At 50.8% G+C, this 123,471-nt stretch overlaps 39 protein-coding genes across 39 annotated transcripts; 17 read left to right on the top strand and 22 right to left on the bottom strand.

Moving 5' to 3' along the window:
- Nucleotides 1–1,168: 1,168 nt before the first annotated feature.
- On the bottom strand, nucleotides 1,169–2,939 carry CGCA056_v009203 (putative transporter; the record flags this gene model as incomplete). Its single annotated transcript, XM_037324450.1, has 6 exons — nucleotides 1,169–1,598; nucleotides 1,652–1,758; nucleotides 1,809–1,910; nucleotides 1,981–2,156; nucleotides 2,219–2,403; nucleotides 2,461–2,939. The coding sequence occupies 6 exons, from the start codon at nucleotides 2,937–2,939 to the stop codon at nucleotides 1,169–1,171; spliced, it is 1,479 nt and encodes a 492-aa protein (XP_037176679.1).
- A 7,089-nt stretch (nucleotides 2,940–10,028) lies between these two features.
- On the bottom strand, nucleotides 10,029–13,842 carry msh6 (DNA mismatch repair protein msh6; the record flags this gene model as incomplete). The annotated part of the gene is made up of 4 exons (XM_037324449.1): nucleotides 10,029–10,703; nucleotides 10,755–13,156; nucleotides 13,208–13,379; nucleotides 13,438–13,842. 4 exons carry the CDS (start codon nucleotides 13,840–13,842, stop codon nucleotides 10,029–10,031), a joined length of 3,654 nt encoding a protein of 1,217 aa, XP_037176678.1.
- A 94-nt stretch (nucleotides 13,843–13,936) lies between these two features.
- CGCA056_v009201 (uncharacterized protein) lies at nucleotides 13,937–14,285 on the bottom strand (the record flags this gene model as incomplete). The annotated part of the gene is made up of 2 exons (XM_037324448.1): nucleotides 13,937–13,956; nucleotides 14,102–14,285. The coding sequence occupies 2 exons, from the start codon at nucleotides 14,283–14,285 to the stop codon at nucleotides 13,937–13,939; spliced, it is 204 nt and encodes a 67-aa protein (XP_037176681.1).
- Nucleotides 14,286–14,628: 343 nt separating this feature from the next.
- Nucleotides 14,629–15,816, bottom strand: ge2 (4-O-methyl-glucuronoyl methylesterase; the record flags this gene model as incomplete). The annotated part of the gene is made up of 1 exon (XM_037324447.1): nucleotides 14,629–15,816. The coding sequence occupies one exon, from the start codon at nucleotides 15,814–15,816 to the stop codon at nucleotides 14,629–14,631; it is 1,188 nt and encodes a 395-aa protein (XP_037176680.1).
- A 1,295-nt stretch (nucleotides 15,817–17,111) lies between these two features.
- CGCA056_v009199 (uncharacterized protein) lies at nucleotides 17,112–18,731 on the top strand (the record flags this gene model as incomplete). Its single annotated transcript, XM_037324446.1, has 1 exon — nucleotides 17,112–18,731. One exon carries the CDS (start codon nucleotides 17,112–17,114, stop codon nucleotides 18,729–18,731), a length of 1,620 nt encoding a protein of 539 aa, XP_037177092.1.
- Nucleotides 18,732–18,891: 160 nt separating this feature from the next.
- Nucleotides 18,892–19,552, bottom strand: CGCA056_v009198 (uncharacterized protein; the record flags this gene model as incomplete). Its single annotated transcript, XM_037324445.1, has 2 exons — nucleotides 18,892–19,124; nucleotides 19,381–19,552. The coding sequence occupies 2 exons, from the start codon at nucleotides 19,550–19,552 to the stop codon at nucleotides 18,892–18,894; spliced, it is 405 nt and encodes a 134-aa protein (XP_037176153.1).
- A 2,513-nt stretch (nucleotides 19,553–22,065) lies between these two features.
- On the top strand, nucleotides 22,066–23,881 carry CGCA056_v009197 (uncharacterized protein; the record flags this gene model as incomplete). Its single annotated transcript, XM_037324444.1, has 3 exons — nucleotides 22,066–22,312; nucleotides 22,377–23,699; nucleotides 23,760–23,881. 3 exons carry the CDS (start codon nucleotides 22,066–22,068, stop codon nucleotides 23,879–23,881), a joined length of 1,692 nt encoding a protein of 563 aa, XP_037176101.1.
- A 1,062-nt stretch (nucleotides 23,882–24,943) lies between these two features.
- Nucleotides 24,944–26,205, top strand: CGCA056_v009196 (UPF0590 protein; the record flags this gene model as incomplete). Its single annotated transcript, XM_037324443.1, has 2 exons — nucleotides 24,944–25,692; nucleotides 25,923–26,205. 2 exons carry the CDS (start codon nucleotides 24,944–24,946, stop codon nucleotides 26,203–26,205), a joined length of 1,032 nt encoding a protein of 343 aa, XP_037176100.1.
- Nucleotides 26,206–26,675: 470 nt separating this feature from the next.
- FUBT-2 (Efflux pump FUBT) lies at nucleotides 26,676–28,677 on the bottom strand (the record flags this gene model as incomplete). The annotated part of the gene is made up of 3 exons (XM_037324442.1): nucleotides 26,676–27,812; nucleotides 27,870–27,971; nucleotides 28,027–28,677. The coding sequence occupies 3 exons, from the start codon at nucleotides 28,675–28,677 to the stop codon at nucleotides 26,676–26,678; spliced, it is 1,890 nt and encodes a 629-aa protein (XP_037176160.1).
- A 1,799-nt stretch (nucleotides 28,678–30,476) lies between these two features.
- On the bottom strand, nucleotides 30,477–31,640 carry CGCA056_v009194 (uncharacterized protein; the record flags this gene model as incomplete). The annotated part of the gene is made up of 2 exons (XM_037324441.1): nucleotides 30,477–31,414; nucleotides 31,475–31,640. The coding sequence occupies 2 exons, from the start codon at nucleotides 31,638–31,640 to the stop codon at nucleotides 30,477–30,479; spliced, it is 1,104 nt and encodes a 367-aa protein (XP_037176158.1).
- An 845-nt stretch (nucleotides 31,641–32,485) lies between these two features.
- On the bottom strand, nucleotides 32,486–36,734 carry ABCB6 (ABC transporter B family member 6; the record flags this gene model as incomplete). The annotated part of the gene is made up of 3 exons (XM_037324440.1): nucleotides 32,486–35,542; nucleotides 35,598–36,258; nucleotides 36,307–36,734. 3 exons carry the CDS (start codon nucleotides 36,732–36,734, stop codon nucleotides 32,486–32,488), a joined length of 4,146 nt encoding a protein of 1,381 aa, XP_037176163.1.
- Nucleotides 36,735–37,846: 1,112 nt separating this feature from the next.
- CGCA056_v009192 (Protein PBDC1-like protein) lies at nucleotides 37,847–38,582 on the bottom strand (the record flags this gene model as incomplete). The annotated part of the gene is made up of 5 exons (XM_037324439.1): nucleotides 37,847–37,904; nucleotides 37,962–37,998; nucleotides 38,068–38,352; nucleotides 38,422–38,446; nucleotides 38,523–38,582. The coding sequence occupies 5 exons, from the start codon at nucleotides 38,580–38,582 to the stop codon at nucleotides 37,847–37,849; spliced, it is 465 nt and encodes a 154-aa protein (XP_037176102.1).
- A 664-nt stretch (nucleotides 38,583–39,246) lies between these two features.
- CGCA056_v009191 (uncharacterized protein) lies at nucleotides 39,247–40,869 on the bottom strand (the record flags this gene model as incomplete). The annotated part of the gene is made up of 1 exon (XM_037324438.1): nucleotides 39,247–40,869. The coding sequence occupies one exon, from the start codon at nucleotides 40,867–40,869 to the stop codon at nucleotides 39,247–39,249; it is 1,623 nt and encodes a 540-aa protein (XP_037176104.1).
- Nucleotides 40,870–43,555: 2,686 nt separating this feature from the next.
- radE-5 (Efflux pump radE) lies at nucleotides 43,556–45,492 on the top strand (the record flags this gene model as incomplete). The annotated part of the gene is made up of 4 exons (XM_037324437.1): nucleotides 43,556–44,030; nucleotides 44,084–44,164; nucleotides 44,221–44,794; nucleotides 44,847–45,492. The coding sequence occupies 4 exons, from the start codon at nucleotides 43,556–43,558 to the stop codon at nucleotides 45,490–45,492; spliced, it is 1,776 nt and encodes a 591-aa protein (XP_037176103.1).
- Nucleotides 45,493–45,853: 361 nt separating this feature from the next.
- On the bottom strand, nucleotides 45,854–47,559 carry pki1 (Pyruvate kinase; the record flags this gene model as incomplete). Its single annotated transcript, XM_037324436.1, has 3 exons — nucleotides 45,854–47,024; nucleotides 47,081–47,298; nucleotides 47,362–47,559. 3 exons carry the CDS (start codon nucleotides 47,557–47,559, stop codon nucleotides 45,854–45,856), a joined length of 1,587 nt encoding a protein of 528 aa, XP_037176754.1.
- Nucleotides 47,560–50,193: 2,634 nt separating this feature from the next.
- CGCA056_v009188 (Uncharacterized protein) lies at nucleotides 50,194–50,750 on the top strand (the record flags this gene model as incomplete). The annotated part of the gene is made up of 4 exons (XM_037324435.1): nucleotides 50,194–50,247; nucleotides 50,308–50,383; nucleotides 50,456–50,498; nucleotides 50,612–50,750. 4 exons carry the CDS (start codon nucleotides 50,194–50,196, stop codon nucleotides 50,748–50,750), a joined length of 312 nt encoding a protein of 103 aa, XP_037176755.1.
- An 806-nt stretch (nucleotides 50,751–51,556) lies between these two features.
- ATG28 (Autophagy-related protein 28) lies at nucleotides 51,557–53,338 on the bottom strand (the record flags this gene model as incomplete). Its single annotated transcript, XM_037324434.1, has 1 exon — nucleotides 51,557–53,338. One exon carries the CDS (start codon nucleotides 53,336–53,338, stop codon nucleotides 51,557–51,559), a length of 1,782 nt encoding a protein of 593 aa, XP_037176752.1.
- Nucleotides 53,339–55,124: 1,786 nt separating this feature from the next.
- CGCA056_v009186 (putative WD repeat-containing protein) lies at nucleotides 55,125–58,187 on the top strand (the record flags this gene model as incomplete). The annotated part of the gene is made up of 3 exons (XM_037324433.1): nucleotides 55,125–56,978; nucleotides 57,038–57,635; nucleotides 57,691–58,187. The coding sequence occupies 3 exons, from the start codon at nucleotides 55,125–55,127 to the stop codon at nucleotides 58,185–58,187; spliced, it is 2,949 nt and encodes a 982-aa protein (XP_037176753.1).
- Nucleotides 58,188–58,550: 363 nt separating this feature from the next.
- CGCA056_v009185 (uncharacterized protein) lies at nucleotides 58,551–58,882 on the bottom strand (the record flags this gene model as incomplete). The annotated part of the gene is made up of 2 exons (XM_037324432.1): nucleotides 58,551–58,772; nucleotides 58,826–58,882. The coding sequence occupies 2 exons, from the start codon at nucleotides 58,880–58,882 to the stop codon at nucleotides 58,551–58,553; spliced, it is 279 nt and encodes a 92-aa protein (XP_037176750.1).
- A 1,683-nt stretch (nucleotides 58,883–60,565) lies between these two features.
- SPT5 (Transcription elongation factor SPT5) lies at nucleotides 60,566–63,912 on the top strand (the record flags this gene model as incomplete). The annotated part of the gene is made up of 3 exons (XM_037324431.1): nucleotides 60,566–60,859; nucleotides 60,997–63,220; nucleotides 63,275–63,912. The coding sequence occupies 3 exons, from the start codon at nucleotides 60,566–60,568 to the stop codon at nucleotides 63,910–63,912; spliced, it is 3,156 nt and encodes a 1,051-aa protein (XP_037176751.1).
- Nucleotides 63,913–64,537: 625 nt separating this feature from the next.
- eglD-16 (Endo-beta-1,4-glucanase D) lies at nucleotides 64,538–65,397 on the top strand (the record flags this gene model as incomplete). Its single annotated transcript, XM_037324430.1, has 4 exons — nucleotides 64,538–64,586; nucleotides 64,642–64,827; nucleotides 64,888–65,092; nucleotides 65,145–65,397. The coding sequence occupies 4 exons, from the start codon at nucleotides 64,538–64,540 to the stop codon at nucleotides 65,395–65,397; spliced, it is 693 nt and encodes a 230-aa protein (XP_037176748.1).
- A 1,015-nt stretch (nucleotides 65,398–66,412) lies between these two features.
- On the top strand, nucleotides 66,413–68,062 carry CGCA056_v009182 (Beta-glucuronidase; the record flags this gene model as incomplete). Its single annotated transcript, XM_037324429.1, has 5 exons — nucleotides 66,413–66,549; nucleotides 66,600–66,967; nucleotides 67,022–67,307; nucleotides 67,359–67,426; nucleotides 67,482–68,062. The coding sequence occupies 5 exons, from the start codon at nucleotides 66,413–66,415 to the stop codon at nucleotides 68,060–68,062; spliced, it is 1,440 nt and encodes a 479-aa protein (XP_037176749.1).
- Nucleotides 68,063–68,121: 59 nt separating this feature from the next.
- On the bottom strand, nucleotides 68,122–69,162 carry ace2-1 (Transcription factor ACEII; the record flags this gene model as incomplete). The annotated part of the gene is made up of 1 exon (XM_037324428.1): nucleotides 68,122–69,162. One exon carries the CDS (start codon nucleotides 69,160–69,162, stop codon nucleotides 68,122–68,124), a length of 1,041 nt encoding a protein of 346 aa, XP_037176746.1.
- Nucleotides 69,163–70,754: 1,592 nt separating this feature from the next.
- CGCA056_v009180 (uncharacterized protein) lies at nucleotides 70,755–71,867 on the top strand (the record flags this gene model as incomplete). Its single annotated transcript, XM_037324427.1, has 2 exons — nucleotides 70,755–71,004; nucleotides 71,062–71,867. 2 exons carry the CDS (start codon nucleotides 70,755–70,757, stop codon nucleotides 71,865–71,867), a joined length of 1,056 nt encoding a protein of 351 aa, XP_037176747.1.
- A 1,938-nt stretch (nucleotides 71,868–73,805) lies between these two features.
- On the bottom strand, nucleotides 73,806–75,422 carry iksA (putative serine/threonine-protein kinase iksA; the record flags this gene model as incomplete). The annotated part of the gene is made up of 3 exons (XM_037324426.1): nucleotides 73,806–74,812; nucleotides 74,865–75,322; nucleotides 75,376–75,422. The coding sequence occupies 3 exons, from the start codon at nucleotides 75,420–75,422 to the stop codon at nucleotides 73,806–73,808; spliced, it is 1,512 nt and encodes a 503-aa protein (XP_037177208.1).
- Nucleotides 75,423–76,701: 1,279 nt separating this feature from the next.
- Nucleotides 76,702–77,735, top strand: fabG-0 (3-oxoacyl-[acyl-carrier-protein] reductase FabG; the record flags this gene model as incomplete). Its single annotated transcript, XM_037324425.1, has 5 exons — nucleotides 76,702–76,750; nucleotides 76,812–77,172; nucleotides 77,231–77,343; nucleotides 77,402–77,477; nucleotides 77,534–77,735. 5 exons carry the CDS (start codon nucleotides 76,702–76,704, stop codon nucleotides 77,733–77,735), a joined length of 801 nt encoding a protein of 266 aa, XP_037177207.1.
- A 212-nt stretch (nucleotides 77,736–77,947) lies between these two features.
- Nucleotides 77,948–80,805, bottom strand: nirA-0 (Nitrogen assimilation transcription factor nirA; the record flags this gene model as incomplete). The annotated part of the gene is made up of 2 exons (XM_037324424.1): nucleotides 77,948–79,863; nucleotides 79,917–80,805. 2 exons carry the CDS (start codon nucleotides 80,803–80,805, stop codon nucleotides 77,948–77,950), a joined length of 2,805 nt encoding a protein of 934 aa, XP_037177282.1.
- A 2,644-nt stretch (nucleotides 80,806–83,449) lies between these two features.
- On the bottom strand, nucleotides 83,450–85,528 carry moxY-0 (FAD-binding monooxygenase moxY; the record flags this gene model as incomplete). The annotated part of the gene is made up of 5 exons (XM_037324423.1): nucleotides 83,450–83,629; nucleotides 83,702–83,950; nucleotides 84,006–85,089; nucleotides 85,145–85,189; nucleotides 85,239–85,528. 5 exons carry the CDS (start codon nucleotides 85,526–85,528, stop codon nucleotides 83,450–83,452), a joined length of 1,848 nt encoding a protein of 615 aa, XP_037177205.1.
- A 1,259-nt stretch (nucleotides 85,529–86,787) lies between these two features.
- sirQ-3 (Short chain dehydrogenase sirQ) lies at nucleotides 86,788–88,082 on the top strand (the record flags this gene model as incomplete). Its single annotated transcript, XM_037324422.1, has 3 exons — nucleotides 86,788–86,815; nucleotides 86,869–87,129; nucleotides 87,184–88,082. 3 exons carry the CDS (start codon nucleotides 86,788–86,790, stop codon nucleotides 88,080–88,082), a joined length of 1,188 nt encoding a protein of 395 aa, XP_037176725.1.
- Nucleotides 88,083–88,735: 653 nt separating this feature from the next.
- IBR3 (putative acyl-CoA dehydrogenase IBR3) lies at nucleotides 88,736–90,141 on the top strand (the record flags this gene model as incomplete). The annotated part of the gene is made up of 2 exons (XM_037324421.1): nucleotides 88,736–89,065; nucleotides 89,125–90,141. 2 exons carry the CDS (start codon nucleotides 88,736–88,738, stop codon nucleotides 90,139–90,141), a joined length of 1,347 nt encoding a protein of 448 aa, XP_037177204.1.
- Nucleotides 90,142–90,258: 117 nt separating this feature from the next.
- adhA-0 (alcohol dehydrogenase) lies at nucleotides 90,259–91,370 on the bottom strand (the record flags this gene model as incomplete). Its single annotated transcript, XM_037324420.1, has 2 exons — nucleotides 90,259–91,254; nucleotides 91,314–91,370. 2 exons carry the CDS (start codon nucleotides 91,368–91,370, stop codon nucleotides 90,259–90,261), a joined length of 1,053 nt encoding a protein of 350 aa, XP_037177239.1.
- Nucleotides 91,371–92,313: 943 nt separating this feature from the next.
- On the top strand, nucleotides 92,314–93,879 carry Aldh1a7 (Aldehyde dehydrogenase, cytosolic 1; the record flags this gene model as incomplete). The annotated part of the gene is made up of 2 exons (XM_037324419.1): nucleotides 92,314–92,418; nucleotides 92,470–93,879. 2 exons carry the CDS (start codon nucleotides 92,314–92,316, stop codon nucleotides 93,877–93,879), a joined length of 1,515 nt encoding a protein of 504 aa, XP_037177202.1.
- Nucleotides 93,880–94,251: 372 nt separating this feature from the next.
- On the bottom strand, nucleotides 94,252–95,290 carry rhlG-0 (Rhamnolipids biosynthesis 3-oxoacyl-[acyl-carrier-protein] reductase; the record flags this gene model as incomplete). The annotated part of the gene is made up of 4 exons (XM_037324418.1): nucleotides 94,252–94,318; nucleotides 94,394–94,611; nucleotides 94,669–94,810; nucleotides 94,866–95,290. 4 exons carry the CDS (start codon nucleotides 95,288–95,290, stop codon nucleotides 94,252–94,254), a joined length of 852 nt encoding a protein of 283 aa, XP_037177285.1.
- Nucleotides 95,291–95,815: 525 nt separating this feature from the next.
- azaF-0 (Acyl-CoA ligase azaF) lies at nucleotides 95,816–97,648 on the top strand (the record flags this gene model as incomplete). The annotated part of the gene is made up of 4 exons (XM_037324417.1): nucleotides 95,816–96,131; nucleotides 96,180–97,180; nucleotides 97,239–97,342; nucleotides 97,396–97,648. The coding sequence occupies 4 exons, from the start codon at nucleotides 95,816–95,818 to the stop codon at nucleotides 97,646–97,648; spliced, it is 1,674 nt and encodes a 557-aa protein (XP_037177284.1).
- Nucleotides 97,649–99,204: 1,556 nt separating this feature from the next.
- Nucleotides 99,205–101,056, top strand: stcW-1 (putative sterigmatocystin biosynthesis monooxygenase stcW; the record flags this gene model as incomplete). Its single annotated transcript, XM_037324416.1, has 2 exons — nucleotides 99,205–99,416; nucleotides 99,496–101,056. The coding sequence occupies 2 exons, from the start codon at nucleotides 99,205–99,207 to the stop codon at nucleotides 101,054–101,056; spliced, it is 1,773 nt and encodes a 590-aa protein (XP_037176617.1).
- Nucleotides 101,057–101,892: 836 nt separating this feature from the next.
- CGCA056_v009168 (uncharacterized protein) lies at nucleotides 101,893–102,932 on the bottom strand (the record flags this gene model as incomplete). Its single annotated transcript, XM_037324415.1, has 2 exons — nucleotides 101,893–101,981; nucleotides 102,041–102,932. 2 exons carry the CDS (start codon nucleotides 102,930–102,932, stop codon nucleotides 101,893–101,895), a joined length of 981 nt encoding a protein of 326 aa, XP_037176618.1.
- A 4,702-nt stretch (nucleotides 102,933–107,634) lies between these two features.
- On the bottom strand, nucleotides 107,635–108,150 carry CGCA056_v009167 (uncharacterized protein; the record flags this gene model as incomplete). The annotated part of the gene is made up of 1 exon (XM_037324414.1): nucleotides 107,635–108,150. One exon carries the CDS (start codon nucleotides 108,148–108,150, stop codon nucleotides 107,635–107,637), a length of 516 nt encoding a protein of 171 aa, XP_037176613.1.
- A 551-nt stretch (nucleotides 108,151–108,701) lies between these two features.
- On the top strand, nucleotides 108,702–109,952 carry CGCA056_v009166 (uncharacterized protein; the record flags this gene model as incomplete). Its single annotated transcript, XM_037324413.1, has 6 exons — nucleotides 108,702–108,972; nucleotides 109,032–109,129; nucleotides 109,188–109,300; nucleotides 109,358–109,518; nucleotides 109,709–109,799; nucleotides 109,895–109,952. The coding sequence occupies 6 exons, from the start codon at nucleotides 108,702–108,704 to the stop codon at nucleotides 109,950–109,952; spliced, it is 792 nt and encodes a 263-aa protein (XP_037176744.1).
- A 165-nt stretch (nucleotides 109,953–110,117) lies between these two features.
- Nucleotides 110,118–112,015, bottom strand: CGCA056_v009165 (Non-reducing end alpha-L-arabinofuranosidase BoGH43B; the record flags this gene model as incomplete). Its single annotated transcript, XM_037324412.1, has 5 exons — nucleotides 110,118–110,408; nucleotides 110,459–110,772; nucleotides 110,823–111,465; nucleotides 111,516–111,620; nucleotides 111,674–112,015. The coding sequence occupies 5 exons, from the start codon at nucleotides 112,013–112,015 to the stop codon at nucleotides 110,118–110,120; spliced, it is 1,695 nt and encodes a 564-aa protein (XP_037176615.1).
- Nucleotides 112,016–123,471: the final 11,456 nt, after the last annotated feature.

Here is a 123,471-nt window from a genome sequence, read left to right as displayed (position 1 = left end):
TATAGCCCCGAGGTCTCAAAGCGAGGTAGATGAAATGACGTTGGTGACACCGCTCGAACAGTGATCATCATACGATAAAATACCGAGTCCCTGGATCCGGAGCCAGCCATCAAAAACCACACGGCCCAGACCAGATCCCTCTGCACCCATCCTCCTTCACCACCAGCCAGAGACAAGGAACCACCCTGTTCACCCCGCAAAAGACTGAGGCCTGTCAAAGAAGAACCACTGCACGATCCACCGGATTCCGCACGTGGGCAGCAAGATCCAGCACACCGTCCGACACATACATGTACGCGTGACACCTGTCAAGAGCCAGCCGAAACCAAAGTCGGCCGGCCCCAGGTCCACGGAATTGGCCTCCCCTTCCGCCGGCGCCAAGCGGCCGAAATTAGTGCCTGCGTCGAAGCTACCGCACCCCACCTGCCCCCGTCAACCCCACGTTTCGGGGGAACGGATGTTAGATGCCAAGAGTTAAGCATAACTCACGGGCACGGCGCCGTCGAGGACACTAGCAAACGGGGCCATGCTCTGTTTTGCAAGGCGTCATCGGGTAGCACCATAAGTAGGGGCTGTGGCTCAGCCACTGGCGCGGGTTGTATTAGCTTCATGTGACTAGCATGCCTCGATGGCTAGAAAGAGATGGGGAAGGCCAAGTGGGCCAAGACAGTCCCATCCTCATCGCACTAGGACAGTCATCTGTCTTATGAGAGGCTTCTTGATGGTTCTGCGACAGCAAGAGACAGCGGTGTTGACAGAGGCTGCTGCTGGAAAGGAAGAACTCGTCCTCGGGATGTATTCACAAGGGATTTCATGGCATGTTAGTGAACAACGCTCGCTATAAAGTTTAACGGAGACTTGTTTAATGGCATGAGTGAATGTAGAACGCCTGGTGGATGGAGACGAAGATTGACTTCAAAACAGGTCGATACAAGTAAGAACTCATGTTCATTAAGAACTCATTCGGCATGGATATTCCTCTATCTCCTGCGATGCAATTCTATAGCCACTGAGGGTACCCGATTGTCTTCCATTTTCACTCATGACCCTTCCTTCCCTCGCACGTGGGCTGCCGTCGCATCGTTCACAACTCCATTTAAGAGTAGACGAGAATCCAACCAACTTGCAAAGCAAATACTCGCTAAATCGAACAACAAACACGGCCTTCTCAAACGGTGTAACGGAAGAAGGTGGCGTTGTCACCCTTGGTCCGCTCGGCAGCCTTCTCCTCAGCGGTGTACTGACTCGGGTCCTTGTACTCGCGGTCTCGGCGGGCGTTCTCGCGGCGCAGGTAGATAGTCATGAACGTCGAGAGAATCATGGACATCGTCATGGTCGAGAGGAGGGTGCCGTGTCCTGGGTAGTAGTGAGGCTTGTCCTTGGCCTGGTACAGGAAACCGGCGATGGCACCGCCGAGGTTGCCGAAGCCAACGTGCATGGCGATACCGACACCTCGCTTGACAGAGCCGCCAATGTTGTTGCCGTTCCAGGCAACACCCTGGGGCACGTTGGGGTAAATGCCAGAGGCAGCAAAGAAGCAACCGGCGTATTTGACACCGTTGCTCTGAGATGCGAGAAGCATGATAAAGCCCATGATGCTGACAGCGTTAGGATTTGGTGTGTGATACCAGAGGACTGAGGCGCAACTTACCCAATAGCGCAGAAGAAGATCATGTAGATACCTCTCTGTCGGTGACGATCAGCCAACCAGCCTCCGCTGATACAGCAGACGCACGCCACGACGTAAGGAGGGACGGTCTACAGATGGTAAGTAAGTGTCAACTGTATCGCTGGAGGGTTTCATTTACCATGAGTTGCGCAGTGTTGTTAGTGTAGCCCAGACCCTGAACAATGGTCGGGAGGAAGAGAGAGTAGGAGTACAAGGGAGTGTAAATTCCGATGGTGATAAGCTGATGAGGAGACCATAGGTTAGCCATGCGATCCAGAAAGATTGAAGCTTCTGCGCCAACTGCTACCCACCATGTGAACCCAGATCTTCCAGTCCTTGAGCGCATCCCAGAAGTAAGCCATGTCAAACTCGTCGGCGAGGGCGGAGCGGTCCTGCTCGAGGCGGCGGGTGACTTCCTCCTTCTCGGCGGTGGTGAGGAACTTTGCTGTAGCGGGGTAGTCGTTCATGATAAAGAATGCAGCAATGGCTGGGAAAGAGCAACCTTGTCAGTCTTGGAGCAACCAGGGAAGAAAGAATCAGGGTGCTTACCAACGGCGAGGGTGATGATACCCTCGAGAATGAAGATCCAGGCCCAGCCAGGCTTGCCGCCGACGTCGTCCATTTCGACGATGCCGCGAGCGAGAAGGCCTCCGAATGCGCCGGCCGCGGTAGCAGCGGAAAAGAAGATGGCCATGCGGAAACCGCACTCGTGACGACGGTACCACATCGTGATGCTGGAGATCGGTTCGTCAGATGAGTCTTGGGGGATTCTGGAATGTATTCACACTTACTAGTAAGTAATGCCGGGAAACAGACCGCCCTCAGCAAGACCGAGAGCCATGCGCGCAGCCAGGAGACCAGCGTAGTTGTGAACGAGACCCATCAGGGTGCAGCAGATACCCCAGGCAATCATGATGGAGGGAATCCAGATGGAGGGGCGGAAACGCTTCATGGCCAAGTTGGAGGGGATCTCAGCGGCCACGTACCAGGGGAAGAAGACGGAGAGTGCAACGTTGTAGTCGAGACCCTTCATGCCCAAGTCGGTCTCAATTCCGGCAAGACGAGCGTTTCCGATGTTGGTACGGTCCAGGAAGGACAGCAAATACAGCAGAGCGAGGAAGGGGATGAGAGCCCAGTCCATCTTGCGCAACAGCCTCTTGGTAGCGGCTCGGTCGAAGCCGCTCCTCTCGGGATCGCTGACATATTCGACCTCGATCGAGGGGTCGATGACGCCCTGGGTTTTGATGTCCTTCTCAGAAGTTGACGACATTTTGAGGGTAATTCAGAGGCGCAACGTTTTGAAAAATGAGGTTGCGACGAGCGAGACGTCAGAATATCGGGGGAGCGCCGGAAGATAAGTGGCCGACACTTGACGCGGGAAGGATTTGAGTGCGTGTAAGTGCTTCGACGAAGCGTGAGACAGCTCACACGAAAGTTGCTGGGTGTCTCGGAAAAGAGAGCCAGGTGAAGTCCGGAGGCCAATCAAAATGAGCGCCTCTTCAGGTGACGAGAATGCAGCTGAGTAGGGCCGCTGCAGTTATCCGGGGCTCTAGAGCGATGCAAGCTTTGGGCTTACAACATTGGCACTCTGGCCAAATGAGACGAGGCGTTGGTATTGTTGAGAAGGGTGGCTCGGCCTAGGGATGACGGAGGGGAAAGGATGAAGCCCGAGACTTATCGTCTTCCTTCTGTCTCACTTGACCTTGATCGCGAGAGAGACGAACAGGGCGATCAGTTACAAGAGCAGATGCGAAAGCAGGTGCAGATGCAAGAGCGGCGCAGATCGAGCATGAGAAAAGAAGAAGAAAGGCAGGAGAGATCCGTGAGAGCAAGATAGAACCCCGGACGAAGCTCTCCTCTTTAAATGAATCCGATGGCACCAATCCCATCCATATATCCATATCGTCTAATGTCTTGGCAAACTGCTCAAAATTCATGGTTCTGGGAAAGCAAAAAAGTAAAGAGAATAGCAAAAAAAGGTCCGGATGTCTCGCCGGGCTGGTTACAAGCAACCCCTACCTTCTTCCTACCTAGGTACCTGACCAGGGTCTGTCTGTCCCTTCTCTGTGTCTGTATGTGAAGCAGCCCAAGGCCTGGTCATTTCTGCGGTCAGTCTGTAAGGCGTGGTACCTTTGCACGTATGTACATGCACCGTTCGCTACCCCATCCCCGAGACTGCGAGCCAGAGCGTTGCTACTCTGCCGCTTCTCAGGATTCGGATCCTGTCAGCTTATCCCGTTTTGGCTCTTGAGCGGCCGCGTCCGGGCCAGTCATAGGCTGCCCGGCGCCGCACACCACCCGCGCGCCACGCCTATCTCGCCTTAGTGCAGCTGAGACAGTCCTGCCGTCGAGGCCATGTATCCCTACCTTACCTAGGTACTTGCTGCGGCGCGACGACGTTGATGACCACCGAAGCATGCGGTGGGCGCGCAGCAGTAGCGTGCGTTCAAGATAATCATAGATTTGCCCAAGATATCTGGACAATCACCGGCGGACACGACCGTTTGTTCACAATCCATCAACCAGAATAGCGCCTTCAGCTGTGTCACACATACATAGTCTGGTGCGGAGTTGACGAGGGCTTCAGGTCTCTCTGGGGTGCGAACAGTGTAATCATGGAAGAAGAGTCACACATCCACATCCAAAGCAAGCCAACGGCCGCATCGTTGCCACCCATCCCATGTCTGTCTGCCCCGTTCATCCACTCAGTCAGTGTCCCGCCAAAGTCCCTGGGTTGGCAGTCCCAGCTTCCCCGAACAATCTATGGGGGCATGCTCCGCATCCAATCTTTCCCCCGCATACCAATCTGATTTCTTCCGCCTGGCCTCAACCTCTTTACCCCGTGAAAGTGCAGCCGCCAAGAGGGCCAAGCTGGGATCTCCCAACCCCAACCATGCCTCCAGCTCGGGTGAGTGGATATGGAACTCGAGGACTCTCGTTTTTTTGAAATGAGGTTTTGGGGCAAGATTGTCGCTAGTCTCCTTCACAAGAAGTAGTGCTGGCCAAAGCGTTTTCAACGAACACAAGCAGAACCCTTCTCCCTTCTCCCTTGCCCACATCCCATCCCATCCCATCCCATCCCATGCTCCACAGAGCATATGTCAGGGCCCAAGCAGCTGGCGTGCTACCCAATCCCCATGATATTATCGGACTGTTCCTTCCTTTGGCCACGGACGCGGTTCTGCATCTAAGGTACCGTATGTGCAACCGGATTTTCCACAAACAACAGAAGGACTTCACAGGCTTCGGAATGCGGCTATCCAGCCCGGAGGGTAACATTGGCCTGTGGGCTCCTCAAGTTCGCCATAGCCAGGAAAGCAGTATTTCGCGAACCATACTGCTGGTTGAGACGTCGTAAGCTCCAGAAATGTTGAATGCAAAACAACGCAGGCACGCGCGAGAGACATGGGCCTGGACGGTGCTACGAGAGACGCGAGCATCCGAACTCTCCGCTCCGCGAGCCAAGGCTGCAGTGCCACCTAGCTTGGCCTTTAAAACTCCATCCATCGCGATGTTCTCTGCGATGACAATGCCTTCGCCATATGTGGGTGTGTGACGGCGTAGAGTCTCGGTATCCGGATATTGGGGATGCTTCTAAGCTCAAGCTTCGAGGACACGGTTACTGATCCCAGAGCACGGGATGCCGCAGCCAAGAGGGTCTATGCCATGGTGCCTTTCCACCGAGACGACAAAGACGTTCCCTCTCGTGCTGGCAGTCACCAAGACACCAAGAGTTACACAGACGACGGGCAGTATTCCGTCGCGATGAGAGGCATGCCAGACAGTTCTTGGCTGAACCTACAGCCACGTGTACCGGAGTGCTAGAGAGAATTAGCGCCGGTCGAATGGAATATTATCCTCAATCAGAAAGCCATCAACACTTGGTGATACATGGACAAGAGATTTGGGGGCGCACGAGGGCAGGGAGATGGGCGGGTAAGGGAACAGGCTTGTAGCGAGGGGAGGGGAGACGCCACGAGGAATGAAGCTGGTGAATGCAGTCAAGGCGGGAGAGACATGAGGCACGGTGCTAGGCGCAGACGGGACGGGATGTCGGCGGCGATGGGAGAGAAGGATGGCTGCGAGGTAAGGCGGTGGAAGATGTCGTGGACGTGGACGGGAAAAGATGAGGACAGGATGAGGACGTGGTCGTTGATGTCGTCTAAAAGTCTTGGCTGGCAGGACCCCGGACGAATCGAGCCAAATCAGGCAGCACGACCGAGTTTCCGACAGCTTGGCACAGACTAGCCTGCTCCGCCACCGTTCCCCGCCAACTGTTGCGCAGGCAAAGCAGGGCCAGGCACATGTTTTGACAGGACACGGGGTACTGCGTACGCCCGCATTTCGCGGGCTGCTTTGAAAACCTGAGGTCCCTTTTCCTGGGGATTCGGGGCCAGTGGAGGTCTGGAGCTGGAAAAGATGGGGGAGGGGCCGTTGCCCGATGCTGGTTTGGACTCGTTTCCTACGGTAGGCACCTTGATTAGTATGTACCGCGTTGTTGTAGCTGACTGATCAGCGGTAAAACAAGAACGACATTGGATGCGAACAGGGGAGTTTGGGTCAGGGAAACGTGGCTGATGAAGGCGCTTCAGCTGGCTGTCGCAGCGGATACGGGAGAAGAAACACTGCATGTTAGGTAGAGGCTCCCTCGGCCCTAGCGTCCGCCACACTTGCTGGTGGCAGGACCAACTGCCCGTTGTGTAACTGAGAATGGCGACGGAAGCACGAACTGACCTGAAGCTCACAGACGTGAGAGAGGTAGATGGTGTACGACGGTACCTAAGGTAGGTAGGTAAGATAAGATACATAGGTACGGAGGTACGTATCGTTACCCCAAGATTTTGACTGGTGCCGCCCCGCCAGATTAGGTTTAAGTTTAGGTAGGCACGTTGGGTCGAGAACGCCCACCCGCCCTCATTTTTGGGGGAGCTCCATTTGTCGAAAGCGCTGACTCAGATAACCATGAGCTCTGAATGGCCAGTGTTGCGAATCTCGGCTCCACATCTCTCCAACCCAGTGGGACCGGTTCGTCCAGTCAAACCCTCAGGAACTGAGATTATGGAAGGAGCGTGTCCACCTCGTCCTACGGCAACTCACACGGCTGAATTGCTGATGGATGGCTCCTTCCTTCCTCGAGGCAGCAAACCGGTCCAGCAAGCATTATTCGGGACTCCAATTGCCAATATGAAAACGCCTCGATTTCACCATCGGCATCTTTTCAGGCTGCTTTGCTGACTCTGCACTGCACCCTGCCGCCGCCGCCTACAAAGTACACACCTACTAAGGTATCAACCACCTCTTGCTCACCTCGCCAACTTGGTCCAGATGCAGAACTGCAACCCCAAAGTACCCAACCTCAGGTCGCTGCCATGTCCGAACCGAGGACCGGTCCCAGATGCATGGCTGCGCTTCCTGGCCGTGATTGGATACTTCTGACGGCGCCAGCGTTGACTGGCTGAGGATCTGGCCGGTCGCTTGGTTGCTGACGAAATACAGATCAGAAAGTGATTAATACGACGCTGACGGAGAGCCCTCACTCTCTCGTTCGCTCCTGCATCCGGTGCCCTGTACGTACGGATACAGATGACAGAATACCATATCTGCATCCAACCCGACCTCGACCATGGATGTGCTTCCCTGCCCTGCAGGAGACCAGGATATCCACAGGGACGCGTCTGTCCCGACCGGGGGGCTCATGGGGTAACCGGGGACAGCATGGGTCAGCCCCCTTTTTAGGCCAAAGGCTTCCAGACTTCCAGACCGAATCTGCGAACCAACGTCGACTCTCCAAACTCAACAACATGAAATGGCTTGGCGATTCTTGGCAACAGGACGCCATCTCCCCTCCCCCAGTCTTCTGAGCACTCTCCAGTCTCGCTGTTGCTGCAGCCCTCTTCGGTTCCCTCCCACTTCTTTGCGCATGTCCACACCCACAGGCTCCATCCTTTTGGATTCTCCTCCGGTTTCGCGTCCGGCAGTCTTCTGTCGTCAACAACCCCTCAACGTTCGAATAAGCCAGACTGAACTGGGACGAACCCGCCACTAATGCCCATCACTACGGCACTGATTCTACTACGTACTTCCCCCGCGACTTGATCCACTGCTGTTTCTTGTCTGTCTTCCAGTGCATAACGGCAAGATGCTTTGGGGGGCACAAGACAGTATCTTTGACAGCACGATGCTCTGATGCCTATCGTCCGTTCCTTTTCCCGCACGCCAGGCCTTGAAATTGTTCATTAACAGCGAGATTGCAGGCTCATCTGGTGCTCGCTGCCTGTCCAGTCCAATTCGCCATAGCAATGGTTGTCCCAGGGTCCATCTCGGCCAGGAACCCCTGACTCGTTCCCAGGCCCGACAGTGAAGCGTTACGCATCAGTCCCAACAGACCGTCACCGTTGGCTTTCGTTTCCAATTAGCGCGAGGTTCAACCCCAGACACATTGCCCTGAGCGGGGATGAAGTGCTCGATCAGCGAGCAATCTGAACGGCTTGGCAACTTGACAGGGCCTTGGAATCTCCAGGTCCATCTTGCATCGACGCCTTCATTTTTCGATCCAGTGCATCCGTCGGACGAAAGGCTGTCTCGGCGCCCAGGCAGCCTCAAAAGCCACACTGTCGACCGCGCGGGGGAGAGAAGAACGGCGAAACTTTGGAGGGAAGATGGTTCCCGTCATTGATACTAGCCGATGATGGTCGTGTGCTAGTCACTGCCATCATGGGGGTTGTGCCCCTCCCCTGCACAAATCCCTCGCCCCAGGCGCCCTGAGACGCGGCAGCAGAAAATAGTGGCTGTCTTCTTATCGAAGGGTGCCGATCTTCTCTCGGCGCGCGCAAGTTCGTTGGCAGCAATGGTAGTGGTGGGCTCTGTGAGCGGCCAACCTGATGTCCCCGAAGAATTCTGCAAGACAAATCCAGGCACATCTCCGGCTGAGGGCTCCATTGGATTACACAGATATCGAAGACGACATTGACAGGGCTCCTGGTGAGAGGCAAGACAATCTGCGTGTCTTGGAGAATGTGCAAATCCACATTCGCCGTGCTTTGACGAGATAAATCCATTCCTCGCTGACAATCAGCCATGCCAGCTTGTGCTTGTAGGCTCTGGTAAACGGTCTAGACCTGATAAATCAGCATGGGCACAAAATTGGCCATTTTTGTCTGCGGACAGATCTGCTCCTGGCATACGTCCCTGGCGGGAGACATCTCTAAGACCCTAGGGGCCTTCTCAATGCTGCTAGATCATCTAGCGTACGGCGCATGCGACAGCTCATGTACCATGGAAATTGCACCAATGAGTTAGACGACTTGGGAATCGATACCGCTGGTGTGGGAGAATCGGAGTCCGTCCCCCGGCTCCCTTTCTCCCCCGTGCCGTGACCCCTAGTCTCCCGCCTCACCGAGTTCACCAACGCCACCCGTCCTGTCGCGCCAGATCAAAAGATCCGGCTCACGCAAAGGAATGGTGTGACCCCTGTATTATAAGCCATTGGATATTTTGCCTCTGGTGGAGGACCTGTTTCGTGCGCCGCAAGCCAGGCGTGCTGCCGTGTAGCAACCCGGACCGGGCAATCCGCGAACTTGCATCTCGCCGCCGGCTAATTCCAACCTCGCAGAGCCTCGGTCACATCAACATTTCAAGTCCAACGCCTCCCAGGGGTGTCCTCCTGCGCTAGTCGCCGCGTCTTCGTCCCGGTTGGTTGGATTAATAGGTAGCATTTGCCGGAAAGGATCCGTTTTCGGGTGCGATATGCGAAGGTCCTGCAGAGTCCCCTTTTGCTGGCCCAGGGGCGGAAGCTTTTCAGCTCGCTCCTTCTGACCGTACACAGCATACGCCCATAGGTATCTTGTCGTAGGTTACGGTAAAGCCAGATTCATCAGCCTCATGGCAAAAAGGTCTTCGTCTCGTCTAATCGATGCCAGATTCGTGTTCTTTGCCATGGTTAGCTTGCGTGACATCGAACTTTCATCGACTCACTCTCCGCCACGCCTTCTTTCCTTCTGGCAATGTTGTGTGACGAGGGTTTGGATTGCGCTCCGGAACACATACGGGCCCAGGACAACCGATACCTACCTATCCATCATCATTGCAGCATGATGAAGTTCATGCAAGTTATCTGACACGCTTCCGAGTGTAGGTCGAACTTAGAAACAACCTATTTATTTGCGAAGACCAAAATGCCACGCAACGTTACGAGCAACACGCCTCTATCTTTACTTGTGCATTCCTGTATGACCATCCTTCGACCATGTAAAACTCCTCGGCGCCAAACCCTTTCGACATTATCATAACAACAGGTAGCCATCGTTGGCCACGGTATAGCTTCGCACCGATATTTTCACTCCCGAAGAAATATACCGAGTTAAAGAGCCTCCACGGCTCTCAAAAGCACCTCAACACCCCTCTTCCCGACCTCATCGCCACCATTAAGCAGTGACGCCACATCACTGAGCACACCAAGAGGGATGTAGCAACCCGACTTGGCTTTCTCCAGGCTCTCTTTAAGCCTGCTAGTGTGCTCCCATTCTTTGGCTGCCACCTCAGCTCGCTCGATTACGCGGTTGGAAATGCCACACATCGCTGCGCAGTGCATTCCGAAACTGCCCTCCGCAACACCTTCCTCCAACTTGTAGAGGAAAGTAACACGACGCTCTTCTTCGTCAACGTGAATCTGCATACGACGAGGCACAATCTCTGGGTGGTTTTCAAACTCAGTGGCGAGAGAGTGATAATGAGTCGCGAAGAAGCCAACGCAGCCTACGTGGGTTGCAACATGATGCAAAACGGCCTGCGCAACGGCGACACCGTCATAGGAGCTGGTACCGCGTCCGAGCTCATCCAGAATGACCAAAGACCGTGGTGTGGCTTCCGACAATATCTTCTTGGTCTCCGACAGTTCGACAAAGAATGTTGATTGAGATGCAAAGATGTTGTCATTAGCACCAAGTCGTGACATGATTCGATCAACGGGGGTAAGTCGTGCAGACACAGCGGGCACGTAGCATCCGATCTGCGCCATGATGACAGCAACACAAGACTGTCATGAAGTCAGCATCTAGTCTAGGAACATATAGCACAGGATTCTTACCATTCGCAGAACTGTCGATTTGCCAGCAGCGTTGGCACCGGTCAGCAGGTTGATCTTGGCAGAATCGCCTCCCAACTTGACATCATTGGGGATGAAGTCAGACACTGTGTTAAGCATACAGGGGTGGCGAAGTTCTTCGAACTCGACAACGCTCCTGTCTTCGTCCACAAATTCCGGGCGGCAACTGGGCTCACCCAGCGATGACGAAGCCTTGGAAAGACTAACGAGGCAGTCGAGCTGAGAAATGATCCTGATCGACTGCGACCACGTGTCGTAATCAGCGTCGAAGCGCTGGAAGAAGCGCGTAGCAACCTCCTTGACGATCTGAGAGTGTGTCTCCTCTGCTTCCTGAAGTTCACGGACCAAGTCCGTCAGCTCTTCAAAATAGTAGCGCTTGACGCTTGCAGTCGCCGACATTTGGCGCCAGTTGTTTGGCACCTTGACAGCCTTGGGTGCTTCGATCTGATAGATTTCCTTGCCGATATCCGTGAATTTGATTGTCTTGCACTTCAACTCTGACTTCTTTCTTCCAAGAAGCGATTGCAATTCTTCCTTAATCTCTTCGATGCGATCTTGGCTGTTGTCGAAGTCTTCCTCAATGCCACGCTCCGGAATGAGAAGCTTCTCGTCTCTGGCCTTCTTCCGGTCGAAAGCAGTCTTCCAGTACGACAGTGGCTCGTTGAGATTAGGCATGGATGCGAGAAGGCGATCGATGAGGCCGTTGCCGCCGCCAAAGGCACCCAGCAGGCCCATAGTGTACTCAATCTGCTCGAAACCCTCCAAGACACGGACGAAATCTTCGGGCTTGCAGAGCGTTGCGTGAATTCGGGAAATGAGACGCTCCAAGTCCGGCATCTTCGTCATCTGGGACGAGAACTGTTCTCGGACGCTTCGATCAGAGTTGAGCATATCGACAGCATCGAGTCGCTCATTGATGCGTTTGATATCGCAAAGCGGGTGGCAAACCCACTGACGGAAGAGTCGCTTGCCGAACGGAGTGACACATCGGTTCAGAAGAGTGAAGAGCGTGCCTTCGGGGCCGCCATTCACAGTGTTCGCAAAAATCTCCAAGTTGATCAGGGTTTGACCGTCTAGGATGAGAGTACCGTTACGGCGGATGGGAGTGTACCACTCGAAGTTGCCTTGCGACAGCAGGCTACCCTCAATCTTCAGAAACTTGAGATAGTGGATAAGACCACCCAAAGAAGACATCAGCAGGTCCTTGTCTTTGGCCTGGGCCAAAGCATCAGGCCATGTCTCCTCTCCGTCCTCGTTGGCAAAGTAGCCACCACTGGATATTTCCCGGCGGCTCATGTCCGCGTCAAGGAACTCAGTGGCCGACTTCAAGTAGTTCCAGATGGTCATTGGGGAAGTGTTGTTCTTGAGGATGCGAAGAGCCTTGGTTGAAATTCTCGACTTCTCCAGAATGAGCTCTCTGGGGCTGGTCTGCGCAACGAAAGTCTCAAACTTGGTCAAGTCGGCATCGTCCTCGAACTCCGAGATGAAGAACTGGCCAGTCGCGCAATCCACAAACGTGATGCCGAATGCGGGGCTGCCGTCAATGACGGACTCCTTGATACACGCGCAAAAGGTCGCCAGGTCGTCCTGCAGCATGCTACCATCCACCAGAGTGCCGCCAGTCAAGACGCAGGCTAGCTCTCGACGAATGATCTTGTCCGCCTTCTTCGCCTTGGCAGACGTATCGCCTCGTTCTCTCATCTCCTTGCCAAGGGCGGATTCCATCTGATCAACGCGAGCAACCTTGTAACCTTTGGCAACGAACTGGTTGACCCACATGTCGAGGGAGCTCTCAGGAACACCGACCATGCGCATGTTGACACGGTCTGTGAGCTTCAAGTCAAAGAGCTGGTGACCAATAGTGGCATCGTTCTCGTACAGCTCGTAGAACTTGCCCTTCTTGAAGAAGACAACGGTATCCCACAGTTTCTGCTTGATTTCCCAGTACTGCTTCTCAAAGGGAGAGAACTTGCTCCACGCTCCTGGAGGAATGTAGACAGAGGAGGGATCGTACTCGGGATCGCCAGGGGAGTTCTTGTTAACGTCTTGGATGTTGGCCAGCCAAGGATATCGGGCTTCGGGCTCGGTGGCGTGAGCCTTCTCCTTCCGCTTGGAAGCGGCTGGTCGACGAACCGCCGGACCCTGGGCAGAACGAGGAGCAGAGGAGGCAACGCTCTTCGGATCGTAGCGCCATTGCTGGGCAGTGGAAGTCGAAGGCAGCTCCTCCATCATCTCGTCCTCGTCTGTGGTCTCTTCTTCCTTGATTGGCGAAGAGACTGTTGTCTTCTTCCTTGATTGTGTTTTCTTTGTAGTCTCGGGGCGCTTGCGCTTCTTAGAGCGTGAGGGAGCATCCGACTCGTCGGACACGACAAAGTCGTCCATTTCTACACCGCATTAGAAACATGAAGATTTTATGCAACGAGCTTCATCCTTACCTTCGTCCTCGTCAGGCCCATCATTACTGGCGGCATCCTCATAATCGTCGCCATCATCAGCTGGAACAGCGGGTGTCTTAGTACGACGACGCGTGCCTGCGGCTCTAATGCGATCGAACGGGTCATCGTCTTCGTCATCGGACTGCTCAGCGTAGTTGACGGCCTTTCTACCCTGTGAAGACGCCGAGTCAGCATGCCGCCTCGGGGAACTAGCATCGTGGCAAACATACCTTTCGCGTAGGGCTAGAGGAAGGCAGAACAGGTCTGCTACGAGACACCTGCGGGGTCACAGTCTCAGCGGGAATAGACGGTGATGGCAAGGAGTCCTGAGCTACCTTGAGTCCTGTGCCGTCCATATTCTCCTGGGAGCTCGAGGGCTCCATGGCGTCACTGCTGGGGACGGGGGTCACGCTGGGAGGTTGCTTGACCTTGGGGAGTTCGTTCGTTCGGGCAGACTCTCTGAGGCATGGCGATGAGTCGGGGCCTTTGGCCGCGGGCTTGGGGGTCGGCTTGGAGGCAGACTTGGAAAAGAACTGTACTATAGTCTTCTGAGTTCCCGAAGACGACGACGGCTGGCGCTTCAGCGAGGGAGTTTTGGCTGGTGTGCGAGCCGCTGGTGATGATTTGGGCGCCATGACGGCGAGTTGGATCGGTGAAAGTGTGGTTGTAGGTCAAACGAAGGTAGTCTGTCGTGTAGGAAGAAGAATCGAAATTCGGTGTGTTCCCGGTCTAGTTGGGATAAAGGAAGGCTACACGAAAGTAATTAGTAGAAAGAAGAATGGCCAATTGACAGATTCGAGAGCTCTTGAGTCGACTTGGGAACGCCGCGTTCGACGGTAGCTCTATGAAGACGAGCGAGAAGGCAGAAGGTCCGAAGTGTGGGTGGGTGTGTACCTTTTTGGGACTGCAGCAAGTGCCGTGCCCCGGCAGTGCTGGGAATCGCGTCGGGAAAGATCGTGGAGTCGCGTAACCGCGTCCTTGCCGCGTCTGGCTCAGAGCTGTGTTTAATTGAACGACCGGGGGGCAAGGAACTCCTGACGTTCCACGCAGGGGCCAGGAGCAGGCACTCGCTTAACATTTTTGGAAGTGGGGAAGGCATAAGCACGAGCCAACAGCATGCTGTATCACTATGCGCGTGTGCATAATTATGACATCCCGTCTGTCAGATCCACCCGGACCCGGCTGGGTGGGGTGTGCTCCCGGCCGAAGCCCGGCTGGGTTCCGGTGTAGATTAGCGCTTCATTGGAGGACGATAAACACACGAACAAGACTCGTCCACGAGGGTCTTCAGTATTTCCCATGTTGCTGTCTTTGTTCACACGTCTTGTGAGGTACCTAGTTAAAGAGTGTAATCCTTCCCCATCCAGGCCTGCATTTCCCCGGTTCCTATGTACAAAACTGAAGCCTGTCATGCAATTTGGCTAAGAGAGTGTTGGAGCCGTCCAGCTGGCGTAATCTGGCAGATTGACGTTGACGGTACTACGCTCGGTAATCGATGGCTTTGTTGCTGAATTGAGTAGGAAGTAGTTGATGTATTGCGTGAGCTCCGAGTTTTGGCTGCTCGGGAACTGGCAATGGTTGTGCCCGCCAACCAGAGAGAAACCCATGTTCTCGGGCACGCCAAGGGCCTGATAGATCTGTCTTCCGGCCTTCATGCATCCTGTGGTCGACACGGGGCCCAGCCAGTCGATGTCGTTCTCTGCAACATACAGGCCTCGCGGCGCCACCAATCCTGCCAGGAAGTGGTGGTCTTCTGGCATCTGAGATGTCCTCGAGGTCCAAGTGTTGAAGTTCGGCGAGAACCAAACATTCTCTCCAGCGACCTGGCCTGCGGTCTGGATATTTTTGCCCTTGCTTTTCTCGCTGTCCGAAATGCGCCAGCAGGCTGCGCCTCCGGAGCCGGACTCCTGAGGGATGGTCAAGGCGATACGCTTCTCCAATGCACCGACGACAAAGGCCCCCTTGCCGTTGCGCGAGCAGCCGGTGACTCCAAGGCGCTTGGTATCAATGCCAGTGGCCGCAGTACCGAGTTGTTCGAGGCCATCGATGATGCGACCAACTCCCCAGGCCCAGGCAGTCAACGCCCCAGCACTGTGTCCGCTTCCAAACAGGTTGTAGAAGAGTCCCTGGCCACGACTGGACTGTCCGTTCTGAGCAGCGAACTGGTCATTGTTGAAAGTGATCTGGGCGACAGTGCCAGGAATAGGGATGCTTGCTCCCCCGATGCCAATGATGGCGGGAAACGGTCCGCTTCCAGAGGGCTTCTGGATGGAGGCGCTCATGCTGATAGTAGAGCTGCCTTGGGTGACCCTCAGATTGAGCGTGTTGCCTGAAAGCGAGGCTTCGAGCTTGCTTGGAGGCCCAGGGAAATCTCCGAGTTCGTATTGCTTGAAGGCATTCTGAATCTCGGTCTGCCGGCAGGCCCAGTCGGTCTTTGTAGTGACCTTGGAGCCGTCTGCGAACGTGAAGGGGTCTGGAAGCTTTGCATCGTTGACTGCTGGGACGTTTATCTTCGCCTTGCTGCAGTCAGCTTGGCGTTCGAACAAGTCCCCGGCAGGCAATGCCAGAACAGAGCTTGCAAGCAGTGTGACTGCGAGACGCAGGGCCATTTTGTATTGTCGAGAGGTAGAGAGATTGGAATTGACGGAAGGGTCCGGTTCCGAATGGATTGATGAGACAATCATCGTGGTTTCAAGCTCTTGAAGGGCCATTTTATCTTCCAACCCCCGACAGAGGCCCGGAGAAATGGAAGTACCCACGCGGGGAAAGTAGCATGAGCTTCTCGTAGACGCATGGATCTGTAGCAATCCTATAAGCTAAGAATTACTTGCCATCGAAAACCGGCGGCTATGTTTACAGCCTTAAGACGTTGAGGGAAGATTCAACCACTGAACACGCACCTCATTGCCAAGTCGAATTGACTGCCGTCGACTTCCCCGCCGACAGCTAGACAACAACATGCCTTTTAATATATACACCACCGCCGACAATCCCAACTCGGACATATCGGAGGGAGGATTACCTTTTCAGGGTCGGCTAATCTGTCAAACACTCTGTCGAGCTTTGATCTGCGCCGGCTGAATTCTGCAGCCATGTAACGCTTTAGTGAGGATATTTGTAGCATGACTTACGAAACAAAGTGTTTTCATATGATAGGGTGTCCAGCCTCGGGCGGGGAATTCGCCTCCATGGCCCTTATTTGACACTTCTTGAGCATGACTGTTGAGGACCGAGGCAAGGCAAGATTACGTACGTCGGCCATCCATGCAGGAGCGAATTGCGATGGCATAGCTTCACTTGAGTTCGATATGCATGGTATCCGCCGGCATTTCTGCAGCAATGCCCCAAGATAAATAGAGAGGCTGAATACACGAAATATTGTCTTGAAGCGAATACGTCGAATTGCATCGAACATGGATTCCTTTCTCGGGGTCGGTTGAAACAGCCATCGACTTGAGTCCGGTACGTACCGATCTCATGCGCACCTACGGATAACTCATCTCATCATTCTGAGGACCCATAGAATTCGGATGCACAGGTCGTGAGGATTTAACGCGCTGATTTGAGCTGAAAAACCAATCAGCAGAGCTCTTCGGTTTCAATCCCAGTCTTTCTCATATGACACGTGCATGTCTGAAAGAATACCAGGCACGCCCAAGGCCCCAGCGCAACAAGCGAATCCCAACAATAAATCACATGTCTATCAACATCGGGCTCACAAGCTTGGTTAAAAGCCCAACAAGCTGGGATGCTCTTGAAGTATTCTCGACGCTGTGTCACTGTGTTCAATCACTTCTTACCGCCCTTGTTATTTGTCGCCGTTCGTCGCCGATTGTTGCCACTCGTCATCACGTCGACAGCTTTATTCTCAGTTTGATCGCAAACGACACAACACCAAGCCAAAATGCTCGGACACACGCTGCACGAACTCATCTTCATTCGTATATGCATATTCTTCCTGCAATACCCCATCATTACATACGCATCCGCTCTCGCCGTCTGCCTCCTGGGTCCCAAGCTCGGCTCACCAGACCCGCGATGGACGGCCGCTGCTTTATGGGTTGTCGGCTTCATGTTTGTTGAATTAGCGTATGCCTTATTCGTCTGGACACCGTATAAGATCCGCCTTGGGGAAGCCGCGAAACATCCAGCCCCGTTGTCGCCGGCTGCGAGACGCGCACTGTTTGAACGATGCATGGCCACAGTTCCGAACCCGGAGTTGTACCTCCGTGGGTGGTTCCTGGGGTCAGAGATCAAGGACATTCGCCGTGACAATGTTCACGAGTTTCTTCTCTGGGCCTTCTTTGACGAAGGCGCTGAGGATCACCCTACTTCAAGCGAAGTTGAGGAGGAAGTGGGCCGGTACATCAGCCGGACTGAACAATTGCTGGGTAGATCATTTGAGGACGGTCGTGGCCCTGCGCAAAGTCTACGGCTTACTTTTGACGACATCGAGACCAAGTATCGCAGCTTTTGGTGGTACGTAATGATGGCTGTCGTGGACGCCGGCACCCATGTTCTCCTCATGTTCAATGGCTTTGAATACTACGCTCAAAGCAGAGAAGACACCCTTGCCGTCTTCCCACCACGAATTCAACAACTCGCCGCCCAGCGTCGCTCTTCGACTGGGCTGAGCTATTGGCACCGCCCACATCAACAATCTGATCGACTTCCTATTATCTTCTTCCACGGCATAGGCATAGGGCTTTGGGTGTACGTTCGTTTTCTCGCTGAAGTCAGTGCCAGTAAAGTCAGAGGGGATGGCCAGGTTGGGGTCATAGCTCTCGAGATTTTGCCGATATCCTTCCGGTTGACGAAGCCTCCTCTGGGCAAGGACGCCTTTCTCGAACAATTCACCGAGATTCTCGACCGTCATTCGTGGGACAAATTTGTTCTTGTTTCTCACTCATATGGGTCTGTTTTGACAACGCATGTCTTGCGCTGTCCGGAGTTGCAGGCGAGAATCCCACGAGCGGTGCTCATCGATCCCGTGAGCATACTGCTCCATCTCCCCGACGTGGCATTCAACTTCACACGGCGTCAGCCAAAGCGCGCCAATGAGTGGCAGCTATGGTACTTTGCGAGTACAGACCCAGGGGTTGCCCATTGCCTCGGCAGACACTTCTTCTGGAGGGAGAATGTCATCTGGGCCGAGGAGCTCGCAGGACACCATCCAGAATTGGAAAATGCGGTTCGAACTGACGGATCAACGAGCGGTGGGCGAACCGCAACAAGGAAGATCACCGTCTGCTTATCGGGGCAGGATTTGATAGTTGACAGCCATGCTGTCGCCAAATATTTGGCAAACGGGAAGTCAAGCGACCCCGCATGTGCGCAGGGCGAAGGGAAGCAGGGTCGGCGCAATGCTGCCGGAGTGACTGGTTTGGGAAGCGAGCATCGACATTCAGCTGGATCGGACATAGACGTGCTCTGGTTCCCCTCCAGAGACCATGCGCAGGTGTTTGACTCAGTGCAGGACAGAGGGCGTATTGTCGGTGTCGTACGAGAATACTGCGAGAAATGACAGGCAAGCGGCTCGGCAAATACACCATGGAGAAAATGAACTTGCGTGCGGGAAAGGGAAAGTCGCTTCTCAGTGGTGACTCCTAGACTCGGAGTGTTGTACCATGTGATACCACAGGAAGCCAGCTGTCAAGGCAGTCCAACTTCATTCGCAAACGGTCTCATTTGGCTCGGTCACCACCCCAGTCTGTTAGGCCTACTACCACCGGCTGCGAGCCGCTGCGGGTGATGACCCACGCATTCTCTTGATCTGTTTCGTTAAGCAGCTGGTGTTCCGTCCAAGCCGGAACGAATGCGAAGTCTCCGGCTTCCATATCATGTCGCTTGACCTCTTGCGCCGCGCCCGGGCTGACAAGTAGAACTCCGGTGCCGGAGGTTGTGTAAATAATGGTATCTTGGCACATATTAGAGACCCATCACAAGGGGGCGGGAGGGCAGTACAGTGACAGGTTGGGGGCGTGAAAGAGGGGATAAAACGGGGGCACGATTCTGACCTTGCTCGCCGTGATGACGCACAGAGGAGGTAGTGTGCGGTTGGAGAGTCAAAACTGCTTAAAATAGTTACACAGGGAGCGCCATCAGTGAGGAAGTATGTTGCGTGCTGGTTGGGCAGGGGGAGAGGCAGGCTGGACCGGCCGGGTGTAACATACCAGAAGCACAGAGCTTATCGCTTTTGCTGACAATGGCATCGGCCTCTTTGGCGGGGCCTGGTTCTGGAGTTGTATCGGGCGCGCGTAGCGTTGTTGCTTTTGTGATGTGAACCGAGGAGGATGAGATGATCATGGGAAGCAAGTCGCTGATGAGAGGGATCAAGGACGACATGGTTTCCTGCAGGATGCTGGTCAGGCGGGATTCCGAGGTTCCGGTGGTCCTCCAAGGTCGGAACTGCAGAAAGCGGTCTGGAAGTTCAGGCGTGTCGTCTGGACGCGCTCCGGAGACAGGAAGAGGTCGGGTCGGGGTTGGTAGGGCAGCCCTCCAGTGGCGGACGGAAGCTATCACCAAGTAGGAAGGAGACGTTGGGCGGTCTTGGAGGTGAAGTGGGCACTCCGGCAACGGCTACAGCGAATGGCCGGGATTCCAAGACACCGAGCGACTATATTGCTGGCTAAATGACTTGTGGTAGCCCCGAGAAAATCGGATTGCGAGTGTCTCACGCGTTGATGCGAGACGAGACGATGTGACAAGGTGCTCAAGCAAGCTGAGCTGTTGGAGCAAGGCGCGTCCGTCGTGAAGGAGGTGTTGTGGTGGGGAGAGCCAGCGGCGAGGCCGACTGCACGGCAACGTTGACAGCGGATGATGACTGCCAGAAGGTAGTCGATTCTGACGTTGGATGGTGGTTCAGATATGGTTGCCAAGTGAGGGGCGTGGTATGGATGTTTTTGGAGCGAGGCTAGGGAAAATGATGTGATTCCCAGAACGAAGACAAAAACCCAAGGGCCGGTGGGAAGCGAGGCTTCAAATGGGAGGTAAGGCAAGGTTAAGGTCAGGTAGCCTTGGATTGAGGTGAAAGTGGTTAGGGTCGAGGGTCGAGATTCGCTGGATCTGAGTGGAGGGAATTGGAATGAAGTGAGCCGTAGCGTAGCGGACGACGTAGTGGTAAGAGGAAGGAGACGTGGATGGGAGCCCCGCCATGTCTTGGGTGCCTACCTACCTAATTGGGCAGGCTGGTGAACATTCTCGCTGACCTGTATGTACACCGTTAGATGCATATATATGCGTAGGGGCTGATCCCTTATGCGTTAATACGTCTGTAGTTGCATCTCAGACGGACCAACAAAAGAGACTGGGCCGGTTTCGACATGGACCAATGGATGTTTCTCGCTGCCATTCTGCAAAGGATCCTCTCCAGATTCCACTCGCAAAGGTTCCCCTATAGCCAGGCTTGGCCAGGGCCTTTTGACGATGCATTGGTTGCACGACAAGAGAACCGCCGGCTTGGCCACGTCGAGGTTGTGGATCGACTGACTGGCTGTAGCTGCACGAGCACCAGATGGAACAGGATCCAGGCTCGAGATAAGAAGGAGATGTTCGTTCAGTCTGCTGGATGCTGGGAGCAAGTCTCCAAATGGCAGCCTGAAGGGCGGCAACAGGCACCGTGGTGTTGCTCCAAGCTGCTGTATGCACCGCGAGAGGACCACAGGACGAGGCTTATCGATGGCGTTATCGCTGGGCTAGGGCCAGTTGCATCTATCGGGCATAACGTCCGATAAGCGAGAGCTCACAGGGTACTCAAGCCATGAGCTGAGGTTGAGATTGGAGTGTTGAAAGGGGGCAAGGGGCTTGTTTCTTTTGTCAGGGGCAGCTCAACGCCCGACTGCAAACTTCAGGCTTCACGTACCTCAAGTGGAGGCCGGCGTACTCCCGTACGCCTACCGGCAATAGTATCGGCTAGGTATTCGCAGGTTGGAGGGTACTAGGTAGTAGGTAAGGTGTGAACGCAACCATGTGCGTACATCCAATATGGCCAAAAGGCTCCCCGCAATCTTGCTGCTCCCGGCTCCCGGTGCCCCATGCGCTGTGACCCAGCCCGGTAAGAAGCTGACGGGAACGTATCCTCCCGGGCTGGTTTCCAGTGAGTGAGAGGTGCAGCAGCAGCAGCAGCAGCACCACCGGCATGCATATCCTCCACCCCAGCTAGCACCGCTGCACCTCATGCGACGCCCCGAGCAGCCTTCCTCTTCCGAGAACCAGATCCCATCCGCCGGGCACTGCATTAGTCGTGCCCCGACAACAGCTGCACACCTTACCAGGCTCCTGGCATGCCGTAACCGGGACTTCACAGCTGCTGCAACAGCAACCACCGCCGATTGCTAGACCAAGGGAACCTCTGGTCCGACCGCGACGACGACTGCCACCTTCACACCCTCACCCCGGCTCGTCGGAGACGGAGACGGCGACGGAGACGTGGAGACACAAAGTCTGGAGTCATGACCCCAACACTGACGACTCCACGCCTCCCACGCATCATTGTTGCCCGACCACGTCCTCCATGACTTGTTGACTTGACACCTTGATAAGCCACCCGTCCTCGAACCACCACCGCCCGACCGACCGATCGAACCGACGACCTGCACCATCCTACCTCAACAACCTGCCACCAAAGCCAACGAACGCCCAGCACCCCCTTTTGGCTGGTCTCGCCTCCAAGGTCGTCTCCATAAAGCTGTGCCTAGTCCATCCAGAAAGGAAAGCCATAACACCTACTTGGCCAACCTTCTTCCTGCCCTGGACATCGCACGACGCTGTCCGCCCTGATCGGCAACGGTTGCCGACTGTGTGGCACACGACTCCTTGCCTTGCTTTGTCCCTGTCCAGACATGGTCACATCCGACAAGATGGCTTCTACTCCTCCCGCCTCCAGCTCGGCCTCCGACGACGCTGCCCCAGCACCTAGTACCACTTCAAATTCGAGTAGCAACTACGGCGGCATCGACCCGGAAGTTGAGTCGAACCTCTATATTCTACCATACGTATCCGACGAAGGTTTGCGAAGCGATGTTACGGACCGCCGGAAAACAATTGGATCACCTCAGACCGACTACTACCCGCTTCCAACTGGACTTAATAACGTGACGCCTGCTGGTACGCTGTCTTTCACACTAGTCTCCTTGTCCAACCGCCATCTGACTTGCAACTCATTTGCTAGACATTTATCCTCCGCCAGCCGACGGCTGCCTACTTCTCTCACTGCCCTCTGAACTCATAGACTCAATCCTCGCATACCTGTCGCCTTGCGATTTGGCCATTGTCTCCGAGACTTGTCGTAGCCTCCATGCCCACGCCGTATCCGACGTCCATTGGTATCAAAGGGTGCAAACGAACGTGCCGGGCGTAAAACTCGACACACCGTACCCGTGTAGTACCTACCGCGAACTGTACACAGCCCATGATCCAAGATGGTTTCTACCCAAATACAAGATCTGGTTCTGCGACCGCGACCTCATGGGCAAGATGATTGTCGTGAGGTACGACCCGCGGAGAGGATGCATTGAAGGGTATCAGCTGCTGGCCATCAGCAATCGCACTACATACCAGCACTGGCCTGCCGATACAACCGTCATGATCCATGCGTTCGAGCCGAAAGTCAAGCTCCATTTAGACAAACCGGTACTCCAGTTCTACCCTAATTACCGAGAGCAGTCGCGCAACTTTTATGAGGCGATGAAAAATCGCTTTGCCGCTGAAGTTCCCATGGTAATTAACGACCGGTCCGATGCCATGTTCAGCAATTTCCTGCTGGCTCGGCCGCTCGATGTAGCCACGGCCACTTCGAGAATGGGAACGCTCTTCCCATATGGCAATGTTTGGCCTCCTCCAGCGATTCCGGCTCGCCATCGTGTGGCAGGCGTTGTCTCAGGACTGCACGGTGACGACCTCACGCCAACAGATCTGCCGACTCGAAGAGCCGAGGCTTCTGACCAAGCCTTCCGCATCAGACATTGGATGGAGATGGCCGGTGCCCCGGCAGCGGGGCTGTTTGTCGGCGCGGGTCCTGCCGGCCTGATACGGGCTATTCATGCCAATCTTTCGGCGCGAGGCCTACCAGGAGTGCATATCGGCGAGGAGGTTGTCACTTACTCGACGCTGGATCCCATCGTCTACACGCCGACACCGTTCAAGCCATGGCGCGGCATTTGGGTAGGCGACTACAGCGGTCACGGCTGCGAGTTCTTGTTGATCAACCAACCGGACGACGAAGAAGTATCTGACGAGGAGCTTGGTCTGGTGCGCTCTGCTGATGAGTCGGACGACGAGTGGACACGCCGACGTACGGATGCGAGAGTACACCGAGGCCGTTTGGAAGCAATTAAGCTCACCGGGGACCCTAATGTGCCCAGGGGAGAGTATACCTTCGTTGCAGACGACCTCGGCGAGGCAGGCTTTGTAGGGCTAGCCCAGGAACCTCCCTTCCAGGGCACACGAGTTGTGAAGAGCAAGGGACATGTGGCTGGAACCGGTTTCATGGAAGGTTGGTGCCAGCGTCCTCACTCCGTCGATGAATATATGCTAACGGCTCTTTGCATTCCAGACAGATACATTGAGTCCCAGCTTATGCTTATTTCCCATGACAGACTTGCGCAATACTGGGTCACATTTGGTCACATAAGTTTCTTTGAAAGGGTTAATATCGACGAGTTCATTGCACCGTGAGCCTCAGGCGGAAGATTGTTGAGAGTCATGGCATCGAAGAAGACGTGGAAGTGTTGTGTCCGTGTAATGAGTTGGCGGGCTTCGCTGCTGATGCGAACGTTACAGATTTACACATCTTAGCCTAGAGATGGGGAATGAATAACTCAGTAACGCCTCTAAAATACGGTATGCTTGTCAGCTCTCGCGCTCAAATAGAGGTCGTTCCTACAGAGCTTGCTGCCCAGGATTAGTGTCGTAATCTGTCGTTGTGAACTGAGCTAAACAGCTTGACCTCGACCCCGCCACCCCACCCCGCAAAACACATGTTGAGTGAGATTAGCGCCACGCGAGAATTTATTTCCTGCTGATTTTCTTCGCTTCTTTGCTCCCGCTTTTATCCGACGTAATGACGAAAACTTTACAATCTTGTCCAGCTCGAATGGCATTCAAAACGCCACCCCTCATTGTTTCACATGCAATTATTCTGGTTGGATGAGGTAAGGCAGGAAACAGCCAGACGGTCCATTTCGCTACTGGTACGCGAAGTGGCAGTCCCTTAGTCTCTCATCTCAACGTCATTGCGGCTCGCTTTTCCCCCATTTTTTAAGCCTTACCAAACTTGGCGCATCCTTCCGCCTTAAAAAAGTGGTGGTGGTGAGCAAGGATCCGGGCGTTGCTTGACTTTCACCCTTGAACCACCCAGCTGTAAACCCGCCTTCAGAACTTTGTCTGCCGCCAAAGTTCCGCATCTTGGGACGACACCTATTTTACTTTTTTAACCTCGTTCCAATCGCGACTTCATTCACGATAGCAGCACGCGGCTGAATCAGTCTACTCTTGCTGTTGACTTGCTCATTGAGATCACGGACCGAGACAGCAAACTTCAGGCTTGCTCTGGTTGGAATCCTGAAACATTACAGCACAGTCCCCGGATTCACACGTTTTGTCTTATGACGACATCCCCGTCCGGACTGAGATTGCGTTCACTTTCATTGCCGTCAGTATCAGCAAACACCTTTGATTACGGCGGAGAGCAGGGCCAATCTCATTACCCGAAAATAAGACCCCTTCCCTTCACCTACCATGTCAGACAAGTACATCCTACGGGTGACGGCCGGCCCGAACTACGACGCAGACTCACAAACCGAAGTCCCAGTCAACACCCCGAAGCCCGTCAAAATCAGCACGCCACTCGCCGACATTGAACTCAATGTCCGCATACAGAATTACGCCGGCCTCCCCCGCAAATCACCAACGACCTCATCCTACTTTTCCACGGAGCCTCACTCCAGCAACAATGACCAGTACAGCATCTCCTTCCGCTTCACGCCCAGAAAGCCCGAGGGCTCCTCGGAGCAGGGCATCTCTGCCGCCGACCTCCAGTTCGGCAACGACTTTGACCACCCCATCAGGGACCGTCTGCCGCCGGGCTTCAACACGGCCATGAACATCGTCAAGTGGTGGATCGACCCCGGCCTGGAGGGCGACGCCTACGCGGACACGCCGTACCTCTACGGGCCCGCCCTGAGTTCCTTCAACGTCATCCATGCGGGTGCAGGCACCTACGAAGAGGAGAAGGGAGGACTCTGGTTTGAGGAGGGAGGCGACGAGGACGGGTTGGAGATGCGGGAGACGGTCGGTGCGCCCGCAACGTCCAAAGAGCGCATGAAGTGGGCGCTGAGGAAAGACAGCAAGGAGCAGTGGGTGTTCGAGTACGGCAAGACGTACGGCATGGACTTTTTCAACCCGTACCTGGACTTCTCCAACCTGGCTCTTCGCTTGCCCGGTTTTCAGCTTGCCATCATGAAGTACTGGGACGGACAGGGACTGAGGTGAGTTGATTACCCCTTTTCTCTTCCAGGCTTGGCCGTTCTTGTGTGTTTTACCTGCGAGTTTACCCCCCCTTTGATTCTTTCATGGTACTCAGTCCCTTCCTCTGGGGGCGACTTTGGAATTGGAACTGGGATCGGAATTTAGCGACACTACGCCATGGCACGCTATTCCTGGAAACGAGGAAACCTTTCTTATGTTCACTTCTCATGTCGTTCTTACTTCTTTGCAGGGAAGAAGGGCCGAAGCGCTCACACCAGCTCAGATATGTTCTCCGGAACCGTTCCACCGGCGACGTCTACCTCGTGGTCCTCTTCACCATCCATTACAAGACCGACGTAAACGAGGACGGGACGCTCAAGGCGGATGCTGATGGGCCCAAGGCCGGAGACTTGCCGCCGCCCGACAAGGAGCAACAGGACGCCCATGACGAAACCAAAGCTCTCGACGAGGCCAAGAAGCATTTGGGCCCGGTTCCGCAAGAGGCGGATACGAATGCTGATGATGTGGACTGAGCGATTCGTGGATATGGGTTGGAGGACAATGCATGTGATTCAGGCGCTCGTAGAGTATACACAATTGAGCAGTGGTTTTGAACAGTTTTAGACACCTGTATGGCCTTCACAGAGAAGTTCTGGATTATCGGAATCTATGTATGTGTCTATCTAATACTCGCATCTGGTCTGTAAGGCGGGGAACCCAGTCTCATGAAGTTGGTTCAAAATGCCTGAGAACTTTTTTGCCCACGAACATGGAAGATATGCAGTATGAAATCGTTGCAAATGATGATGTTATAGAAAATGCGTTGCTGTGCAGATGATCGAGATGGCTTGAAATCTTGTCTTGGGTATCTTCATTTACTTTTATGCAAAATCTCATCGTCAAATCGACGGCATACCTGTATGGTGCCGATTGCGACCAACATGTCGTTATTATCATCCAAGTAGATAGCCGCGCCTTTCATCTTTGAGGTTCGAGATTCTTTTCACAAGGAGTTGGCTTCATACGTTTCAGAGGCAGAAGGATGAGGAGTACTCACGATGGCGAACTTGCTCTTGGCCCGGATCTTCTCACCGAAAAACACGAGCGCCCAAGGAATGAGGGTCAGGCCCGTGGCGATGCCGCCGAGCAGTGCCCCAGCACGAGCCTCGCCGAGATTTCGGAATAATGCACCGGTCACAAGGGGGAATATTCCGCCCAAGATGTTACGGCAGCAGGACTGCGCCGCCAATGCCGAGGAGGCGAACTTGTGGTAAACGTCGGCGAAATAGTTGAATGTCGCCAGGTAGACCGAATAGATACCCCACGTAGCGAAGGCAATGCCAATTGCAGGAGCGATCCAATGAACCTCGTGGCGAGCAGTGAATCCGAAGAGGAAGAGACCGATGGGTAGCAGGGTGGCTGTGATACAAGTGAAATAAAGACGCGACTCAGGTGCCTCGGCGGGTAAGCGTCGTCGCATGAAGAGCCAGAATGAAGACAAATTGTCTGGGGCAACATCGGCACGCCAATGAGGCAACTTTAGGAGCTCATCCTGCAGGACTCCAACGATGGTGGCTACCACGGAGCCAACGATCATGGCGCTGAAGAAGTACCCAGAGTGCTCAATATCCCAATTCCTCGTTCGCGAGAATGCCAGTGGGATGCTGCCAAATGTGCAGTACAAGACAGCCCAGGCAAAAGCACACCAGAGGGAGAAGAAGAAGACGACAGGTTCCGTGAAAAGGAGGAGAAATGGTCTGGACACGGAGACGGAAATCATCGTGGCGACAGAAGCTCTCTCCTCGTCCTCCTTTACGAGCCAGCGAAGTCTTTGCGGCGACAGCTGTGTTGAGCATCGTGGACTTGAGCGACACGTTGTAGATGACTTTTCTTGCCCGGAGCATGAGCCTCCTTGGGTATCAGTATCCGAAGTTGAATCCGTCGTGGTGTTGTTGGTATTGTTCGTCGTGTCCTCTAGCCACACGCCGTAGTGGCCAGCCGTCTCGAGTTGCTCGTACCAGTGGTTAATGAACCTAGCTTTCCTGGAGAGAATGACCGAGCCTCGACTTTCTTTGAAGAGAACAGCAAGAGCAATGACGAGAACCGCGTCGATGATGACTTGATGCCAGAAGATCCATTTCTAGATTGATGTTGGTTAGCACGTGTATGGTGTAACCGAAACAGCCGGGAGACAAACCCATGCCATGGTCGGGTCAGTGGCTCCCATACGCTTGGTCATGATGGCAGCAACCAATGGACCTGCCCCCGTCCCGGCCAAGACTGCACCGCTGAAGATGGCCTGGGGTGATGTTAATTACTAGTATGAACCTAGGGCACGGGAAATCGGTAAATACCATCGGCGTATTCCTCTGCTCCTTTGCCCAAAGATCCGCAATGACGCCGCCAATGACAGAACTGAAGACGGAGCCGCCCACGCCCACCAGAAAGCGAGCAACGAGCATAGCGGCAAGATTTGGTGCCACGGAGCAGACGGCTTGGAATATGACATAGATCACACCGGATATGATGAAGACGGGATATCTACCCCAGAGTTCTGACAGGGGGGCCAGAACCATAGGCGAGAGGGCGAAACCTATGCAGAATGTGGTGATACCGGTAAGCATTGCCAGACGAGTTGTGTCCAGGTCTGCAGCCATGATGGAGGCCGGGGGCGAGTAGGATCCAGCAGTGTAGGCTGTCAAGAAGGTGGCGATGCATGATAGGGCCAACATTAGGTATTTACGTCCGTGAGGCCATTGCAGAGGATTGGAGAAGCGGTTGAGATCCGGGGCCGGTGGAAGCGGTGGTGACTCTGGTGACTCGAGAAAAGCTGGCTCAGGAATAACCGATTCGAAGGTGAGGTATTGGTAGGTGATGGGGCTGTTCTCGTCAAGAGGAGGGGTTTCCAAGCCAGGTTGGAGAGAGGTTTGGAGGAGCGAGGGTGACTGCCCCATTGCCCCAGAGCCCTGGGGCGCCTTCTCGATATCGTGGCTTAAGCTCGTCATTGTTGCCGAGGTGTGTGAGGAAGTGCAAAGACGACGGGCTATATCGAAGGCGGCGGCAGCGGCCTGATCAGAAACCTAAGTATCTGCAGGCAAGTTGCCGACAATTCCAGAATCCATGACCGGCCTCCACACGGTGCACAGATGAGATCCAAAAAGAGGGTGCGCAAAAGCCGAGAGAAGCAGGCAAGTGACGTTCCTGGAGTTTGCATCGAGGGCGTGGCAGGATGTTATATTATAGGACCGGATATGCGGCCAGGTGAGCGGGAATAAGAGAAGAGGGACCCGGCCGGCGGTGCCCTACCCTGGCAAGCCCGGCCTGGTCAATCTGCACACGACTGGTTCCTTGCTCCTCTCCCCCCCTGGCAGCATGGCACCGCTGGCACCTATCCGTATTCGTAGGCGGTCAGGGTCCCGGATGGGGATTGGAGGAGTATGCCAGATGCCGGATGGCAGATGGGAGATGCGATTGTTGGCAGCTCAGCTCAGCCCAACTCGAGGCGGGAGGAAGGCCGGTCTCCGACCTCGTCCGCCGTCTGCGTGCGACAGGCTAACGCAAATCGTATCCCGGTCCGTTGTGCTGTGCCTCGGACGCGCAGTTGTGGACGGTACCCCGCGAATCTTGGTAATATCGAGTTCAGCGAAACGGATCTCGACATGATGTGCTGTGCTGACCCGGCCGTGTTTGCCGTTTGCCGGAGCGGAGGGAAGGGGAGGGAAGCGAAGCGAAGCGACGCGACGCGGGGAGGATCAGCCCGCGTGCAGCGACACCACCTCATCAGCCTCAGTCAGGGAGGGCGCGTCTCGGGGTCGCTGCTAATTAGCTCGCTCAGGACTCGGGTTGTCATCGCTCGTCATCCTGCCTGATGCTGCTGTCCCGGTCTAGGGGATGGCGGGAACCAAAAATTGATGGTAGATGCAGTCGCAGATCGCGGGTTTAGTGACGGGGTCGTCTCGTTGCCAAGAGTCGACCCCGGGGGTCATCTGGGGTGGTCGCATGGCCATGAGCAAGCGAGCTGCTTTGACAAGTGCCTGAATCGTCCGTCCGTCCGTTTGTCCCCGCCATCTCTAACCAATCTGGGAATGAACCGGCATCTATGTCTCGACTCTTTTTCGTTCCCATCCTATTCCCGGGTAGTCTGGGCGAATGCGCAAGACTCAAGTAGCCGCAGAGACGGCGTCATCTTGAGACGGAGTGGTGCATCGGTTACCGGCTATTCCTAGCCTTTGAATGATGGAGTTGTGATGATGCTAAGCTGGTCCGGTCTGATCTGGTCCAGTCTGGTCTGGGGAGCCTACCGTTGGAGAGCCGATTGAAGCAGACACAGACACGGTGTGAGATTTAGTGTGAGATCACCGAGATGGCAAAATGTCGGCAAAGACCCAAAATCAAAGTCACATCCACGTTGGATGTGCCAAGCCTACGTGGAGTAGACGCGATTAATGACTTTTTTAAACCCTGTTATTCCCGATGCTCCACGGCATCGGTGAGATTCCTTGATCCTTGTTGGCTATTTACAATGCCCTGACCAATCCTCTCTTCTTGACCAAACCTCAGAACCTCTTATTCCATTCCCCTCATCCCCTTGTCCCCGCCATTACCTGGAATAACTGAAAACAAAAACTTCTTTTGCGCGCGTCCGTGTCCTTTTGTGTGTAATCCAACAAATTGTACCGAGGACTTTTGGTACGCTCGGTCGAATCAATCCAACAGCTCATCGCCTTTTCTTCGTCAGCCTTCCTATGCCGGTAGTTCGCTGGTGAATGAACGAAGAATGCCGGTCTTTCTGCGAACCATGTTCTTAGTTCTGGTTGACGGCCTGCATGTAAGTGCCAGTGAGAGAAGTCTGGTGGTACGTGCCAGCGGGCTGGTTCTGAGGGTAGGCATCGGTAGGAGTAGCCTGGTCGGGGGATCCAGTAGTAGAAGTAGGCTGGATGTAAGTTGTTGCCGAAGGAGAACTCTGGATAGATGGTCCAGCAGTAGTCGGACTCTGAATATAGCTGTCACCGGGCAGTTCGGCCGGTTGAAGCTGGATTTGGTGCTGCGGGTGAGGTTGGTAAGCAATGTAGTTGCGCTGGGAACCCGCGGTGCTTTGAGGATAAGAACGCGAACCACGATCCTGATAGGCTGGAAAGATTTCCGTCTGCGTTCCGCCGCCGTACTGAGTCGGGGTCAGGTCCTGAAGTTGGTACTCATCTTGGTTCTGTTGAGCGCTTCCGTTCTGCATGCCCTCCGGACGAGGAAGTGGGCAAGGGGCGCGATGACCAAAAGGGAAGGCATCTTCGTCCGCGGACGGCGAGTGCGCAGTTTCGCCGTATGTAGGTTCCCACCGACCAAGGCCGCTGTTGGCCAGGCGAGCGTTGCCATCTTTGACCGCTTCACGGCTACGACACCATGCCTTGAGAATGGCAATGGCGATGAGCGAAAGAATGATTCCACCAACGACACTGGGGATGATAATGATTAACTGCGGGTTGGGCGCGCTGTTATCACTGGCCTCCGGAGCTGGCACCCCGCTGTTGGTGGGGATTGCAAGCCCGCTGGTCGCCGTCTGTGAAGCAGAAGCCGAAGTCGTGGCGAAAGTAGTCGGCTCCGTGAACCACAGAGTTGATCCACCTGTAGTAGGCCTAGTGACTGTCTTGAATGACGAAGTGATTTCGGCGGACCTCGTGGACTTTGCGGTAGCAGAGGTCGCAACATTGGAAGTCTTCGTGGTAGCAAGTTCGGCAGTGGCCGTGGCTAGTTTCTCATGTAAGTGACTTACTTCAAAAAGTCAAATCGTACTGAAGCTAAACTTACTCAATTTCTTCCTTCCGCGGGTTGCAACTGCGCCGCCCGAGTTCCACGCCGAGTCACTGGAAGCTGATAGGGGAGGCTGACGGCCAGGCTTGGAAGTCTCCGTAACCATGGCAATGTAGCCCATGGTCTTGCTGTCGGCAAGACCGCTGTGATCGATCTTCTCCATCTTGAAAAGACTTAAGAGATGAAAGTTTCCCTGCGTTTTTCTGATGTCAGATTAAATTGAGAGATATGGGGGTGAAGGGCAGCACTCACGATCGGGGCTGGCGATTGTAAAGTGAAGGACGAGTCCGTGAAAAATTGGAACTCGCAGGTAATATTGGAAGCCTCAGAACTGTTGAAAAGGAGACAGCTCGACAGGATATGGTCAAACTCAGAGTGAGAGCTAGCTGATCTCGCTCACAGATAGCGAATGTAGCGACGCAAAGGAGAGAAGACAGGATGGGGAAGTGTCGATGGTAAAGCGAGTGAGGATGGGTTGGGAGGAAGAAAAGTTTGCTTCTCAGGCAGGGTCGGTGAATATTATTCAACCCAGGCGTTCTGCCGCGTCTCGTCTCTCGCTTCAATAGCTTGGGATGAAAAGCCGGAGCGGTCAGGCGCGCGTCTTCAGTCCTCGAGGAAGCTGCTCAAGCGGTAACTACCCTGCTCTTTCCTTCTTCAAGTGGCGGAAGAGGAAGGAAAAAACATCTTCTAGGGCCTCTTGAGCGTGGGGGATGGGTGGGTGGTTGAAGGACGTGTCATTGGCCGATGAGGGCGAGGACTGAGGTGGGCGACTCATCACGATGTAGAGGCTAGACTGCGTTGAGTTATGTGCGGCTGTGAACTGTATGCGACAAAGGGGGCGGTGCTTTGCGGACGTAGGTTCTCTGAATGCATCAGAAGATGGGGATGTACAGAAGGAAAGCTTCCAGAAACACATCTTGGCAAGGGGAACACATTGGACGGGAGTGATGTTGACTATAAACTGTATATACACACAAGTTGCAAGTTGCAAAAGACTCTTGGCTCTATCTAGAGGTCTTCCTCAATGAGTCTGGAAAACACACTACCCCTGAGCTGCAGCTCATCGTATCCGCCCTCCTCGACCACTTGACCCTCTTCCATAACAATGATGCGATCAGCCATGCGCATCATTTCTCTGTTGTGTGTGGCAACGATGACACTCGTACCGCCGTTTACCTGATCCTTCAACACTCTTCCGATAGTCTGTCTGATGAAATCCGCAGTTTGTCCATCCAGCGCGCTAGTGGGCTCGTCCATGATCAATAGACGTGGTCTTCTGACGATGGCTCTTGCAATACAGATGCGTTGGGCCTGACCTCCAGATAAGTTTTGTCCACCATCGCCGATCATCGTATTGTAACCTTGAGGGAGTGAGATGATGAAGTCGTGGATGCCCGCGGCCTGGGCAGCTCTTTGCAAGTTGTTGGGATGGCGCAGGTCTGATGCATCTGCAAGGCCATAGACGATGTTCTCCGAGACCGAGGTTGGGAAGAGGAACGGCGTCTGCGGCACGTAAGAGACGAGAGAGCAAAGTTGAGATTTGTTGATTCGGTTGAACTCGACTCCTGCGTAGGTCAAACGAGCCATCTGGGTTTGGCCGGCAGAGTTCGATCGAGATGGCTGATAAATTCCCAGGAGTAGAGAAAGAATGGTACTCTTGCCGCATCCTGAAGGACCGACTATTGCTACGTAAGTTCCTTGGTCAAGTTGCAGAGAAATGTTGTGCAAAACTTGATGCTCGGGGCGCGATGGGTATGAGAACTCGAGGTTGCGCATATTGATTGGAAACAGGGTGCTGAGAACTCGGGGATCGTCTGCCTCGGATTTCTCGAATGGCAAGGTAGCAAGACGGATCATGCGTGATGCGGCGGCTTGCGAGACTGAGAGTTGCGGAATGTAGTTGACCATTGAGCCTGCCTGGCCGACGCAGAAAAGGAGAAGATTGACGACTTGCTGAAGGCTGGCGGGCGGCAGTTCGGTCTGATCAGCCGAGAGGTAGATGCCGTAGTAGAAGACGAGGGCAATGACGAAGTAGTTCATGGATTGGTTGAGACCAAAGAGCGCGCCTATTCTCCAACCTCTTTCACTTCCGAAGTCGTAAATCGTCCGGATATACTTGGCGTGCCGCTGACTGAAGTGCTTCTCTAACGTAAAGGCTCGGGTGACGCGGATATTGATGAGGACATCTCTCACGAAAGATGCCGTTTTGCTCACGGCTTCATCGCAAGTCAGATCCCAATTGGCGCTGGTGAAAGCAAGGATCTTGACGGTTGCCAGGATGATTGGTGTCGTGGCGATGGCTACAAGCGTCAGCTTCCAAGAGATTGTCAGAGCCCAGAGTGTCGAGACCGCGACCATGACAGTCACCATCAGGACAATTGGTACAAAGCGAGAAACCAAGTTTCTCATCTCATCTGCATCGTGGTCTAGAGACTCGCTGATGCGCCGCGCGGAGTTCGTGTCTCCGTCGAACCATGCTTTTGGCTGCTGAAGGATGCGCTTCAGTCCCTCGAGGCGAAGGGAGCAGATCCAGGCTTGAGCAACAGCCTCCATGGCATATCGCTCAAGGTACATCGAAGCACCACTGATGACTGCAATGATGATCATGTAGATGACCCACTCCTTGCTGGCAGCCAGTCTATTCCCATCCTCCCAGAAAGTGGCAAGGAGTCGAGCGAAGCAGTAGGAGAAAGCAGGATTGCATCCAGCGGCGATGACGCAGGAAAAGAGACCAACAATAAGTCTGGACCTGTCTTTGCCTGACAAGTTTGGCCAAACACTGCGAAGGACAGAACTGAGGGGCACGACATTGGTGCATGAAGGCTTGGCTACCTCCATGTTTGTCTCCTGGCCAAGGTCTTGGGTGCCATGACTTTCGGCATCGCCAGAGGTGACGAACTGGGTTGCACTTGGTTGGCGATGTACTCGAGTTGAACATGCGCGAGAGTTCCGTGTGGCGTCGCTTGCGATCTGAACGGCGGCTATGCTTGACCAGTTCGGGGCTTGGACAGAATCGTGATGGGAGGGGGCCTGGTCGTAGAAAGAACCTCTGATACTCTCCCATTCGGTCGAAATATCAGCGCTCTCCGAAAGAGGTAGAGCCCTACTGAACCCAGTCAACGAGTTTGGACGTGTTGCATTCATACCCCATTTGCTTGTGTAGGCGGAGGTGAGCTCCATGGAGTTGCGCCAAGTAGATCTCTTGGTAGCGCGAGCCTGGCGAGAGTCTCTGAAAGAGTGCAACCCTTCGATTCCAATGGGGATGTGCTGAATCTGGGACTCTGTCATTTCATCGTTGACTTCACCCATTGACATATCGGCCTGCTCTGGACTCATCTCCATGCAAGTTTCGTTTCGTCCTGAATTCATTCGTGCAAATAGGCCATCTCGGGCTCTTGACAATGTTTTCCGAGTGCCTTGCTGGATGACCTCTCTATTTTCCAAGACGTAGACGAAGTCGTTGTCCGCAATCTGAGACAAGTCGTGGGTGATGATGATTGTCGTCTTGTCTTTTCGCCAGCAGCGAACCGCCTCCATGACGAGTTGCTTGGTGGATTGATCTAGTCCACTAGTGGCCTCGTCAAGAATGAGAACCGGAGGATCTCTGACCCTGGCTCGCGCAATGGCAAGACGCTGCTTCTGGCCACCGCTAAGACCGCTGCCGACGGAGTCGATCAACGTGTCTAGACCCTGGTCCAAGGTTGCTATCGTAGACTGCAGAAGTGCCATGTCACAGGCTTGCTTAACTTCTTCCATGGAGACGAAGTTGGGTGCAGGGTGACCGAGGGTAACGTTGTCGCGAAGGCTGCCTTGAAAGATGACACTAGACTGCTGGACCAGGGTGACATTCCTGCGGAGCCATTCTTTATCCAGTGTGCCAATGTTACGGCCGTCGACAAGTATATCTCCGTACCAGGTGTCGTAGAAGTTGACCAGGAGGCTGCCGAGAGTGCTTTTTCCGGAGCCACTCTTGCCGACAACGAAGCATGTCTGTCCAGCGGGAAAGTGAAGCGAAACTCTGCTGAATATCATGTGTTGAGGGTTCGACGAGTATGCAAAGGTCACCTGAAGATGTTACTTAAATACCCATGATATGGTTCTGAGGGAACTTCGTTTTTACCTCCTTGACTTTGATATCTCCATGACAGGTCTCCGGGGTGACCAAGGCCTGGCTCGCTCTCTGCGGTCGTCTATCGGGAGAGATTCCTGTCGTCTGCTTGAGATGCTGGCCGGCGGACATACCCTTGACGAGGATGAGCCATTGAGGGATGACATTCGCTATTCCTTGAAAAGCCGTCAAAGTCGCGTAGAAAGTCGTAAGAATCTGTCCTGCGTTGGCGCCGAGCGTCACCAGCCAAAGACCGACCCAAAAGCCGCCCACGAAGAGACAAGAAATCCAACATTGCATATAAGAAATTTGAATTGCATTGCAATGAGCCTGAATCATGCGCTGCTCCTTCGAGGCTTTGATGGTGTTGTGATACTGCCACACCTCTTGGTTGAAGCCGTTATAAATCTTGACCAGGTTGATACCGCTGACTGAGGCGTTGACTTGCTTAGAAGCGTCATCGAGATGCTGCCGTTGCTTTTCGATCGCGGGACCCAGCTTGCGGTTTACCACATACATGACGGCCGCAGACATGGGCGCCGTCATAATCAAGAAAAGAGTCAGCTTCGCAGAAAGTGCGAAAGCCACAGTGATGCAGGCAATGGATGAGAAGATGTCTGTAAGCAAGAAACCGAAGACTTGAGACGTTGCCATCTGTAGATCGCGGATTTGTCTAGTTGATGTCAGCAAGGAGCAGGAGCTTCACGGGATGACGACTCACGATTCGACCCGCACAAGAATACTAGGCGTTCCATCGGCCTGGCAATCATACCATGACATTCTCTGATGCAGAAGATCCTGAAATATGTTCTGTCTAGCCTGTCTAGCCTGGAACTCGCCAAAGAGGATCCAAGACGACATGAGTGAGGCGTTGGCACCCAGTGCTCCTAATCCGACGCAGCAGAGGATAACGCACCATCTTGACGTCTGGGATAAAGCGTCGGCGTCGTCCAAGATGCCACTGCCGTAGTCTGCGATGACCTGGAAAATTTGACCGAGGATGAGCGCGTACCCTGTCTTCACTGCAGCGCAAATGCAGGCAGCTACGACAGCAAGAACCAGGATTGAAAAGTGCTTCCACTCCGTAAAAGTGAAGAGATGCTTCCAGGTAGCCGTTTTCCGGGGCTGTGAATCGGGATCCTGATCCATGGCGATGGGATTGTCCTGTGGCCTAGGGAAATGCAGGATTTTGGGGGCGCCAGAGATGATGGAAGAGAGAAATCTCTAGATAGAGCTTAGAAGGAAAGAGTCACTGGAAGAACAGGCAGAAAAGACCTGGGCGGGTCTTGAGGAGCATGGCGAGTCGGTGCTACCCTCGAGGGTAGTGATTCTCGATGTGGGTTGCTGGAGGGAGAAGATGCGCATATGGTGCCTGCTACTTTCTTTGTGGCTGGACGATATCTGCATCGTGGACTCCAGCTAGGTGTGCCTGTGTGCCTATGTACAAGCGTATCCTCTTGAAGTAGCACTCGGCTGTCATTCTGAATCGTAGGTAAGAAGCTGCATTGTAGGCATTCTTTGTTGTGAATCTCCGAGTCCATGACAAGGGCAACGAAAGTAGGATTTGGGAATGAAAGAGGAAACGAATCAAAGGAACTCTCCGCGATCAGTAGCAATAGCATTAGACCATTAACATGTCTTTTAGAGAGCTGGGGTCTTGTTCAATGTTCTTGAAAGCCAGGGAGGCAGTCCTGAGTTTCGGAAATCTTTGAATCAAAGACAGAACCATGAATGATGACCTTTACAGAAGTTTCTCGAACTCGTATCAGCCTTGCAGAGAGTTCTTTGATGCACAAACTTCTCAAGCCGTGTCTTGTACGCAAGTGGCATCCCCCGTCGTGAAAGAGCGCCGAAAACACAATGTATTGTGTCGTCACAATTGCAAAGAGCAGCATCGAATATGAAAGATTCTTGTTGATATTTGCTTGACGTAAAACTTGACCGAGAAGGTCGAGAGTGAAAAACGAGGCTTGGACGGGATGCGTCCCATCCGCCGTACGCTGTATATGAGCGAAACTCCAATTCATGGCAGCGATCCAGAGCCGAGTGCGATGCTATGCAGTCAGCGACCGGCTCTCGGTTCTTCCCTCATAATTCATTTCTAAGAGACCAGAAAACGCCTCGTGATACCCATCTGAGGCGACTGACAGGATCCCCTTCGCTTGCAATGCGTTGGCCACAAAGGTGGCTCAACATCTTGACGGCTCATTCACTCGGATGCTTGCAATAGCCTGACAAATTGATATTGTTCGGAACGCACTTTAGGCCTTGCCTGCTTGAGCCTTCTCGTAGATCCAGTCGTTCAGACCCTTGCGGTTTCTGAGATAAACTGTCAGCCTTGGCTTTGGTAGGGTAAAATGGGTTGGCTGATCCTACCTGGCAATCTCAATGGCGTAGAACTGCATGCGCGGCACTGAATCTCTAGTCAACTTATGCCCTCCAGCACTCAGACAGCGCAGACAGCGTCTGCGAAGAGACCTACCGAAAATGACGTCGTGCTGGCCGTACTCGACATCAGGCTTGGAGCGAACCATTGTGCCGAAGTTGTAGTCGTCAACCCTCTTCTCGTAGGCCATCATGAACTTCCTCCAGCGCTCCTTGCCGTTCTTGCTCTTCATCTCATCCTCGTTGATGGTCGCGGCGGGGTCGAACTCGGGGAAGTCCGTCTCGAGGTGCTCGTAGATCTCGTCGTCGATCTTGGTTAGGCGCAGTGAAGAGCCCTTGACCTTCTCAAGGATTTTCCAGTATGTTTCCATGTGCTGGACGACTGCGGAGAGGAGCGAATTAGCTTGTTTCTTTCTCACTCGGAGTGCATTTACAACGTGGGTTTACGTACCCTTGACCGCGAACTGCTTCTCGATCTGACCATGAGAGCAGAGGAGTCAGCGCATCGCTTATTTGATCTGGGGAATGAATGTCCGTGGATTGAGGGCTTACATCCTCGAGGTTGTCAGCCTCCTCGGCGTTGAAGTTGTTGGGAACCTGTTGCATAGACATCTTGATATCTTTCGCGACGGGTTTGTGTCGGATGATACGGCTTGTACGTAGGCAGATTCAATCGGGCGCAAGGAGAGGTTCGTGGGCTAGTTTGTTTGGCAAAGCTTTGAAGATTGATGGTGGGGTACTCGCAGCCCGATAAGATCAAAGCACCGCACAGCACAACCGCGGGGTTTCCCTGCTTTAGGTGCCTTATGGATATACCCCAATTTTCTTTTCTCTTCCCAATTACTTTCTTTTATGAAGAAATTGATTACGACAGGATCTTCCTTCACCCTACTAGCCAAGCCAAGATATCTTAAATCTTCTGGTTTCCGCAAGATTGTGAGATTTCCACGGATGGGCCCCAAAAGATATGCTACAACATGCTCTCTGAAGGTCACTGAGGCGTTTTCTATGCACATCCTTTTTTCTTTTCTTTTTTTGCTCAGCGCGCAAGGTGCACTGACGTCAATACACTGTGCTGCAAGGTATCCTACAAATACGTAATCGGGTATCCACATCCCCTTCACCTCACAAAAGTTTCCTCACCGAAGGTTCACCGAGGTGAGACTCATTCCTAATCGTCAAAATTCCAACCTTGTCACGACCTCCAACTCCAAAACTCCCTTCGCCCAATCCTCCTTGATGGATGCTGTTTCTCGATATTCACCCACGCTTCACATCAGTACGTCTGGGACTTGCTGGCCATACTGGAGGCTCTCTCGCTCCTTGGTCTTTGAACTGTGATGTTCGTGCCATCACCTCCCATGTAGACCTGTCCGACGGGGCTGCGTCTGTAGCCATCGGAACACGCAGACCTCGCCTCGAATGGTGTTCTCTCGAATGACTCTCGATCAAGCAGGTGTTGTTCCAGCGAGGATCTTGCCTCAGTCCCACGGCTTGATCGGGACATGCTCCGAAGCTTGTTCATGACCCCCTGCACTCTCCGCTCCAGGCTACCGGCGTCAGAAGGAGTCGAACAGCTCTTGATACTCTTTCCAGAAGTGGTCATTCTGGTCTCGGGTCGGTCATACATGTCGTAAGCAGCAGATGGTTCTTCAATGTATTCACTGGGCGGGCGCATCGACATGTGGCCGGTGACCGGGTCAAAGTAGGGTGGCGGCAGCTGAATTGCGCCCTCGGGAGAGTAAAGACCGCGAAGATACTCCCTCGAGTGGTCGTCGAGTTTCAACTTTCCACGTCCTGCATCGATCCAAGAAGACTGTCCAGGTATCCGCGGCCACACTGAGGATGGCGCAACTCTGTAAGAATGGTGCTTGAGGCAGTCTGCATCGTCGGGAATCGGAAAAATTCGACGGATCAGGGAGTGCGTGTACTTATTGCTGAAGCCAGCCAGACGCATCGAGTCGATCATCCACTCCATTCGCACCAGCGGCTCACAAACCTTGAGCTCCTCGTCCGGGCAGTAGTACACGGCGTCGTCCACCTTCTGCACCGCCAGAGAACCCTCTGGTTCATCTACCTCGATCAGGTCGTCCGGCGTCGAGTTGGCAGCACCCAACGGAGCGCAAATCTTTGGGCGCTGGCCGTAAAACCTTCGACAAAGAAGCACGAGGCTCTTGAGCGACGAAGAGCGCTTTAGCTGTGTCTCGACGAATAACTTGATTAGGGTGTCAAGTTTTATCGTTCCTGCACGAAGCTTGTAAGCCTGCTTGCCGGGGCCGAAGCCAAATCGCGTCATGTCGAGCTCGAGAATGATGTCTTGCATGAAAGCACCATATCTGTTGTACCACAGCGTGGCCAGGGGGTCGAAGTACGCGTTGACGAACGGAGAGTACGTGACATGGAATCTCTCGGTCATCAAAAAGGAAACCATCATGTCGGCGCGGAGAGCAAAAGAGACTTGCAAGTACGATTGCAAAGGCTCCATGGCGCTAGCAAGAGAGGTGAACTCGTCGTCCTTCCAGACTTCTCTCGTCGAGCGACTGTTGGTGAGAGAGATCGGGAGCTCCGAGCTGTGGCTTATGATCACATCTTGACAGATCTTGAAGCGGGCTATAGCGGGCAGTCTGAAGAATGGCGATACGGGATCCAGGTCAGGGGCTCGACCGCGCTCAGCGAAGAACATGGCGACGGACTGATCGAAGGCGAAATCTTCCACGTTGGGCCTCTTTCCGCGACGGTACTTGTGGTAGACGATGTCAACGACTCGGTCCCAGGGAGGTAAGTTCTTGCGTGGTGCATCTGGCCATCCTGATTTGGGGGGTTCCATCAACCTGCGGGCTGCCTTGGGAGGCAGTGCGGCGGGGAAAGGATGAGGCAAAGGCGTCGAGATGTGGCTCATCTGAGGCAGTGATCCCCTATTCTTCAGCGTCGGTTCATCCACTGCCATCGAGTCAGCATCATCACGAGAAATTTCGAGGCGTTGAGCATTCAGCCTCTCCTGGCGGAGGAAAGTGAGGCATACTTGTGGTGTCTTGAGGCAGAAGCTCTTGTGATGTTCCTAGACGAGACTCTCGGCGCTTCTTTGACGGGGTGCTTTTTCCCTTCGATTTCTTTGAGTTGACGGGTTCCTTTTTCTTGCCGAACTGAAGATTGTTTGGGTGGTGAAACCAAGAAGAGCGGCTTTGTGGGAGCGTTTTATGTCCTGGTCAATGAGGCAGGTAGGTACCTCAAGTGAGGATTGTTTGTGGTAGCATCGATCAAAATTCTGCCTTTGGCGGTGCGTCAAGTGAGGTGAAAGAAAGCGCCTGACTTTCTTTGCGACCGACCTGGTGAATTTTGAGAAATTCCATACATGCTTCGACTGAATTGCACCTTCTTGATGTGGTTGCCGTCACGGCTGTCACCGCCGCCTCTTTTCATCTGAAGGTCAGTGTTCTTCTCATTCGAGTAAACTTTTCGCTATCCTCCAGGCTTCATCTAACCTCATTTCCGCTTCACTCCCTTGCAAAATTGTCCATCGGGTAGTATAACTCTATGTGATCCTCAAAAGAGCTACCCTCGTACTGGAGTCGGTCTTGCTGGCTGTGTACCTCGAGATGGGGTTACGAGAAATGTGCGACGTCCTCTTATCCTTGTGTTCTTGAGCCATTGTTATTCTTACCTCGTTATCTCCCATTAATCATTACTGTAAACTTCGTTGTTTCACCGCTAATAAGGCCTTGGTCAGACGAGACTTGGGATGTTGATGGGTGAGGAATGAGCGGTCCCATAAAGCCCCTCCACGCAGGGGTCTGTGGCTTCTGACTCTGCGAAGACGACACGATATTCAGCTTGGCCTTTTACAGAATATTAGCGCTTTAGGCCCCTGTAGATGACCTCTTGAATAATTTTTTCTTTTTTTTTTTTTTTCTCTTTTGGGCAGATCTTTGAGGACCATTATTAAGTGAAGACGAGAATGAGGACGATGAAGACGACGGAGACGATGGAGAAACATAACGATAGGGACAACTTATCCCCCGTCCTCATGGGTTACTCAATAATCAGTTGGCTTCAATTCTTTAACTGAAACGGAAGACTTGGTTTCTTGATCTGGGCCATTGTTCGCGAAGTTTCCGGTAGTGGTATTGACACATGGATCCCGTTGTTCTTCGGCGATAAGTGGGACATCGGCCCCGATACACGGAGCCGGCCTCATACGCCGTTTTTGGCAGCACAGGTAATTGCAAGACATGATAGCCCTCCTCATATGCCCTTACCCATGTCTTGCAGAACCGAAAGTCTAAAAGGCGTTTTCTTATCTTCAGATGAACCCCTTACTCAGATTACATGTGTCTAGAATCACGCGCTTGCTGCCGTGCCCATTTTCGTATGAGGGAGCATTCACAGCTGCAGGGGTTCAATCCCTTGCTGAGAAGCAATGATTCGGGTCAACGGCTTTAGCGAAATGACCGGAGATAGCCGGCCTTGAAACATTCGCTCTCATTCGTTGCCGCACCAGCTCCGTCTTATACGTTACATCGCAGGTAGGGTGGATGGCAGGAAATGCGAGCCGACCACGACACAGGGCGGGAGAGATCTCACCAAGAAAATCGGGCGCCGAGACACAACGACTTGCAACGGCGCAGAATCGGCCGACTCACCCCGATGTCTTGGCGGCAGAGAGCTCTTGGCGGCAACAAGATTGGTTCGTTGCCTCGCGTAAAAACCGTGCAGAAGTTCCAATTACTCCAAACCAACGGACCAGCCTTAACCGCACGGGTTTCGGGGCGGATTTAACAGTTGTAGCTGCCGTATCTTTGCGCTAGACCCCAGACTTCCCTTTCCCCTCTCTTCTCCCCGCCGATCTAGTCAGGGAGGCCGACTAGCTTGATGGTACGGTGCTCAGTTGGTGGTGTGATCAGGTTCCGCTGGTCAATACGTATGACACTGCTCAATCCCATCTCAACGGTTCGCGCAGATGGGATGGGGGCTGCATGATGGGAGCGAGAACCCGAGAAAGGCTTGGATCATTCCCTTAAAGAGTGGGAGAGGTGCTGTATGACCCTAAGCCCCGTTGACTGTCTTTCTTCCGGTTTGCTTCACATTCTGTTCACTGTTGTCCGGCGATTGCCCTTGCTCTGAACTTGTCAGGCCACTCTATTTTCATCGATTGCTCGATACCCATGGGTCTCATTAAACCTAACTCATTCATAGCTTGACTGCCCGTCGTTTGACCTCCAGAACCTCTTTTGATTTTCACCATCACTACATATTTTGTGTGTCAGATTCGAGCTCGGCGGTGATATTTGATCAGCTACTTTGCATTTGCTACAGATTTGTATGCTGGACTTGAACCATTTGTAAGTTAATCCAAGCTATCACTTCAAACTCCCTCTCTGCGTATGCGAGCCTATCGTATGAATCCTCAGCAGGTGAGGGTCAAACCAAGCGCGTGTGGATAGCGTAACGAGTTGCCAAGGCTCGGGACGGATCGCATAGCATGCATATACAAACACTCTTTATTCCGTTCGATACACATCTAGAAGTCCTCAAACCACATAAATCAGTATTAATACTCACTGTCAGCTCGGTAGACCTCTTAAGATATGCCTTCAGATCCATCAGAAAAGGAGACTGGCCACACAACAGATGACCGCGCATCAACTCGAGAGACTGAACGTGACAACGAGGACCCTGGACCACCTCACTTACTGAAACGTGAGCCCACAAGAGAAGAGAAGACAGCAGAGGCCTACGCAGAAGGTCACGACGCCGATATCCCCTCTAGTCTGGGCTATGTACTCGATGAGGGCGGCGAACAGCAAAGAAGACGATCCCTAGCAAGACACAGACGGGCATCAGACGCGCGGAAATCAACTACGAGCAACCATAGACATGAAGATATTGAGAAGGGCCCTCAAACAAACGAGCCGGATGGTGGAGAAAGTTCAGAGGACGACAATGTGGTTTGGTGGGATGGCGACGACGATCCTCAAAACCCATACAACTGGCCAACCTGGAGGAAAGTCATGACATGCACACTGATCAGTGCCATGACATTCGTCACCCCCCTTGCTTCATGTATGATTCTTCTCCGACCTTATCTCCAGCGAAAACTAATTCTTCTGCCACAGCTATCTTCGCCCCAGGTGTCCCAGAACTCATGAAAGAGTTTAAAAATGACAGCCCCTACCTAGCGTCCTTCGTCGTCTCCGGTCAGTGAACAATCCCCTCGCTCATTAGCAGAAATCAGGCCAACAGAAAGTTCCAGTCTACGTACTCGGCTTCGCAGCAGGACCCCTCCTGTGCGCTCCTCTCAGCGAGATCTACGGCCGCACGATAGTCTACCATGTCTGCAACTTCTGCTTCATATGCTTCAATATCGGCGCCGCCTTCGCCCCGACCCTAAACGCTCTCATCGTATTCCGGTTATTCGCAGGTATCTTCGGCTCGTGCCCCATCACTAACGGGGGCGGCTCCATCGCCGACATGATCCGTCAGGAGAAGCGTGGTGTCGCCATGTCCGTCTTCAGTATCGGACCTCTCCTCGGTCCGATCGTAGGCCCGGTTGCTGGTGGGTTTTTGAGTGAAAGCGCGGGGTGGCGCTGGACGTTCCGATTACTCTCGATCGTGTCAGGCGTCATTAGCATCATCATGGTCATTTTCCTCAAGGAGACGTATGCGGCCGTCATTCTGGACAAGAAGGTTCGTCGGCTCCAAAAGGAGACGGGGAACAAGATGCTGCGATCGAAGCTTGACATTGGTCTTTCATCAGCCGATTACTTCAAGCGCGGCATCGTTAGACCTCTCAAAATGATCGCCTTCTCGCCAATCACTCAAATATTGTAGGCCCATCCATACCCGCCCCCTTGATACTTGGCTGACCCTTCGTATCAGTGGCTTCTACATCGCCGTCGTATACGGATATCTGTACCTCATGTTCACCTCCATTACGTCCGTCTTCATGCTTCAGTATCAATTTAGCGCCGGTACAGCCGGTCTAGCCTTCCTCGGTCTAGGTGTTGGCTCCATGATCGGCGTCGTATTCTTCAGCATCACTTCAGACAAGTATGTGAAAAAGAAAGCGGCCGAGGCCGATGCAGCCGCAGACGAAGCTGGAACAGCTCGCGAGGGAATGAAGCCCGAATACCGGCTGGTTTCGCTTCCGGCCGGCGCCCTTTTCCTTCCCGCAGGCCTCTTCATCTATGGCTGGACAGCGGAGTACGGTGTGCACTGGATCGTACCAATCTTTGGCACTTCCATCATTGGCGTTGGCAACCTCATCATCTTCATGGCGTTGCAGCTTTATCTGGTTGACTCGTTTACCATCTATGCGGCTTCCGCGCTGGCAGCGAATGCAGTCGTGCGGTCCGTGGCTGGCGCTGTTCTGCCTCTTGCTGGTCTGAAGATGTATGAGGATTTGGGCGTGGGTTGGGGAAACAGTGTTCTTGGATTCATTGCGGCAGCTTTAGTGCCCGTGCCGTTCTTGATCATAAAGTATGGCGAATATCTTCGGAAGAACTTCGAGGTGAAGAACTTGTAAATTTAAGGAAATGTTCGATGGCTGCGAGAGACGTACATTGCATGTGAAGTTGAAATGGTCAAAAGCCGTTCTTCACTGGTCTCCGCATCCATACATCAGACTTGGACAGAGCACCCATGTGAGTTCATCCCTTCCTTGCGACTCCGACTACTCCGCAACTCAGTCAAGACTGGATGATATAGTTGGGATCAAGATATCAATATAGATCGAACGACTGGAAGGTGATATCTGCTTTATTCATTTGTGTAATTCATACTCGCGTCAAAGGGCATCGTGGCCCACCATCGTCTATCAGGATTTAACTAGGTACTTTGATTCCTCCCATACGCCAACAGCATTTTCTATTTCCCTCACATGCAATTTAGTTCAACATACCGAGACCCAGGTGCTCAGGGTCGGCCTTGACAATACGGATGGTGTTGGTGTTGCCCATGCCGCCCTTCCAGCCCTGAACAACGACAACGGTGTCGCCCTTGCTGACGATGTTGAGCTCCAGAGCGTTCTCGACAGCCCACTTAATGCGGCGGTCGACATCCTCCTGCCAGTTGACCTTGCTGAAGTCAGGCTTGGCCTCGGGGAACAGGAAGGGGTAAACGCCCCGGTACAAGTGAGCGTAGCGGGAAGCAGAGGGGTTTCTTGTGACCATGAAGATGGGGCAGACAGGGCGGTACTTGGAGAGAAGGCGAGCGGAGTCACCAGAGGTGGACAGGACGATGATACCACCGGCATTCAGGTCGAGAGAAGTCCTGACAGCAGCCATGGCGCAAGACTCGACGACGCTGACGGGACGCTTGACCAGAGTGCACATCTCCTCGAAGTGCGAAACGTAGGGGATCGTGTTCTCCGCCTTGAGGCAGGCCTCGTGCATCTCGGAAACGGCTTCGTTAGGGTAGCTACCCTTGGCGGTCTCGCCAGACAACATGACGCAGTCGGCACCGTCAGTGATGGCGTTGCCAACATCGCTAATCTCGGCACGGGTAGGGCGAGGGTTCTTGATCATGGACTCGAGCATCTGGGTGGCGCAGATGACGGGCTTGCCGGCCCTGTTGCACAGAGCAATCATCTTCTTCTGGGCGGCGAAGACCTCGGCGGCGGGGATCTCAATACCGAGATCGCCACGGGCGACCATGACACCGTCGGTCTCCTGGAGAATCTCCTCGAAGTTGTTGAGACCCTGACGGTTCTCGATCTTGGCAATGATCTGGATGTGCTTGCCCTCCTCGCCAAGGACGTCACGAATGTCCGTGATGTCCTGGCCGCGGCGGATAAATGAGGCGAAGACCATGTCGACGTTATTCTTGACACCAAACCTCAGGTCGTTCTTGTCCTTCTCGGAGAGAGCGGGAAGATCGACATCGGTGTTGGGCAGGTTGACACCCTTCTTGGAGGAAATGAAGCCGTTGTTGCGGGCGCGGACCTGGACGGTCTTGTCATCGACGACCTTGATGACATCAAAAGCCAGGACACCGTCGTCAACGTAGATGATACGGCCGGGCTCGATGACCTTGGTGATGTTCTTGTAGTCAACGTACCTGCGCAGAAGTGTTAGCGGCGGAGAGAAATTTCGTGAGGCAGGGATATTACGTACATGTTCTCAGTATCGCAAGCAGTGGCGTATTGGTCGTCGGTGGTGAAGTTCATGATCTTGCCGGCGGAGATGGGGATATCAGCGTCGTCCTTGGTGTTGCCGGTGCGGATCTCGGGGCCCTTGGTGTCGAGGGCGATGGCGACCTGACGGCCGGGCTGGGCCTTCTCGGCGGCGCGGGCATTGTCAATGACGGACTGGTGGTACTCGTAGCTGCCGTGCTGTTGGTGGATAACATGTTAGCCGATTGCTGTCAAACAGGGAGAGGCAGCGGGGTGGCTCACGGAGAAGTTCATGCGCACGACGTTCAGACCGGACTTGCGCAGAGCGTTGATGGCCTCAACAGAGTTGGTCTTGGGACCGATGGTGCAGATGATGGAAGAGCGGCGGTAGTTCTTCTCGGGCTGGTAGGCAGTGTCGAGGCTGGAGAGCCAGGCGATCTTTCCGCCTACATCAAGGTGGTCCTGAGCAGTAGCAGCCATTGTGAAGATTTGACGGCGGGGTATCGATTTCGAAGGGAGAGGTGGTTAAGCTGGCGTCGTGACAATCTCTGGTCTGCGGCAGCTATTAGATCCTGCTTGGTCGACAGGCAGTGGAGGGTTGGAGGAGGAAGAGGGATGATGTGAGGAGAGTGGGAGTGGGAGGACAGTGAGAGATTAAAAAAAAAAAATCTAATGGCTGATGGATGGGTGAGACCCTAAAGTACAAGATTTATGCAGACAGGGAGCCTCAACCAAGATGGGTATTTGTTGAAGGACGGGGGGGAAGACAGAGCAGAGACAACAGACGTCAGGACAGGGCAGGCAGACAAGACACACGAGGTGGGAGCAAGAGAAATAATTTGCTGCTTGGCCCAGACCGAGTGAAGAAGCTGCTTGCTGTCCGTCTGAAGATTGCCGCTGCTGCTGCGGTGGTGGTCGGCGTCGGCGGTTTCCCGGTAGCGCTGGCTGGCGCTGGACCTTGGTGCGGTGCTGCTGCCCCTCGTTGGTTTCCATTGACTTTTTGGGGTCGGGTGGGAAAACTGCCCCTCAATTCAACGCAGTGGCAGCAATCAGCCAACGTTGCTAACAGAACCCAGCAGCTTTGGCAGCGCCGGGCACCCAGCACCACCAGGGAGCCCCACCAACATGAGGTGCTGTGACAGCACCCTCGTCCCTTCCTCACCTCACCTTTCCCTGACGGGGACCCTGTTCATGCCCATCCTCTGGTATGTGCGCACTTGCCCTTTTCCCGCCTCACCTCACCTTTTTTCTCTGGTCTTCTCACTGCTCGGCACGCACGTTCTGTGTACGTTGCACACCGGCGCAAACCCGGCAGTACACGTAAATAGAATGCCCAGCCGGAACAGGGTGACGCGAGACCCAAGGTCGGGTAAGGTGAGGTCAGGCCAGTGATAGTGCCAGGCGGAACTGGGAGAGAAAACAGAAACAGGACCAGACGCAGAAACAAAACTGGCAGGGGTGTAGACGTGGGATGCAGTGCTGGTGCTGGTGTTGATGCGACTCGTTCCACTTACCTGAGCCAAGCTATTTATTCTCTCGTCGACGCTCGAACGTGATGCTGTCCAACGTGAAGTGATTCAGAAGCGGTGCGGCGGAAAATAAAAATAAATGATGAAGAGAAGACCGCAAGAGAGGGAACCCCGCGAACAGTAGTAATGGGAGGAGGGAGGTAGTAGAAGATACCGGCGGGGATGGCGGAACGGGGAGCATGGACGGGATGGGATGTGAGGGATTTCAATAGCATTGTTAGTTTCGGCCTTTCTTTCGTGTTTTTTTTTTCTTCTTCTTCCCACCTTCCCTTCCCAAGTTCCCCTTCAACAGTCCCATCCCTCGCTCGCCTCCGGCCATTTGGTCCAGGTCCTCTCTGCCTCTGCCCAAGTCCACGAGTTCCTGGCAGTGTCCAATCTCTGCTGTCCCTTCTCCCACTCTGCGACGGAGCTCCGTTTCCTTGGGCGACCTTGGCTGGGCGCTGGGCCATAAAGCCTCAAACACTCAACAAACCAGAGCTCATGCTTTTGACACACAGCTATTTCCAACGGGTGCGGCAGCGCCAGCCCGACCCCTCCAAGACCCTCCATTGCTGGACACCTTGGCTCTCCAGCAGGGCTCCCCACCAGCTAAAAAAAAGGGAAAGCGTCGCAGTGGAGAGGTCCCCTGGTCCACTTGGGGTGCTTCCTGGCCTGTCCGCGGAGTGTCCAATGCCCTCGTCAAGAAGATAATTGGTACTGTAGCTCCGGCCCTCCAGAATCGACGGGGCACTGAATCTGAACCGCGGAGGAGGAAAAGTCCTCCGAGACCCAAGGCACAAGGTCCAAGGTCCGCACCGGATCGCCCAATCCCATTCCCCTCTTTGTCGTGACGCGAATCAAATTGTCCCGATAACAGTACCATGCACCGAGTCGCGTCCTGCGCCGCCGCTTATCGGCCGTCCAGGCAGGGGAGCGCCTACGGGCAGACCGTTGAGGGGGCTAAAGAGGGAAAAACCGTCGAAAAGACTCGAAGCGAGAAATATGCAACAAACAGAGTTCGTCGGGTAACCGATGAGAGCAACCTGACCCCACTTGGAGCTGACCTCAGGGCCACGTGACTTTGACAAAGCTTGGTTCCACTGAAACGCGAGCTCCGTATCGAGGTACGTAACTCGAGGTACTTGACCGTACTTCTCCCAAAGTCGCGCGCTCCTTATCGCCGCAGACACCTCGCTGGACGGTGCCACGATGAACATGAACGGCCCACCCTCGGCGGCGGCCCGGCAGCCTGAGGCCTGTCAGGTACCTAAGCGGACGCAGTGGCGCACAGTCCACGCGAGCTAGTCCACGCGAGCTCTGCACCGCTCACCGACCACCTCTGGCCAGGCACAGCACTCGCTGCACCTGTCGCCGCCAGCCCAGCCTCCTCCCGTGGGGTCCTCTCAGGTGCGAAAAGTGTCCACCCTGGTGGTGTGCCAAACGAGTCTTGTCCCATGACAACACCCTTTGTCTCCAAAACCCAAGCGACGATACCGCCTCTTCGACACCAACAAAACCCAAAACGCAAAGGAGAGTAGAAACGCGCAAACTCCTCAACCAACGACGCCAAAAAAAGAAACAGAAACAACAAACCTGAATCTTCATGATGGTTGGTACCACCTCCTTCCCCCCGTTTCCGGCCGCGCGGCGAGTCCTCCTCGTGCGTGCTCGCTCGCTGCCTCGTCTTCGACTTGCTTGCGCAGTCTTAACCTCCGTATAGCTCCTCAACTTGCTGACTCTGGGGCTGTGGTCGAAGTTTGGGCGTCTGACTCACTACGCATTCGATGCGGTTCTCAGTTCGTTGCCCCCCCTTCTCTCTTACCGCCCCGATCCGTCGGACGACAACCGGCTGATGCTTTTACCTACAGTTTCCGCCTTCCTCGCTGGCATGAAGCGCTCGACAGGCCTTACGTGAGTATCGATCCGAACTGGACAGGACAGAACTGTCACCCGCAGGTGCAAATCTGCGTCAAGAGAATGCGTGGCAGCTGACAAGTGCCCATTCTGGGAATCGTCAGACCCAGTTTCAAGACTGACAGAGCCGCGGGCGAGAACAAGGACATGTCGAAGTGGATTGACAAGTATCTCGGTGTCGGCGAGTGGGTGATGGACCAGTCGGTTGCGATCGCCGGCTCCAGCGGATGGTTTGAGCGTACGCGGTAGATGGACGACGATGACTGCTCCTCCTCCTCCCCCTTTCATGAATTTCGACGGCGCGACGACTATTCCAACGACTATTCCAATTTTCTCGTCTATTCGGCCATTTTTCTTGCAAATATTGGCGCGGCAATGCTCGGCGGCCGCGTGGGGGATTCGGCACCTGGGTGAACGCTCGGCGAGGGTCGGGTGGTCGGGGCGTGGCGCCTCGGCGGGCACCCGGTCGGTGTTCTCGATCTCGGACAAAACTCTGCTCCCCGAAGATGTTACGTGCGATGCTGGAATCGTGCTGCGGGGGCTATCAAATGTCGTTGGGCATGGTGGACGAGACGGCGTTCTCGTCGCCCAGCTTTTCTTTATAAAAGCCTCTGGCGCAGGCTCCCCCGTGTATCCTTACCACCGGACCTTCAGACCCCACTTTCGGGATCGTCCTCGTCGCAAAACACAGATATAGCCGAGGTTACCAACCAATCCAGTGCGCCACAGTTGCAGCTCACTTGTACGTACCCGCGACTTTACCTAAATTGCCTCGTGACGGGGAGCACATGGGGACGGGCGAACTGTGGGCTTTGATGCAAATCGATTCCTAGGCATTCCGATAAACGCCGTTCAAACTGACTATTCGTGGGGTATCCTGTCCTACGTGCCCTGTCCTATCCAATGCCCTTTGCCATAATGTAAGTAATCCAATGTAGTCGTAGTTAGGGGTCCTCCCCGCAACTCATCATCCATGCCGTGTGCTCTCGACCAGTCACCGCAAGTCCCTCGAATGTGATCCATCAGCGCTCCCTCAATCCGGCCAACAAGACAATCTACAGACTGTGCTCAGCCAAGAACTCTGGCGGCACTTCGTTGTCGCTGTCTCGTCTCGAGGAAGCTCCAATGGGCTTGGCGTGTGGTTGTGCGTCGTCATGCTCTTCGAGGTGCGATACGAGCAAATCAGGCGGTACTTCGTTGTCACTCTCGTCGTGGTGGCTACCAACAGAATTCGTCTCGACGGCATCGGCATCCTTCTCGTTGCGTTCTTGTTGGCCTTCATCATTTGGCCAGGGTTCCTCGACATCACCAACCTCCGCCCTGGGTTGCGGGAGGCTGCTACGAAGCAAGCGCTCAGCTTCTCTAAACGCCTCGAGCTCAGCGCCGACGGCGCATATCAGGAGGTTCCAGCTGTTCTTCTCCGCAGTCCGCATATGTTCCTCGAGCTCCAGGATCACCTTGCCCATCCTGGGTAGCATCGACTGAACGGCCTCTTCCTGCATCCGCGGGGTCTGTTTGCCTTTCTCATTCACGCCGCTGCTTAGTGACTTCCGCAGGTCGGCCTCGAACGTGGTGATGAGATCGACGGTTTCCTGCCACAATGCCGTGCCCTGGTCGAGTGCCTCACGATCCTTGTCAACCTGGGCCTTCCGTCGCTCCAAAAAGTCGACCTCACTTTCCCACCAGTCTTTTGCCATGGTAAGCGTACGCCGGGCGGGTATCATGCGAAAGAAATCAGCGCCCCCAGGCAAATCGTTCGCCCCGTAAGATGAGTCAGTACGTGATACAGCCTCGACTACGTCGGAATCGAGAGGCTCAATGGGGGGCCGGTGGAGTAAAGACGCAACCTCGCCCTCGACCTCCTTCAGCGCACCTCTGTACCCGCTCAAGCCGGCCTCTCGGCGATTGCGGACATCCGCCATTTTACGTTCGAGCCATCGATGCCTGTTTCTCATGCCAACGAGCTTCTCCTCTAACTCACGAATCTCCTGGCCCAAGGATTCATGCTGGTCGCCAAGGTCTCGAAGCTCTTTGCCCAGCGGCTCTTCCTCATTGTCTGCAAGGCTACAAAGCTCTGCAGAGATGCTTTCTTTACGACTGCAAAGGTTGCCCAAATGCGAAAGTGCCTTTTTGCGCTGTGACAGCGCGGATTCGATGTAGGAGTTCTCTTCGGACTTCAAGTCAGTCAAGTACGTTAGAGCACGCCGCAGGCCTTTGCGTGCGGTCTGAAGGCCTTGAGGCCCCGAGGTCTTCGGTTGCCGAACAGGTATGATGTCGCCACGAGCGGTCGCGCGCACTGGTGGATCGAGCGATGCCATCATCCGCGACTTTGATGATGCTGTAGAATAGAATGTCCCCGTGGGCGTACTACTCCCTGAGTCACTCCAGGCGTCCTGTCCACCTGTGGCAATGGTGTCTGTCGACTCATTGCTAGGCGCTAGTCCCGTGGCCTGCATGTCCAGCAATTGCTGTACTTCCTTCTGCAACGCTCGCTCCCGATGTTGTAGGTTGCGCCATATCGAATCACCTCTGGACGAGGAGCTTGAACCGCGCGAACTCTGATCGAACAGAATGCTCCCGAAACTGACTCGGCTCGGGGCCATGCCCCCAGCCGCATGACTACTGCGACCGGCTTTGGAACCTTCTCTAGAACTTCTTCTGCCCTGCGGTGGATTTTGAACCAGAATCGAGGCGGCGATCGGCGGTGGAGGGCCGGCGAACAAGGCCTTAGCCCTGGGCTTCAGTTTGGAGATAGACCCAGCGGGACTGAGGGGGTCTTCGTCCGAAACATCTTTATCCCACGGGTCCACAGGAGACGGAGAGCGGCGTCTTGACATCGTAATGGGTGTTCGCGGCGACTCTGGAAGCAGAGCGTCGTGCGGTCGTGGGGACAGTTCGTCGAGATCGTAACCGTTTGCACGTCTTTCGGCAGAGATATGCAGCGGCAGGAGAGGCGATTTGTTTCGGCTCAGCGAGAGCCGATCAAAGAATCTTGGGGAGTCTGGGGCCATCAAGACACATGGACGATGCCGACAGGATTGTCGGGCTGTTTGAGCGACAAATCGGCAGAAATGGGGTGGAATGGCGTAATACTATGAATGATGACAGCTAAGATGTACGAGTAAGCAAGTTGTCGGGCGCGGAAGCGAAGTTGATGATATGGGGGAGTCTATGGGCCGGCACGGCTTGAGAATCCACGGGCTGCTATGGGCTACGGCAAAGATTTGTCACAAAAGCCAGCAACTGAAGGTAAATGTGTCGAGCTCACGAGCTCCGAGCATGTGCCACGGTTCGGCACGAGGCAACCCTTTCTGCTCCAGCTACAGACGTCACTGGACTTAGCTCCTTATCGCAACCTGGAAGAAATATCCATTGGAAAGAAATCCGATAAGCTTATAAAGGTCACTTGCATGTAAGCATTGATTCACTGGAGCAAATGCTTGTGGAGTACCTAGTGGCTTATGTAATGTCAGTCATTACTCAGAGCCCAAGCTTGGTCCAACCCAACACAGCAGAGAAAGTCTGGTCTGAAGTCTCCAGTCTTTTATTTCCCACAAACTTCCATTCCACTGGGTCTACCTAGCTGGGGATGGGCCCTCAATGTGACGTTTTGAAGGCACCTCTTCCTTGTTTCCCATGTGTTTTCTTCTTTGTTTTACGGGTTGGGCACCGGTCGGAAGGAGTCTCGCCCAGCCTCACATTCTGGCCCAAGAGGAAGATTCAGTCAGGCAGCCGGCGTGCAGATATCCCAACCCACCAGCAAGGAAGAGGTTTTGTTGCACTTGGTTCAAGCAAGGCACGGCTGGTGGGCGAGGAGCGGAAAGTCAGGTAAGGCAAGGTATTGTGCGCCATCTTGGGCAAGACAAGGTTAGGCAAGTTAAAGCCAGGGACATATCAGGTGCGGCCATGTGGAATTGGCAGCATTGGCAGCTTTATTGGCATTGAACCGTTAGTTCCATGGAGGGAGCCATCAGGGGAGAAGGGCAAGCTTCACGCAATGAGTGTTGTGCGAAACGAGACATTGGAGAGTACAGACGCGGCATCCCAAACGATTCGCAACAACGCGCATCCCTATCTCATCTGCCCCCGTCCCGTCCAAGGCCCCCGTCTCCTTGTCCAGCGCCAATAAGTCAACTGGGAGGCCGTTTTATTAGTCAGAAGTGATGCCGTAGAAGAGCGATTTTTCCTGCAGTGACGACGCGGAGCGCGCGGACGGAGGCCAAGATAAAGTTTGTGTGTTCGTGTTCCGGAGCGTCCAGACATCACCACCGTTCGTCGTCAGTCTTGCCCATGGTCTGTCTCATTACTCTCTTGCTCCTCTTGATCCAGAGTACTTTGACTCTTTACAGCCAAGTACGTAGCATCAGGACCCTCGTGTCTTGTGCGCCGAGTTGAGGCACGGTACCTTGCCTGACTTACTCGAACACAGGCATCGGCTGGTGTTGCTCTGGTCTGTCCCTCGCCGCGTGCCGTGTCATTCCGGGCTCCTTGGACAAGCAGGTGTTTTTGTTCTGCTCTCGTCCGTTTTGCCCTGTGCTGGAGGCTCCACGCAACCTGTATACCTTACCTTTCCTTACCTGGGTACTCTGCATACATCACGGCCACTTGCCCTGACCAGAAAATATGCATTTCCTGGGCCATCGCCGGTCGGCGTCGCAGCAGAGCGTCGGCGACAAGGAGAAGCAGGAGGAAGAACAACAGCACAAGCGACATTCCCATCGGCTCAGCGCAACTTCGGCGCTCTGGCAAGCGGCCCAGGCCTTGGGCTCCATTGGGGCCCCTGCCAGCAGCACTGCTGCGGCCAACGCCATCAGCCAGAGCCAGAACCAGAGCCGTAGCCATAGCCGGAGCCACAGCCAGGCCAGCCTCAGCGTCAGCGCCAGCATGGACATGGACGACGCTACGGCGGCCACCGATTCCCTCCACCATTCGCTGCCCAATCCGGTACCCTCGCCCTCTGGTGCCTTGTCATCCCACTCTCAGCAACAGCAGCAGTCACCGCGGTTGCAGTACCAGCTGCAGCCCGAACACCAGCAGCAGCACCACCACCACCACCAGCAACACCAGCATCAGCGGCATCTGTCGCCCAACCGCGATCCCAATCATCCTCCTTCCATAACCCTCTCTCATTCTCCAACTTCATCTCCTCAATTCGCCTCAGGAGCCGCGCCTGCGACTGCGACTGCGACTGCGACTGCGACCGGGCCCCTTGCGCCCAAGAAACACGCCGTCGCCAACTTCTACTACGAAGACGACGCCGAGCACCTGAATCACCACGACCGCGGCCTCAACATCGCCAACGCCGCTGCCGCCCCTCCTTCTCCCCTCGCCGCTGCCGCTGCCGCTCCCGACTCCGCTTCCTCCCGTCCCCTCCAGCCTCGCCATTCCCACTCCTACTCGCACTCTTCTGACCTCTCGCATTCGCCCACTCACTCCCATTCCTACTCCTACTCCCACTCCCCTTCCTATCACTACCGCTCTCATTCATATTCCCAGCAGCAGCAGCAGCAGCGTGCTTCCATTCCCGCCGCGCTGCATCCGGTCCATGGCCACCAGCTGCACCACCATCATCACCACGATTCGACCTATTCGCTGCCTGTACACCCCACTGCGACTGAGACATCAGGGCCGCCGGGCCTTTCCCCCTCCGTCACTCATCTCTCCTCGTCCTCCCACGCGCCGTCCTTCTCCGTCGCGGCCATGAACCAGCAACAACAACCGACACCTCAGCAGCAGCAACAGCCGCCGCCGCAGCAGCAACAGCAGTTTTCCTCGGCCACCCCGCGTCGAAACAACACATACGGCTCCCAGCACGACGAACTGCACATGCCTGCTGGCATGATGCAGCACGGCCAGCTATCGCCCCGCGAATACTCGTCCTCCTCCGCCGCCCCCGCCGCTCCCCAGATCAAGCTGGACCAGGCCTCTCCGAACGCCCCCCAGTTCCAGAGCACATCGTCGGTGCCCAACGTACTGCAACCCGGCGGTGCAGGTGGCCGTCCCCCCGCCATCACCGCAACCACCGCCCCGGCCATGGCTACAATGCCTCAGCAGTCGCAAGACTACCAGACCCCTTCCAAGCCCAGCTTGAGTCTCACCCACAGTTACTCGCGCTCCTCCCCCGCTGCCAACTACGAAGGCGCCGCAACATTCGCGCCCTACATCCCCACGACCCCCAGCGGATCCGGTTCTCAATTCATGTCGCCGCCAGATCAAAAATACAATGCTCCAGGCTCTCAGCGGAACATTTCGAACACTCCGCTAGGCTTGGCTGATATTCGGCCCCGTGCCGACTCCGGTATGTCGGATGGCGTGCCTGGCAGCACCGCCTTCGATCTCGCCAATGTCCAGCCCGGCACGAGCAACTATCTTGCTCCTTGGGCACTCTATGCCTTTGACTGGTGCAAGTGGCCGCCTCAGGGCAACGGAGCCGGCAAGCTCGCCGTCGGTAGCTATCTGGAGGACGGACACAATTTTGTAGGGCCCGGATTTACCCCATTGGCCAGCCTAGGACTATGCTGACTTTTTTATCGTAGATTCAAATCCTCGATACCCAAATGGTGCCGACCCCCAACGACGTCTACCAGCCCGGAACTCCCAAGTTCAATCTCGAATTCTCAAAGGTTGCCGAAGCCACACATTCGTACCCCGTAACCCGCCTCCTATGGGAACCGCCCTCTTCGCAGAAACAATCCACCGATCTCCTTGCGACGTCCGGCGATCACCTCCGATTGTGGTCTTTGCCCTCGGAAAGCCCTGTGTCCCAGAGCAACTCGATCAACCGACAAGGCAGGGATCCCGGCGTCACAAAGCTCACCCCTTTGGCGCTTCTCTCCAACTCCAAAACCCCGGACCACACTGCGCCGCTGACCTCATTGGACTGGAACACGGTCTCCCCAAGCTTGATCATTACTTCGAGCATAGACACGACCTGCACAATCTGGGATATCCCCTCATTGACGGCGAAGACGCAATTGATTGCTCATGACAAGGAGGTATATGACGTGCGCTTCTGTGCCAATAGTGTGGATGTGTTCGTGAGCTGTGGACAGGACGGCAGTGTCCGCATGTTCGACTTGCGCAGTCTTGAGCATAGCACAATTATATACGAGCCCACGGGCAAGGATGACCGAGGTACGTCGTGTGAATTACAGAGTCACCTCGCGCCTTTGCTAACCCGATTTCACAGATGCCAATGGCGGTCGGATCAGTCCTACCCTGGCCCAGCAGACCATGTCGAACCCTCCTCCTTTGCTGAGACTGGCGACGTCGCCTCACGACACTCACTTGCTGGCTACGTTTGCGCAGGACTCCAACGTTATTCGCATTCTGGACGTGCGCCATCCTGGACAGGCCTTGTTGGAACTTCGCGGCCACGGCGGTGCGCTCAACAGCATCGAATGGTCGCCCCTTAAGCGAGGCGTCCTGGCTTCCGGAGGAGACGACTGCCAAGTCTTGCTCTGGGATGTCTACAACAACAACCACTCCCTCGGTGGCGTTCCTGCTGCCAATGGCGCCGGCCAGCCCGACAGCACACGAAGCCCATTCGCTAGCTGGCAGTGTGATTACGAAGTCGGCAACCTTGCGTGGGTACCGCATCTCTCCAGCGACCAAGGAGAGTGGTTGGGGGTAAGCGCAGGCAGGGGTCTTTGGGGTGTCAAGACATGCGGGCGGTCTGGTGTCTGAAGAGCGGGATGACGAAGAGTGGCATCATCTGGCCGTCTTGCTACCCTGTTCATAGATCTGGCTGGTCAATTGTGGTATATGCATCGCGAAGCCTGGCGTTTGGGAATGGGCCCTGAGCCACTTGTGGGAGGAATGCTACCGTGGTCGGAGCTTCGTACCTTACGGTTTCTCATAGTGCGGACGAAGAATCTTGCCCCCCGGCTCAGCACGGCTTCTCGGTTGGTGGTCAGAAACAAAATCTTGGAATGGCGGATGGCTATATACCGGCGGGCATAGGGGAAAGGAAGGAGGTGGATTCGAAATGTCATAATCATTGTGCGGTGTCTTTCCTGCACAAAAAATGTTGCAAAGCGCTTCCGGACTTCAAAGCCTTGCCAGTGGTGAACCGCTGGCCATTGTGACGATGGCTTTGCCCCAAATCTTCCGATCCACCATGTCTCTCAGCGCCCGAGGTACACTATGAAGCCCATAATAATGCGTGTCGTAAACCACGGGTTGTATACTCCCTCCTTCCATCAACGGCTGAAGCCCATCCCAGGTGGCCTTTTGCTCCTGAGGATACCGACGAGAACTTTCGCCATACCGCTGCGTGCCTCTATCAGCAAACGGACAATGCTTGGGTGAAAGGAGGAACCCACATAGCCAATGAGCGAGACTTGCTTCAGAAGAACGCGATTCATAGCTACTCGTTCCATGTTGTCTTGTATACCTGCAAAACCAACAACCAACACTTTCCCCCGATGAGCGATGCATTTCAAGCTAGGGTCAACGAGGCCGACGGGATCAAAAACAATATCAGCTCCTTTGCCATCAGTCAATTCTAGTACTTGCTCCCACCATGCCGTGTGTTCGAGGTAGTTTACGCAAGCATGAGCTCCGCACCGCGTAGCCACGGTGCATTTGGCTTGGGACCCAGCGGTACCGATTACACGGCAACCCAGAGCTGCAGCAATTTGGACAGCCATGGTGCCCAAACCGCCTGCTGCAGCGTGTACGAGAACTGTTTGGCCAGCTTTGGTGCCGGCTTGCATAAGTGCGGCAAAAGAGACGGGTAGCGTCGCTGCCAACCCAGCAGCCTGCGGAAACGTCCATTTGGCTGGCATGTGGTGCAGAGAATCTGAACGAGGAAGACATATGAATTCGCTGTATGAGCCAGTGTGCCCTCCAAAGACTCTGTCGCCAGGGCGGAAGCCCGAATCCGATGGTGCCGAGACAATTACTCCCGAGAACTCAAGACCCAATATGAATGGTGGCCGGACCAAAGATTGGTTATTCTGATGTTTGCCTTTCGCCTGCACGCGGCCCCGTTAGTCGATGGGTACAGCAACTTGAAGGGAAGCACATGCATAGAGCGTATCCACATAATTGATGCCGGCAGCCTTCACTTGGACGAGCACCTCATTCGAATTGGGAACAGGTCTCTCGACCTCAGCGACCGTGATCTCGTCAAAGTCCTGAACTCGATCAGTCTGGTCTGTTAACATTGTGGGCGACCCACTGACCTTGACAAAGTCGTTGATTACTATCGCTTTCATGTTTGAACTTGGCGACATAACAGGCTTGCTACAAAAACTACCTTAACTAGTAGCATCCGGGGAGCAATGGCACACTGAAATATCGAACGAAAACCGGCAGTGAACATTAAGATGCCATCAGTGATTGAAGCTTCGAGACTGGGGAAGTTTTACGCAGCATCCTCGTGCGGAGGTCGCTATTCTATTTGAAAGATTCCCACTGCTGCTGGACATAAAGAGGCCGAGGCTTGGGCCGGCTCAACCTCTCTTAGACTGACTGTGTCGGGGAGAACGACCTGTGGTTCGGTAAATCTCCCCTGGTATCCCTTGCTACCTACCTTAGGTGCTCGCGGCGCCTTTTCAGCTGGGCTTACTTAAAGACACGTACTCAGGTGCCTTACCTAAGGTAAGGTACGAATACCGACCTCAGCACTTATTCTTAGGTTCCCATGGACTTTTGTGGGGCACCTTGATTGCCTGCAGCACGCTGCACAGGCGAACCACAACCAGCCTGCCTCAGGTGTCTTTTGACGCTAAACCGTTTTCAGACGGAATCTGGGCCTACTTCGCGTGAAGGTAACCATGGCTGAGCTTTCCGTCCTCGACTCGTCCTACAATTTATTCTCAATCCTTTGCCTTCCCAACCCAGCCGTCGACTGTATGGTAGCTCCTTTCCCTCGGTCGTCCTTTCTTACGTCCAAATATTTAATACAAACGAGCCCCTTGGAAGAGTGCCAGCCTCGAAGTGGCCTTCTCTTCTCTACAACTCTGCTCCAGCAGAGCCAAACGAAACCTGTCTTCGCCTGACGTCGCCATCCAAAAACTTGAGGCCAACAACGTTCGCTTCTTCTAATTGCCTTCAAGATGGCTTCGAACGACCACAATCGATACGATGACTCGGACGACGAGGATGACTTCAACCCTGCGCCTGCCGATCTCTCTGACGACGAACCTAGCCACAACTCTGGTCAGCGACATGCGGGTAGCGATGCGCGAGAGAGCAGCCCTGCTGCTGACGATGACGACGCCGCCGCTGCCCCCAAATCTCGACGAGTAGATGACGATGAGGATGATGAGCAAGACGATGAGGAGGGTGGCCAAAACGACGATGACGAAGAGGACGACGAGGATGAAGAAGACGAGGATGATGTTCAGCAGGTAAGCCTTCCGCTTTCGCAGTTCGCTTTCCTTGTTCCTTTTAACAGGGGGATACGTCAAGCTTCGAGCATCTGGCCGACTTGTTCTGCGTCTCCTCCGCAGATTGATACACTGCTAATGTTTTCTTTACTCTACAGGGACATCGTCGCAAGCGTCGCAGGGATCGTCGCGCCGTCTTCTTCGATATCGAGGCCGAGGTCGAGGACGAAGAAGATGGCGAGGATGAGGAGAAAGACGGTGAAGAGATAGAGGACTTCATCGACAACGCTCATCCTGACGACATTGCCGAAAGTGGAGGCCTCGACGATGACCGAAGGCACCGCGAGCTGGATCGCCGACGCGAGATGGAGTCCAGCATGGATGCTGAGAAGCAGGCCGAAATTCTTCGACAGCGCTACGGTAACCGTCGCCCCAACAAGGGCTTCGGCGATTCCACTGTTGTCCCCAAGCGCCTCCTGATGCCTAGTGTGGAGGATCCTACGATCTGGGCTGTTAGGTGCAAGGAGGGCAAGGAGCGAGAAGTCGTCTACTCTATCATGAAGCGTATCGATGAGCGGATGGGCACCAAGGATGAGTTGGCTATCATTTCGGCTTTCGAACGTGGCGGCCCAACCTCCGTCATGAAAGGCTACATCTACGTCGAGGCCAATCGTTCAACGGATATTATGGTTGCGCTAGACGGCATGTTCAACGTCTACCCTCGGTCAAAGATGATTCTCGTCGACATCAAGGACATGCCCGACTTGCTCCGTGTGACCAAGACGCCCACTCTCGAGCCCGGTGCCTGGGTCCGGCTTCGCAAGCCAGCCAAGCACGCCGGTGACCTGGCGCAAGTCATTGACGTTACCGAAAATGGTCTTGAAGCCCGAGTCCGCTTCATCCCGCGTCTTGACTACGGCATGAGAGATGATGCCCTTGCCGCCCTTACCTCTGATGGCAAACGGAAGCGCCCCGTTGGCGTGCCTGGACCAAGACCGCCACAGCGTTTATTCAACGAGACGGAGGCCCGAAAACGTCACCCCCGGCATATCCAAGGAAACCCGACGACCAAGGTTTGGACATACATGGGTGATGAGTTTGAGAACGGCTTCCAGGTGAAGGATATCAAGATCCAGCAGCTAGTTGTCACGGACGTCAACCCCACTTTAGAGGAAGTCACTAGGTTCGCTTCCGGCGCTGAGGATGGTACCGAAAATCTCGATCTCAAAGCCCTTGCTGCCAGCCTCAAGGACAGCAACATCAACGTCACTTATCTTCCCGGCGATGTCATCGAAGTCTACGATGGTGAGCAAAAGGGCGTCGTTGGAAAAGCAACAAACGTCCAAGGCGACATCGTCACGATGCAGGTTACGGAGGGAGACCTCGTAGGTCAGGTCATTGAGGTCCCTACCAAGGGCTTGAGAAAGAGATTCAAGATCGGAGATCATGTCAAGGTTACCAGCGGCAGCCGATTCCGCGACGAAGTTGGTATGGTTGTCAAGATTTCCGAAGACCGAGTAACCTTCTTGACCGACCAAACCAACACGGAGGTCACGGTCTTCAGCAAAGATCTGCGTGAAGCCAGCGATATTGGCGGCCAAGGTGCGTTGGGTCAGTACGAGCTCTTTGACCTCGTTCAGCTGGACCCGACCACTGTGGGCTGCATCGTTAAGGTCGATCGCGAGTCAGTGGTTGTGCTCGATCAAAACGGAGACACTAGACAGGTCATGCCATCCCAAATTGCCAACAAACTCCCGAAGAGAAAGGTTGCTGTGGCTGCCGATAGAAACGGCTCCGAGATCCGGCTCGATGATGTTGTCAGGGAGTATGGCGCCCAACAACGGCAGGGCAAAATCATTCACATCCACCGCGCATACGTATTCTTGCACAGCAACAACAATAACGAGAACGCCGGTGTGTTCGTTACCAAGGCTAGCAATGTCACAACTATCGCTGCCAAGGGTGGACGCGTGCTTTCAGCGGGTCCCAACTTGGATCAAATGAACCCGGCGATGAAGCGCAACCCTGGCGGCGCAGAGAGCAAGATGGCACCTCCCAAGACCTTCGGCCGTGATCGTTCTATCAACCAAACTGTCATCATTCGGAAGGGTGGTTACAAGGGTCTTTTGGGTATCGTCAAAGATGCCACGGAAACTCACGCCCGTGTTGAGCTGCACACCAAGAGCAAGACCATCACGGTGCCCAAGGACCATCTTAGCTTCAAGGACAAGAATACCGGTGCCAAGATCGACATCAATGGACGGGGTCCAAGACCGGGCCAAGGCGGCGCTCCTGGAGGCGGGCGTGGTGGAGACTGGCAAGGAGGACGTACACCAGTCGCCTCTAGCGGCGCGGAGAGGACGCCCGCGTGGGGTTCACGAAGTGAGTCAATGCCCAACATGAGATGCCATGATTACTTTGCTAATATAAATCAAGCTCCTGCACCGACTGGCGGCAGAACACCTGCTTGGAAGTCTAGCAGCCAGGACTACGGATCCGGCTCTCGCACTCCCGCCTGGGCTGACGGCTCAAGGACTGCTTATGGCGATGGTAACAGAACCGCGTATGGCGGAGGTTCAAGGACTCCGGCATGGCAGTCAGGCGCAAAGACACCTGCACATGACGCTTTTGGATTGGGGTCGAAGACGCCAGCTTACGGCGGGAGCGATGCCTGGGGCTCAGGCTCGAAGACGCCTGCCTATGGAGGCTCTGCACCCACTCCCGGCGCCAGCGGTAGTGATTCATGGGGATACACCCCAGGCAACTCTGGCTACGACGCGCCGACGCCGGGTGGAAACCTCCTGGGTGCACCCACACCCGGTGCTCTCAATGCTCCCACACCCGGTGCCTATTCGGCACCCACCCCAGCGGCCGCGAGTGCTCCGACTCCTGGTGGAGGATGGCAAGGAGGCTGGGCTGCTGATTCGGCCCCCACACCAGCGGCCGGCGCTCCCACTCCGGCGGCCAGTGGTTTCGCCTCCTCTTCTGGCTATTACGGCGCCCCCACCCCTGCTGCCTATGGCGCGCCCGAGACACCGGCGGCCAGCGGGCCTAGATACACCGACGATGACTGATCAAACAGCGTCACAAGATGTTTGACGAGTTAAGGTGGCCGGTCCTACATAGTCAGATTGGCTTTACGTTAGCAAACAGGAGGGACACAAGACTTGTATATTATCCGGCGTTCTCGTAGAAGGGGTATGCGCAAGAAAGAAGCGCGAATTTCAAGATAGTTTGCATCACAATTGGCTGTCGGGCGTCGGGATCAATTTCCAAACCAAATGTCGTTTACACGAAAACCAGTTCAACAAATCCCATGCCTCCATGCGTCTTGCCCGCAACCTCCAGTCAGATATTAGCAATATAGAATGCCACTGCCGGCTGGATCAACTTGTTAGGACACCTCGGATGATATTGCAGGTCACTGTTGACTGGATGAGCGACTTTACCCGCCGGCTGTTCTATCGCCGGTAGCATCGCAACCATGGTACGTGTGCTTTAGGTCTGGTCATTTGATATGTAGATGCCGTACTTTCTCCCTTTTGTTCAGGATCTGCGTTGTAGCTCTTCATAGGTATAAGTTCAGCATCTAGTGACGGATTCGGGTGAAACTCCTGCGCGTATTGATGCACATTATCTTCCATCCTCTGCTGCTCCTCTTTCGAAGCCACCTATTAACAACAGCCCCTAAGCGTCACTATGAAGGCCTCGGTGGTTGTCGCGTTGGCCAGCCTTGCCTCTGCTCACTGTACGACATTCATATCATCTTGGGGGCACCTTGTGCTACTTACTAACCCTCTCAGATGTATTTCCATCCGTCACTTACAATGGCAAGACCACACAAGATTGGGAAGTCGTCCGCAAGACGACGAATTACCAGTCCAACGGACCGGTCACGGACGTGACCTCCCAGCAGATGACATGCTACCAGCTAGCCCCAGGTAACGAGGGTGCCACGGTGCTGGATGTGACTGCAGGATCCACGATTGGTATGTTCAATTTGGCATTCACGATCAAAGGCAAGCTCGCTGACAATCAGCTTCTCAAAGGCTACAACGCCAAGGCGTCCGTCTCCCATCCCGGACCAGTCAATTTCTACATGGCCAAGGCGCCTTCTGGTTCCATCACAAACTTCGATGGCTCCGGAAAAGTGTGGTTCAAGGTCTACAACGACGGCCCGACAGTCACCTCTAACGGACTGACCTGGCCCACTTCAGGCAAGCACCTTCATCTCTTGTTGTGCCTCTCTCGCGCGTATTAACATTTATGCCCCAGGCAAAACGACGCTTAACGTCCAGATTCCCAGGTGCCTCGCAGATGGCGAGTACTTCCTCCGCGTCGAACACATTGCTCTTCACAGCGCTGGTAGCGTCGGCGGCGCTCAATTGTACATCTCGTGCGCCCAGCTCCGTGTCAGCGGCGGCACAGGCACGTACAAGCCTAACTTGATGTCGTTCCCTGGCGCATATAGCCCCAACGACCCGGGTCTCGTCGTGAACATCTATTACCCCGTTCCCCAAAACTACAAAACCCCGGGAGGCGATCCACTGGTGTGTTAGGTTGCAGTGCGAGCGGCAGGTCGTGGGAAAAGCCTTCAGATCTTCCCAAAGGGAGCAAGAATGTCGACTGGTGTAGCCAAGGGCATTTTGACGTCCTCAAATCGTCCAATAGCACCCAGAATTCAGAGACAATGGTTAGTTAGCCATATTAGGGAGACATCAAATCAGAGTTGTATGATACTCGCGTCACATTCAAGACCCGAACTCTGATGTGATAACTGTTGTGCTCTTGATATCTGTGGGTCCTCGAGCCAGGGCGACACAACGTGCAATATCGAGAAATCAGACCCCGCCTGTTGTCAGCTTCCTTCATAGAATCTGGGCGCTACACTCAGCAGAATATGGAGCCCATTCTCATCCTGTTCAAACAAGGTCGAAGGGGGCCTGCAACACTGGTCATCTCCATAGCTTTTCGCAGCCAGAGCTTTTCGCAGCCAGAGCTTTTCGCAGCCAGGTGCGGCTAGGTGAAGAACTTCTATCCTGCCATTTTCGGCTGATCCCCGTGGCGAAGGACACGATGTAACCCACTACCGTAGCTTGATTACTTAAGTCGACGGGTTAAGGTGCGGGGAAAGCTTGTGGCCTTGCGCCCCTCGCCGCCCTCGTGGCAGACATCGTGAACCCTGACCTCTCGGCAAAACGGCATGTGGTAAAAGCTCCAATAGGGGGTGTCGGAGCCTAGATGCTCGTAATACGCGTTGTTCGAGTCAAGCTCAATCTTTCTGCAATGAGGGGGCCGGACCGGCAGGAGGCCAGCGCTTATGCAAGGGCTATCGGCTGAGGCACGTCAAGTATTGAGCTTGTCATGAAAAGACCTCATTAATGTGGTGGAAAAATTAAGGCTTGATGATGGGCAGATCCTTTGTAGCATGGCTTATCTGCATGCTGGCTGGCGAGATCAGAGTAGTAGTATAAGTAGCTCCGAAGGCCCCGAAGACGTTGACTGTAACGCCGGACATATGATCGCGCAATCATCGCTGGCACTCGCTCAGTCGCGCCCATAGGCTCTCCAACCATGTTGTCTGGTCCCTCGCTCGCTTTTCTGGCGTCAACGGCGCAACTTGTTTCGGCCGCCACTTTCACTGTGCCCAGTAAAGTGAACACCGGCGGCCTCTCTTATGCGCCTCTCGAAGCAGCACCCGTCGGAATCTCGTCAGTCCACTTGAATTTTGCGCCGTGCTAGTTTGCTGATATCCGTCCAGATTCGAGTTCTTTGCCTTCCCCTCGTACTTCCAGAACGTCACCGCAACAAACCAATGTCTGACCAACCTCAAGACGCTGAGCGGTGCCTGGCCACCTATCCGGATCGGCGGGACAACCCAGGACCGAGCCTCCTATGATGCCTCTTCGTCAGCGTATGTTGTGTACACTGTTGCGAGCCCAAACGATGCGCCCGCAACTCTGACCTTCGGCCCGAACTTCATGAAGCTGGCTGCGACATACGGTGGCGACGTGACTCTGGGACTGAACAGAGGCAAGAACAACATCGACAACACCATTGCAGCAGCCAAGGTCGCCGTCGCAGAGATGAAAAATCTCTATGCGATTGAACTCGGAAATGAGCCTGAGTGTAAGTTCGAAGTCCGGGATCCATTCTTAATCAAACTGACAAAGTTTATCTCAGATTGGTCGGGAGTCCAGCCGATTGCTTCTGGCACGTGGAACCCTGCCGTGGATGCCGCGTCGCAGAATAATTGGGATATCATCGTCGGAAATGCCATTGGCAAGAAGAATATCATCCAAGCCGGAAACTCAAACTCCCTTCCTCCCACGTGGGGGGCCGAAGAGTTGATTGCCAGCGGAAATGCCACGGTGAGGGAGTATGTGAAGACGTACGCCCACCACAACTACCCCGGCGGCACCGTATCCAGCTTGATGTCTCACGCGAACATTGCAACCAACATCCACTTGTAAGTTTCTGTGCGCAAATGCGTCGAAGCCTTTATGCTGAACGGTGTAAGATTCGATCGCGATATCGCCAGTGCCTTGGCGGTGAACAAGCCGTATGTCTTTGGAGAGACCAACTCAGGTGAGATGACGCCCTCCCCTTGATTGAGCCACTGAACATGCTAACCTCTGAACAGTCGCTGGAGGAGGTGCGGCAAACGTGTCCCCGACGTTTGGGGCTGCCTTGTGGGTGATGGACTATGCGGTGCGCCTAGCCACGTCAAACGTCTCCCGCGTATACTTCCATCACGGAACCATTGGCAATAACCCCTACAGCTTCTTTGGAAGATACTCCATGGGCAACCCCTATGTCGGCGCATACACGGCAACAGCTTTTCTGGCTGGGGCTAAGCACGTCGCCGCCTTGGATGATGGCAAGTCTGCCTTTGCAGCGTATGCCACCTATGACGCCGCGGGAGCCCCACTTCGAGTTCTTCTGTACAATTCCAACTATTACAGCGGTTCCGGCACGCGAGCTGTCGAGTCTTTCGTTCTCAGCGGGCTGTCAGCGACGAGTGTCCGGTCCAAGCGGGTTACTGCGGCCAGCGCCGAAGCAAGACAAGATCGAGGCGGGAACGCGTCGATCGGCGGCCAATACTTCAACAACGGCACTTGCATTACCGGCGGCACGGAGACATTCGAGACAGCGGCGGTCTCGGGGGGTAAAGTCACCCTTAGCGTTGGGGCCAGCGAGGCTCTCTTGGTGTATCTCCAGTAACCTGGATGATTCTGGGGCATCTCAGAGGAGTTGTGCAGGTGATGGGTGGAGTGCGGGCCTCATGTTATGATGCCGGCTTCGATGACGGCGGCCCTGAGTTTCGTGAGGCGATCCACAATGGAGTCTGCACGCTCTTTCAACATGTCGCACTGCAAAGACAGTACCTGGCACTCTCTGCCGGCCCTTCCCTCTAACGAGGCTTGAATCTTGGGGATGCAGCGGGCTAGGGAGGACTGAAGATCAACCAGGATGGCGGACATGACAGAAGGCGAGGATCCAGGGGAAAGAGTGAAGGAACCGATGCGAAGTTCGGGTATATCGAATCGATGGTTCTCAACGCCGTCGTATTCTGCGGAGGCGGCAGATATTTTAAAGCATACTTGAGCGTGCGAGAATATGAGTTCTGTAATGTCGTGAAGGCGGTAGTGACATGAGATTAGCTGGTTGAGCAAGGTGAAGTCGACGCTTGACGAGCGGTCGGCCGCCTCAAATGGGTCTGATCCAAAATCAGCATGACACTTGAAGGTATGGACACAATTGGGAAGGATGCATTCAGGGGCTGCATCGTACGCGACGGCCAAGCGAATAGCCTCGGGATATAATTCGATCAACTGCTGGGTTTGGCCAAGCATCAACTCGAGTGAGCGGCGCAAGCCGTCCGATTCGTTGACTTGGGTACAGAACAAGTCCAAGTCGGAAGCGGCAACGTGTAGCTTCGAGACTGGAGGCAGGCCATTGAAAGCTTCGTTCAGCTTGAGCATCATGGCGGACAACTGTTCGAAGCATCGGGCTCTCGGATCCAGTTGGGCTTCGCGAGTGTTTTCGCTGAGAGGGATGTTGAGTTGGGATATTGGCTGAGAAGTCAGCAGCTGGTCAAAAGAGAAGGGTTCCCAGTCCAAAGCTGAGGTCTCAGCGACGAGAGGGGCTTCCAGGATGGCGAAGTCTTGAGTTGTCGGACGTGGACCAGCGGGACTGTAGACACAAGCAACGCTGGCCTTGGAGCACCGAGCACATACGGCAGAGCCGGCCTGCTTCGGACATCGTAGCTTTTGGCTGTGGCATCTGTCGCATGCCTGACGATTGCGCGGAGGAAGAGGCATGTCGGTGTGTGATACTTTTGGGGACGGGACGCAGCATGGAGAGAAGTGCTGCATGACGGGAGCAGCTACCTTGGATGTGAGGTGCTGTGCTGCCCGCGACATGGGTTGCCAGCTGGCATTTTCTTAGGTAGGTCGGGTACTCGACTTGTCACCTTCGGCGTCGGCGCTGGCGGATCGACATTAGTGGAGCCTCTCTAGCGTGCCGTAGCGCCCGCCAGACTCGCCAAAATCAATTGCATGGATCATGGTTTCTACTTTCTCCCTACCTGACTTACCTACGGAGGTGCCTAGACAGGTACGGAGTATGGATGCACTTTTGCCTTACAAAACACCTCCAGGTTTCTCCTTACTTCTGATTCTGTTGTTCGAACGTTGGTGTGTCTTTTCCACGTGTGGATGTCTTTCAATCCCCAGGAGCACGGATGCCACCGTCATCGATCGCACCGGCCTCGTGGACCGTCCGAACTTCTGCAGGCACTATTCTTTGACATATGTTTGTCCCAACTCCCTCGAAAATGACACGAAACGCCGAGACACCTCCACTACGACTTCGACTCCTTGCATCCAGGAGCGCAGAAATCGTCCAGCTACCTAGTGAACCACAACCCTGGAATCCTTCCGTGCTTCAGCCGCCCTGCGTCCGTCTTTGCATCTCATTAGATACCACGATACCTAGCCTGGCAACTAATTAAATGACCCTCTCAGTAAGGTAGGTAATACCTAGGCAATACCTAAGTAGGTAAGGGATCCAAGCCGCCGTTCGTCCACACACACCATCATCCATCGGCCATCTTCTGCCCGCTGCATCACCATCATCACCAGTAGCATCTTCGCCAGCAAGAGGAATCGGAGATGGTGGTGTCCATGGACACATGACTCTCACCAACAGCCGACTGCAACGCTTGTCCTTGTCCCTGCTCTCTCCCACGTCCCAACGCCATGCCATGCATCATGTCATGTCGGCTACCCGCCCCCCAACTTCCCGTGCGCCCGTTTGGCGTTCGCTCATCACGTTGGCGTCCACCAACCAACGCCACACTTTCCCTCCAGTCGACCTGCCTTTGCCCACCAAAAATGAGGTGCCCTTTGTCTTGTCTCCAGCCCCAGCCCCAGCTCCCAAGCCGGCTTCCCCATTGCTACCCAGGTGCTAGGGCGCCTAGCTGCTGTCGATCAGCCAGCCGGGACTTGACCTCGCATCCGCCTCAAAGCCAATTCTTCTCACACAACCAAGACATAATTCGCTTCTGACCCCATCATCCAAAAGCCTGCCTTGAGTCGTGGACGCCTCTTCCCCTCTCCGGGAGATAAGCACTTTGTTTGCACCCTCTGCGCGTGGCAGCCGCAGACCAGACCGGCCCTCCTCAGCTCAACCCCCAATTTTCAGCTTATTATATTGCATGTTTGCCTGCTGTGCCACTTTCTGTTTTCTCTCCGACATTCCTCCCCGGCCTGGCCCGCGCTCCCATTTCTCTTCTCGCCTTCAAGGACTCTTCTCATTTTCGATCCCATCGTCTTTGTGTCGCACTCTGCTGTGTATGCTGCAATAACCCTCCCAATCCTCTCACCATCATGCTGTCGAGGTGACAACCGAAATGGAACCCACCACAGTCATCGGATGCGTGTCTGCTTTGACCGACCTCTTCGCAGAGGGCGCGCAACACTACACGCTGTGGAAAAGAAAACGGTCCCGGCAAAACCATTACCGGAGGACGGGTCCCGCTGGGCAGAAAGGCGTCGTTACCTGCGCCTTGACTACATCTCTTGACGCTGCCGAAACACAGATCAAAGAGACGTTTGATATTGCCTTCTCCATTGTAGGGCCCGATTTCTCCAAAGGAGATGGTGTGTATCGTCCTCATGACTACAACCAGGGACCTGTCTAATATCGGAACTGCACAGTCACTTGTACGGATCTTCTTTGCAACCAGTTGTTCAACCTCAAAAGTCGCGTTTCCCATTTGCGCCGGGCTGTTGACGCCACCTGCCTGACAGCGACGCTGAATATCGCCGATATCCTTCAAACATCTGAGGCTATCCGCATTGCCTCAGTCAAGGCACTAACGGACCTTTACGGCCGCATGGCCGTGGGTCGCTCTATCCCTCAAGACCTGCCTGTCCCAAAGCCTCGGTCCCGCCAAAGTAGCTTGTTGTCCCGACGCTCCGGAAGCTTTATCGAATCCAACAACGATGATGACGACAAGATGACCATCTATACCGATCAACCCCGCCTCCAATCTGAGCCGCCTTCGCCTCCGCCGACCCCGCCAGACTCCAAGCTCATTGTCAGCGATGTGGCATCCATCTTTGCCCCGTCAACGCTGGCGCCCTCAGAGGCTGGTGGTGGTGGTGGTGATGCATCGGCAGTCCTCCGTCCCAAAGTCAGCGTTTTCAGTATGTTCTGCCCCAAGGCAATGGTGCTTCAGGTTGACTTGTCGAAGCCCATTCCAGAGGATAAGAGTTGTACGTGCGGTTACCGTTGGAAGCCAGTCCTGCCCGAGAAGAAAGACTTTATTGTGCTGAAGGAGGGGTTCTGCATGTCGAACCGATTTCTTGCCAAGTCGCACTCCGACAAGGACGTCTATGGGTGTATTCTTTGTGTTTCAAGCGGACAGACGGAGACGTATGATTCGTCACAGTCGTTGGCGGCGCACATCAACTCCTGTCACACCAAGTGGCAGATTCTCCACGAGAGAGACATAGCCTAGCATTGGCTCTTTCACACGTCAGACGCTGATTTACTGTTGATTTTGATTTAGGGCGCAGAAGGTGTTGGGAGTAGGTCCGGAGCATTGAATGGCAATACCCCTGAACGCCATGGTCTAAACTGTGTTGATACCCCGAAGAATACTAGACAGGTGCTTAGGATACATTGAACGATTCAAAACCATATACCTTGGTTGTGACTGAGCAGATTGCTATCAGTGGCTTATACGATCATCCCTCTTTCAAGATAGGCACCTTTCCTAATGTCTTTTGGCTTCGCAGCGCAGGCCGCTAATGCAGGGGCCTAGCTACCTTACAAAATAACTCAGGCACATGAAAACTTGATACTCCCACCCGGGTACAGACTATCATCGCATCATCAGGTCGACGGCCCAAGATCGTGAAATCGCCGTGAAACTCACCATTAGCAGATGCTTTCCGGATAAAGACCCTCAAAACTGCCCATACCAGATGCAACTCCGTATGATGCACGTGTACTGATTGGTAATGACGGGCTTGTTTACGACGCCAGGACAGCCGTCGATGCCATCACACGGCTCCAGGAGCTCGGTGATCTTGTGGCCGCACCAGTGATGAATGAAGACTTTGCGAAGACACATTAATGCTGCGAGGGCGGGGCATGGGTGTTGTGCTCCTGTATTCATGAGAGATCCTGAGTCTCACTGTCCTATGCTGTATGCGGCCGTTGCCGTCGAACTGGTGGAGCCTTAGAGGCTCTCGTAACAACATGGGGGTCAAAGGCGGGGAGACATGTGCGATGCATCTTAGAGCCGGCCCGCCCATAAATGCCACGTCCGTTAAAAGCGGCCTATAGAAACCAATTTGGCATCTTTCTCGAGAATTCGTCCATTTTTCATTGCCTCTCTAACGCCATACCGAATTAAACTCATAATGAAACACCACCGTGCTAGCCAGACTACTCGGAAGATAGCCATAGGTATACCCCCTGTTAGTGATCAACATAATCGATATCAAATGTGCCGATTCGCTGAAGGGCCCCGTGTGGTTGACGCTTGTCACCGTGACATGAGATCGCAAACAGATATCTGCTATTGAGCCAGTCCAGATGTGCGCCCTGATGTTGAGCGGATTTGCACCAGAATATACTGTGAGCTTCTGAATGTTGGACTCGTTGCCTCAACCCCCAAACATCGAGAAATGCATATACGCGGATGTTCTATGGCAACAGGTTGTTGTCGTGGACGCTCCACGAGCGGCTGCCGCCTGTTGTGCACAGAGCATTCCAGTGGCCGGCAGCCCACAGGACGACGAGGTGTATGACCGCAAGGAGCACGGTACCACGTACACCCCAAGCCCATGGCAGCCCATTGTGTATCCTGAAATCGTGCCGGTATCTCAGCTCCCGCGACGTATCGGTGTTCGCGAGACCGAGATCAAGCGCAGCAATTACGACCAGAAACGCCCCTACACTTGTGTCCACCATGTAAGGCCAACAAGGACGCGTAAGGCTGTAAAGTTTACTGAGAAAGAGACCAAGACGAGTGACGACCAGCAGAGGACTAGCATTGTGATGGATTAGATGACCTGCTCGGAGCCATCCGACCATTAGCCTGTGTTGAAAGGCGGCAAATCTTGTGCCGGGAGGGGGTGGCATCAGCAACGGTGGAGAACCCAACGGCTCATCTTTGACAGACTCGGCGCTTCCTTCGGACACAGCAATTTCCGGAGACAGACGAGGGAAGCTGTCCTGGCTGCGCGAGGCCACCATCGTCTGGGCCTGGGGACGATGCCGCGGTGAGCTAGGATCCGAGAGCCTTTGCATACCTGTCTGTAGGCTTGGACGGGGAGAGCTATTTTCTGCAGCCCTGCTAGGAATGTTATAGCCTTCCTGAGAGGATGAGAATCTGGACTGCTTTTGAGGATCTGTGACAAAGTCAGTTCGATAGAAAGCGTGATCACTATGGTGCCGTGGATGACGAACCTGGGACAGGTGTACTAGGAGGTACTGGAGAATCGAGATTCTGAATGCGGCGGTTGTGAAGACCCACCGGCGGACTTGAGCTTCTGCCTCGAGGGACGCTATCAACGGTGGATTCGGTCTTCATGGCTGCTAAGACTTCGTTGGCGCTTGGGCGTTGAGAAGGATCCAGTGCGACGAGCCTTTTGAGAAGTTGGTACAGCTTGGAGGGAAGGTCAGGACGCTCTCTGCGCTCATCTTGGAAGCCCTGCCAATCCGTAATCTCAGCGCGCAGGGCGTCAATGTCTTCTAACTCCTCGTTGATAGTGTTGGCGCTACGGTAGGGTAGCCGGCCAAAACACATGAAGTAGAGAATCATTCCTAGAGAGAATATGTCGGATTTTGTTGTAAAGTTGCCGTAGCGTCCCACAGAGTCCCTCCTCAAGACCTCCGGCGCACAGTAGGAGATGGTTCCGGTTGAGCCGGTGGACTTGCGAACCATGTGCTCGGACTGAACCTCGCCAAAGTCACTGATCAGGCAGATCATGCCACTCCCCTCACGATGCAGCAGGCAGTTACTCGGCTTGAGGTCCCTGTGAATGTAGTTGGCTGCATGAAGGTAGGCCAGTCCAGATGTGATGTCTTTGAAAAGGGAGAAGATTTCTTCGAAAGAAAGGAGCCGTTGAGAGGCGAATTGATCGCGTGGAATTTCGAGTTGACCTTTTGACTTCCTACGCATTTGAGCCTTGAGTTGCTCTTTCGTAGTCTCCTTTGGCTGCTCGCCGATGATGTATTGAAGCAGATCTCCACCATTACAATACTGTTGAAGAATAAAGGCGCATGCCACGCTGGGGCCGAATCTCGTCAAAGTAACGTCCTCGAGCCAAACGTGGCGGTAGGAAACCAGGTTTGGGTGGGACAGTTTGGCAAGCAGCTCAACCTCGATGAGCACCTTTTCGAGCCAGGCATGGTCGTCTCCGACTGGCACACGCTTGCATGCGAAGTGGCCTAAGAGCAGTTAGACTGTCATGTTTGATTCTCCGTGAGCAACACATCGTACCTAGGTGACAGCCATCAATCTCATGACGGACGAGCAGGACAACTCCTTTTCCGCCTCGGCCAAGCTCTTTCTCTTCGACGAAGAAGGTTTTGAAATAATTCGGACTGAAGGCTTCGCGGCGGATGCGACTTCCTTCCTGGACGGCGGGTGTGCTTGATATGAACTCAACATCTTGTGTGTCCTCGAAAACGGCGGGTTGGGGAGTCGCCAGAATAGGCTGCACGAATCTGCGGATAGGGCTAGAAGGTGGACGTTCGGCTCGGACACTGTGGTGACCAGCTCGCAGCATGCGGAAGTAGTTGGGGTCAACGAAGGAATCGTGGTGGCGCGCACTGTCGAATTGACGATCGGGGGAGGAGGAGCGCAAAGGTTGTCGGCATGTAGGACATTCGGACAGGCCTCGAATCTCTAGTCGCTGGGAAGAGGGGTCGCGAACTACTATTGCATTGCGGTGACGGCTAAACACGGACGTCAGCAAAGACACGCCGCCCAAGGCGGAAGAGAAACTCACAGAACGATTTCGCGGCCCTCGCGCGGATGGTATGGTATAAGCGACATTGTAACTCGGTCAGGTTGGTTGTCATACTAGGTCGTCAGACCAGCAAAGAGGCGTGAACCATGGCCGACTTGGGGGGAAGGCGCAAGATTGAAGTACTCGACGTATCCAGGTGCGGAGGAGAGTGAAGGCGTCGCGGTCGGTATCTGGTCGGTGCGCTGGTTGTCAGGGACGCGGACAGGGGCACGGCGACAATGGTGGAGATGCGAAGGACGCGTAGGTATTGTGTGTGGTTGTGTGTGGAAGCGCAGTTCAGCTATGGTTATTGTTCCTGTCGTTGTTGTCGTCGGCGGCGAGGTGTCACGAGTACAGTGCCAAAACACCAGACAGGGCGAGGCACGGTAAGGCAGGTAAGGTGAGCACGGCATGCAATGGTGAAGCCAAAGAAAGGCGAAGGCATCCAATGCTTGCCCGTTGACTGAGGGTATGACCTCACACTGTCTGTGCAGCACCTCGTCACCCCACGTGCCCGCATACAGTGGGCCACCGGGCAGAGAGCTCCGGGGAGCTGGTCCAGCAGCACTGTGCCTGCCCAGGGAGGTGGGAGGTGACGGGCGTAATGCAGCTGCACAGTACAAACTCTATCACGGCAAGAAGCTGGGGGTCCCCCCTACAGTCCGGAGAGCTGTCTCCTTTTTGCTGATAGCTTCTTTCATTCTACACTACTTCCAATTCAATTATTTTCGTCTCGAAACTTGGCGGTGTACCCATGCACACGCTGTTTCCGTCGCTCCAGATACAGATACGGGAAAAGCGCAATGGAAAAGCCCAGAGGATGTGACACCAGCTCATATTGCCCCGTTGGTGCATAAGCCGTGCCATCTGTACCCCCAGCCATCTCATTAGACAATGTGCATCCCTTGTTGTGGTTTGACTTGGGTTTTGCGAGATTCGATCAGAAGATACACAGTTAAATGCCACGGTCCGTACAAATAGCTGCAATGCCTATCGATGACTTTGCGGCGCCGAAGACCCGGGCCCCGGAGCCCGGCCTCCTCCGGATATCCTCACCCGATGCCTTTGCCCACCCCGCAGTCCATCCGGATCACAAATCCACCGATGCGTTTTTGTCTCAGCTCAGGAATCCGACCTCAGTTCAGCTGCAGTAAAATTGATTGGTGCAGTCTCATTGCTCCAAACAACCCATAAGGATGTCTGAAGGGAGGGGAGCAAGCAACCGGGTGTGAGCACCCGTCAAGGTGTCAGTGCTCTTAAGGCGTCTTGGTCTCGGACGCGCCTCTTCCAGCATGAGGTTCGTTCAGCAGAACAATCACCTTGGAAATGGCATCTCTTCTCCGCGGCACCGCATTCATCACTGGTGCTGCTTCTGGTAAGCTAGCTCCATCATTGGGTCTTGAGAGCGAATAACTTCATACTGATAAGCATCATAGGTATCGGCCAGCATACAGCACTGGCTTTTGCAAAGCACGGCATCAATCGCCTGGCACTCGCGGACATGAACCAGGCGACCCTCAGCGTCACCACTGATCTCCTCCGCCGCCGCTATCCTGCTGTCAAGCTTCTCCCTTTATCCCTCAACGTTCAAAATGCTGTTGAGATTAGGTCTGGCATTGCCGCAACCATTTCCGCCTTCGGCCGCATAGATATTGCTGTAAATAATGCCGGCATTGGAGGCAGTGGGCGCGCCACTCATGAGATCGATGAAGCCGAGTTTACAAAAGTTCTCGATGTCGACCTGCATGGCGTGTGGCGTTGCCAGCAAGAAGAGATCAATGCCATGCTAAACCAAGAGTAAGTCTTACAGATTCGAATACCAATGCCAATGCTAAATTTGTGGTGTCTGTGACAGAGATTTGGGATCCCGTCAAGGTCGTGGTACCATCATCAACGTGGCATCCATGTTTGGCATCATATCGCCGTCTCGATTCATGTCGCATACAGCATACACAACCGCAAAGCATGGTGAGTCGCGCTCTTTCCCATGCTATATTTCAAAGTTACTAATAAAGCGTTCTCTCAGGAGTGCTTGGTTTGACGAAAGCTGACGCCAACACATACGGTCCAAAAGCAATCCGCATCAACGCAATCTGCCCAGGGTGAAAAGGTCCAAGACGAGTCGTTTGATGGGTCAGGCGCTAATGAGGTCCAATAGCTACGTCGAAACACCGCTTGTCCTTGAAACAATGGCCCAGGATGCCGAATCCCCCCTTGCCCGAGATATCAGCCGAACACCTTTGGGCCGCATGGCGAAATCCGAGGAAATAGCAGACTGCATCACATTTCTTGCTTCTGATATGAGCAGCTTCATGCAAGGCGCCGGCCTGGTGGTCGACGGAGGGTTTACGGTCCAATAGCTCTCGGAACTCAGATCACGTCTCTCATGGTGTAAAACACGTCTCTTGCCTATGTTCGAATCCCTGGAAACCCCCTCGATACGCCGGAACTCCCAAACCCCTACCCGTTGAAAAACAGATGAAATAACAAGCCAACCGTAGTCTGCGAGACACAACTCGTAGTTACCGTACACAAACATCGCCAGACTGCTAGCGTGCACGAGCCCGTCGCATCAAAAACTGAAGAAGTCTAGCTCATGGTTTCTGTTGACCGCAGAAGACTCGCTTTCTCCTTTATCCGGCATTGCGCTCTGCACCAATCCACTCAAGCTGACTGGACTCAGCGCGTTCAGTCCACCTTCGCTGCCCATCCAATCCATGCTTCCAGAGTCAAGCGAGTTGAGAGGTTGAGACTTGTCAGCCTCGTCTCCTGCACTTACAGATGAACCTTGATTCAATTTCTCGCTCAAGAGCCCCCGCGGAACAGCTGCGCCGCCCTCTTTTCCCCCGCCATCCCCCCGCCCGTTGTCACGTGCAGCCGATGAGACGGCATCTGAACCGCCGAGTTTGGAGCTTGCGTTCGGTCTAGTTGTTCCTGAAGCCCATTCGCCCAGGCCTGTCCCGTCATACGCAGCTTCGCCGTGTTGGGCCGTGTTCTCTGCGTTCAACCCGCCGAGTGTCCATCCATCTGATTGAGAAGCAACGAGCACGAAGTCTTCAGATGGTCTCAACATGCCATCCGAGGCATCATCAAGGTCAGCCTCAATCGCCGAGCCGTTTAGGAAATCCAAATTGAAGCCTTGCATGTCACCGCTACCCGAGGAGTACATTGCTGGGTCGATTGGGGGATGCTGACCGGCCGACCGATGGCCCGAAGCCCGCGATGTTATTGTATTTGACTGGGAAAGGAAGAACGGCGGTGGTGGACGGGTGAACTCCGATGCCCTGCGGCTGGTTGTGGATGGACGGCGCCTTTTGTGAGACTGGCTACTGCCAGCGTCCGCTTCACGCCTTGCTGGCAAGATGGAGTAGATTGTATCCATATTTCCTCTCCACCCTGAACTGGATAGCAGGCTCTTATCGCTACCCGACAAGGTAATTGGTGGTTGGATCCCATCGTTGTAGTCGTTGATATCAGCTCGAAGTTGGACCAAAACAGCCTTGAGAAGGTCATCCATGCGGGATGCTGGTTGGTACGTATGGCTCATATCGCTGACGGCACTCGAAAGAATTTCGAGATACCCAAGATAAGTGCGCCTATCTGGTTCGCTGTGATTGTAGGCTAGCGCAGCTATCAAGGCGATCGCAGCTGTGCCGGCATGTTGAATCCCGGTGACGAAGATCTTGCGGCCGTCGAAACGTTGGCGATGCTGCCAGAAAATGCGTGCCACACGAATCGCCTGCTGTGTGCAGATGCTGCGTGACAGTGCTGTTCTGCTGTCATCCACCATAGCATGAGGATCTGCCATCCCCGGGGAGTTGATGGGCAGAGAAAAGGGGTGCTGGTCGAGGACATCTTTGGGTTCGGAGGCGGACGCTGGGCTCGGATGCGATCCTGTGCTGGTGCCGTCGCTAGCAATGGCTCCGTATTTGGCCCAAGGACGATGCAGTAGGATCATGGAGACGTGGTACTGTTGATGTAAGAGGAAATAGCTGAAAGGCGCGCTCTTGATAGCTGATGGTTTCCATTGCAGATGCTCAGGGAGCCGCCTATACCAATTCTGAAGTTGTCGGTCGAGATTTATAGCGTGCAAGTATGCGTTATCTTCGCCTTCGTTGGTGTTGAATACATTGTCTGTGCCATCTCCCCGCTGCTTGTTTCGTACTTCTCGAGTCTCAACGATTCGTCCCGCAAGCTCCATCAACTCTATCAGCTGGTCGTAAACCTCGGCAGCGATGTTCTTCTTGTGAGCAGCGCCAGGCCCACCCATCAACGATGTCAATTGAGAAAAGCGGCGTGAAAGCAAATCCATTCCGATATCCTGGTTTTTGATACTCGTTGGTCGACCCAGAAACAATGCCCAGTATCTGTCGTAAATAACACAGGCTCTCATGACCATGTGACGAATGTCAACTTCCTGCTCATTGATCCCAGTGTTACGACAGTCAAGATGAAGGCCGATGTCGAATGCTAGACGATTCGCCATACCTTCATAGCACATTAGTCCGTGGTGCTGGCAAGATGCATCGCGTTTGACTTACCAGCATACATCCAGCCGGTGTTGTCCCTGCCGACACCGCATTCCAAATCGCCGAGGAGCAGGAGGGCTTGCACGCTGGGGATGCCGCCGGGGCGTTCGAGCTCGATATCGAGCATATATTTGGCCTCCCGATGCAGCGTACTCTCTCGACCGCCCAACGCAATTCTCTTCATGTCATCCCTGTCGGCGTCTGCGAAACGAAACGCCATGGCAAGGATGCAAATATGAAGAAACGAAGAGTAGAACTTTGGGTTCTGCGACTCTCTGTCGGCATCGAAAGCCTCCTGGTGTACGACTTTCAGCACTGAATTATAATGAGTCCAGAAATTGTCCATGAGATAATCGTGAGTTTCTGCCGTGATGGACCTGATCATGCGCTCGGCTCGTCGGACTTGCTCTGGAGGTTCGCGGAAATCAAACTGATCTGAGGGCTCTGCGTATACATGTGAGTTGGCAGTGGGCCCGAAGAAACGTAGCCGCCCAGACAGTTGATCGAATGAGAGGTTTCCTTTTGTTGAGAGAAGGCGATGGACAATGTCTTCTTGTTTTGGGTCCAGCATCCGGAATGGAGACTGCTCCTTCGGCAGCGGTTGGAAGATCTGGCTTGCAGGGACTGGTCCGTCGGCATGAGCGCTATCTGCGCGGTCACTGTCTTGCATCGTGTAGTCCTCATTAGCAGAGTCTGGTGGGGAGGGTACTTCTGCTTGAGGTGATCTTTCGGATGACTCGCGAGCCTTCTGTTGTGTGCCATGATGCTTTCGCTCCTCTTCGGAGGTCTTTGGTTGAGCCTCGTGTCTTGTCTTGGGGGGGTGGGCGGCAGGAGGAAGTGCGACTCCTTTTTCCAGCAACATTCCCTCCAGCATAGAGATGCGATCCGACAAGGAAGACATGTAGGCTTTGGATATAGGCCTATTGGACACGGGTTAGGTTCAAGGATATTCTGGCAGTGGTCATATATTGGATGGTTGAGCGCACCTTCTTCTCTCATCGTCATTCTTGATTATACACTCATTCCCTGCTTTCTTGCACTGCACACACTCGGACTCGCCCTTGGGTACGACGCATCTGATTCTCCTATCGCGGCATGATGCACAGGCAACAGATGCCCGATGCCTCACCTGTTGCTTGTTTGCCTGACGGGACGACTGCGTACGCTGTGAGACATTCTCTTGCGCAGCAACGCCAGCCTGTTCCGTGGAGGTTTTTCCTTCTCCCTTCGGACTTGCCATGGTCACGCAGCTTGATCTCGGCGGGGACTTGAGCCTATTCGTGCAGTCACATGCGATCGATGCCAGGTTTAGAGGGTGTGAGAGACGGTCAGGTCAGCAGGCGTCAGGTTGGAAAGCCGGGCGGCAAAGAGAAGATACAGATTCAGTATCTGTTTTGAATGAGAAATTCAGAGGTGGAATTGAAGAGCCAACAAAAGGAGCAGAGGAGTTGCTCAGGTCCAGCATAAAAAGAATGTTTGGGTGTGGCGGGTTTCCCCCGCTGTGACGACGAACATGCGGTACCTGTGGATGCGGCCCCTCCTCTCCCCCCATGGCTCGCTCCACTTGTTTATCCCAAGAGAGGGTTGCCGGCGTAGGTAGTAGAGCAGGCGGAAAGTCTGGGGACCCCGAACTAGCTAAGATGCGGTGGGATGGGGCTGGTGCAGACGTAGTTGCATGAGCAGAAAAGATTATGAGACAGGCTGCTTCTCCAGACGGGCTGGGTGGGCTGCCTGTTTCTTGGATTGTTGTCCTTGGAGCAGACAGGGCACCGGGGAGGCTCCGACTTCCGGGCCCTACCCCAGGCCAACTAAGGCAATGAGACTCGGGCTTCGGAGCAGACCTTGACCTGACTACGTATTGTTGGTTCTGTCAAGTGTCTCTGGAGTGGGGTTTGAAGGATTGAGGCTGGAACGCGACTAAGGGAAACAACCCTTGCTGTTACCCCGGATTTCAATGAGGAGCAAGGCCAGTCTGACATGGCCCCCATTGCGGATGGTCTGGGGATGAGTGGATCATTGAGGGCGCTATGATACTGGACCGGTCGTACGGGGGATACAAACGAGATGAGGGAGAGGGGGCTGGTTCTCTGTAGACTAGGTAAAGGTAATGGACATACATGGCTGCTGCATGGGGATGAGAGGAGGAAAGGTCTGGAGGGGGGAGGGACACTAAGGTAGGGCACGTTGAGTGCGGGGAAGTGGTCGCTCGATCCACCTGTTCCTCCAGAACTAGAAAAGTGCAGGTATTGACCGGTATCGTGGAAAGGAAAAGGGCAAAATGAGACGAGGAGGATTGCCGATAGATGGCCGCGGTAGTGAGGTTTTGCCCCGGCTCTTTTCTCCAAGCAACGGGGGGAAGGGAAGGGGGGAGGGAGGGGCAGCCGTCGGCTGGATGAGTGAGGTGGCCCAGGGGAAGGGAGTTGAATTGGTTGGTTGGGATAGATTGGCTGAAAGGCTTCAAAGCCGGTCCCTGTCAGTCAGACTTGTGTTACCACCTAACTACCCTCGATGAAGGCTGTGGCGTGCGAGTCGAAGAAGAGTTGACGACTGACGACTGGGGGAGCTGAGAGCGAACGAGCGGAGGTGCTGAGGTCGAAAAAGGCAACCTGACACTACCTAGGTAGGTACACTACCTTAGTGATGAGGTCGTGGGGTGGGGTTCGTTCTGAGACGTTGGGGCCAATCAGACACGTGGCCCACCCGGCGCAAATCCGTTCTATCTCCTCCAGTCGTGGTGCCAAGCGTGTGGGTAGTCCACACTCAGTGTCGTGCCGAAGCACAGACCATGACGGATAGTTGAATCAGGAGCGAGATGCGACCTCGAAGGGCCTGACTCAGGTGGACCCTGAACTCCGACCATAGGCTGTTGAGCCAATCAAAATGTGTTGCAGGGCGCTCGTCCCCGCCCACACTCACCAGGTGCACCTCCGCGTCGCGTCGCGGTTTTTATCCCGTCCATCCATCACCTCATGCAACCAACCTACCTACTCTTGAGTCTCCGACGCCAGCAGTGCGCAACCACTCACCCACTGAACCGAAGTGCTGCCTCGCAGCCACCACTCGTTTGCTGCCCGTCCTCTTTTACGCCCGATGATATGCCGGTAGTTGAGAGGTCCGTCGTTCGTATCCGTCTCGCATTACAGCATATGTGTTGTCACCCACTCTCTCACTACCTTACCTCGTTCGCCTACCCACCTAACTAGGTGAGTCTGCTCTACCCCTCTTAGTTGACGAGAAAGTTCTCTTGTAGCACTCGAGATGCATCTTGTGTGATTGAATCGTATTGAAATTAAGTGTGTTCATCAGGCTGCACATTGGCCTGGTTGACTCCTGCTCAAGTGAAGCCACCAGGCCACAGATGTGTGTGACACATGTGCCCCCACACGCAGCACCCACTCCTACCTACCTACATATACCTTGTGTCCCTTTCCCTTTCAAGTTTCCTGCTTCTTCTCGAGCAGTATCTGGCCGAGACACAACAGCATCGTCATATCCCACCCCCGCATCTGGCTGCCCGGCGGGATGCTGCTCTCCAAGCTGTCCATTCACTCAACAGTCCAATCGTCATCGGCGTCTCGCACATATGTGCTCAACCCCTTCACATCCTTGGTCGTGTTCGCCTTCACTTCACCGTTGCCAAGGAAGGCGAACCGGTTTCCGTACCGGTATCGGATGTTGTAATCTTCGAACCGAGGGTCCTTGATTGTCTTGAGGAAGTGGATGGTCTAGAGCCGCCGAAATCAGTACCCATTTCATCATCAAAATCATGCGAGACGCGGATCTAGTCTTATTCTTACACAGCCAGGCCACAGGTAAATGCGGTTCTTCTTCTTGCCGTCCTTGAACCAGCTTCGGCACCCTTCTTGGAAGACCGTGTTGGAGTGGAACTCGTCAAAGTGGCCATAAATGTCGTCTACAGCCTCCTGCTTTACATCGATTGACCGGATGTTGTCATGCTGTATCTTCTTCATCATCTTGATTGAATACTCGACGGTTGTCTCGATGGACGGCAGGAGAGTGCCTGATGACCATGTTGCACCGGGGCCCTAGTGGGTGTTGTTAGTCCACACCTGCATGCAGCAGCGCATCATTGCCACCTACCACGATGGTGTAGTAATTGGGAAACCGCGGCGCAGATACGCCAAAGTAAAGGTTGACGCTGTCGCCCCAATCTTCGTCAAGTGTTTGCCCGCTTTCGTTGATCAGCTTGAATGCGGGTCGGAAGGCAACCTTGAAGCCAGTCGCACACACGAGCACGTCCATCTTGTGCGTCTCGCCGTCGTCTGTGACAATTCCTTCCGGGACCACCTTCCTGATTCTACCAAAGACGGGCTTGACGTTGGGTCGGACCAGGGCCTCGAGGTACCCGTCGCCGGGTGAGATTCGCCGGCAACCAGGTGCCCAGTCAGGAATGATGAACTTCTTCAACTCCTCGCTCCCAGGCCCATCGCCAATGCGCCGGTTCATCTCATCGGTTATGACGGTTCTCATCAGGTCCGACATTTCCGAGCCTTGCTGGTACATGCCAAACAATGAGTTGATCTCGGCCTCGATGCGCTTTCGGAACATCAAGTGGTATTCCGGATCTTCTCGAAACCTCTTGATGTCTTCTTCGGTGAACTTGTACTGCCTGTGTCCTGGATCACCGTCCTTGCGCAGCTCCGATTCCAAAACACCGCCGCCGAATGGGGGCGAGATCCAAGTGGACGAGCGCATGAACACCTGGACCTTGTCGCAAATCTTCTGAAGCGCAGGAACGATTTGGACCGATGTGCTACCAGTCCCTATTACTCCGACGTTCTTGTTCTTGAAGTCGATCGAGTGATCCCAGTTGGCAGAGTGCATCTTGGGCCCAGCAAAGTCATGCAGGCCCTCAATGTCTGGCCATTTCCAGTTGTTCAAGATACCACTGCCGTTGACCAGCACGTGGCACCAGTCCTGCCACGTCCCCTTGGTGATCTGATCCTCGAGCGTCAGGCACCACAGCCCCTTCTCTTCATCCCAACGACCTTCGACGACTTTGGTGTTGAGTTTCATGTACTTCCTAGAGCCATGTCTATCGGCAAAATCCTCTAGATACTCGAGGATCTCTTTCCCGCTGGCGTAGTACTCGGTCCAATCGGGCTTGGGGTCCCATGAGAACGTGTAGAGGTGGGACGGTATGTCACAGGCGACACCAGGGTATCTATTACCATCGAGAGTCAGCCATAGTAGCGTCGATACCCATCGGCGAAACGTACGTGTTTTCGAGCCATGTCCCGCCTAGTCTCGGGTTCTTATCGAAGCTATAGCGCGTTAGAACAGCAACGTCCACATCTTCCGGGTGAAGCTTACAGCGTCAACTCCCAGGAGCCAGGCACCATCTGCTTCTCCATCTTGTAAGCCAGGCACATGCCTGAGACGGCAGCTCCGATGCATGCCACTCGCAGCTTTGTAGGCTTTGAGTGGTACTGCTTCAGAACTCGATAAGGGGCATCAGGCTGAATAGAGGGAGGGTATGAGAAGTCAGATGCGCTGTCTTTGGTTTGACCGTTGGTTCCATTCGTATGTCCATTGCCATGCCCATCAAAGCTTTCATTCACAAGTTCTTGATTCGCAGCGGTCGGCACTGCTGAAGGAGCCATGGTGTGCTGTTGCAGCCTATCGATGCCGGAGTGCCAAAACGATCCTTCACGAAGGGACGATGATTGGAAGCCACGGGTATGAATCTGGGGGGATCGATACGGCTATGAGACTGGATTTCAAGAATGAGATGTTGCTCTCCTGATGGGAGATATGAAGTTGTAGCCAAGCAGGCTGAGTTGCGAGTGCAACTTCTGAGGCGATAGTGGCGGGCTCCTGGCGTGATCAGGAAAACAACAGACGCATTGCGGTTGTCTTGGGTCCGTTCAAAGGCGCAAGTGAGTTTCCGGCACGGGTATCGATCTTCAGAGGATTTCATCTTGGCCGACGGAAGCAGTCCAACCACGACCGTTTGACGGGCGTCACACAGCAGGCACAGTGGCATTCATGTCCGGGATGTGCATTTCCTGCCGCAGGGTAAATAGGACAGCCAGCCTGGATACGGTACGTATACATGACTTACAAGGAGTAGAGCCTCGCATCGAAAGTTACGGATAGGTAGCCGGCGCCTAATACGCAATTGGTGGTTTCGTGTTCCCCCTAGGGCGACACGTCTGTCGGTGAACAGCCGAGCACGGCACGCGTCAGGCTACCAAATGATTGGGCTGCGTTTGTTGGTTCTAAGGGTCGTGTGGCAAGCTTCTCCTTGGTACCAGAGCTGGGTAAGATTTTCCAGAGTGCATCTGAGGGCGGTACACTGCCCGGATCCGGTACGTACTGAGTCCGGATGAGTGGGTACCTGGCCGGGAGGAACGCCCGGCGCAATGTCCATCGGCTCGGAGCTTTGCGCCCCTTTGACTTGTTGGAGGGTTTTCCAACATCAAGGTTCACGATGGTTTATGGGAATGAAGTGCGAGGCTGTACCTGATGTATGGTAATATTTTAGCTGCGCACGCCAAGGGTTTCAACCAAGCCTGGCTTGATTACGTGCCTGCGGTCAGAGTAGCATTGTTGGGAATCTGACTTACATGACCAAAAGACGGAAGAATTTGAAAGGGGGTGGCCCGTCTGGACCTTCACCTATGCCAACACTCAAGCAACAGTGCGTAGGTAATGGAGGGAGCTGCTGCCTCTCTGCGTTCTAATACCCGTAGGTACACCGGAGTGACTTGGTCTGCTTCCCCACCCGAGCGCATGATGCATTTATTCAACGATCCTGCGTGAACATCGTGTCCTTCATTGAGAAATTTCTATGCTACTTTTTCGTTTCGCATTCAACACCATATCCTCGCCTGTTCTCCCTTAGTTTAAGCTTGCAAAAATGCCAGAAAATCACGCCCTCATTTACGGTATGCAGTACATTCGAGCGATAGTCTTCAGGTTCAGTGCTGACAACAACTAGGAGCAAGCGGGATCACGGGATGGTCTATCACCAATGCGCTTCTCAATGGCTACCCAACCGAGGACACTTTCGCCTCCGTCACGGCTCTCACAAACCGACCGCTGAACACTGAAGATGCCCTGTGGCCTAAGCCTGAGAGGCCGCAGCTCCAGGTCGCCAGTGGGGTTGACATCATGACCCCGAAAGGCGTGGAAGGCCTCGAGGCCGATCTCAAGGCAAAAGTCAAGAACATCAGTCGCATCAGCCACGTTTATTTCTTTGGTAGGGCCTATCTCTCATTTCCCGTTGGTCATCATGTGCTGACGGTGTTGAAAGCATACATTATGGACGCCGACCCTGCGAAGGAATGCGACATCAACAAGGAGCTCATCAGACGAGCTGTCAGCGCTGTCGAGGCACTCTCCCCCAACCTGAAGTTTGTTGTCTTGCCGACCGGCACCAAAGCTTACGGAGTTCACTTGCTGGATCATTTCCCCTTCCCCAAGGACGTCCCCCTACACGAGACTCTGCCGCGGATCCCAGAGCCCTTCGCGTCCCAAATGTTCTACTATGACCAAACCGACATGCTGTCGCAGATGGCCAAAGGGAAAGACTGGACTTGGTGTGAAATCATACCTGACAATATCATTGGCTTCGTGCCCAATAACAACATCTACTGCCTTGCACAGACAGTTGGCACGTATCTCAATTTGTTCGCGGAGCTTCATGGGAAAGGGGCTGAATGCCCGTTCCCCGGAAGCGAGAAGTCTTGGAACAATTTGAGCAGCGAGTGCAACCAAGACATCATTGCCAAAGTGTGCATCTACGCTTCACTTCATCCGGAACTTACCTCTGAGCAACGATACAATGTTGCGGACAGTTCGCAGCCCTCATCATGGAGCAAGAAATGGCCAGTCATCTGCGAGTACTTCGGCCTCAGGGGAACGTCGCCTCCAGCGGACGGACAGGCCCCCCAACCAACGCAGTACCTGTCAGACCACATTGACGAATGGAAGGCGCTGGAGCAGAGACACGGTCTCGTTAGCGGCCGCGTTGCTAACGACCGAAGCTTCGGTGGCTTCGCAAGCTTCATCATGACCATGCTCAACTTCGATCGGCAGCTTGACCTTTCCAAGTGTCATGAGATGTGGGGTTCCAGCACGGAGGAGATTGACACAAGGCAGTCTTGGTATACCACATTGGACAGGTTCAAGAAGGCTAGGATCATCCACTAGTTGTAGGAAGTTCCTGGATGGATCGTTGGGGGCAATGGGAACGCAGGCGTACATGGCAGGTACTGGGTGGTGATGGGCAGGGGGGGCCTTGTAGATAAGGTACTCTGTGGTCTCTCAGCCAAACACGGGCATCCTTTAGTTCTCCAGCTGTCCCCAAACCCCGCAAATCCTGATGGGAGTGCATGATTGATTTCCCTGAGGTACCTACCTTACCTTACGGATGGATACCCGTGGGCCATGGCGGCGCATAGGTAGCTACCCCGCGCGAGCCCCGCAGCCTCCATAAGGGAGCCGCAGGAGACCGAGGTCAAGGTTCCCCCAAACATGGCCAGGAGAGGGAGATCACACCCCATTCTTGGCTGAAAGTACCCCAATTAATCATTAGCGCCTTAATATTCCCGGCCGTTGTCTGTGAAACGGTTTGTGTGGTTCCCCATAGTGCCCTGTGTTCGTGCCGGGGGCGTTGTTCCAGCTCTCGTGCCGCGGTTCGACAAGGCGAGGGAACAAGACTCCCGCCACCGGTTACACTCTCACAGCAGCAGTTGCTCAAAAAGAGCCTACTCTAGAAGATATAGGGACTTTTGATTTTTGTCACTGAAATCTCAATTGCATTTGACGCTTGAGTCGAGAACACCATCTTGTCGCCCCTGAAGATGGACACCGCAGCCCTGCATGGACCAGCCTTCAATCATCTCCCGCCGTGGGTGAAAGCAAAACTCTCTCCTCTGGCCATCGGAAAGATTGAGGCCGTTTATGAGTGGGTTGAGAATGAGTGCATCCCAAGAGAAGAAATTTTCAAGGCACAGCTTGAGGGTCGGCGGTGGACGACGCCGCGGTTGATACATGAGTTACGGGATAAAGCCAAGGAACGCGGCCTGTTCAACCTGTTTCTGCCCAACCACTTCAAAGAAAGTCCCGGATTGACAAACTTGGAATACGCGTGTTGCGCAGAGATCATGGGTCGCTGTTACTGGGCAGCGCAGGTACGCGTGGCTCGATCTAGTTATCCTCATTCGGGACTACACTGACACTGTTCTACCAGACCATGAATTGCCACGCTCCCGAGACCGGCAACATCGAGCTTCTGGCTAAGTACTGCAACGAGGAGCAGAAGAACAAGTGGCTTCAACCTCTTCTGGATGGAACGGCCTCTTCCGCCTATTCCATGACCGAACCAGATGTTGCCAGCTCAGATGCGACACAGATTGGAATCCGCATCAAGCGTGATGGAGACTCCTACGTCATCAACGGCAGAAAGCTCTACGGTAATTGTCTGTGGAACAAAGAGCTATCTTTCTATATCCTCATGGGCTGCACCGACCCGGAGAACCCCAACAAGTGGTCCCGCCACTCGATGATCATCGTGCCATGCAACACACCCGGCATCACGCAAGTTCGGAACCTTACCATCATGGGATATGATCACGCTCCGGAGGGACACGGCGAATACTTATACGAAAATGTACGCGTGCCGGCAGAAAATGTCATCCTTGGCGAGGGCCGCGCCTTTGAGATTGCCCAAGGCCGTCTCGGACCAGGTCGCATCCATCACTGCATGCGTCTGATTGGACAGTGCGAGCGTGCCTATGAACTTGCGCTGATTCGATGCAATGATGCTCGCAAGAGGCCTCGCGGTAAGCTCATTGGAGAGTTCGATTCTAACATTGAGCGCGTTGCGCAAATGCGTCTTGAGCTAGACGCTGCCCGCTTGGTTGTCCTGAACGCTGCCGACACCATGGATCTTCTCGGCAACAAGGCGGGCAAGCGAGCTATCGCTCAGAGCAAGATCCTTGTGCCTATAATGGCCACTAAGATCATAGATGAGTGCATGCAAATGTTTGGCGGCCAGGGCCTCACGCAGCACACCTCTCTTCCCGAGATGTGGACTTATGCTCGTTTCGTGAGGGTTGCTGATGGACCGGACGCAGCTCATAGACATCAAGTGGGAAGAGAAGAGATGAAGAAGGCAGCGGAGGTCGCAAAACGACACCAGTCTTACACGGAAAGGTACAAGGAGTTCGCAGACATGTACGGAGAGAAGTTTATCACTTATAGCTAGTGGTCGCTCCAGTCATTTTTCATCATCAGTCTGTCATGTTATCAATATATACAAAACGAGAGTGAATTCCACACCGTATGCCCGCCCATAGAGCCCGCGTGAGAAGCCATCGGTAAATCATCTGAAGGCGATTCCTTGCCTCTTAGCGACCTTTCCCTTCTCCATATCTTCCACCATGCTCGCCAGATCTTCCAACCCGTCCCGTATCTCCACTACGGGCATGATACCATGCTTGGCTGTGAACTCGACAGCCTTTTCCATGCGCTGAGGAACACTTGTGCTGTCTGCCTTGATCTTGTATCTCCCCAGCAAAAGATCCATTCCGTCAATCTTGATAGGCTCTTTCGATACACCGATAATCATCAATGTGCCTCCTAAGGCCAGACAGCTGGTAGCAGAAGCAAATGCAGGCGGTGCATTGGTGTACACAGCAACAGCTTGGACGCCACCACCCGTCAATTTCTTGATGTCCTGGGCCCATTCCGAGTTTGACATGGAGTTGAAGACAACATCGGCGCCTTGCTCTTTGGTCTCCTCGAGATTCGCGTCGGCGACGTCGATGCCCACAACCTTCAGTCCCATGGCTTTGGCGTATTGTGTCGCAAGTTGGCCGAGACCACCACAGCCAACTACACCGAACCAGTCTCCCGGTGAAAGCTCGCAGCTGTCGACAGAGTGAAATGCGGTAATACCAGCACAGAACACAGCCGAGGCAGCATCCATGTTCCACTTGCTTTCGTCGAGAACGATGGCGTTGTGGTAGTCCACGAGCGCATACTCTGCAAAAAAGCCATCGACAACAAAGCCCTGGAGAAGCTGTTTGCCTGTCTGGCAGTGGAGGTTGTGAACCTGGCATCCGGAGCACGTGAAGCAACAACCTCGGATGTACAGAAACCCTACAGCGTCTCCAAGACTGAAACCCCTTTCTTCCGCTGAAGGATGCATCGACACGATGTGACCGACACCCTCATGACCAAGCGTTACGGTCTTCTCCGCTTGTTGGATGGCCAGCACGTCGGAATGGCACAATGATGCCGATCTGATTTTGACAAGGAACTCATTCTTGCCAGGTTCTGGAACGGGAATCTCATTTACAACAACTTTTCGCAATTCCTGCAGGGAATGTTAGCGAAAATTCTACATCTGCTATCCGAAGCCATATATGTGCTTACGGGATTCCATTGTCCTGCTTTCATGGTCTTAGGAGGCTGTGGCTGAATGGAACCCATTTTGATAGAAGCAGGTCTTGATTTTTGAATAGGAGCTTACTAGTCTCGGTGGATGGTCCTCGTGAGCCAGAGGTACGACAGACAGCCTGGACGATGTGCTTTAACCTGCATCACTCACCATGTCTATTATCGCAAGACACACCTCCAAGTAATGCTTGGCCGTGCCAGTGCCATCTTCCACTTCAGCAGAGCTTAACCTGGAAGATGTTAACACTGAATGCTTGCGCCGGAACACCTCTTCCTGGACAATCCATCGGTCGCGGACTTAGAGTGCTGACGGTGGGCCATATCTCATCCTTCCGCGGGGTGCTAGTGATGGAACTTTGCTACACGCCTCTGCACTGTTGTTCTCCAGATACACCCCCCTCCACCACGTTTGTATGCCCCACCTCAAGCGGGAGCCCATGCGGGGTACTGGGTATCGCTTGATCGTCGCGGGAGCTTCATCACGCCCGAGCCCCGAGTCAGATTGACAAGGCTCTCTTGGCTTCATGACTCAACAGGATATTGATAGCCAGCTCATGATGCCTGTAGTCGTCTCACTGTGCTGTTGGACGGCCGTTGGCTGTCACGGACCTAGGTAGGTGACGTCTGCCGCGGACTACCGTGGAACCATCAGTACCTGAGAAGCCGACCTCGCGCTGCGCCAAGTTCGTCTTGCAGCCGGATGTCTTCCGTATCACATCAGAAGGCGCAGGCCCCTCACTACAGATGCAACGAGAGGTTTCGTAAAGGAGCTGGAATGAATAAGCACGTAGGAGAATGCATCTGCTCCCCATTCACACTAGTCGGTAACTCTTGCCCGCATCGTAGGAAAACAGGAAGACATACGACCACTGTGGTCCTTGAAAATATCGCTGACGCCCGACCCTGGACCTCATGCTTCTCGTCGGTCAACAAATCAACCGGCTCACAGTAGAAAGCATTTGACTCACTCTTCAACATGGCTCTTTTCACGTCTTCATCGAATGAAGCCACGGACGGCCAGAAGTCCGCATTCTCTTGGAACAAAGACAATCTTCCCAAGCAACATTTCATTAACAATGAAGTAAGAGGCGCTTGCCCCTGAGGCCGATGCATCTGACTGAGACATTGGCAGTACGTGGATTCGAATAATAGCAAGAAGCTTGAGCTTTTCAACCCAAAGGACGAGTCTCTCGTTGCCAACGACGTCGCTCTCGGTGGGCAAGAGGATGTCGATGCTGCAGTAGCAGCAGCAGAGGCTGCCTTTCCGAAGTGGAAGAAGACACCACCGAACGAACGCCGCGATATGCTGTTCAAACTCGCGGAATTGCTCGAGAAGAACGGACCGGCTTTGGCAGAGATGAATAGGCTCACGCTCGGGGCACCCTTTGAGTCCTTCGGCACCTTTGAACTCCAACTGTCAGTAGAATGCCTCAAGTACTTTGGCGGCTGGACCGATAAGTTTGCCGGAGAGACATATCCGCAAGAAGACGGGTTCCTCAAGATCGTGCGCAACGAACCACTTGGGGTAACTTGCGGCATCATTCCCTGGAACGGACCCATCGGAAACATCGGTATGAAGGCTGGTCCGGCACTCGCGACTGGCAACTGCTTCATCCTGAAGCCATCGGAAAAGACGCCTTTTGCGGCCCTGGCCCTCGGCAGTTTAGTCAAAGAGGCTGGTTTTCCACCTGGTGTGTTCCAGGTCGTTGCAGGAGACGGCAGTACCGGGGCTCTTCTCGCTAGCCACATGAAAGTGCGCAAAGTCAGCTTCACAGGATCGACGACGACGGGGCGCACGATCATGAAGTTGGCAGCCAGCAGCAATTTGAAGCGCGTCACACTGGAGCTGGGCGGCAAGTCTCCGGCGGTGGTTTTCAAAGACTGCAACATGGAGAATGCCATCACCTGGTGTGCGAACGCCATTACCATGAACACTGGGCAGGTATGTTTTGCGGCCAGCCGTGTGTACGTCGAGTCATCGATATACGATGAGTTCTTGGCAGGCTACAAGAAGGCGATGGAGGAGAAGATCAAGGTTGTTGGGGACCCCGAGAAGGCGGAAACTGTGATTGGGCCCCTTGTTGACAAAGCACAATTCGAGAGAGTGCGAGGCTTCATCGAGAGAGGCCAACAGGGGCAGGGTACGCTGCTGGTTGGAGGGGGACGGGTCGGCGAGAAGGGGTACTTTGTGCAGCCGACCGTGTTTGAGGCCGGCAAAGAGGATGCTGAGATCAATAAGCAGGAAATCTTTGGGCCGGTGGCTGTGATCCACAAGTTTGAGACAGAAGAGGAAGTGCTCGCCAAAGCCAATGACACGGAGTACGGGCTTATGGCTGGCGTTTTCACCCAGGACATCAACAAGGCGCTGAGAGTGGCGTCCGAGTTCGAGAGCGGCATGGTCGGCATCAATTGTGTCAGCCTTTGCTTCTTGACGGCTCCTTTCGGCGGAAGCAAGCAGAGCGGTCAGGGTCGCGAGAACGCCATCAACGCGTTGCGAGCCTTCACAGAGCCGAAGACGGTCATGGTGAACTTGACGTACTGATTGATGGAAGGGTGCTTGGTTACGGTGGAATGAATGAATCAATTGGATGAAAGAATGGTGAAATTGGTCGCTCAGGTTTCAGTGGAGATTTCCACCTCAAACATACCTTACACTGTGCCTAGGTACCTACTTTAGGTAAGGTGCCTTCATTGTGGGAAGCCCAGGTAGCAGAGGCGAAATTGTACCGTGTGTATTTACTCTGGGATTAGCCATAATATTCTTTTCACACTGTATTTTGAGGCCCGAGGAACTGAAGAAACCCACGCACCCGCCCTCAGTTAGGTACCTACCTAGGTACGGTACGTGTTCCCGTCTCCAATATGCTGAGGTGTGCCTCCCGAAGATAGGTAGGTATCCGTACCATAGGTAGGGTCAGATCTTGGACATCCTCCCTGCCGCCAATCGTGCACCTCCGTCAACCGGAATGTCGACGCCGTTTCTGTTAAGCATCCATCAGCTTCTTCTGCCCGTCCGAATCTCGTCATCCATCGCCAGAAGGGGCACGAATACTCACACGTACTTGCCCGCAGGCGAGCAGAGAAAGACTGCCACGCCTGCTATGTCATCGGGCTCACCCAATCTGCCCAGAGGATTGTCCTTGCTGAGCTCTTCCATCCCGCCCAGATTGCTAATGAGGCCCTGCGCCAGCTTCGATGGGAAGAAGCCGGGCGCGATGATGTTAGACGTGATGTTTCTCGGCCCGAGCTCAACCGCCAGGTTGCGACCGAGATGCTGCGGCAATCACACATCAGCAAAGTTCATCGTGGTCAGATAAGATACCCAACTCACATTCGCAGCCGCCTTGGAAGTGGAATACATGATAGTGCCGTGCCCCCCTACATGCGGCACATTGTTACCCGCCGTCGAACTGACAATCAGCACCCGAGCCGGATCTTCTTTCGACGCCGCTAATTCGAGCAGCGGAAGCGACCTGTCGCCATGTCAGCAAGCCGGTCCGGCTTCGTCGACCGATTCTTCGCTCTCACTTTTGCACCAGCTCGAACACGCCTCGCACATTCAGGTCTAGGATTTTGACCGAGCTGCTTGGCGGAGCATCTTCAAACTTGGATCCCCAGGCTGCTCCGGCGTTACACACCAGAATGTTCAGGCCTTTGCGACCAACGATGTCCTTGACCTCACCAGTCAATCGAACGATGTCCTGCGAGTCAGCCACGTTGGCGGCTATGCCTGTCGCCTTCCCTTCAATTCCCGGAATTCTGTTCAGTTTCTCAACTGCCTGGTCAATGCCTTGATCGCCGCCGCGTTTTCGAGCCGTGATCACGACCTGAGAGCATCCCGCAAGGAGGAATGCTGTGGCCATGTGGAGGCCAAGGCCGCGAGATCCGCCTGTGACCAGCGCCGTCTTCCCTTCGAGGGAGAAGGCGGATCTGAGGTTCTTGAGTTCGGACATGATTTTTGGTAACAAAGTCTCTGCAGATTGAAGGGCTCGAGGAGAGAGCGAACGAGCATGAGTCTCTGGATAGAGACAAGGGTGATCGCCCAGGCACTCTCACGGTCAAGACCCTCGCAATATGAGGTCTGTCAGCATGGGGCTTCCAAACATGCGGTGCTCTTCGGCTTGCCAGAGCCTTTTCCGTGGTTAGCATCGGCCATGTCGGGTTTATCCCAAGGGAGCACCCCAAGTACCCAGGAGGATCTAGGGGTAGCTACCCCAGACTTCCCCAACTACTACCCCGCAATCCCGCTACCGACGCCATCCCGAGGGAGCACACGGCCAAGATGACGGCTTGCCATGCTAACGCCGTCTCTCTAGTATCATGATAATTCCCAATTCCCTTCTTATCGGGTGAAACAAACACAGACCGTCAACCAGCTCCCTCAATTGAAGACGCACAAGCCCCCCCGACAACTTTAACATCGCCATCCAGCTTACAAGGTCGGGTTTTCGATTCCTCAGAGCAAGCACCGATTCAACATGGTCATCACGTCACCTTACCCATCTTTGGAATTGCCCAAGACAAACCTACTGTCGTATTTGTTCCCTCGTGATGGGGTGTTATCGGACGAGCCCCTGTGGATCGACTGCAAAGATGAGGGTATCAGCCTCTCCCCCAGACAAATGGAACAGTGGGTAAAACGCCTCTCCTTCGGCCTAGAACGACTAGGCCTCCGGCGCGGAGATGTTGTCATGATTTGCACTCCAAACCAGATATATGTGCCTGCTGCATACCTTGGGATCGTAGGGGTGGGATGCGTCTTCAGTGGTGCCAACCCGGCTTACACAGTGTCTGGTGGGTCTCCCCTTTACGCGGAAAGGGGCATGAGCTGACATCTGAAAGAACTCGTTCACCAGATGACCAACACTACCGCCAAGCTCATCCTAACACATCCCAATCACCTCGAACAGGTGCTTGAGGCAGCAGCCAAAGCCGGAGTTCCAAAAAGCCGGATTTTTCAATTCTCTGACGCCGAGAACGAGACCAGGCGTGGCATTCCCGACTGGAGGCACATGATTGGGACGCCAACGGAGGCGGACTCGTATCAATGGCCGGAGCTGAGCCCTGAAGAGTCTACCAAGACTGTGGCCACGATCAATTACAGCTCCGGGACAACCGGTCTTCCCAAAGGAGTATGCGTGTCGCACCACAATCTCATCGCCAATGTCGAACAAACAATATTCATGCGATACGCAGAGAAACCTTACGCCTTTGAAGCACGCCCTCAGGAGAGATGGGTTGGCTTTCTTCCACTATACCATGCCTATGGTCAGCTCTACGTCATACTCATGGCCGTCAAACTCCATGTCCCCGTCTACATTATGAAGGAGTTCCGATATGAAGACTTCCTGTTCGCAATCGGCAAGTATAGAATTACCAGCCTGCAGGTAGCGCCACCAATACTGGTCATGCTCTCTAAGCGGCCTGAGACGGCTCGCTACGACCTCTCGAGCGTGAATGAGGTGCTTTGCGGAGCAGCCCCATTGTCTCGAGAGCTTCAGAACGAGTGCCAACGGAGGTTTAAAATTCAGATAAATCAGGGCTGGGGCATGACGGAGGTGACGTGCGGCGCTATCCATGTGCCTGGCGGCATCAGAGATGATACAGGCAGCGTCGGCAGGCTCGATCCCAATTGCGAATGCAAGTTGGTTGATGAAGAAGGCAGAGAGGTAGCATTTGGTCTGCCGGGCGAGCTGTGTGTTCGTGGACCGAATGTGTGCCTGGGCTACTGGCGAAATGAGGCTGCCTCGAAAGAGGCGCTGGACAGCGAGGGTTGGCTAAAGACGGGTGACATCGCCATATGTAATGAAGATGGCTACTTTTGGATTGTAGACCGCAAAAAGGTAAGCGTTACCATGGCTTGGAGGATCTCATCCGGTGTTCAGTCTGACAAGAAAGTAGGAGCTCATCAAAGTCAATGCTTTGCAGGTCGCTCCTGCAGAATTGGAGGCCGTTCTTCTCGAAAATGAGCACATTGCAGATGCGGCCGTCGTTGGAATTGTCATGTACGTCTGAATAACGTCTCCTGAAGCTTTGAAACACCATTAACGCAAATCAGCGATGGCAACGAATGGCCGAAGGCTTACGTGGCGGTACAGGAGGCGTCCAGGGGTAAGGTCAAGCCCGAAGACATACAGGAGTGGGTCAAGCCCCGGGTTTCCAAGCACAAATGGCTAGCGGGCGGCGTTGCGTTTGTGGACGAAGTGCCCAAACTTGCAAGCGGCAAGATTCAGAGGAAGACTATGCGGGAATGGTCCAAGAGGGATGCTGCGGCACTGGCAGATACGAAGAGCGCCAAAGCAAGGTTGTAGAATATCTGTGTTCCTAAGCTTCCAGGGACACAGCACGATCTTTGTGTAACCCCACGCATAGCGACGTGTTTTGTCTAGAACCTTGCCAATAATCGTCAAGACGCTACAATCAACCTTCAGACGGTGCGTTGGGTATTGATTACGTGCAGACACTAGCTCTTGCTTGATGAAAGGCCTTTAGAGACCAGCCGTAAAACCCAAGCAGCGACCCTCACGAGCAGCTAAATCGCCCGGGGAAGCAACTCGTCGCCTCGATCATCAACGTTGATGTTAGGTAACTCAACTCAACGGACAGCTGTGACATGCGACCCCTCACCGAAGGCGAGATTCGGATTTAGCAGCATGACAGACCCCGTACCCCGTCTGAACTCATCGCCTATCTGACATGGGATGTGCATTGGAACCAACGGGTAGCATCCAATGTTGATTACTACGTCAAGTGTCCATCGCCTCTCCATATTGGCCCGAGCTCCTCCGGTTGAGGTTTCCCGGCTGCGTCCCGTTGCTTTTGCTGCCCAGCCCAAGACCTGCCGCCCCCGCTCTGCCGGTTCCGCACCTCTTCATCCGCATCCTCGACGACAGTCTCACGAAAGTCAATCACTAAAGCGACGGGGACCAGTCCCGGGGTTTCTATCTCCAGCAACCTGGCTTCATCGTCGCGTGCCACGCTACGGGATAAACATTCCATCCCGGGAAGCCGCCGTGCATTCTACTACAACCACCCCCTTTTTAACTGCCGAGGAACATCTCACCCATGCCTTCCATAGTTGCCGCCTTGTCAAAGCCTCCCAATCATACCGGTGGCATTCACGGTAGGATCTTGATGCGGTAGGCCTGCAGTTGCTACTGTAGGGTCGGAATGCCAATCGACCACAGTTAATTAAGCCTTGGGGCCTTCATCTGGTCTCTGGAAATCTTGGCCCAAGCGGTGCCATCACCTCAAACATGACTTGTTTTCACTCCAAGTCTCGTTCCCACTGAGTCATGGTGGCTTGTTGGCCTGACCAGAGCCATGCTCTCTCACGAGATCCCCTGACTCGAGATGGTTGAGATCGCTACCAATGCCGATGGCGGCGAATCCAACCTGCTACTCACACTCCAGTCACACGCCCAAGTGAGCCCGCACACATGCGGCAGGCCATGCAATCGGCCGTCCTCCAGACCGCCCAGCAGCCCCGCCTAGGACAAGTGGTCCACTCCGTCTGTTTGGAAACCGTTTGTGGGTCATGTTCCGTAGTTTCTCTCGGTTCTTTCGTTGCGTCGAGGATCTGAGAGGCCGAGAATGCTACTCTTCCAGATACCACTGGCTTTATTGCGTTCTCTGCCGGAAAATGTTGTGCAATCATCGGTCATGACGTTGGGATATGCGATGCCGAACCTCCCAGATGACCTATATCAGCAACCATCCAGCTAACCCTTTAGTCTCGCCGTCCTTTGACAGACCATGCTCCGATCCATCAAACTTCTTTCTTTGACTTCTGTCAGTTTTCGTTCGCCTTGGCATCTTCCGTTTTGTCGACTCCCGTCACGCTCACTCGCCGAAAGGTGGTTCAACCATGGGAGACTTCTTGCTCCCTCAGACCGCGCAACCCGGAGATCGGGATGCGACCAGACGGCTATCGGCGCCCATTCATAGCGAACGCCATGTTCGGGTAATTTGCGTGGGCGCCGGCGCCTCCGGCTTGTTGATGGCGTACAAGCTGCAGAAACACTTCCACAACTACTCCTTAGTATGCTACGAAAAGAACCAGGCAGTCAGTGGCACATGGTTTGAAAACAGATATCCAGGGTTTGGCAACTCTCATCATCGCCTTTTGACGTATCAACTAACTCTGGACGTTCCCCAGCTGTGCCTGCGATGTACCTTCGCACAATTACACCTGGAGTTTCGAGCCTAAGCTGGACTGGTCAGCCGTATACCCGCCGGCGCCAGAGATTCGAGAGTATTTCGAGAGCTTTGCAAGGAAGTACTCGCTGTACCAGTATATCAAGCTGCAGCACCAAGTAGTAGGGGCATTTTGGAACCCCAAGGAAGGGGGCTATGATGTCCACGTGAAGGATACGCAGACGGGCACCACTATCATCGACCATTGCGACATCCTCGTCAATGCTGGCGGCATCCTGAACAACTGGAAGTGGCCTGCCATCCCTGGACTCGACAAGTACAAAGGCACCCTCCTGCACACAGCCAATTGGGATGACTCCGTCTCCTTGGAAGGCAAGCATGTCGGCCTCATCGGCAATGGATCCTCGGGTATTCAGGTACTGCCCGCAATACGCGACAAGTGTCACAAGGTGACGACCTTCATTCGCGAACCGACGTGGGTGTCTCCTGTCCAAGGACTCGAGCAGCACCAGTTCAGCCCCGAGGAGCTGAAAGATTTCCGCGAGAAGCGTGGAGCGTTGATGGAATATCGCAAAAACATTGAATCTGGCCTCAACGGGCAGTTCGGGATCTTTCTGAAGAACAATAAGATCAATCAGGAGACGCACGCCTACATGCTTCAGCAGATGAAGGAAAAGCTCAACAGCCCCTACCTCGAAGACAAACTCATCCCCGAGTGGAGCGTTGGCTGCCGCCGTCTCACCCCTGGTGTGAACTACCTTGAGTCTCTCACAAAGCCCAATGTCGAAGTGGTATACGGCGAGATCACCGAGGTAACTGAGCGCGGGTGCGTCAGTGACGACGGCCAAGAATACCCTGTAGACATCCTCATTTGCGCCACCGGTTTCGATACATCCTTCAAGCCGCGCTTCCCCGTTGTCGCTCCATCGGGTGAGAACCTCCAAGATAAATGGGCCGTCAATCCGGAATCGTATTTTGGAATGGCCGCGTCTGGCTTCCCCAATTACTTCCATATGCTTGGCCCCAACTGCCCCATAGGCAACGGCCCCGTCCTGTCCGCAATAGAGGCACAGGCCGACTGGATGCTCAAGATTGTGGATCGGTACCAGACGAACAACATTGTCGAGTTCGCTGCGAAGGAGGAGGCTGTGCGGGACTTTGTCGAGTACAAGGAGTGGTTCATGACCAAGACGGTATGGGCAGACCCGTGCCGTTCGTGGTACAAGCCGCGGGCCGATGGGCCTGTTGTGGCGTTGTGGCCCGGCTCGACACTTCATTACATTGAAGCTATCAAGGAAGTTCGATTTGACGACCTCGACGTGAAGTACGCCGGCAATCGCTTTTCGTGGTTGGGCAATGGGTACTCTCAGACGGAGCTTGATGACACCTCGGACTGGGCATACTACATCAGGGACAAGGATGATGACCCACCTCTGACCACCGCCGGAAAGCGAAAGATTCTGACTAGGAGCGGATCGGTTAAGGGTAGAAGTCTTGTTTCTTTCAGTGGCAAGCCGGAGGACGCTGAGCCTGGGCCGGCTAAAGAGATGGCCCGCCTATGATGGATGTTGTGTCGGAGAGAACTACTGCTTCTAAGCAATTTCAGCGATGACACAATACTAGCTGTAAGTGAGCAACTTACATAGCGTTCTGTTTATGCATCAGACATTGCAACAATCTGCTTCTTTCCTTCACCTTAATCGTGACGTTCACTGGGTGATGAATCAAAGGCGGTGACTTCCCAGGTATGTCTTGACAGTCAACGAGGGGCTCGTCTGATGCTTACTGCACGTCGTGAATCAGAAAACAGCAACGGTCTCGTCACCGCTCTTATAAAGCCACACACAAACGACCACAAGTGCGGACACAGAAGCCTTAGACATCACTTTCACAATTCCCGAGCTCCAGAAGACATCATGGTCAGCACAATCTTGCCACTGCTGTTGGTATGGAGTTTGTTGGGCGCTGGGGTGTTTGCAGAGAAAACCAGCACGCCAAACACAGGGTACGTCAGCGGAGGAGCCGTTGCTGGTATAGTTGTCGGTGGCGTATGCGTTGTTGCTCTCATGGGGTTGGCCGTCCACCTTGCACTTAAGAATTCTTGGTAGTTGGAAGAAAAGGGAAATGGTTCATTCGACGTATTGAGCCAACCTCACAGACGAACACCCAAGCATGATCGCCGGGACACACGCAGTGGATGGGTCGGCAGTCAAACTGCCACGAAATTTCGCCTCATCGAGCTGCCAGGGGGGGTCACAGGCTTGGGGAATCAGAACATAGGCGACCAAGAGATACATACATCGTATGGAGTCGAGGCGGAGTCGCAGAAGAGGCCATCTGGTCGGAGAGGTGAGGTGGTAGTGGGTATTTATCAAGACCATTATAATTGAGCTGGATTCTAGGCCGTCTCAGCTTCCGCCTGTTCTGCGTTCTGCTTCTTCGCTTTGTCAAAATCCGGCATTACTTTGGGTTCGTGCCCCAGAGCAACTACATCAACGTCAGTCAATAACCTGGCATTCCTTAGCTGGAAAAGGGATAACACTAACGCCTATCGAAGAGGAAGTATGAAGTGACGAGAAGGATGGGCATGGCGACCATGGCAGCGGTCCACTTCCTCGCCGCCGAGCCGTACGCTTTACGGTATTCTTTGCTGCCTGGAGCCGGTGTTTTGGGGGCTTCCGTCGCCGCGGAAGAGGGCAGAGTGGTCTGACGAGCTTCAGGCCGCGCAGGGGCAATTGTGGGCGTAATCTTGTGCGCGACCGGCGTGGGAATTGTTGTCGGGGCAGCCTTAGACATGGTTGACGCGGACGGAACGGTGGGGTTTGCGATAGGTGCCGCCGTTGTAGGGGCCGAGGGTGTCGTAGCAGGTGTCTTAACCAATGTTGCTGCAGCGGCCACAGACGTGGCGATCTGGGGCTTTGTTGTAACGGCGGCAGGCTTCGAGGTAATGACCTTCGCAGCGGTGGCTGTTTTCGCGGCAGTCGCCTTCTTGGGCGCAGTCGCGGATGTTGAAGTCGTAGTCTTCGCCGCCGTCCTCGTCGCCGTCTTCGTAGTCAGGTTGGCAGCGGGTGCAGTCGTCTTCTTCACAATCTTCGTGGCTTTCGCAGCTGTGCTCGTGGACGTGGCGGTCTTGAGCGCCGCAGCAGCAGCGCTTGTCTTAGAGGCCGCGGCGACTGTGGTAATGGGCTTCTTCGTCGCGGCAGCCGCAGTGCTGACACTTTTTTTCGTTGTCGTCGTCGTCTTCTTGGCTGCCGCTGCAGCCGCGGTGGTCTTCGGGACAGCGACAGTCGCGGTCCTGGAAGTCGTGGCTGTCTTTGCGCGAGTCGTATAGCATCGTTCCGCTAGGAGCCCCGCGCGACGCGGGGTCACCGTCGACTGACCAGCAAAAACACGCCAGGTGGTGCTCGTGAGCGATCGAGAGAGAGTCGTTAAAGCCATGGTGAGAATCTCGTTACAATAGCTGAAAGATTTCAAGGTTGCCGGCGATGTTTCGTTTCAAAGCGCGGTTGGTGTGGTGTAGCTCGACAATTTTTCTCCTCGCATTCGGTCCCGAATAGTCATCTCGCTCTACGAAGAAGATTGGACAGGGATGTGGTGCCGTCAATTGAATTGCACCGTCAACAGATCTGCATTATGGGCGCAGAATGCGACTCTAGCTCGGGAAAGAGCGCGTTCGCGTCGTGATGGTTCATGCATTGGAGATTGTCGACAAGCCAGAAATGTCGCTGACATCAAAATGGACACCTAGATCCTTGGACACAGCTGGCGCCAGGTGGTGCCGTGCTTATCGCACACTGGACAGCAGTACCTCACCTAGGTGGATCAGGTTTTTCCGTCACGAGCTTTCAAGGCTTCTACGCTTGAGGAAGTCAATGTCAACGACGTGCTATCCTAGTTGGGGGTCTCCTCCAAAGCTCAGATAACCACATGCTGGACGAGCATATACACGAGCACGTACAGCTGTGGGCATTTTGCAACAAAGAAACAGCCAAGGCAATCGCATGTGCTGCCGACGTGGGAGTCTGGTTCTCTCTCTTAGCATCTCCAGCAGGTCCTCCACGATGCATGGCTGGGAACGTCATAAGTCCCATACAAGGGGGCTGGCTACCGGAACGTTATTTGATATTAGCTGGCAAGGTCATGTTTCTGAGGCTTTTCCCGCTCACCCTCGTCGGGCCCAGTCCAGTGCGGAATGCTTTTCGACCAGTTGACGGTACCTGCCGGCAAGTGGTGGCACAAAGGTTGGTACTGGGTAGATTCTCCGTTTCGCGCCGCTTCGCGCCTTAGGTATACTGACTTGCAAAGGTGCAGAGCCTCAATAACCTAGTTGGTGAGGGATCTTGTCATGATGATTGAGAGATGCTCACGACTTGCTCGGTACATGGGCTGACGGTGACCGCGGAAGTCTGGCATTACTCAGCATCTCTCTACTACATCTCGGTCAAAGACCAGCACCAGCAGTGCTTGCCTGAGCAGAATTCAAGTGGCTTTTTATACCTCTTGTGGGCCTTATAGGCTGTCTAGGCGACGCCGCGAGTGGCCATCGCTCATCGATGTTTCGATTGGCCCTCGACTAGGCACACTGCTTGGGCTTTGGCAATTCCGAAATTTGAAAGCAAGACGGCAAAAGCGATTTATACCGCGATCGCCCAACTCAGGCACAACAGTTTCTACCTACGGAGATGCCGTATCATCGGCCGGGGGTGAACAACTGCTTTCAGCGTCTCCACGAGGGCGCCATTGCGCGTTCAGAATCGAGCACCAGGGCTTCTGACGTCTCTTTGGGGATTTGACCCTATATGCAAGTGCGTACAGGCCCAGTATTGCCAAAGAGTTGCAACGAAACGGCAGCGGGAGGCCGGGGTCATAAATGAAACGAGATCACGTCGATCTGGTCATCCCTCAAGGTGTTGCATGGCAATTGTCGAGAGACTTTTGCAGTACCGAACGGCCTGGACGCATGCCGTCGAGCTGAGGATGGTGCCACCAGGATGCGATGGCAGTTCGCTTGAGAGTCTGCGTAATTGCAAACGGCCCAATTGGGTGCTGCATATTCCCTTGTATAATTACCGCATTGTTTTCCTCTCCTTTACCGACAACAATGCAGTGCCAACCTTCGAGCAATGGCGCGGTGGAGGAGGAAAATAATTGGGGATCAAGGGAAACCCCGCTCGGGTAAGTGAGACACCCTCCGTCCAAGTTGTTCATCATGGCCTGATCATCTGCAGATTGATGTAGCAGTGAAATGCAAGTATCCATGCCCACAGTCAATCCATGAAACTACGGCTCCCTACGGCGGCATACAGTATGCGGTTGAACTGGGCGTTGCCGTCAATTTAATCCGATTACGCCGGGCACTCTGCGAAACCAGACAAGAGAAAGCGGGTGAGTGTTTGACCATCTTTTTGTTTGTTTCTCTACTTGTTGCCGAGATTTTAATGAGATCTCTAATGCATCCTTGTATCTCTAGAGCCAGATGTGGTATCGTCCTACCCCTCGCCGGTGTCTCTGCTGTTCCTTTCCCCACATGCAAATATGCAGACATTCTTTGGTTTGACTTCTGCGTGGCTACCCCTTCACCAATATGTTTAGATTCCTACTTGGTGCTATTAAAGCGCTCGATGCCATTCTTGATGCGCTTGTCAATGCCCTTGGCCATCTTCTCGAGAGGTAGCCTGTCATCGATGCGCTTAACGATGCGGGAGACAGGGGGTTCAACACGCTTGATGCCCCTCTCAGCAGCCGGGGTGAAGTACGAGATGTTTCGCTCCCAGCGAGGAGCCCACTTTGTCGTCTGCATGGCGAGACGCTGCTCGGCGCCGGGTAGCATGAGGTAGATGGGGAGAAAGGCACCGACAGTGGCGACACCGTAGCAGAGAGTCTCGGTGGACTTTGCGGCAGGGATACGCGGAGCCATTGTGAAATCTGCAGGAAATGAAGTCGAATTAACAACAAGCCAGAAGGATACGGTGGTATTGGTACAGTGTATGACGGGTAGTGGGTGACAAAGTCGACGATGTAGAGTCAAGGGATGCACCAAGGAAAGCCACGCTGTTCGTACCTTTCAATGTGTCACGCGTAAGAAGGATAATAATAATAGGCGCCCAAGTACTACGGCTGATGGAAAGAGGTTGGGGTCTCTTAAGCGTTGCAGTTGGCTCAGCGTTGGTTGATGCGTTTCTTGAAGTTAATGGATGCAGCGGTTGAATGTGTCTGAAAGATGGATGAGATGATTAGATGGATGAAGACAATGTCGCACAGCGAAACCCCAAGGGCAGATGCTGTGAGGCAGATGGCGTCCTCTTAAAGGAATCTTGGATTCAGGGGCAGCGCCTCGACATCTACCCGTCCTGAGCGTGCGGGGTAAGCCAGATCATCACGCGGACAGCCAGCCATACGTCGCAGGCCAACGAGGAGGCGAGGGGAAGAGGGGCAAGGAGAGTACGTTGAGTCCAAACGAGAGAAACCAAGCAGAGCGAGGAGACGCACGCACACCCAGTCGAAAAGCAAACCAGGGGCGATGCCTTTGTCTGCGCTTGTGTAGGGGCAGGTCAGTCGCCTGGTGCAACGCTACAGACATGAGTGTGGGCAGATCAGTGACGCAAGCATGGCCTGGTCCATAGCGATTCGGATACCGTTGACCGGCGTGTACCTCCTGGCGGTGGTTCAGCGAACATGCCACCTCTGGAACACCAGAATGTTGTCCAAACTGGCCATTGCCGTGGGTTCTCGTTCGAGCTCGGATTCGACCCGTCTCCCTAGATAGGTAAGGTAGGTAAGTAGAAATAGATAGACGGGTCGACTGTTAGAATGGAAACAAACACAACCGAGGGGACCCTGATGTGTCTCCCTAAAGTGCAAAGCGCCCGCAGGAAATGCACACTCAGCAGGAGGCCACCCCACACGAACCATCCAGGCCAGGAAGGTCCGAGGCAACGTGCTGAAAACAGTCTTTCAATTGCATGAATGACATCCAATGCCGCTTCCTCTGGACTCTGAAGGTGTCGGTGTGCTGAGGTGAGCCGGCTGCAGCCAATGGAAACAAAGACGGGCAGGGAGAAGGCACGGCGGCGCCAACACACGACCACTGTGGGGCGATTAGCAACAGGGGACCCGCCTGAAACCCACTTCCCCAGACGCTGTAATTCCGGGGAAAACAGCGCTAAACCTCGAAGGCGCACAGGATCCCCAGCGCGCCCCCCAGTGGTCCCGATACCCGCGCCCGCACCACAGCTGGGTGCAGCGGCACAGCGGGAGACACTGGGCACCGCGCCTCCCGCCCCCCTCAGGGTCCACCCGCCTGGTCGTGTCAGTGATGCTGACAACGTGGACTCACAATCAATCGGAAAGCAAGACGCAGCCCCAGCTTGTGCACTTTGATGCTGAGGACGTGCCTCCAATTCCCGGGAACAGATTCGCGCAATGAGGGAGGGTCTGCGGCGGTGACTTTTGATGGCGACCGCAAACATCAGTTCATTAAACGATTCTTCCCCTACCTGACCTGCCACTTTTGTTTTCTAATTACCCAACCAAAGTATTCGTACACATATCGGTTGGACGCAGCATGGAGTGGTACTTTAACCAATGGATGGAAGTAATAGAGAGTGGGCCCGGGTATGTGCCGGTACCTCCGGGAAGCTTGCATTGGATCGTCGCCCAGCCCGCACCGAATGGGGTCAGGTGGCAGAACCCCCCTTCAGCCACCATATGGCGTGCCAGGCATCAGGTTTGGCTCCTCTCGCGATGTTGAGTCAACACCAAGTGCCAGATGCCTTGCTCTCTTACATATGAAGTGGAGTCGCAGACTCCTAGAGCCTCAACCAAGATGGTTATCCCAGCATCACTTTCACCATACATAAGCCGAAAGAAGTTTTGCGAAGCAACCGTGAACTCCGGCCATTCGGATATTTCGAGCACCGCTGCTATCCCTCACAATTGCACAATTTATCGAGTGCCCTCAGCCCAACCCGTCGTTTTTCCTCCGACAGCCAATCTCAGGTCCAGCCTCAGAGCCGTCCTGTGTTATCCAACCCATTTCGAATCAGGAGAGAAGACAAGGCTCGAGATATATGCACATACTCTTCCGATCGGGTACCCTGTAGCACTGCGCATCCAATCCTCGCCAGTCAATACTCGCCATCTATATCACCGATGGCACACATATTGAGCTCCCAATCTGCAGCTTGTCGCAGTTGAGCTTGTTGTTGGCCTTGATCAGATCCTCCACGCTCATCTTATGTTTCTCTGCAATAGCCCAGCACGTATCACCTTTGTGGATCTTGTACGGTGCCGCCTGTCCACCACACTGCGGCAACTGCTCCGAAGGCGTCCGGTAAAGCCACCAGGTAAGCAACATGAGGAATAGCCCGATGATAAGGAAGAAGTTGAGCAACGGCTGCCAGCTCTGTCGCCAATTCTTTCTCTCCTCCTCCCACATGTAGTGCCTGAGGGCAGCGTCGATGGGCTCGTGGCGCGAGGGTCGTCCGCCGTTCGATACCTGCGTCAACTGGCCGTATTCGTTGCCTGGGGCACCTTCCCAGTAGCTGCCGTCTGCATCACGGTATGTATATATCTGCGTGTCGGCATCGTAGCCCACTCGCTGCATGCCGTCTGGCAGCCGTTCTTCGTCCGTGTCGTAGCGGGAGAAACGAGACATGATCGGAAAGTTCGGAGGCGATGGGTTCGAAGGTAGGTAGAGGCAGTGGAAACGGATTTTTGCAATGGGCTTTCTCGAATTCGACCGACTTCAAGTCATTCTTACAGCGGGCGTTGTTTTGATGAACACGCAAGCAATAGCAGTGACCGCCGTGGCTCATCCAGGGGGCTGAGTTACTGGGGCTGAGCGTCAGTCACCCCACGCAGACGTCACTTACCTAGGTAGGTGTCTGCTTATGTCATACCGAGGATAGTCCGATAAACCGGTGCGTTCGCCGCCTCAACGAAAAGGCTCTTCCGACCAGTGCAGCCAGAGCAGTTCCTCCATGTCAAGCACTCAATCGTCCCCTTGGCGAAGCATCTCGCCATTATTCCATTCAAAGTCGCACATCAGATTTTCAGCTCCAGTAGCTAGACTTGTGGTGGCACCTGCCCGCAGGTGCCTCAGTGGTCTATGCAGCCTTGCCACCCAGCCCTTCTCCAGCGAGTTTCTCCCGACATCACCACTTTCGCCCAGCTACGTGCCTCGTCCGTAATTCACGGCTTCCTCGAATGAGCCATCCATTTCCTTACGTCTCTTTGAGACAGGTCTTCAGAAGGTCCCTCTCGATAATCATCTCTTTCCACGAGACCAACTCGTCCACGTTCCAGTTCACCCACACGAATCGTCCGTTCAGAAAAGCAGCCTTCTCCGAGGCTGCCCATACCACGAAGTCTGCTGCAAGCTTCACATCAGTTTGTGATCTGTTCAGCTTGGACTTGGTTAGCATGGCCGACTGCACCGCCCCGGGATGGAGTGAGATGACGCGCGCCTCTGACGCGGGTATTTCGATGGCGATGACTTCCGCCATCCGCAGAATCGCCGCTTTGCTCGATGAATAGCCACTCAGGCCCGGCATGCTTGTATCGTGCGCCGCTCTGGTATTGATATTGATTATGACACCCGGAGTTCTGGCCCTGTGTCCTCTGCGGTGTCGGAGGTAAGCCTGTGTGACAACAGCTGTACCGAAGACGTTGGTCTCAAACGCCTGCCACCAGTCTTTCAAATCCGCGTCGACAAAAATATCTGGCTCCGGGAGGTATCCAGCATTGTTAACCAGTATGTCTGGAGACCGTTCCATTTTGGAAAAGGCGGCTGCGACGTCGTCCTGGTTTGATACACTCCCCACATGGTATGATACCCTCAGATTGACAAACTCCGTCGCAAGGTTCTCAGCGGTGTCCCTTAGCGTAGACTCATTTCGACCCATGAGAATGAGCTCGCCCACGTTGGCTTCGGCGAATGAACAGGCCATGGTTGTTCCGATTCCTGAGCCACCTCCGGTCAACAAGACCGTCTTGCCCGAAAACTCCTCCCGGACTAGAGTTGGTGACACCCCTGGATATGTCTCGTAATGTTCTGACTCGATGAAGGACGCCATGGTGAGATCGGAGTGTTTTTTGGGTAGGTGTCTGGTCGTTTCACGTCTAGGGCCCGCGTGAGGGTGTATAGCAGACCGTCGCTGGTTGGGTCTATGGCGGAGACATGGACAGCCCATTGGGGGTATCCCTTTGTCTCCTTCAGAGCAGCTTCTGGTTCATATGCTTGGCTGGCAAAGCGGATGATGTGGCTGCGACAGCTCGGCGGTCAATGCAGCCCTATTCCCACGGGTAAGCAAAGGCCTGAATGGTAGAGGTCTGAGCATGTTAGAGTTCAGGACTTCCGTGAGAGTGATACCACAGATGTTCTGACTAATGAGCCGCAGTCCGGACGGCAACGGTTGCGATGTCGAGGCCTCGGTCATAGTGTCGATCATTGAATGAACATTTCAAGTGCTCTTCAACCACAGAGGTTGAATTGTCTCGAATTTGCGTGGTAAGGGACATGAGAGTAGACTGTTGTTAAATTTTTCACTCCACATGGAGTGCCCATACTAGGTTTGAGCCAGTTCCTGTGGGCTCAGGCCATCCATCCTTGCTACATTTCATTCATCGTTCTTTCGCTTCCAGGATCTCAATGTTCGTGAAGTCGGAAGGGTCAAGAACGGGTTCGCTCTGACCACACGAATACACCCCGAACATAACTCCGCAGAATGCTCCACCCACAGGAGGATATATGGTCAAATCTTCAGATTTGAACGAAATGTTTGCCGTGATTCCGCCGATGTCAAGACTCATCTCGTATTTGGTCGGCTGCGCAGCGATGGCCAGCTGCACATGGTGATCCAAGTCCAGTCCCGGGCATGCCGAGGTCTTGGATCGAAGAACAGGGTAACCAACCTGTAGTCATCAGCAACAGCCACAAGTGTCGATGCTCCCGGACTCTGTACCTTGAGTTCGCTGACCTTGCCTGTAGGCTCTCTTGTCACAATTGTCGGAACAGCCGGGCTTCCGTCATCCTCCCGCACCGCCGCAATTCCGATGGTAGCGTATGAATACTGGCTCCACCAGATGGTGATGCCAGACTCATATCCTGCTCTGCTGGGTTTGAAAAGCATCTCCGCCCTGAACGACTCGTTATATGACGTCTGCTTCCTGAGCAACATCGCAGGAGACTCTGGGCTGTTGAGGTCGAAACAGTTTCCGAATAGCCTGAGATACCCCGGACGCTCAGTGAGGCTGTAGCAAGGCTTTATAGGTGTGTCTAAATGTGTCAACTGCGGCACTCCAGTGCGATTGATGCACACCACATACTCTTATGGTACCAACCAAGCTCGAGGCTAGACTTTGATAGGTCCGCCCTCCATCTCACCCCGACTGCATTTGCCACTGGTGCTTTCTGGACGAGCTCCCTGCCGACAGTTCGGAGAGTGATATTGCGACCCTGGTTGAATATGGGCCAGTCATCTACCCAATCGACCCGAACGAGGAATGTCTCACGGCCCATCTGGGGCTCGATATACTTGCCCTCGTACTTCACGGGCCGAATACCTAGCATCACCGCCCACCATCTGCCATCACCATCCTCAAATATGTCGCAGTGGCCGGTTCTCTGTACCTCTTCTTCGGGGCCGTTGTACCACAAAGCCTGTCCTTGCCCTTCCCATGGACCATATGGGCCGATGTCACTCCTGAAAACCCATTCCTGGTGGCCCGCTTCGGTGCCGCCCTCGGCGGTGAACAGGTAGTAGTACCTCCCCTTGCGAACGATGTGGGAACCTTCAGCTATTCCGTGCGGAGACTCACGGATGACTTGAGGGGGTGTGAGTGTCCTCCCCGTAGTGATGTCAATCTCCGAGATGTGGATTGCAAAGTCTTTCATTTTCAGTCCTGGCGTTCGCTTGCTCATACGCACTGTGGTAGAGAGATAAACCTTGTCGTCGTCATCCCAGAATAGCTGGGCTCCTCGTTAGAGATAACATACCAATGTCGGGGACTGGGACTCACATCCTGATCGAATCCAGGGTTGTCAAAGTAAACAGGGTCTGACCAGGCATTGTCATCCCAGATGTTGTCCGTCCAAACATAGAAGCCCCTTGGGAAGATGCGTTCCTGCGAATGAATGGATTAGATGAGCCGCCGCCAGTGATAACAGAGGATCTCACGTCGCTTGTCGGTCGATATCTCTGAAAAAGACCATTGGCCAAGTACCAGCGCTTTTCCTTGGGCCGATAGCGCAGAGTGCTTGCCCAGCTACCTGCACCAGGCTCAACTGTTCGCATCTCAATTTGACTTCGGCGTGTAAGTGCATGACCAATATGTTTCCAATTGATCAGATCTGTGGACGAGTAGATGGCGCATCCAGGGAAGTACTCGAAAGTTGAGGTGGACAGGAAGAACGTCGTCGGAGTGGAGTTTGTGGCTGGAACGACGCATACAGTCGGGTCTGGATTGAAGCCCGGAATCACGGGGTTGGAAAAGACAGCTCCATCTCCAACGGATGCCATGGTGATGCACCTCTCAGTGGGAGTCAAGCTGTTCCAGTGGATGTTCGATTCAGCACCAGACAGACCTTAGGTCGCTTTCAGAAGCTTCCTACAAACAGAGAAAATCCGGCTTATAGTGCTTTTAAGCTGGGAGTTGGTCTCCAGATGCTTAGTGATCGTGAGCCGGTGCTCGTCAGTCGGGATCATTTTCTCCAGCAATCACAGGCCGTTCCCAGCTAGCTAGGCGATCTCCACTACTTCCTAGTTATTAAGCAGCTAAACTAGAAGGAAGTCTAAGAACCTATACTAAAGCTAATAAAGATAGTATACTTATATACTTAAAGTTTAAATATCCTACTTTTATTTATATAATATTAAAAGCTAGTAGTTAAAAATATTAAAAAGTTTAAAAGAATATATATATAACTTAAAATAAAGTTATCCTCTTTGATATCTCTTAAAGTAAGATTTACTAGTTATATTATATAAGGATTACTAAGTAGGGTTATTAGTAAGCGCTTAGTAAAACCTTAGCTAATTAATACTTTAACTTTCATAGTAAAATCTTTACTTTTTAGGAATTTAAAAGAAATAAGTTATAGTTAATATATTAAATTAACTCTTATTATAACTTTTAAACCTTTAATAAACTAAGAACTTTAACTAATAAATATAAGTTAGAATATTTTATAAAAGGGGTAATATTTTACTAAATAGTTAGTAAATAGATTTTAATATAAGTAAGCTATTAAAGTTTATATTTTATATGAAGCTATTCTCTTTAAATTTTTATTTAGATATTTATACATTTATGATAAGATTAAGTTAGTTCAGAATAATATTAATTAAATAGAAAAATATAATTAATAACTTTATTAACAAAGTAATTAAATATATGAAGTTATAGAATTAAATTTATAATTATTTTATTTTAAATAACTAAGAATGCTATAAGCTTTTCTACTTAAGTTAGCTAGATATATATATATACCTATAAAGACTCTTAATATATAAAATATAAGAGTTAAACCTTATAAGTATAGAAAAGTATCCTTCTTAAATTATAGTATACAAGACCTAAATATTAAGTATAATTATATTCTTATTCTTATTTACTTTACTTACATATAGTTTTAGCTATTATTATTATAACTTCTAGTTAATAAGAAAACTATAATAATTAGTAGCATAACTTAATATCTTTTTCTCTTTTATAACTTTTTTCTCTTTAATTTTTTTTAATAATAGTTATAAAAAGATAATATAAGAGATAAAGAATAATTTTTGATTTTATATTTAATCTTAGAGTATAACTTTAAGATTTTACCCTTTTATTAAGTTTTTTAATATAACTTATAAAAACACGTAATAAGAAGAATAAAAAGAAAAACAAATTTATAGAGAATAATACTTAATACTTAACTTTAATAGCTAATTACTTAAGTTCTCTAACTTTCTTACTTTTTAATAATATTTCTCTTATTAATAATAAAAATCCCTTTTTAAAAAACTAACTATTTAAAAAAGCTATAATACTAAACTTAAAATATTAAGTAATAGCTAAGATATTATAGACTTTTTAATAAAAGTACTATGACTAGTAAAATACTACTAACTTTAGTGGAAGGTTTTATAACTAAACTATACTTTTATATTTTATTAATTAAAATAATAATAATAATATACTTTTTATTAACTTAAATAATAAATATAAAAAGAAGAAGTTTATTTAGATTGTAAATAATTACTTTACTAAGGAGATTACTTTATCATACTTAATAATATACTTAATATTATTCTTATCATTAAAGTATTATTAATATTAAGAAATTTTATTATTTTAACTTCTGAAGAAAAAGATAATATCTTATTAAGAGCTGGTAGTTAGAGGAGACTAAAGAGTTTATAAAAAGGTATATATTACTTAAGAGGAAGTTACCCTCTTAAGCGTCCTTAAATTATAAGCTTATAAAGATTATACTAGTTATATAACCTGCTCCTTTAGTAAGGTTTATTAAGAGAGCTACATAAAATAGAAAACGTATTATAAAATAAACTATTATATACCTCTTTAGCTAAAAAAAATAGCTAAAAATACTTTATATATATATAAGAACGTTTGTAGACTAAAAGTATTATATAAAATCTAATTATATATATAAAATTAGAAACGCTTTTTTAAGAGAAAACAGCTTAAAAGCTTACTTTCTATAGTATAATTAAAAAAACCCTAATAAGCTCTTTTAATTTATAATATATTTAGTTAGTTTTATACATATATAAAATATATTAATTTATATATTTTATACTTATAAATAAAAATAGTTAACTAAATAAATATAAAAAAAGAGGAAAATTTCTCTAGAAGTATATATAAAGCTCTTCTTTTTATATATATCTCCTTTTTATTATTATAAATATCTATTTTATTTATTTTTCTCTTTTTTCTTTATAATGATATTTAAGCTATATTTTAAAAAGTTTTATATTACTTCTAAAAAATATCTCTTTATATATATTCTTTTTATATGCTTTATATATTATTTCTCATAAATATATTTAAGATATTTCTTAAAACCTCTACTTATAAGTTATTTTTAGTAATACTTAAAAAAACATGTTTCTTAAGAATAATATAAAAACTTTTTATATATTTAAGAAGCTATTTAGTAAAGTATTACTAAACTTAAGAGAGATTATAAAAAATACAAATATTTAAATTATTATTTTATAAACATTTTACTAACTATTTATAGCTTTTTAAAAGCTAGAGATAATTAAAAGTTACTCTATAAACTCCTTTTTTTTATAAGAGAAAATGGAAAAGGCTTATTAAAAGCTCTGATTATAATATTTTTATTAATATTTAATATTAGCTTATTTTAAGAGATATTATCTTAAGAGGCTTTTTTAAAGATTAAAAACTTTATAAACTATTCTTTATTATTTAATCTTATTTCTATTTTTATAAGATTATTATTATTATTGCATTTATTAAAAAGCTTTTTTTTATTTAAAGTAATTAGCTCTTAAAAGATTAGCTTATTTAGGAGTTTATTATTATTTATATTAATAGTTTTTATAAGTTAAACGTCTAATTAGTTGAATTTAATATTAATAATAAAGAGAATACCAATAGTAGTTGTTTTTTACTCTTTTAGTACTATTTTCAAGTTTTTTCTTATTTTTCTTAAAGAGTAGAATTAAATTTAAAAGGTTTTGTTTTATTAAAATATAAAATCTTTTCTCTTATTTATAAAAAATATATAGCTAAATTTTAATATCCTAGGAGTTAGTATTTTTATTCCTCTTTTTTACTATTAATAGTAAAAATATAAAGCTAAATATAAATTTATTATGTCTCTTCTGTAAATAAAATCAATTTCTCTCTAGAGATTATTACGTTTTAAAAAGCTATTCTAATTTATTATAGAAGCAGTATCTTCCTATTATTAAAAAAAGATAACATATTTTATACAGTTATATTCTAGTTAAAAACTAATTTTTTTTTAAATAGTTATAGCTTTTTTTTTAATAATGTCTATTGTAACTCTCTTAAAAGTAAAATATATAAATACTAGTATATTAAATATACTATTAGTAATTTATAAAGAAATAAATATTATTTTTATATCTAATTATCTTATCAAGGATATTATAACTAGCTAGTATAAATAATCTTTTTATAGTTTTTATTATATTATCCCTCTTAAATTAAAGCTTTTAAGAGATATAGTTTATATTAAGGTTTACTATTTTACAAAACTATTAATGTTTTAGTAAAAAGACTACACCTTAGAAATAAATTTTTTTATTTTATTCTCTTATAATCTATTTAATCTTATAAGAAAGCTTTTAAAAATAAATATTCTGCTGAATAACTTATTTAAGAGTTAGTTATATAAATTTAAGTATAATAATAAGCTTAAGTTTACTAGTATGGTGAAAACTTATAAGGCGTTTAAGGTTCATGAGTTATTTAAAAATTATAAGAAATATAATTTTATTCCCTCTATTAAAGTGAAAACTAAATTTATTAAAAAACATTTTATAAAATTAGATATCTCTCTTTTTTACTTATTAATATTAATATGAAACTGAAAATAACTAAACAAAAAGCTAAGAGGATTTCATAAAAGAGTAAAATTCTTAATATCTCTATTTAAAAACAATATAAATACTATATAACTCCTCTTTTTAAAATATCTTTTAGTTAAGCTTTTTAAACTATGAATATGAATGTGTCTGAAATATTTCTTAAGAAAATTACTCCTTAAGAGATTTATATAATTAACTATTTAAATAAGAAAAAGAATCTTATAAGTTAGTTTTCTTATAAAAAGTAATAAATACAAACGTTTTATAAGTTTCTATTTATTTCTTACTAAGAATATTATAAGTTTTCTCGTGTATTCTTCTTTTAGAAACTTACTTCTAAAGTTTAAAAATATTATTTTTTAGCTTTTTTTAAGTTTATTATAAGTTTTATTAAAAGAGTGAAGTCTAATTTTTAAAAAGGTTTTATTAACCTATTGTTTTTAAGAAACTTTTTATATTTTCTATTTATAAAAGACGTATCTCTTTTTTGGGAGAACTCTATTGAATTAAAAAAGATTGTTTTTTTAAACCTTATATAAGCTTTTTATAATCAGCTTAATATATATATAACTTAGCTTTTATTAAAGCTCATTTTATAAAATTTATCCCTCTTATAATATTTAATTCTCTTAAAAACTTTTTTATATATTCTATTTATATATTAATTAATAATATAAGCTTTATTAGTATTATTTTTAAGGGAGCTTAAGAGGATACTAAAATTTTAATAAAATAATTTATCTTATAAGATAATATTAGTTTAGTTTATAAGGTATTTTTTTAAAGTTTAAAACTTATTAAGGTTAGATTTCATAAGATTAATTTAGGTTTTTATAGTTTTTATTAGATTTTATATTAAATAATAGAAACCCATTTACTTTTTATATTTTTTATAAATATAGTACAATTAAATATATTATATCTATAAAATTTGAAAATAAATAAAAATATTTAAACTTTACTTATAAAAAGGTTTTTATAAATCTATTAATAAATGTTTTATTTATTAATATATAAAAAACTTAAAAGCTTTCTTTTTAATACTTCTATTTTAACTCTATATTATAGATATTAATATATTTTAAATAAGTATTTATTTTCTCTCTTTTGTTTATAATAAATCTAATTATTTATTAGTTATTATAATAAATATTCTGTATATTATTAAGTTTAAACTTAATATTTTTAAATAACCTCTAGAAAGCTGTTATCTTTTTTGTTATTTCTATTAAATGAGGTTTCTAAATAATATCATAAAACATTTTGATAAAGATTATTTTATAATTTTATTATCTATGAATAAAGTAGCTATAGCTATAAACAAGATCTAAATATTTATAAATTTACTTTTTAAAATACTAAAATAAATTATAAAATGTTAAGTTTTATATAAGTATTATATAATAGATACTATAGTAGCTAAATACTTTAACAATAGATTTATAAGAAAATAAAATAAAAATCCTATTATAAATATAATATCTATTTTTATAAATATTACTATACAGAGTATTAATCTAATTATTTTTTAAAAACTTTTAACTTTTTATAGTATAATGTATTCTTTATTCTTTTTAAGTTCTATCTCAAAAAGAAATATTAATAAATATATACGACTTTATGAATTAAACTTCTAAATACTTCTTTAATATATAACTTATAAACTAAAAAAAACTTCTAAGTTTTTTAGTTTTTTATAACTTTTGTTTTTAAATATTATTTAATATTTTTCTATTTTTAAATTTTATGTTCCTCTTTAATTTTACTAATAGTCTTTTGAATTTTATCTTTTTATTCTCATAAAATAGAACAAAAAGATTACTTATATAGAAAATAACTAGAACTTTTCAGTTAAAATTAAAAAAAAAAAACTTTTTTTAAGCTTTATAGACTAAATCTCTTAGAAATAGAACTAAACTTTTTAGATTATAAGAAAAACATATTTTAAAATCTATATAAAACTTTATTTAGCTTAATAATATATCTAATAGAGAAATCTTAATATCTTATAAATTCTTTACTATTTTATAATATTTTATAAATAACTAAATTCTTTTTTTTAAGATTTCAATATTTAAAAATATGTTAATAATATTATATTAATATATTTTATAGTTGGATTATATAATAATAATAATTATAATATAAGGAGTTTATAAAATAAAAATTATAATATAAATTCTTTTTAAATCTCTTAGTTAGAGGTCCCCTCTTATAATAATTTAAGCTTTTATATTTACAAAATATTTATTTGTATTAAACTTATAAATAAAAATTTATTTTAAAAAAAGAGGTTTTAAATATAGTTTTAAATAATTCAAAAGCCTCTACATCTTAAATTAATAATCTTTTTAAGCTTTTTATAATATATAGTAATAAATAACTTTTAAAGCTATTAAAATAGTTTCTTAATTTCTTTTTATATTCTTAAAAGTAATAATAATGAAATATAATATATCTTAATAATTTATAAAACAAGATTGAAAAGAGGTATTAAAAGTAACTTTTGATAAATATTATTTCTTAGAGGTTTATTAGATTTAACTTTTACTGTTTTATTAAATGTATAAAAAAAGCCTTTTATTTTCCTCTATAGTTTTCTATTTTTTAAATATAAAAGTTATGATAAAGTCATTTTATTTCTAATTATTAGATATTAAATCATTATTTTCTATATTAAAAGTATTATTAATATAAATAATAAAAACATTTTTTAGTTTATTCTAAAGATTTTTTATTTTATAAAAATAAATCTGAATATATATTTTCTTTATATATGTATAGTTTTGTTTTAATTTAGAGGTTTCCTTTATATATTTCTAAAATTAAACTAAGTCTTAAAAAAAAGTAAATTCTTATAAAAACTATTTATATTTATTAATCTAACGCTTTTTAAATCTTTTCATAAAAGCTTTATTTTATTAATAAACTTTAGCTTTTTTTTAAATTTTAAGATAACAATAATATTATTATTTGTAAAACCTCTATTATTTAAAAGGTTTTAGAGTTTATTTAATGGAAGTATTTTTAAATATTTAACTATTAAATGTAAAAGATTATTTAAAAGTGAGAAAATTATTTTAAATATTTTTTAAATATAATCTTTTATGTTTTTATATTTTATAGTAATTATTATGTTATAAACTTTTAAATAATTATAAAATTATTTTTATGTAAGATATTAAAGTCTATAAATATATTAGAAACTAAAAGTAATTCTTCTATTTTTTTAATTATAGCTTTTATAACTATAACTTTTATATATTTTTTGATATTCTTTTTAAAAAGAACTTATCTTTATTAAGTATGGTATTTAATAAGATAATTGCTCTCTTAAATATTAAAATTTAGATTTTATAGAAATTATGTATATTTTTAGTATATATTTTATAAAATATCCAATATAGCTATATAAAACTATTTTAAACTTTTTTCTCTCTATCTCTTTTTCTCTTTTTATTTCAAAAAAATATATTTTATAACTATAAATATGTAGTTATCTCTTTTTAATAAAATTAAATTGTAAGATTTTATAATATATTATAAGTTAATATTTATATATTAAAATATCTTTTAAATTATTCTTTTTTAATTTTATTAGAAGATTTCCAGCTTATTAATATATAAAGATTTATATTGCATAAAGAGATGTTTATAAATATTAGTTTATTTTATAGCTTAGAAAAGAATTTATTAAGTTTAGTATTTACATATTTTATAAAATTACTTTTGTTTTATTTTCTCTTTTTTACTAATTAGCGTTTTTATATAAAGAAAGGGAAATTTAATATTAATATTATTCTCTTAAGCTCATTATTAATTTGTTGTTATTGTTTAAATTAAAATAACAGATCTATTAATATTCTATTTTATTTTATATATAAATAGTTCTTTTATTTAAAAACTTAGTTTTCAAAGGTTCATAATATTTAGAAAGGTTTATCATAAGTTTTATTTCTAAAATAAAACCTAAAAAGCTTTCCTATATATTTATCTGTAATTATAAGAAACTATAAAGTTTTAAAATAAGCATTTAAACAAATAAATAGATCTGAAGAGATATATTAATATAAATATCTATTTTTAGATTTAAATAGTCTTTATAAAATAACTTATTATATACAAATAGTAGAACAATTTTTATATTTTAAATAAATTAACTTTTTAAGCTAAATATTTAGCTTATAGATATTAGAGATAAATATTATCTTTATATAAGTTTAAAGTTATAAGAGGGTTATTTTTAAAAAGTTATTATTTTCAATCAAAAAATATTTATAACTTTTAAATAATTTATATTAACTTAAGTTTATAATAAAATAAAATAGAATACTTAGAAATAGATTTATATTTAAAAAATAAAATATTATTTATATATGTAAATGTCTAAAATAAAGTTTTCATTTCTCTATAATACATTTTATAAATATATTTATTGAATTAGATATTATATTTTCAGAGATAATTTTAAGATAATATTAGTTTTGAATCTTTTAATATAAAGAATATTCTTAAAAATAAGATTTTTTATTTATTTTTTACTAAGCTTATAAAAAGCTCTATTAAAAACTTTTATATTTATTCCATAAACTATAAGAATTTAATTTGTCATAGTAGTTCTTTTAAATTTGGTTTATAGTTTATAATTTTATAAATAACTTAAATTATTAGTTATATAGTTTAAAACTATAATATTAAAAATAAATTTAAATCTTTTTTTAAACTTTTTAAAAGTAGTTGAATCTATATGTAGTAAAATAATTATAATAATAACTATATTATTAAAATAGAAAATATTTTTGGAAATATTCTTTTTTGCTTTTATAATCTTTTTTAGCTTAAATTGTTTCTTATTTATAAGGTTTTAATAAATTAATGTTTTATTTTTTTTAAAAATATTTTAGTCTTAATATTATTTTAGATTTTAGTAGTAATTTTAAAAGCTAGTTAGTAAGATATTTTACTAATTAAATTCAAATTTAATTCTTGTATAATCTTTGAGGAAATTAAATATATTATAAAGATTATCTTTTATTAATAAATCTATAATATAAATATTTATTGACTTTTTTTAAAAGTATTTTTGGATTTTCAAGACTTTGTATTTTTAGATTTTAGCTTTTTAGATTTAGATCCTCTTAAGGTTAAACTTAAGGTTTATAAGTTATTAGATCTATTATTAATTATTATAAATACTTTGTTAATCTTAAGTTTCTTTTAGTAAAAATTTAATTAGATAATTTTAATAAGGATTTTGTTATATTTGTAAAAGCGTGTATAATAGAGGTAATGTTATTAAGAGTAGGGGTACTATTTAATATAATAAAAGGGGGAAACTTTTCGTTTTGTTGATTATTATAATTAAATTCCTCGTATTCAATAATAACCATTTATAACCAGTATGAATAGTTATTTCTAATATGAAAGAAATAATACTAATAATAATAGTGATAGAGTAGTAGTTGAATGGATAAAACTGTTGAATTGCTTCCTTCCTCGAAATCTGTTCTAAGTGGAAAAATCCACCGTATATATCATACATTTTTCCTTCGTAAATTATTACTTAGTTTAATAATTACTTAATTAGGTAATTACTATAATAGGTAACTATCTGTAAAAACCTTATTATAAAGTTAATTATTACGGCTTTGTTTTATCCGATTCGGGTATTCTAGATCCGTAGTATTATTATAGTTATAGTTTATTAGTTTGTTACGGATTACTAGTTTCCGTTGTTTTGGTTTCAAATCTTAACTTAATATTAACTTTAGTCAATAATAACTGTATTATTAACTATTAGGGAGTTGTTATTCCGTCAATATATACTTTTTATGGTAACTAACCTAATACATAGTTTTTACTTGTTTTAGCTAATCGTAGGAATTACTATAATAGGTAATTTATACGAGTGTGGTTTTTGTTTTAATTAGATAACGTTATGGTTACTTTATTCCTTTTCTTTATATTAATATGTGATTAATAGTAATAAGAATAATTGTTTAACTATTAGGTGTAGTTTTACTAGTTACACTAGTATTAGTAATCCTAGCTTTACATCTTTTTTATAGCGCTAGTAATATTTAGTTTTACTTAAATTCTCCTTTTAGGGGGTACTTAGTTAGGTCTTCGTAGTTTTTAGGCCTCTACTAATAAAGGAAAACAGTATAGAAACCCTATATATTCCTGCTAACAGGTAATTTCAATTTCAACATTATTTTAGATTTTAATAGTAAATTTTAAACCTAATTAAGAAAAATCTTTATTATTTAATCTAAATTTAATTTTAAATAACTTTTAAAAAACGAAATATGCTATAAAGATTATTTTATATTAATACATTCTTTGTAGAAAAGTTTTTTGACTTCTCTAAAAATATTTTTAAACTTTTAGAACTTTTTATTTTTTAAATTCTAGTCTTTTAGATTTAAATCTTCTTAAAGTTAAATTTAAAGTTTATAAACTATTAAATCTCTTATTAATTATTATAAATATTTTATTAATCTTGAAATCTTTTCCTCCAAAATTCAAATAAATAATTTCAATAAAAGTCTTTTTATAATATTTAAATTTAAAAACTAATTAGAGTAACTCTTTATAAACAATAAGATTTTAAACCATTCATTATACTTAATTAAAAATAATTTAAACTTTAAGAGTTTAAAAGAAATACTTAACTATAAAAGCTACTAGATATTAGAAATCTTATAAATTAACATTTAATAATAATAATTAAGTTATTAATTATAGAAGTTTCTTAAATTAATATTTAAAAACATAGTTTTATAGAAGATATTAAAATAATTCTCTTTTATAATAATCTATATAGCTAAATTACTTTTTATAACTTTATTTTTAAATAGTCTAACTATTAGTTAAAAAGAAAATAATGTATTATTTAAAATATTTAAAATATTTTAATTTATAAAATATTTTCACCTATAAGATATTTTAATTTATAAGTTTTTATAAATATATACACATATATTAAAATAAGATTTATATTATTCTTTAATTTAAAAGTATTTAAAATATATAGTTTCAAAAGAAATGAAACTTTAAATCTTAAGATAAATTTAAATAAAATATCGTTTTTATCAGCTTTATTTAAGATGTAAAGCTTCACTATATCTATAAATTTCTTTTTAATATTTACAAAAAAACTAATTCTAAATATATCTTAAAAATTTCATTTCTAAAAATAAATATATTAAGCTTATTTAAACTAAACAAATCCTAAATTTCATGTATAATATATATAAATTTAAAATAATTAAATTAAACTAATTAGCTTTTATAAGTTTTTAACTTGATTTATACATTTTTAAAATGAAAATCTATTTTAGAAGTTTTTCTATGAAAAATAAAATGTTTCATAAAAT

The sequence above is a fragment of the Colletotrichum aenigma genome (assembly GCF_013390185.1).
Source record: "Colletotrichum aenigma strain Cg56 chromosome Unknown KSG_Cg56_contig06, whole genome shotgun sequence".
In the NCBI taxonomy this organism is placed as follows: Eukaryota; Fungi; Ascomycota; class Sordariomycetes; order Glomerellales; family Glomerellaceae; genus Colletotrichum; species Colletotrichum aenigma.
This window is presented reverse-complemented; position numbering and strand designations above follow the sequence as displayed.